This window comes from Siphateles boraxobius, unplaced genomic scaffold (assembly GCF_051911475.1).
Source record: "Siphateles boraxobius isolate OS27281-9 unplaced genomic scaffold, OSU_SipBor_1 118, whole genome shotgun sequence".
In the NCBI taxonomy this organism is placed as follows: Eukaryota; Metazoa; Chordata; class Actinopteri; order Cypriniformes; family Leuciscidae; genus Siphateles; species Siphateles boraxobius.
The window spans coordinates 2,553,078-2,673,438 of NW_027508720.1; the positions used below are offsets into that span (position 1 = coordinate 2,553,078).

The 120,361-nt window shown below is 39.0% G+C and overlaps 4 protein-coding genes across 4 annotated transcripts; 2 read left to right on the forward strand and 2 right to left on the reverse strand.

Moving 5' to 3' along the window:
• Positions 1–30,148: 30,148 nt before the first annotated feature.
• On the reverse strand, positions 30,149–41,319 carry hykk.2 (hydroxylysine kinase, tandem duplicate 2). The gene is made up of 5 exons (XM_077202682.1): positions 41,228–41,319; positions 40,384–40,680; positions 40,050–40,192; positions 34,028–34,208; positions 30,149–33,946 (listed from the first exon to the last, which is right to left on the reverse strand). The coding sequence occupies exons 2-5, from the start codon at positions 40,676–40,678 to the stop codon at positions 33,507–33,509; spliced, it is 1,059 nt and encodes a 352-aa protein (XP_077058797.1). The 5' UTR covers positions 40,679–40,680; positions 41,228–41,319; the 3' UTR covers positions 30,149–33,506.
• A 126-nt stretch (positions 41,320–41,445) lies between these two features.
• On the forward strand, positions 41,446–100,643 carry nmur1a (neuromedin U receptor 1a). The gene is made up of 3 exons (XM_077202469.1): positions 41,446–41,547; positions 94,091–94,995; positions 98,211–100,643. Exons 1-3 carry the CDS (start codon positions 41,465–41,467, stop codon positions 98,561–98,563), a joined length of 1,341 nt encoding a protein of 446 aa, XP_077058584.1. The 5' UTR covers positions 41,446–41,464; the 3' UTR covers positions 98,564–100,643.
• Positions 100,644–103,560: 2,917 nt separating this feature from the next.
• On the reverse strand, positions 103,561–109,347 carry dynlt2b (dynein light chain Tctex-type 2B). The gene is made up of 5 exons (XM_077202480.1): positions 109,199–109,347; positions 108,886–109,019; positions 105,882–105,951; positions 104,347–104,410; positions 103,561–104,255 (listed from the first exon to the last, which is right to left on the reverse strand). Exons 1-5 carry the CDS (start codon positions 109,246–109,248, stop codon positions 104,208–104,210), a joined length of 366 nt encoding a protein of 121 aa, XP_077058595.1. The 5' UTR covers positions 109,249–109,347; the 3' UTR covers positions 103,561–104,207.
• Positions 109,348–110,371: 1,024 nt separating this feature from the next.
• Positions 110,372–116,321, forward strand: LOC143711305 (uncharacterized). The gene is made up of 5 exons (XM_077202695.1): positions 110,372–110,515; positions 112,524–112,850; positions 113,016–113,183; positions 114,474–114,517; positions 114,759–116,321. Exons 1-5 carry the CDS (start codon positions 110,458–110,460, stop codon positions 114,975–114,977), a joined length of 816 nt encoding a protein of 271 aa, XP_077058810.1. The 5' UTR covers positions 110,372–110,457; the 3' UTR covers positions 114,978–116,321.
• The last annotated feature ends 4,040 nt before the right edge of the window (positions 116,322–120,361 follow it).

Consider the following 120,361-nt stretch of genomic DNA (forward strand, 5'->3'; position numbering starts at 1 on the left):
TGGGATTTTCACGCAAAACCATCTCTAGGATTTACAGAGAATCTGAAGTTCTGTGGGAGAAAATGCCTTGCTGATGCCAGAGGAGAATGACTAGACTGGTTAGAGCTGATAGAAAGGCAACAGAAACTCAAATAATCACTCGTTACAACCAAAGCAGAAGAGCTCCAGCAGCAGAAGACACCTGTGACACTCCTATCAGCTGAGAACAGCAAACTGAGGCTACAATTCACACTGACTCACCAAAACTGGACAATGGAAGATTGGAGAAACATTGCCTGATCTGATGAGTCTCGATTTCTGCTGCGACATTCAGACGGTCGGGTCAGAATTTGGCATGAACATGAAAGCATGGATCCATCCTGCCTTGTATCAGCAGTTCAGGCTGCTGCAAGGATTTTTTCTTGGGACACATTGGGCCTCTTAGTTGCAATTGAGCGTCATTTTAACTTCCCAGCCGACCTGAGTATTGTTGCTGACCATGTTCATCCCTTTATGACCACAGTAGGGATGGGTGATATGGCCTAAAATCCATATTGCGATATACATCGCAGCCTCTTGCGATAACGATATAAATTCTGATAAATAAATTATAATAGAACCATTTCAGAACAGGTTACATAGACCCTAAGGAAAGCCAAACTGCTAAAAAAAATTTAAAAAATGAGGAAAGAAAGAAATGTATGTAGTTTTGAGAATATTTATTGTGCAAAACTGTAATATACAATATAATGTTGCAGATAAATAAAATTCAAGGACACTAGCTGCAGGGACTTTAACAAAGAAAAAGCTTAAAGTATTGGGTTTCTTAAAAGGCACTACACTTAGTTAGTTTAAGTCCTTGGTTCTTAAAGGGTAACTAAACACTAAAACAACTTTTTTAAGTTAATGATCTGTAACAATGGAGCTTCATAGATGCTGTTCATTGATTCGAGTACATTTTTTGACATTTCGGTTTAAAGTGTTTTAATTCTACAATATATGGTGTAAAAACGTCTGAGTGCTGCCCTCTTTAGGTTGAACGGTGGCTACTGCAGTTGAATTTTCCTATTGGAAGTTGTGGTATTGTGTGATGTCAGAGGGCACCTGCTAACCACGCCCTTGCCTACAGAGAGATGCATCTCAGGTGCACGCCCCCCTCCGCTGGGCTCTGCCCACTTTTCCAGCATTTTTCAAATATTGCCAGTGGGTGGAGTCAGGCTCTGACCAGGGGTTTAGTTACCCTTTAAATGCCACCCAAGATGCAGAGAACAGGAAAAACTGGTGTCTTTTTAGTTAAGGAACAGACACTGTACTGAAAATACTTTCAGTATTAGGCATTATAGGCAAAGAAAATTATTTTATGTAATGCACAGATACTTTAAATAAAAACATATTTCAAACAAAGTTTCCTACCTGCAGCCTACTGTAAAGCATTTGGTTTTAAACATTTTGTTCTCTTAATGAAATGAAAACTGGTGTCTTGTTAATAAAGGAACGGATACTTTGAATTAGGGAAATACTTCCAGTATTAGGCATGGCTATTTTAAATAAAGAAAATCATTCCAATCGTTGTGCACAGATACTTCAAATGAAAACATAATAAAGTGCAAAATGACGCAAAATGGATTTTTTTAATAAAAAAAAATAATACTTCCAGTATAAGGCACATATAGTTCAACAAAAAAAAAATGTTTCAAGTATAAAAGTTATTTTTAAAGTAGTGCCATGCCATAGAGAGTAAAAGTATGGTGGCAAATCAATTTCAATAAGAACCGAACGCACAACTGATGCTGAGTCATCACTTAATTAGTTTTTTTTTATTTTTTTTTTATTAATGTGTAATATGATTTAATGCATTGTTAATGTAGAATATATTCTTACCAGATACTTTATTAACAGAAAGTCTTACTAGTGATTTCAATGTGTTGTTAAGAGATATTTACAGACTGTAATGATGCATTTCAATGGTTATTAGCATTGTAAATCTACGAAAATTCGTATGAAATTTTTATGTAATATAAATGGTTCATTATATTTTCTATCAAATATAAAAGGGGTTCTGGCTTCGAAAGTTAAGATACAGTACACAGCATTAATTATAGCTTACAAATGCCTTTTCAGAATTTGCTATTGAATACAGAGGAACAATATTAAACCCAGCAAATTATTAAACCCAGCAAAGTAGTTATTACATTATATAGTGATCTGAATCGTCTAACTTTTGTAAGCTAATAACTTAATAAGAGAAAGTATAAGGCAAGTACAGTACACAGCATAAATTATTACACCCCATCTGAACATAACATATCTTAAAAAGAAAAAATGCATTCATGCTGCCAGAACCCCTTTTACATTTAATAGAAAATATAACGAACCACTCAAAATTGAAATAATAGTAATACAGTGGATGAAATCAAAAAGCTTACACAACAACTCCAAGTAATTTATCTTTCATCCAAAGCCCTTGTTATATTTACAACTATTTAATGGACACGTTTTACATCCTGAAGTTCTCAGATCCAATTTAATTTTGGTTGGATAAACGTAAATAGCGGTAAATTGCGGTATAGTGGTAATGTAGTGGTGAACTACAGCAAATATGACTTTGAATTCAGATTTTTCAAACAGTAACGTATTTTCTGCTGTCGTCAACCTCAACTGTGCGCATGCGTCAGTGGAACCAGACGATATGCTTAAATGTTTCCCGGCTTGACTGTTAAAAGCAGACGATTAGCTTTCCAGCAGGATGGGCGGGACATGTGGATACAACCGCCATCTTTGGCGTTACGGGTTTTCCCTATATAGCTGTATTGAGGATTGAGGAAGTGGCATGTCTCTATATAAATACCAGGCCCGGATTGGCCATCTGGCAATTCTCGCACATGCCAGAAGGGCCAGTGTGATTTTCTATTGTTTTGGGCCGAGCTGACCTCGTTGCTGCACCTACCCATAGCATAGCTGTCAACACTGAACATTGAAAATAAGGGAGATTTCCCGGAATCCATCCCCAAAATCAGGGATTTTTTTTTTACACGATCCTTACCCAAAAACTTTAAAAAAAAAACACTAATCATTAACAGCCTAAAGAGTTAATTACACAATATATATTACAGAATTACAGACCAATGAATATGTTTAAAGTGCTTTATGAATGAACGAAGTAAACATTACTTAAACATTTTCATTTGCTACAACGTGTTTTAGCTTAATGTTGGGAGACAGAGTGAGAAAGAACTCAAAGAATTGGTGGTTAAATCTGTGATTTTGGCCGTCGGCGTCCTCCTGATCCATCATCGCACATCACACTCATCTACTCTACTCTCCTTGATCATTTCAAATTCACTTCCCGCTACTTTTTCCCATGCTTTTTCCCTCTTCCTCGCTATGTTCCTCGTGCTCGCGCCCGCGCCGCTGCGACTGTCTTCTTCTTCTTCTTTTCGATAGTAGCCTAAGCTACTGTCTGTATACTGCCACCTGCTTTACTGGAGGTCTAGCAACCCAAGTGCAAGCCGCCACTTCACTGACACAGATAGTTGCGTGTTCTGAGATAACACAATCAGAGCGTAAAAATACGGGATATTTTACGGGAAAATACTAAAACGGGAAGACAGCGGGAAAAGAGCTAAAATACGTGAGAAACCCGGAAAAAACTAGACGGGCCGGCCCATATTTATAGTGGGGTTTCTCCCCCTATCTACTGGCAAGTGATATGGCAGGACGTGCATGAGGACGTGATAGGCAGAGGCCCTCCCCTCTGCCCAAAGTAATATGCTCCACGTCAAGAATACGCAACCAAAAACGGGGAAAGAGTAAAACAAATCTTGCTAGCATGTTAGTAGCCGATCTACAAAATGGATAAAAAGATTAACTTTGTGAAAGTAAAGGGTGGTGCAAAGTTTAGCTCCAACCAGCTCAAACTCACACCTGCAAGGAAGTTTCTAGCAATCCTGAAGACCTTGATTAGCTGGATCAGGTGTGTTTGATTAGGGTTGGAGCAAAACTGTGCAGAGCTCTGGCCCTCCAGGAATTGAGTTTGAGACCACTGGACAAGAGTGTATGCGCCTCAGTCTTATATCATGACGTGTATGCCTACAATGTGAAAGTCATTGCTGCCTTGTATGGTGTGTCTCAGTGGGAAAAATGTCCAGATTCTGGGGACGTTTTTTTAACGTCATCAATTAGTTGGGCCGGTGAAAACCACAAATGCCAGAGCCGAATTTTGGTCCCAGTCCGGCCCTGATAAATACTCTCTGGTATCTCTGTTTCTTCCCCCAGCTGCCCCCCTAACTTTGATGATCCAAATAATGTACTTGTAAAAACAACTCGCAAGCTTCTCAAAACAGTGAACTAAACGATACATTTACCAAAATTGAACAATTTAATTTTTATTAAAGCCCCTCCCCCTACCCCTCAAATACTTAGTACGTCCCTGATTCAAACGTGCAGAGCGGCGTTCGCTCAGTCTGGCTCACACACACACACACACACACACACACACACACACACACACACACACACACACACACACACACACACACACACACACACACACAGCGAGTCTGCTTTGGTGCGGTGGCCCTGCAACCCGACTGGAGAGACTGAGCTGCCCCAGAGCCTCTGAAGGTGAAGTGAGTTTACCCAGGTGTAGTTAAACACACGTTTAACTTAGTTACATTTTTAATGAATGCAGTGTATGCTAAAGACGATCCAGCATCAGCAAAAACAGCCAGTCTATTAAGTTAGCCAAAATCAGCGGTCAAATCGCTTCCTCGTGATTTGTAAGAGCACTCTTCCCTTTGATTATCCTAATTTTGATTTTTGTAAAGACAAGAACAGCTTACTAAAAAATATAAATTGTTTGTATCAATAACGTTTAGGCCTACTGATGGTCGCCGTTACGTTACAACACACAATACGGTGCCAATTAGCTAAGCAAATCCGATTCCTATCAGATATCACAGCAATGAAACCAGGTTACAACTGGGGAAATAACAAATACAAATAGGATTATTATATTAAGTAGGCTAGTCTAAACATAACTGGTGTGTGTGCATGTGATAAATCTTTCTGATTTTATATTTATTATATAGGCTATTATTAGCTACATGGACCTACAGTGTAATGTAATACAAGGTAGGGGTGGAACGGTACATATTCGTATTGAACCGAATCGGTACGGGCGTCACGGTTCGGTGCACGAATTTACACGTAGAATACACGGTATAAAAATAAATAAAATACTAAATAGCGACAGAATTCGATCAATTCGCGTTTGGTCTGAACGCAGCATATAGAGATTGCTAAGACACGTGACCAACTGGGCGGCAACGTCATCAGAATGCAAAGAATTATGGGTATGTTTGGCCCGTTTACATGGGCTGGCATAGCAGGCTAGTGTTCTGGCATGAAAAAAAATAGAATAGAAAAAAGAATAGCATGAAAAACAGAATATAATCCTACTAAATGCAGCGGGCTCAAGAAAACATTGTAGGACCATACCATACCAGAAAACTTGTCCGTTCAAAAGTATGCTAATGTTTTAAGCACCACACTCCTCCCTCTCTCTCATCTATCTGCATGCAGTCAGAATTCATGTCAAGATTGCAATGCTGGAGTGTGTGTGTGTGCGTCCGCGAGAGAGAGAGGCGCGGGCGTGATCGAACTGTGTGTGTGTGTGTTTGTGAATGAGAGAGAGAGAGAGAGGCGCGATCGAACAGTGGGAACATAAAAACATACTCCGTCATTTGGTTCATAGAGGTTACCATTCAAACTGCAAAGTTTTTACTTATATTCGTGTAATTTACACTCGCATTAAAACACAACATTGTGCTTTTGTCACAGTCTAAACTCTTGTCAAACTGTAACCTACAACTGTCACCCAACCAAACACACAGTTTTTAAAGCAACATATTTATCCAACCCCATTTCAAAACAGTCTGTGGGTTACATCTTTTGGACATTAATCATATCGCATTGGTTTTCATTTCTTGTCTTCAGAGCAGTTACATATTCTACATTGATTAAAAAAGAAAATCAAATGTGTTTTTAATGGTGGTATTATTTTATACGAAAATATTATTTACCATTCAGATGAGAATAAAGTCAGGGTTAATTAAAATTAAGGAAAACAAATTGATCCGTTCTTAAAGGATAATTCAGGTATTTAGCACTTTGAGTCTATTTTCTAGTTAGTTTTGGATGAACTAAGTTAGAGTGGTGTGTAGAATTGGGTACGATAATCCTGTCTCGACTTTTTGAATCTTTTAGAATCGCCTCGGACCGCGTCAGAGGCGTGTCTACGAGCATACACAAACATGTCCCTTAAAACAACCCTTAATGTTCGTTTTCAAAACTGTGCAAGAAGGACTATTGCAGTTTATAACACAGCAGGTAGACGGCATCTTGAACACTGCGTTCTTCCCTCCATGCAATCAAGTCCGGCGCCTTCTTCTGTTTGTGCCGCGGATTCCCAAAATGCTTTGCGTTCACCACTGGTAATACGTCACGATGACGTCACATTAGCAATCTCTGTTGAACAGACTGCGATGTCAATATTGCAATGCTGAACTGTGTGTGTACGCGCGCGAGAGAGAGAGAGGCGTGGGCGCGATCGAACTGTGTGTGTGTGTGTGTGTGTGTGTGTGTGAGAGAGAGAGAGAGAGAGAGAGAGAGGGAGAGAGAGAAAGAGAGAGAGAGAGAGGGGCGCGATCGAACAGTGGAAACAAAAACATACTCCGTAAACATATAATTCAAACTGCAAAGTGTTTACATATATGTGTGTACACTCGCAATTAGACCCCGAAGCCGCCGCCAGGCGCCGCCATTTGCGCCATTTAGAATTTCAGCCGCCGCCAGCCAATATTTTCGTAAGCCAAATTGAGCCGCCATCTGATAAAGTTTGGCTGAGCTGGCTAGAATTATTTGCATCAAATAATAATTCTATCACATAGAGACATACACACACGACACGAATATATAAACAATACACGAGATCTATTTTCCCACTGGATTCATAACAGCACAGTCTTGTGCTCGTTGCTACGATACACAGACTCACAGTGAATTGACGACCAATTAAAATTGCTCGTTTTCCGTACAGAAGAAGCGATGCATTTTTTTCTCGCACTGAGGTGAAATGGCGGAAAGAAGCAAGCAAGGTAATTTTGATCTCACTTCTCACATACTTTGCTAATTCCTACTTACTTTTTTTTTTTAACTTAGGCCTAGCCAGACTTTTGTTAAATCTTCAGGGCACGGTTGCACAAACACCTGAATCAAAGATATGATGTTATGAACCAAATATTCTGGAACAGAGAGATTTATAGCACTGAACGTGATATTACTGCAGTAACAAACCACCGTTTCCACATTGCTAATTCACGACGCATGCTTCAGTGTACATTGAAGTGAAATGTGCAAAACTTTGTCCAAAATAATACTGATAACAGTGTGTGTTTATATTAAGGCGAGACACGGCAGGCAAAAACATCGTTTTTTTTTTACTGGTCAATTTTGAGATTTTTGGATATTTGTCTTCCATGTCTTCTTACAGACTTGTGGTGAAAAAAAGTCCGAAATACACATTTAGGTCTTTATTTTACTACACTTCGTCTGTTTGCGTCTGTAGATTTCTCATAAATTCAACAAAAGTTTGCATTCTTAATCAACATAACGTTACTTCTCCGCGATCAGACTACAAAATAAATATGTACATACGTTGTGAAAGTAAAATCTGGTGTTTTCTTTATTACATTGTATTGCATTTTGTAGAAATATAGTGTAAGCCATGCATTGCTTGGAAATATTGAGATCTAGTAAATCAGTATAACATAGACATCTGTAGACATGAATTGGCAGCTTCAGCCATTTGCAGCTATGAAAAGTTTGGCGGCTGCAGCAGCCATTTAGGTTTTGGCTGAGCCGGCTAGCCAGCCAATAACTTCATCAGCCAGCCATTATTCTCAAAACAAATGGCTTCGGGCTCTACTCGCAATAAAACACAACATTGTGCTTTTGTCACACTCTCTTGTCAAACTGTAACCTACAACTATTACCCAACCAAAATCGCACGCACGGAAGAACACACACACACACACACACACACACACACACACACACACACACACACACACACACACACACACACACACACACACACACACACACACACACACACACACACACAGTTGTACTTTTAAATTACACATTCTACATTGATTAAAAAAAGAAAATCAATTTGGGTTTTTAATGGTAGCCTAGTATTATTTTATACGGAAATCAATTATTTATCATTTAGATGAGAATAAAGTTAGGGTTAATTAAAATTAAGAAAAACAAAAATATTGATCTGAAATATGGCAAATTAATTTTAAATCAATTCAAAATACCAAACATATCGCAAGGTCTTTGAAACTAAACTAATGTGTCATAAATCACACAATGTGTGTCATAGATGTGCTATTTCGACCAGTTAAAATGAATGCAAAACAAAAAAAGCATTTTGTAAAAAATGTATTTATTAAAAATTAGATGCTACATTTTCACAAAGACAACATTCAAATGTTATTAGAATTTCATAAAGACATTTTTAAATAATTTTATATTTTGGATTTACAAAAAGGTTTTCTCTGTAGGAAATCATGTGAAGAGGTTTTACATCAGCAGCATGGTATTAGTGGTATTAGCATGGTATTTGGTATTAGTGATTTGGTTGGATATAGAGTCTTAAACAAATTATGGTGATCAATAACTAGCTGCTTTAAAAATACAGCTAATCCTTTGGTTACAACTGGTGCAAAAATTATACTACAAATTTCTTTAAGGAGAAGGAACAATTTTCAGTGACTATCACCTTCACTTATAAAATTTCCAATCAGGAAAGGCAAAAAAAAGGATGAGACACCACATTTGACTGGCATTTTGCTTAATGGGGTTCACTGATGTTCTTAAATTATGAATGGCACTAGGCTTGTTTTTCGCATTTGTCACACCATAGTCAGAGCTAATCATTCGGTCATTCAACTGATCTAAAGTGAAAAGTTTTTGCTCATAGATGAAATGTTGTAACATTAGTTTGATCTCGAGTGGAGCCACACCCTCTAAAATGTCATGCATAATGTCAACGCAGACATTATCGGTGATATGAAAGTACTCTAGAGAGTTTAGGCAAGTCTGCTTTTATGCCTGTTAAACTAGGATTTTTGAGCATGACATGCTCATTGTAATTAACTTCATTGCGCAACTCCAAACAATCGTCATCAAATATACCCTGCATCTCATGTTTGTCAATCAGACAGAAATGACAGGATTTGTTGGCTGCAAAACTCTCCAAATATCCTCCAAGTGAATGGCCGGCCAGATTATCAGCAGTAAATAAGCATATTGTGCCAAATAACACTGAACTTTGGCCATTTATCTGAACTTCTAGCCTATGGGTTTCAAGTAATTTAACATCATCCAACAATGGCTCAAATATTTTGTTGAAACCATAAACTTCTTTGTCAATGGAATTAAATAGCAAACATAGGTGGATGTTTTCAAGAGACGAGTTAAATCTAGCAGGTAAATTCCTCAACAAAAAAAAAATAAACTGCTCCCATTTTGTGAACTTTGGTTTTAGAGCCTAAAGGATTTGTTGTTTCAAAATCATCAAAATAAAGTTGAATTTGTAAAGCTTGAGGAAATCTACTGTACAATTTGTGATTTTTAAAATGTGAGCCATCACAGTAGTCATGCAATTTACCATCACTTTCGGTTGAATCCACAAAGAACTTTTGCATTTGTTCATTGTCAAAAAGAAACTTCAGGGTATCAATAATAGATATGTATTGACATGTATCTGCTATTAACACTTGAGTTCATTTACCTTGCTTTCTTGCAGTGTCACCTCTGTTTCCAAGGAAGATTTCTGTTGGCTTGATAAAAGAGTGGTTTTCAGCAAAATACTTGGTCATTTTGTAGGGGGTATCAACTTCCTCAAACATATTTCGTCCTCTCTCAAAATCTTTCATCATAGTCTGCAGTTCATCATTGGGTATAGAGTAACGATTAAGCAGAGTTGTGGTTCTCTCTTGCTAACAGTCCAGGGTTTCACAGAGTAGCTCTTTTGTGCATGTGATGCTTCTTTGCACATCGGTCAGGGTACAATTTGAAGAGGAGTACATTTTTGCAACAAATCCTTCTGCACAGCTTTGGTAGTCAGAAGTGCTGCAATTACTGGAGCCATCAAAATTAGTCTCTAGAATATCAGCAGCAGAGCAAGATGCAGCTGAGAAGTTCTCACTCATGCTAGTGTCAGAGTCTTGTTCTAAATGTACTGGGTTTGCAGCTTGAGCATGGTCTCTATTTAGATGTTTAGCATACGAATTGAAGTTATGGTATGTTCGTTGACAGTTGTTTTGACTACAAACAATTGTATAATCCCGTCCATCAGAAAGTGCATGGACATGCCTAAGATGACTTAAAAGTTTCCGGATGTATTTTGAAGTTGATTTTTTGCACGTCGGACATATGTACATGGCGGTACAATTTAGGAAAGTGCTTGAAGCTTTGAAATAAGCTCCACAACTTTAGATCTCTTCCCACCAGAGAAAGGAATGTCATACACATTTTCAAAGAAATTGAAGACAGATGTGAGGTGGACAGGATATTCTACATTGCAAACCCAATACATTTTAAACAGCTTGTCGATGGCACACGTCAGACTGTTATCCTCAAGTGGAATGGAGACTTTGTCATTCTCGGCCACAATGATGTATTAGGCTGTAGAACTTGGGGCTCCCAAGCAGACAATGTGGGGTTGATGGCTTTCCACCATTGTCTGGGAATTATCCAGGAGGCTGGAGATCCCGCCTGTAAAAATAAAAGTACATTTTATAAAATCCATTTTTTGCAACAGGAATACCGCAAAAGGAGTAGCAAAAGTCAGAGCGCTAGGATTTAAACTTGTACTGCCCGATCTGAGAGGTTGTAAGTGCCGACTTGACATTGTAAAGAGAAACTGAAGTAAAGTGCAAAAGTAATTTCAAAAAAAGATCATTTTCTTTGTGTGAATGTCATTTTACATATTTTTGACTATTAATCTACAACTTCCAATCATTGTCTGTGTGTGCAAATTGAAAGATTCAGCTTTTCGCATCAGAACTGCGAGTTTAAATTTAAACTTACAAATACGAATGTTAAAAAGTTCTGACATTCAGATGTTCAACCTCTTGAGTTAAGATACTGATTTACCTCCATAGTTTTGGATCACTGCATTTAATTTGAGAATGCAGAATGAAACATCCAGCATGATAGAGTAAACAGTCACTACCGTGAGCAGCAAAAACAGCCTCCCCTGGGTCCTATTGCCCATTCGGTAATAAATAAAATGAAAATACACAAATAACCTTAAGACACTTGGCCAAAATGAGTTTAAAAATATCTGCAAAAATCTAATATCATGCATACCTAAACAACAAAACAAAATTAAAACAGTACAGTTTTATGCAAATCAGAGTCATAAAATTTAATAACATCACAACGTGCTTGTACAGAAAACTGACAAACAAAAATAAAGCTAACATAAAAGGACAATGAAGTTGCTTACCGGCTTAATGTCCAAGAGATTAGCAAGGGCTGACTTTGTACTGCATTTGGCCCACCCTTTGCTCCTTCCTGACGCAGTAGGGGGGAGCAATGTAAGAAGAATTTGAAGAGCTCTGTAACATGAATCTGTAGTATGATAGAAAAACACCAAATATAATGACATTTTTTCATGGCTGGTATAATGTCTGACTTTAAACTATTTAAACTACTAAAACTAATGGTGTCCACTGAAAGAAATTTTTTTTTTGACAGAACGAGCAAAGTAGCCTACCTTCACTCTCATTATCAGTTGGCATGACCAGAGGATCTTTCACTGTGGACATCTTTTGCAATTTTGGAACAATATTTCCTTCCCATGTTCGAAGAAAGAGGTCAGCCTTCACAGGAAAAAAATTTCCAAACTCAGGTGTCAAGCTACAACACAGATAGAATACACAATTACAAAACTACTGTTTTTCCTCAGTATGTTCACAAAATATTTTGTCTTTTCAAGTCAACTTTATGCAATCTTAACTTCAGAGAGGCATTGTGGGCCATTCCAGGTTATGAACAGTAGAACAAAAATATGTATATATATATATATATATATATATATATATATATATATATATATATATATATATATACATACACACACACACACACACAGCAGTATTATGATTTTAATTAAAGTGAATGAAGAAAAATAAGTGGTGGTGCTTGATTTTAGTGCACCTTAATCTCTAGCTTGCAGCAGACTGATGTTGGAGGGGAGTGATTAAAATATTTTTAAAGGATAATGTAAGAGAAGGAACAGCATTTCAGAAGGAAAGCAAAATTCCAGATTATGACTAAAGATTACAAAGACAAACATTTATATATATATATATATATATATATATATATATATATATATATATATATATATAAGAATTGCATAGATTAATTTTTCACCATAAGACTAGTATTGTTTATTTATTTATTTATTTATTTTCAAGGATAGCCCCTTGAGATGAACCATCTCATTTTCGAGGGGGTCCCTTCTTTACAACAAACAAGATCATAGTCGAAAATCATAAATAAAGTAAATACAACACAGGACTATTACAAACATTTAGATACATTGACATTCTCATTCATAAACACACACACTCAAACAATGCTCTCTTAAACTTACTCCCATCCCATTTGTCCAATACCATCATCAAAAACAGGTCAATAAACCATCTGCGAAAAATGAAAATACACAAACAAGATATGGATATGCTTACAAACATCCATAAACCCATACAGATATCTGAATAGAAAAAAAAAAAAAAAGGAATCAAAAACAAGAACATATTGTTTGAAGATAAGTAAAAAGAGATGATTTGAAAACATAAAAAGAGGTTATAGATCTGAGCGAACAAGGAAGATTGTTCCAATCTGATGGAGCTTTAAATTTAAATGCACGACGTCCTAATTCTTTATTAATTCTGGGTATATGAAAAAATAACTGATCCGTGTGCCTTAAATTGTACTGAGTGTTAAAAGGAATTAGGTAATATTTCAGATATGAAGGGAAATTAAAATGAATGCATTTAAAAATAAGTAATGACCAATGAAATTGCCTCCTTGACTTGGGTGCCAGCCAGTTCAAAGACTCGTACAATTGACAGTGGTGAGTTCTGTAGGGACATCGAAGCACAAATCTACAAAGACTATTATATAATACAGAAATAGGACGAAGATTTAAATCTGAGGTGTTCCCATAAATGGCATCAGCATAATCAAGTATTGGAAATATTAGATGAGTAATAATTCTTTTGCGAACCTGTTGTGAAAAGCAATCAGCAGAGCGATAAAGTGATTTCAATTGCCCGTATACTTTCTTGCAAATTGAATCAATATGAGGTTTAAAGGAGAGCTGAGAATCAAGCCAGAGACCAAGATATTTATATTCTTCAACTTTTGTTAATGATGTTCCATCCTGGAAACTATTGTGCGCTAACAAAGTAAAAAAAAAACTTTTTAAATTCATGTGGACTTAATATCTACCAGCCATGTCCCTTTGCTGACAAGTCTATTCATACCTAGCTATAAGGAAAAGCCATACAAAACACAAGTCCTTACCAAGTATGGCATGTCTACAAATCGAGGATTTTGTTCAAAAATCTTTCACGGTTGGGGACTTGTTTGCGACCCATAACCTGCGATTACTGTATGTTTTCTCCATGCCAGATTTGATGGTATTAAGGTTTTCTGGAGATGGTTTCATCCTTTTGATCACAGTCATCCACTCCCGAGAGGACTCCTCCTCCCCTTCAGCAGTTATTTCCAAAGTGATAAACATCACTGATCACTGATTCGACTACGTTTGCGCTGGTAGCTACGTTGATCATCATGAAGTTTCCTCCGTAGATTCCGAAGTCTCATCTCAATAAATCCACTGTGGGAAACTGGGTCATAGAAATGTTCGTGGATGAAAGGGGGAGGATAACAATTTTAACTTTTACAAGAACCCATGATGTGTGAGGAGCAGTGTTGGGAACGTTACTTACAAAAGTAATTAGTTATAGTTACTCACTGCTTGTTCCAAAAAGTAACTGAGTAAGTTGCTCAAGTCAGTTGAAATGAGTAGAACAGACGATTTATTAATTTCGATATTTATTAATTTAATATATGCTTAACGCACATAGGCGTCGATTTCGGTGGGGACGGTGGGTACCAGATTTCCCCACCAGATTTCGTCATGAGTCAGCAGAGTGGATGTACTTTTGGTGTTATTGTAACAGTAATATTGGTAATTTAAAAAATAAAATTAAAACTAATTACAGTCACTAAATTGATTTGTAATCTGTTAACTAATTAACATACCACACTTACTATTTCTATTTGCATTTATTTAAAGTGGGATTTGTGTGTTTTAATAAGTGCAACTTACAAATCCTTCATTCTCTTCTCCCATCTTGATCTTCAGAGAAGGAAACAGTGTTACCACACTTTCTGCCAACATCCGTTTCTCTTCATTACAAGGGTAACTATAAACAAAATAAAGACATAACATGGAGATTTACCCAATTCAACTCATACATAATACATTAAAATAAAATACAGGAACCAAATTCAGTCAGTATTCTCTGCTGCTGATCAGCTGTTTGTTTTATGTTCAAATTATTAAAAGTGATCAGTGTGTTTTCAAAGTATTCAACATCTTTATATGTTATCGCATTCACAGTGGTTTTAGTTAATTTCTCAACTGTAAACTTACAATCCACTTTGTTCCACCAACGCACTGACTCCTATCTTCACAAGGAGCTTTCTTGATGTCTCTGAAAGCATTCCTGAAGCTTCATAATCCTTAAATATACTCAGACCTTTGCTTTCAATTAGTGCTCGCATTGTGTCTACATCAATTATATTACGTTGATGCTGAAAATATAAAAAAAGCACAAAGTAGTTCTTATTAGATGAGTTAGTGATTCAGTTACTCAAAGTCACTCACTTATATTGCTCCTGAATGAATCAGCAGTTTTGAATGAACTGATGAATGATTCACTCATTAATAAAGACAGTCAACATCTACTGGCAAAATGTACAGTACAAGTGAACAGACTGTTGGTTTCTGTGGATTGGGCAAACAAATTCAAACAGAGTGATACAAATATTGAAAAGAGTGCTGTTATTTCAGCACTCAGTTATATATACAAACCTTCTGTTGACTACTTGGACCAGCTTCATGTGTGTTCTTTGGTGCAACCTTCAAAAAAAAAAAAAGGCAGTTAAAATATGTTCAAGTATATTACTTGTAATTATGTATAGGCAAGTCCTCCATGAACATACATTCTGTTGATGACTTGGACTGGCTGCTTCTACATCCAAATTTTCATCCTCAAAGGACAACAAATGTAACAAGAAGTACAATAATAAAGATGTGAAATAACATAAGAGTAGATGCAGTTTCATTTTATGCACAAAAAGGTTAAAGTAATCTTTTATCAAAGGATAAGTTGAATTTATAAAGTTGTCTGTTTCTTGTCTGAATAGTGCTCCTTGCAAAAAACAGTGTCAATGGGCCAGATGGCATGGTGATTTTTTATTATTATGTCGTTTTAATTGTGTTTATATGAAATCTGGATTACAATGTACATGACACAAAAGTTTGATGTGTAATACTGTAGGAAAATGCTGAAGCATTATATGGTGGATGATCATAATATATACTAAGTTTAACAATCCCAAACTAGTAAAGTGTGTTTACTATTGACATGTTAATATGAGTTTTCAATTGCTACCATTATGTACCATGCAAATGAAAAAAGAAAGTGTAGCTAAATACTGAACTACTTTACATTATCATTTGTAATCATCATCCCATACCATGTTTGAATGGAGATGCCACTTGAACGGTTTCTTACCATGCTCAAAATTGAAAAGCAATATTAATATTTAATGCTTAAGAAAAGTACAATAATACTGGAATCTGTATGCATGACACACAGGTCACTTATTATAAGTTATGTTACTGAAAAGGGAAATTACATACCAATGCATGTGATCCACTTCTCTTAATCGACTTAAACAAAACTTGAAACTTGTCCAAGGCTTCCACTTTCTCAGTTAGGTCGGTGTCAATAAATTCATTAAAATCAGCGTTAAATTTTTAAATCCGGTGGTACTCTGCAGCACAGGGGAGGAGACATTTGGAAGCATCAATTATTTCTGCTCCACTCTTGAGATGCTGCAATTTTTTGCATATCTCCTTTTCATCAAGTTTCAGCCACTAGTGTTTTCGGAGTGTCCTCCATTTGGAGCTGCAGAAGGGTAAACAAAAACACCAATCTGTTATATATAATGTTACATATACTGACATAATGTAAAAGAGTAGTTAACAAGCAGTGTAAGAATGAACAATATCTATTATTTAGGAAAACATCAAGCTAGCATAATTAACTTCCGAGATAAACCTAAAGCAATTTTTTGATCTCCGAAAACCAGTCGTCCATTTTCCAATGAAGAGTCTTCCTGAATTTGGTACTTCATACTTTTACTATTTCTGCCATATATTATGGTAAAAAATATTAAAAGTAGTGTTCTAGTACGCGGTTCCGAATCTGTTTGTCTCCTATTACAATGCACTCTTAAAAGGATGTTGAAAACAACACAACTTGTGTTGAGGACAACACATTTTGTGTTACTTTTAACTCAACAATGTGTTATTCATGTTAATTTTCTACACACCAATGTGTTATTATTACACAATGTGTGTCGATTACTTACACGAAATGCGCAAACTGTGTTAAAATAGTCCAATTAACATTTGAGATGGAAAAGTACTAGATTGTCGAATTCAATTAAATTTTTACCGTTACCTTGATAAATCATGTTATTATTAAAGGGCATTTAACAAAACATCAATATATTCTGTGGTTTACTGAACTGCAGTTCGTTAACGTCAAACTCGTTAACGAACTGGAGCGTTTTATCAGACATCATGCCATTTGCAACAGATCAAACAAAGAAAAACAAAACTCGTTAAAAACAAGTTCTCTCTAGAAAGTGAGGGACAAAAATACCAAAGTCTATGAGGAGAAATTAAAATCATTTGTGAAGCACTAACGTTAACTTAACTATCAGATGCAGTTGCTGCCTTGACACGGCCTCTCGCGTCAACGGAAAATACCCGAGAGGGGGTAAAATGTTTGCGTGGCAGGGGGAGCTGCCACTCGACCAATCACGGATATATGCGCCTGCCACTGCGTTATATGCGCCTGCCACTCGACCAGTCACGGATATATGCGCCTGCCACTGCGTTATATGCGCCTGCCACTCGACCAGTCACGATATATGCGCCTGCCACTGTGTTATATGCGCCTGCCACTCGACCAGTCACAGGTATATGCGCCTGCCACTCGACCAGTCACGGATATATGCGCCTGCCACTGCGTTATATGCACCTGCCACTCGACCAGTCACGGATATATGTGCCTGCCACTGCGTTATATGCGCCTGTTACTCGACCAGTCATGGATATATGCGCCTGCCACTGCGTTATATGCGCCTGCCACTCGACCAGTCACGATATATGCGCCTGCCACTGCGTTATATGCGCCTGCCACTCGACCAGTCACAGATATATGCGCCTGCCACTCGACCAATCACGGATATATGCGCCTGCCACTGCGTTATATGCGCCTGCCACTCGACCAGTCACGATATATGCGCCTGCCACTGCGTTATATGCGCCTGCCACTCGACCAGTCACAGATATATGCGCCTGCCACTCGACCAATCACGGATATATGCGCCTGCCACTGCGTTATATGCGCCTGCCACTCGACCAGTCACAGATATATGCGCCTGCCACTCGACCAATCACTGCGTTATATGCGCCTGCCACTGCATTATATGCGCCTGCCACTCGACCAGTCAAGGATATATGCGCCTGCCACTACGTTATATGCGCCTGCCACTCGACCAGTCACGGATATATGCGCCTGCCACTGCGTTATATGCGCCTGCCACTCGACCAGTCACAGATATATGCGCCTGCCACTCGACCAATCACGGATATATGCGCCTGCCACTGCGTTATATGCGCCTGCCACTCGACCAGTCACGATATATGCGCCTGCCACTGCGTTATATGCGCCTGCCACTCGACCAGTCACAGATATATGCGCCTGCCACTCGACCAATCACGGATATATGCGCCTGCCACTGCGTTATATGCGCCTGCCACTCGACCAGTCACGGATATATGCGCCTGCCACTGCGTTATATGCGCCTGCCACTCGACCAGTCACGGATATATGCGCCTGCCACTGCGTTATAGGCGCCTGCCACTCGACCAGTCACAGATATATGCGCCTGCCACTGCGTTATGATAGGCTATCAGACACTCCTAATGATACAGGAGAGCACACAGACAGTGCAATACAGATCTTATTTACCTATTTCTCACCTTATCTTATATTTTATTCGCTCTTTTTATCCGTATATGGGAGTGCGCTCGTGGCTCTAATAAGCGGCGCCAGGCACACGATCTCTCACTGTTTTCATCTACCAGACACTCGGGATTGATACACGAAAACACACAGACAGTGCAATCCTGCTCTTATTTACCTTTTTGTCATCATATCTAATAATTGTATAAGCTCTTTTTGCCCGTGATGGAGCGCGTCTCGTGGCTCGTCGCGTCAGCCTCTAGCGTCGCACCTGCCACAAGATCTCTCACTGTTTTACAGCTGCCTGTCATCCAGGAATATTGCAGGAGAACAAACTGTCAGTCACAGAACATGCCAAAGTCAAGTGAGTAAATTGAATATTTAAACATCACATTGTGGTTTATGAAATATTGTTTAAGTACCTTTTTAAGTAGTTAGGCTACCTGTATACACTTTTGGGTGGGGTGGCTGATTTCAATTAATATACATTTTCTGCAACCAATACTCGTAACTCAACTACATTTTCTTAGCTTCAGATATCGAGTAATTAATAAGATAGGTTATTTAGTGAGCGTGTGGGTGGCACGGGGTGACAACCACCACCTCCACCCATCCATAAAGTGTTTTCTGTGACAGTGTTGGCTACAAAGATGAAGTTGGACTCGCCATCTTCGCAGTAGTGAACGCGCGGAGAGAAATGCTCATTTCATACGGATTACATAATCTGAGAGTAGCCTATTTATTTTTGTTTTGAATTGTTTCGTTTAAAACTAGGCTAGACATTTCTACCTTTCTAGATACTAGATATAGGCCTATTTATCATGCATGAGAGGAACGTGCAATGCAAAAATGCCATGATTTTATTGTTATAGGCCTATGTCTGCTATATTTGCTTCTTATAAAATCCAGGGAATTGGTTGATCAAACATTGATTCAAATTAAGATACAATTTATACAAAACGAAATTCACTTTAAGGAAATGCTTTATACAAAACAAAACTTAATGGAGTGGTCAAAAACATTTTCCTTCAGAATATGTCAATCGGAGTATCAGGCGCTGTAACGTGAGAGATCTTGTGGCTGGCGCGCTACGAGATGCGCTCCATATTACGGGACAAAGGAGCTAATAAAAAATAATATGTCAAATAGGTAAATACGAGCAGGATTGCACTGTTTGTCGAGTGTATCAATCCGAGTGTCTGAAAACAGTGAGGGATCTTGTGGCTGGTGACGTAAGAGCCACAATCGAGACGCGCTTTATCACGGGCAAAAGAGCAAATAAAATATTAGATAAGATGACAAGGTAAATAAGAGTAGGATTGGACTGTCTGTGTGTTTTCGTGTATCAATCCGAGTGTCTGGTAGATGAAAACAGTGAGAGATCTGGTGACTGGTGAAGAGCCAGGATCGAGACACGCTTCATCACGGGCAAAAAGAGCAAATAAAATATAAGATAAGGTTAGAAAATGGGTAAATAAGAGCAGGATTGCACTGTCTGTGTGTTTTCGTGTATCAATCCCGAGTGTCTGGTAGATGAAAACAGTGAGAGATCTGGTGGCTGCTGGCTGGCGCCGCTTAATAGAGCCACGAGCGCACTCCCATATATGTATAAAAAGAGCAAATAAAATATAAGATACAGTGAGAAAATGGGTAAATAAGATCTGTATTGCACTGTCTGTGTGTTTTCGTGTATCATTCCCGAGTGTCTGGTAGATGAAAACAGTGAGGTATCTCACTGCGGTCACGCCATCTGTAATTCAGAAAAGCGCGGTCACGCCATCTACGCTTAAAAATATATTACGAGGTTGCGTGGTAGGCTCAAGGTGTATGCGCTTGGTGTTGAGACTTTAAAAAAAATATTCATAATAAAATAAATAAAAACTAATTGTTTTCTGCAAAATCCACCAGATTATTGTTCTACATCTCACTGACTACCACTGTGGTGATTTTCATGTTGATCTACTGTTTTATTATTTAATAATTGCCTGCCTAAGTCCTATACTGTATACCTTGTTATACAGCAAAATTTCATAAATTCATTAAAAAAAATTCAAGTTGTTTTCTGCTAACTCCACCAGATTATTGTTCTACATCTCACTGACTACCACTGTGGTGATTTTCATGTTGTTCAACTGTTTTATTATTTAATAATTAACTGCCAAAGTCCAATTCTGTTTACCTAGACATATAGGCATATTTGATAAATTCATTTAATTAAGTATAAGAGCGTCATTTATAATAATAATACGTTTAAATAGGATTTCAGTAGCTTGGCTTTCTCAAGTCAACTTAAATACATTTATTAATATATAAATTAAATACATTTTTTTTTGTACTTCCCATCTATCTATCTTTATGTTTATGCTGTGTTTTGGGGGATTTGAATTATTATTTTTTACCAACTTACTGCAACTTACACCATTAGAATGTATATGAAATATTACATTTTTGTGGGGGAAAAAAACACTAATGATGATCAAAATTAAAAATGAGTTGTTTCTGGATATTGATCTAGGTGTTAGACGCAGAACTCCGCCATCTGCTGGTGAGGGAAAAGTTTACGGTTTTAAATAGGTTTTATATTTTATAACCCATAACTCCTATAGTTTAGCTAATTTGACAAACGGTGTAAGTTAAGTTATTTGATCGACAGCTCCTCCTTATCTTTCACTTTATCTTTTAAGGTACGAATACATTTTTATTTTTAAAAAAAATTTCTTTTCAAATCTACATTTTGTTAAAACTACTAGTTTGGAAAGCTATAGTAGCCTAAATGTTACCGAGCGAAACTGACTTGATCAGAAGATAGCAATGACAAAGGGACGAACAAATGGGTGAGTTCGTTTTTGCTTATTTAAAATATATTTGTCGGTGGTTGTTTTGAATAATGTTTAGTGCTTCTTTGTTAATTAATTTGATTGTTATCATTCGTTTCCTGAGAATATGACTACACATCATATTTGATTGCATTCAACTTTATTGTCATTATGTAAAGTAATGAAACATGTATTTTTGCACAGTATAGCAACATTATATAGAGCAATATTAAACAGGTGTTGTCTGTGCAAAATACAAATAGTATTAATACAAATAATATGTCCAGTAAAGTACTGAAGCTGTGCTGTATAGGATAGGTGCAATTAGAGTTGTGGCATGGAGTTCAGCAGGGTCACAGAACCTCTTCCTGAGCCTACTGGTGTGAGCCCAGCAAACACAGAACGTTCCCGAATGGTCCCATGAGGTTATTTTTTTGGGAACCAAACAAGAACGTTATAGGAACGTTCCATGTAGGTTATTTTTAGGTTCCATTTTTATAACGTAAGGGAAACGTTCCGGGAACGTTCCCCTAACGTTAAGGGAAAGTTCTAGGAACGTTCTGGGAACCAAAAACTAACGTTCCCAGAACGTTCCCAGAACCTAAATTTGTTTGCTGGGAGAACGTACAGAATAGCCTACTGTAACCAGATGTAACAAGCACTATATCAAATAGCTCCCCAACACAACCACATTATATAATAATATTTTAAAATGTAAAAAATACACAATTCTCAAGTAAAGAAAAACATTAATTGTGTGTTTTATTTCAATTTTATATACAGAATTGTCTTCAAAACATTTGGAAAGGTAAGAACTATAATATAATGTTTTAAGTTAAATGGAAGTAATTTAGCATTTTTAGCATTAGGCCTATATTAAATTGTAAGCTTAAAATTTTATTTCTGCTATGTTATTGACAGTATGTGTAAAAAACAAAGAAATTTGCTTTTACAGTCCAGAAACCGATACATATCTTTTGAAGATATTTTCAAACAAATTCAAGAGCTTCAGGAGTCATTATCTGAGCAAAAAACGGCGGTATGTCTTCTGCAAGACCACAAATTCTGGGCAGAACAAATATTTGGGTGTATCAAATATCAAATACATCCCCAAATAGATATCAACTTAAAAGGGCATACAAAAATGAAAATGTGAAAAATGTACAAACGGACAAAGATGTAAAGGAAGATGCCCTACACTGTAAAAAATGATCGTGATTTTAACGGTAAAAGACTGTAAAAATGCTACAGTGCAAAACTGTTAATTGGTTAACAGAAAGTTTCCTTACTATATACGGTAAATAACTGTGATAGATCTAACGGTACATTTAATGTAATTTTACTGTAAAATACCATTAAATTTACAGTTTTTGAAAGTGAAAAAGAACAACTCATTGTATAATTTACAGTGAAAAACCGTAAATTGACCTTCCCACAATTCCCTGTGTGACACTTCACATTTTATGTATTTTTATTGAAATAACTATGTTTCTTCTTAGTTTTCTTAGTTTTTTTCTAATCAGTTATGTACATTAGGGTTTTATGTCACATTTAATGTTGTTAAATTAATGTTTATTGCATTTTTATAATTTGATGTGTGTTACCGTGATGGTGTTTAATGTTTGTGCGAATGACACTGTGCAGCTTCTATATAATAATATTAACTTTCTTGTGGAAGATTGCTTGTGATAAGCTTTGATTTATCACGTGGCTCTCATCACTGCTGTGGTGATTGTTGGTTGTCAGTGTATTACAATGGTACAAAACAGATATTAATACTTCAATGGGTTGGTAAATTAACATTAAATCAGATTATGAAATACGGTTTATCACTGTAAATTTTACGTTAAGTCTGTAAAACCAATAACGCTGATACTGTATTTTTGACGGTAAAGTTCTGGTAACCACAGCTGCCGGTTTTATTCCGTAAAAACAACAGTATTTTTTTTACAGTGTAGAGATTGAAGTTGCACAAGTGGAAGAAGATTGAGTGATTTTCAAAAGAAAGATGAAAAACAACGTATTAAAGAGAAAGACATCATACAAGATAAGGAAGACTTAAAAGCAGAAGAGGGAAAGAAAGAATCTGAAAAAATAAAGAGTTTGGGCTGGTGGATGTAAAGATAGAGGACTCAAATGAGGTGAAGACAGCGCAAAAAGAGGAAGATGGAGAGGAAGATGTACCAGAGATTGAAGGCGCAAAGAAGGAAGAAGTTACAAAAGAGATGACTACATTTCAAAAGGAAGATGACAAAGAACATAAGAGGGAGAAGGATTTACTACAAGAGGATGAAGATTTAACAGTGGACACTTCACAGGAAATGGAAAATGGTCAGCTGGAGGAAGATGTAAGTGATGAGATTTACATTTACATTTAAACTTATACACATTTACTACTAGAAAACTAACACAAATGTTGAAACACAAATGAAATGATTTTAAATTATATATTGTATGACTTTTTATTATTACTGTTTATTCTCTTGTAGATCCAAAACAAATATCCCAAGGTGGAAGACAGTGACAGTTGGAGTGATACTGACGATGAAGTCAATCCTGACAAAGAAGATGAATTCTTTACAGAGAGTGTTCGTGCACCACCTTCTTTTTTTTATTCCTCAAACTGCCTGGAAAAAATTAGGATCACTTCAAGGGGTTGCAGTGGACTAACATTATCTCTTCAGGCATTCGCACAATCCATCCACATTGCAGTTTTGCTTTTACAGGCCACAGGGTTAAAATACAAGGATCAACCAGAAACACGCCTGCTTTTAAATGCTCTGGCTATTGCCTGTTCACTGACTGCCCAGTAGAAGTTGATGTTATTGTGCACAGTGAGAACACGCTTAAAGCACATGTGTCGTTCAATGGTGACATGGTAGTTCACAGTAAAACAGAGCTGCAAAGGCGACCGGTAATGGCCGATGACCAAAAGGAAATAAATCAGCAATTGCAAACAACACTACCAAGGTTATTCTATCTTAAGAAAATGGAAAACCTTAAAGAATCTGTGGTAGAGTCTGGCTGTCGAGATGAAGCACCATCGCCAGGTGTTCTGAAATACATTTCCTGGAGACAAAGAATGAAGGACAGGAAACATAAAAATGAAACACTCAGTCTCCAGATGATGGTAGAAGAAAAAAGAGATGAGCCAGATGAGGTTATCCAGAAAGTGATCCTTCATCCTAAGGGTGTGATGCTTTGGTCGAGGAAAAGCATTGACATATTCCACCAAAGATGTAAAGAAGACATAGTATATCTTGATGCAACAGGAAGCATTGTGAAGAAAAGTAAACACAGCACAGGTCCTTTTTACGTTTACCAAATAAGGGTTCCTCTCCTTTTCCAGTAGCTAAGTATGTGACCTGTGATCACACCACCTCATCTATAATGTATTTTCTTAGTTTTTTTCCAGACAGACCATGCCAAGCAATATGGACACAAAAACATCAGTCCACTCATGATAATATGTGATGGATCCATGGTCCTCATGCAAGCAATCTCACTTGTCTTCTGCCAAACTAACCTCAATGCCTTGCTCCAAAGTTATTATCAAATATTGACAGGGAAAGGCACCACTGAAGACTTCAGTTTTCCTATTGTCCACCGCTGTTTATATAATGAAAAATGCGAAATCCCTGTGTAAAAAGCAGTAATTAAAACCTTTATATATATATATGGTTTTATATATACCCCCCCCCCCCCCCCCCCCCCCTCCCCTCTCAGTGCACCCAAGAACTACAAGCTGGCCATGCATGTTTTTGGACTTTTGACCACAGCAAGTTCCATTGTTGAGTTTGATGAAATGCTCCTCAGTTGCACTGTCATCTTCTCAAGCCCATGCAGCTCTGAAAATGTTGAGAAGCACTTCAACAACATCCAGACTATGTTGACCACCATTGGAGAATCAGCTGTTGATGACGGCAGCATTGATCCTGAGGACCTTGAGGTACACAGTAAACATGGAAAATGTCTTGAAATCATTTCTTCTGTTAACCTGATTAAAATCACTCATGTGGACATCATGTAAAAATTCATATTTTAGGACACCTTCAGTCAGACGTCTTTTCACAGACATTTCATGGAGGTCATAGGCACTGCACCCCTCGATAAAAAAGGGGATCCAAATGTGTACTACAGTGAGACATTCATCTCCACTTTGGCTGCCTACTTCTTGCCTCATGCAGCTCTTTGGACAAGCATGATGCTGGGTCAGTTACACTTTTGTTATTGAAAGAGTCACTCAGAGAAAAACTTAAACATATCTTTGGTTACTACAATAATTTAGCAGTAAAGTTGTACTTGACATGACCCTGTAGTAGGTTTGTCAGGTGTCTTTAGTACTTTTGGCCCCATTGCCAGGCATCAGCCCTTCAAATGCTTCCCTCCAAGGCAATTTTCAAAATCTACTAATCACATTCACATAAAATAGTTATGCAAATTCATTATTCAAGGGGTGTGGATCTTCTCAGTTGTGGTCTCATTATATTTCCTCCGCCCTCACCATCAGGATAACTTTCAGCTTTTTACAAATGTTGTTTTAAGTACTGTGTAGATATAGTCTAGAGTATGCATAGATGTTTCCCTAAAAAATGACCAAACAAGATGTACAAATAATATGTTATACTGTATATTCAGGGGACCTGGGCAGGCATGGGGAAGGACCTCCATACCATCTATTCTCAAAGAAATTTTCAAAGATTGCAAAGAAAAAACGGCAGGTGTGAAATTATTTGGATGAATATATGCAATCTAACGTTTAAATGTCTTAACCTATTACTTTACTCTGAGCCCTTAGTTAAGACACTATAGCCCTTTTATTGTCCTTTCCGAATTTCACTCAGGACAACAAGACTCAAGGAATTATGGAAAAGAGTCAGTGGGTCTCCACCAAGAGTCTCCACCAAGGAGGTGTGGTTGGGACACCACAGACACCATTTGTCCAAATATTGAATATAAATGACAACTACTGGATAACTGCAAGTAACCTTTTCTGTGGACCCAATGAGCTTTGTCTTTATGACAGCCTCAACACCATCATAAACCAGCAGACCACACAAAAACTATCATGGTTGCTTCGTCCACAAGCACCCCATTTCAACATTAGAAAGCCTGCCGTACAAATACAGCGGTCATCAAGCAATTGCGGACTTTTTGCATTGGCTTTTGCAACTGTATTGGGCGATGGTGTCAAAACAGAGGAGTGCCAGTTTCATGAAAGGAACATGAGACACACACTATACAGAGCATTCCAAAGCAAAAAGGCTCCAGTATTTGGTTACAAAAAAACCCAAGCAAAACCTGAAAGGGCCACAATTCAAGTGGAGGTTCACTGTATCTGCAGGACCTCACACAACAAAGAGGTGATGGTGCAGTGCAGCAACTGCACTAAATGGTACCACCCCAATTGTGTGTCTGTCCCAAACAATGTGTTGGACACCACCGCAGAAGAGTGGAACTGTGAAATCTGCACTAATTATGTGTGATCTTACATAAATGTTCATAGGTACTTTGGAGGATGTTGCAAAATACATGTTCTTGTATTAGTCAGTGTTAGTCATGGAGTCCATTGATTCCCCTTTTCCATACCTTCCAAAGAATAAATTAAGTTAAGTTTTGGTTCACATAAATTCTGGCTGGTTGTTGTTTTCAAAAATTGTTTTCTTTATTGCTTTTGCAATACACAGTATATGTATACAAACAGTATTGGCCTTGATTTCGGCAGGCAATTATTAAAGAATAAAACAGTAGAACAACATGAAAATCACCACAGTGGTAGTCAATGAGATGAAGAACAATTATCTGGTGGAATTTGCAGAAAACAACTTGATTTAAAAATGTTATGAATTTATTAAATATTGCTGTATAACAAGGTATACAGTATGGGACTTTGGCAGTTAATTATTAAATAATAAAACAGTAGAACAACATGAAAATCACCACAGTGGTAGTCAGTGAGATGTAGAACAATAATCTGGTGGATTTTGCAGAAAACAATTAGATTTTATTTATTTTATTATGAATATTTTTTTAAAAGTCTGCCAACACCAAACGCATACACCTTGAGCCTACCACGCAACCTCGTGTAGACGCGTAATATATTTTTAAGCGTAGATGGCGTGACCGCGCTTTTCTAGTGCACAGATTGCGTGACCGCAGTGAGATACTGCGGCTGGTGGCTGGCACCGCTTAATAGAGCCACGAGCGCACTCCCATATACTAATAAAAAGAGCGAAAAAAATATAAGATCAGATGAGAAATAGGTAAATAAGATCTGTATTGCACTGTCTGTGTGCTCTCCTGTATCATTAGGAGTGTCTGATAGGTGTAAACAGTGAGGGATCGTGTGGCTGGTGCGAGGCTTAATAGAGCCACGAGCGCACTCCCATATACGGATAAAAAGAGCGAATAAAATATAAGATAAGGTTAGAAAATGGGTAAATAAGAGCAGGATTGCACTGTCTGTGTGTTTTCGTGTATTAATCCCGAGTGTCTGGTAGATGAAAACAGTGAGGGATCGTGTGGCTGGTGCGAGGCTTAATAGAGCCACGAGCGCACTCCCATATACGGATAAAAAGAGCGAATAAAATATAAGACCAGATGAGAAATAGGTCAATAAGATCAGCATAGCACTGTCTGTGGGTTCGTCTTGTATATTAAAACAGTGAGAGATTTTGAGGCAGGCGCAAGCCTCACGAGACTGGTGCTCAGGATTAAAAAAAGCGGGTAGAGTATTTGTAAGTCAGGCGAAAAGCGTTTGGTTAATGGTGAATATTGACCTATTGTGCGTACCGTTCTGGCTCCGCTGGCTTCAGGGGATATGCGCTGCATTTGGTTTAAAAACATATATTACATATTGTGTAAGTTTGTGTGGCAGGCGCATATATCCGTGACTGGTCGAGTGGCAGGCGCATATAACGCAGTGGCAGGCGCATATATCCGTGACTGGTAGAGTGGCAGGCGCATATACCTGTGACTGGTCGAGTGGCAGGCGCATATATCTGTGACTAGTCGAGTGGCAGGCGCATATATCTGTGACTGGCCGAGTGGCAGGCGATTATATCTGTGACTGGTCGAGTGGCAGGCGCATATATCTGTGACTGGCCGAGTGGCAGTTCCCCCTTCCACGCAAAGATTTTACTCCGTAACACGTGTAGAGGTCGCTAACTAAATGCACATTTGACCGTCTAAAAATAAAAATTATAAAATACATTTGACAATTTGTATTTGACAATTTCTAATAAAAAATAAATCGAAATATCTAACGCATTCTCATCCTTTGGCGTCATATGTGACGCCATATGACAAAACGGCGAAATACTACGCACATGGCACCCTTTATCGTCAATATAACAAGCACTGTGATGGGTAGGTTTAGGTGTGGGATAGGGTCTGCGTCTCATATTCACGCTAAAGGATGCCAGACAACTTTATGACGCCTTGGGTTCGCGTGTTATATTCACGCTAAAGGGTGCCATGTGCGTAGTATTTCGCCGTTTTGTCATATGGCGTCACATATGCCGCCAAAGGATGAGAACGGGCTCAAATATCTGACGTGTGTGCATCCAAGTCATCCATCGATGGAAAAAGAGGCGCAAACTTGCTTCTTGAGGTGCTGAGTGACGTTGCCGCTATGTGATTGGATGATAATTAACACATATTGTGTTGGACCAGCTGTGTTGTTTCTCTCTCTCTCTTTATTTTTCTTTTTACACATGATCAACTTAAAATTACACAAAATGTGTTAAAATAGCCATAACACAAAAAATGTGTTATTAATTAACACATCCTTTTTTGAATTGAAGTGGGGGGAAAATGTGCCTGTACTCTCTTGAATTGGCAAATCATGACATTTGAGATTTCTACTGTGAAAAACAAAACTTGGAGATATTGCTGGTACAACAACAATTTATTGTTATTTATTAACAACATAAATGTGTGTGTGCGTGCATGTGTGTCACACTGGCAATCATTTTGAAAAATAATAGCTCGCAGCAACATATGGAAAAAAAAAATAGCAATGAACTAGTTCAAAATTTTAAGTATGAACTATGAACTTAAAAGTTCATTTTAAAATTTGTGAACTGAACTTTGAACTAGTTCATGTAGAAAGTGAACTTTCCCAACACTGCTTGGACCTTTATACAGCCTTTTACAGTGGATGCCATTGAAAACACAGTCTTTCCCTCACAGCCTCGGTTTCATACCTGTCATGGCGCTGCTTTGAATCAGGTCTATAGATGCACTTACACAATAGAAATCAAGGCCACAGGATGTGAAAACTACAAGACATTTTTTGGAGAGTAGAGAGAATGCATTACTGTATTACTGAAGGCTTGTTGCTTGTAAAGCTTTTCTTGGCATCTGAGCAGCATGAAAATCTTTTTCTTTTTTTCTGAAACAGTTTCCCAATTAATGGGTTGTTTCATTACAGTTTAGTTATTTCCTTGAGACCTACACAATCAGGAGTTTTTTTTTTTTTTTAAACAGACCAACACAATCACGTGGTGTTTAATTTGAATGCTTGGTTGGTCAGTGTATCTAATTTCATTTGATTTTTATAAACAACTTATAATGTGGTACATTTTATCACTAGGTGTTCCCTGGTAATCCATTAAACCAACTGAAATGCCTTTGAAGGCTGTGAGACCTTTATGCTCGAGTTTTTTCACAAGATCTGTATCAGTATCACAGTTAATTTAAATCCTCTAATTTGATTGATCAACTGGAGTTCCATACTCTGTTGTTGTTCTTTTTGCTTAATGTTTTGTTTTAAAATGCACTTTTCAGTATGATTCAAACCGTGACCTTTCAATGATACTTGATATGTGCTGTAAAAAAAAAGACCTTTGACCAATCAGATAAAATGATGCAGTCATTAGTTTGTTTATTCACACCTTGAGCAGTAAGATTAGACTAGGCAGTTCATAAAGGTTTATAGGACCTTTTGTCACAATCCGTCATTATGATATGCAGTACATACATAATACTTGAGTGATCATACTATATGAATTATGCAGTGTTAATAATGTCCTGTTTTGTAGAAAAAACTTTCAGTTGGGTTATTTATTCTTGGATGAAATAAAGGCACTGAATGAGACAAATAAAACAAACAATTCAACTAATACAAAAGTATCTTGATTTCTCTTAAAACATAAATGTGTCCATCTTAACCTTGACAAAAAATGAATTGGTCCACCTTTTAAAAAATAAACATCTGCTGCTTTATTAAAGACATTATGGCATACACAGCATTTTTGATATTAGTTAATTATTGTTGTGCATCATGAGTGTTCTCTCAAAAACTGAAGGATCATATAAGTAATCCTGCAATAATCCTGGAGTTATCCTGTGCACTAGCCATTTCATCTAATGTTTAAGGTTTTCATTAACTATTAAAGGAACACGCCACCGTTTTTTTGAAATAGGGGTTATTCACAGTCTCCCCTACATTTAGATAGGTGGGCAAACACATTTTTGTCCCAGTGCATGCAATGTCTTAGTTTGGCAGCCCTGACGCTAGCTTAGCATAATGAATGGAATCCTTTGTTGCCAGATAGCATGTCGTGAGAAAAAGTGATAAAAAACTTTTTTTTAAAATTAATTACTTCTTGTGGCCTGCGTATTCACAACGAGTACAAATAGCAATGCAGATTAAGACTGGGCGATTTCCTAGGCAGATATTGACTTGGGACTATATTGGGGTGAAGCACAGGCGATATCACGCAACACCTGAAATCCCCCAACTTCCGTCCACCAGAGTTTCCGCTATAAAAAAATGGTGCCGGTCAAAGTGACTGGCAGAGGTTTCGTTTTACGGTCATTTTGATGATATGCCGGTCAAATATCGCCTCTTAATTAGTCAAGTTGAGGAAAACTGGAGGCAGTCTATGTAACTTTAAAAAAATGACATAATCAGGCCGTATAGAATGCAACATGTTATTATTAGCTTAACTTTCAAATAGACGGAAAAAACATGAACGTCTGATTGGCGTCAATCAACGCCGATTGTTTTTTACTATGGTTTCACACACATTCACTTTTTGAAACATTGAGGCACGGTGTGCCTAATAAATAAAACATCTCCAGTTAACTAGCAGATTATTAATTTAGTTCGCTATTAAATAAGAGATCTAGCTAAAATATGTTGTTTTTGAAATCAAGCTGAGCGCTCGTGTCCGCTGCTATCAGTTGCATGGAGGACGCGCTGCACGAGTTGCGCAATATTCACTCGGACGCGCGTTTCAATCTATCGCCGTTGAGGAGACTCTCTATTCATTCCGGTGAAATCACAAAATAAAATGCACACAAACATGTCCCTGCTTGATATAGACTGTATGCACTGATGAACATATGCTATTCAGTTTTGATGAGAGAAAAAAAAAAACTGTACAAGTGTGCGGATTAGAACCACTGATCTATAGGCTATAATGAGATGTTCCTGATTCACCATCGTAAGGCTAGTCTGCCTGGGCCTGGCCATCCAAGCTCTGGATATCTGCACATAAACACCCCTCTACAAAATTAACCAGTATCGTGTTTGCGAAGAGCATTTTGCAACGGAGGACTATGTTAAAAAAATGAAATATGGGACCAGAAAGACGGCAACGTTATGTGAAGGATACGGCCGTCCCATCCATTTTCAAAGCACAGGGAGAAAAAAGTGCACATGTAAGTTGTCTTTTAATACTCTTCCTTACATGAATCTGTGTCTTTATTCAGTCGTAAGATAGATGCTGAGATGCCGTGATATCTCTGATATCCAAGTAGCAGTGCTTCGCCTGTGCTTCACCCCAATGTCGTCCCAAGTCAATCTTTGCCTAGTAAATCACCTAGTCTTAATCTGCATTGCTATTTGTACTCGTTGTGAATACGCAGGCCACAAGAAGTAATTAGGTTTTTTTTGGATCACTTTTACTCACGACATGCTATTTGGCAACCAAGGATTCCATTCATTATGCTAAGCTAAGCTAGCGTTGGCGCTGCCAAACTAAGACATTGCATGCACCGAGGCAAAAATGCGTTTGCCCACCTATCTAAATGTAGGGGAGATGTTGAATAACCCCCATTTAAAAAAAAAAAGACAAATGTTTAGATGTATACATATTGAGCACTTTAATTTACACATTAATTGGTTGTGGTGGTTAACCTGCAATTTACACTTTAATGTATTTAGGTTGAATCAGCAATATTCGGTAAAAAAATTTGACATGGATAAAACCTGCTGTTTAGGGTACGTTTACATGACAGCAAAGTACTTAAAACAGGAACGTTTTTACTTCGCATTTTTCGCATAAAGACAACAGCGTTGTCAAAATGATCTCTGTTCACACGGATCCGTGAAAACTACTAAAAACGCTATATTATTCATGCCATGCCAGTAGGTGGCAATGTCACTTTGTAAAGAAACGCTACGCGCCCTATAGACTGATCGCGTAATACACATGCGCATGACGTCACCGTTTACACTAACACAGAATCAAGTTCTTTGTACTTCACACAGAGACGTCTGTGTGGCATGTTCCTTTAATAATTCAATAATTTTTTTGACATCAAAGAAAAACTGTGTGTACAGTCTCAAATTTAAAATAGTGTTATCGTTCACTCATGCTTTTTTTTGCTCCAAACCGTGAGACTTATTTTTATCCACTGCTCTTTTCCATACCGTAGGTGTCGGTGGAAACCTCGTATCTCCATATATCATTACAATTGGTCACCCTTTACGTCTGTCTGTTTGCATATATTTGACCAATTTAAAAAAAAGAGTTGTGTGACAAAACCTTGTAACTCCATTGGATCCTCAAACCTACACCCCCCCTATGGTGAATGAAGTTCATCCACCAGTTTTGACCATCTTTAATTATAAAAACAAATACAGTCTTTTTTTACATTTTCCTGGAAAGTAGTGTGTTTGAAGATACGAGGTTTCCACCCGACAGCGACTGAAAAGAGCCAAAAGCACAATAAAATGTTATTTAAGTGCATGTTTCGTATCACCCTACCTTCCACCAAAATCACCATTTGACATCATCATTGATTGCAAGTAAATACTTTTGGACCACTTTTATGGTGATTTTTTGGGCATTTTGGGGCTTGACAGTCCCAGTCCTCATTGACTCCATTTCAAATTTCACAGTTTGTCTTCCATGGAAGAAAGTTAATGTATTTAGGTTTATATTGCATATATTTTTGGAGCAAGCGGTCATGCTTCAGTGCTCAGTCAGGGTTGGCTTAACTGTGCAGCACTCTGGGACCATACTCTTTCCACTTCCTCTTTACCCATCTCCCAAAGACGACTGAGGTGCTGCACACCTGTCCTGGCCGTGATCATCAAGTACTCCTCATTCTCTGGCTGCTGGATCACAGCGTGCCGGGCCAGAACCAGAGACTGGCAGAACCGACACAGAACCAGCAAATACAGCGAATCTCTTTCTGCCTCATTGAGAGGAAAAACACTTTCCCATCCCGCCACCACTGGCCCTCCGACATCGACCGGATTGGGATTCTCGATCATCATGTACATGATAGTTATGGCCAGCTCAAATATGAAATACCCACAGCTCATGTCTCCAAAATCAAGAATCCCGGCGATCTTGTACCTTGAGGGTCCATCAGGTTTCACCAAGAGATTGTGGTCGTTGAAGTCTCCATGGTTAATGCCTGTAATGGAATAAAAATGTTATTAGAAAAGAACTGTGTTGACTTCGGAGTGAAATATTTTAAATTAAAATAATGTCTTACACTTGCGAAACAATGGTAGTTTTGGCATGACTTGGATCTGGTACTGCTCAATAACGGCTTTAACAACCTTTTGTACAGGGTCCCCATCCATCACATGAAGATACTGATTTAAGAGGGGAACGCTGGTGAGATGCCATATAAAGTTCTCTCTCTGAAGGGAACTGATGTTTGGATGCTCCATCTTCACAAGAAAAAAGAAACAAAGACAAATGCCTAAATTCAGGAAATAAAATGAGAAACCTTATGAAAAAATTCAAGGACAAAAAAAAGCCTTTTCACACTAAGAATATATAACCATAAGGTTTTAAAAACAGTCACATTAGCAAAATTAACAAAAAAGGTCCGCTGTCAATAGTGTAGCCATGTTTGAAGGATAACGGCCGTTTCACACCGCAAGCGCCAGCGTCGCGTATTTTTTCGGCGTGCATGTTAATCATTGAGTGCGTTCACACCGGGAGCAGGAGCAGCGTGTGAGCATCAAGCAGGAGCGTCGCGTGAGCAGCAGTGAAGCAGGGGTTTCGGCGACGTGTCTATTTTTGCTGCGCTGCTCACGCTCAATTAAAGTGAAAGCACACTTTTGATAGACAAAATAAATTTGATTTAACACAAAAAGTGCCCAAAATGCACAGACTAAGCATGTCTAGTGAGTTTAAACAAGAACTGGAGTAGGCCTAGGCAAAAAAAAGGAACTGGAGAGGCAAAAAAAGAAAAGGAAGACTCAAAAATATTTATAGAAGATTTAAGCTACCATTTAAACTTGTTTTTAATTATTCAGCTTGGGTAAAAGTAGCCTATGGTGTATTATAAAAAAAAAAAAAGTAAAGTAAACTAGCCAGAAATATATAAACTTTCTTTTAGTTTATGAAATACACAGGCAGCTACATAGCACAACCCAGATCAAACCCGAGTGTGCGGTTTTGTGTGTGTGTGTGTGTGTGTGTGTGTGTGTGTGTGTGTGTGTGTGTGTGTGTGTGTGTGTGTGTTTTATCCGCAGAGTTTGCAGTCTTGTAAACATATCGAAAGTAGGCTATGACTGAAACGACAAGATTGGAGCTGTTTTCTTGGATGTTTTGTTGTTTACCTTATGGTTAACCAACTTCTAAAAACAAATTTATAGTTGTCTTTGTAAATAATTGCTCGCTTATATGTAGCTTTGGAGCCGCTGCTGTGACACTGTACACACGCTTCCAGTGTGAATACTCTTGCGCGTCTGCAGCTGCAGTGAAACAGCCGTTACTCACATGGAAGTCCCTTTCAAATGTGGCGAAATAACGTGACATGGTAACAACTAAAGTTTTCAGTTTTTAGTTAAAAACTGTGACGTGTTTTGGCCGTTTATTTACACGACTATGGCGTTTTGGGGGCCTGAAAACACAAACTTTTATAAAACGGGTTTCAAGTGCATGTTTTCTGTTATTGTCTCTGTGTAAAGTACAAAGACTTGATTCTGTGTAAACAGTGACGCCATGCGCATGAGTATTACGCGATCAGTCTATTGACCTTATGCGCCAGAGAAACGAGGGCGCAGCCATCTTTACAGTATTGTCTTTGAATTTCCCGTTTTGCAGTCGCTCCAGGAGTAATTAGCTTTTGAAGTGGTTTTACTTAATATTTAGAGCAGATGTATTAACAAATGTCAGTGGACCGGGAAGATTTTAAAACGAGCCGTTCATTCATAAGTATGTAGGATCACTGTGAAAATACAGACCGGAAGACAAAAGACAACGAGCGCAGCGCTGAAAAGGGGCGGGGCTACATAAGGTCTATAGAGCGCGTAGCGTTTCTTTACAAAGTGGCATTGCCACCCACTGGCATGGCATGAATAATATAGCGTTTTAGTAGTTTTCGCGGATCCGTGTGAACAGAGATCATTTTGACAACGCTGTTGTCTTTATGTGAAAAATGAAAAATTCCTGTTTTAAGTACTTCGCTGTCATGTAAACGTACCCTAAACAGCAGGTTTTACTCATGTCAACATTTTTTACTGAATATCGATGATTCAACCTAAATACATTAAAGTGTAAATTGCAGGTTAACCACCACAACCAATTAATGTGTAAATTAAAGTGCTCAATATGTATTCATCTAAACATGCGTTAAAATAACATTTATTGGGGTTTCTTGAAACGTAGCATGTTTTTTACCGTAACTGGGTGATGACGTCATAAGAAGGAGTAGCAACCCATACTCTGCTAGATTCCGTCTGTTTGTGGCTTGACTATGGACAATTTTGAACCAATCAGGCGTGAGAGAGGGGAGGAAATTGCCAGAAATCATGGCCCTCAAAGAGTTATCAATGCTTGTGAGGAAAATGAGTGGAGGGTTGGCCAGGTGTCCTGGTGAGTAGCGTTAGCTAGAGCTAGCCTAGGTTAACATGGTGCTACAAAATGGCAGACACTATATCGGGTGTCAGCCATTTTGTAGTGGTGTCCGAATTCTGTGTGAACGACATCATTCCCTACATTCATTCACTACTTTTACCCACAATCCTCTCTGAATTTGAGTGTACATTCGATGTACACTTGCTGAAGCACTATTTCCCACAATCCAATGCGGAGAGAACTGAGCGCACATGAAAGTGCGAAGCGAGCAAGTTTAAACCAGACATTACATTACAGCTTTCTTATTCCTGCTTTAACATGCATTTCATGCTAGTTTTTTTTTTTTTTTTAATAGAACATATTAAAATATTGAGACAATATTATATAGAGGAATTTTATAATTAAATGAAATTATATTTATAAAGTAAATTATATATTGTATTATAGACCTGCATATCATTTTATTTATTAAAATATATTATTTAGGCATTAACACTATTTAATGTAGTTTACTAACAGCCAGGTGTTTTGATATTTTGTGGCATTGTTGTTAACTCATTAAACTGTAAAGGGAGAGATGATAATTTGGTGGATGATTTGAAAAATATCTTTTAATCATCTGTAGGAAGCGTATTCATTCGAATGTAATAACGGTCGCCTGAGGCCGCTCAACCACCACGTCATCTGTCATCTACAAGCTCGCACGGAGGTATATATAATTACAAAATAAAGTCATTATGATAGTTATTGTTGTTATTATTATTTTATAAAGTAACGTAAGATAAAAGGAGTTTTATCATTACGTGTGACGAAGCCTTTTCTGCGACAGCTCCAGCTCTCCGACGCACAGTGTAAACGTCAGCGTCCGAATCCACTCACTTCATTTCGTTCACTCCTTGCAGGTATAGTGCACTCAATTGGCATACACTATATAGGGATTAGTGAATGAGTGAGCGGTTTCGGACACAGCTAAAGTCTTCTCAAAATCTTGTTGCTATGTAGAATAGCAAGGAGGGACAACGACAAAGACATTATTTACTTACATGGTGTTAGTAGTCCTAATCAGAGCTGTAGAGATGCACACACTGCACAGGCACAATGGCGCTTTTGCTGGCATCTGCAGACAGAACGCGATATTGCCTGTGCTAAATCGCAACTAATTAGCGATGCTCATTGTCAGAAAGAAACAAAGAGATCGATGTCCCTATCGCTGTGTTTGACAGGTGTTTGTGTGGGCTATGCCACCCAGTGGACTCAGCAGTGGAGAGTATGTGCTGCCGTGAGGTGAACACGTTTTGGAGTTTAGTGGAGCAGCTCGACCCGCGACCGGCAAATCTGACGTGCCTCACGCAGCATCCTGGTTTGGACGCATGCTGCCTGAACCCGTTTGTTTTGCGAATAGCTTACTCTCATTTCAGGCAGGATCACGGTCCTCTTGAAGCCAGCACACACGAGTATGTTTACAGGTTATTTCATTCATCAACACCATTTTTGCTAGCTGAGTTAGGTCTCCAATATAACTGCTAGCCTACTTGCCGTTAGATTAACGGTAACTCTAGGCTTGGGGTCCCTTTTATGACGTCACGCCCAGCCTAGTGGAAGGGAGAGGGAGTGCTTAAAACCACTGTAAAAAGTACCAACTTTTCATATTATTTTCAGTATTTTGGTATAAAAAAAAACATACAAAACAATGGTGGGCGGTTCTTAGTGCTGGGCGTTATGCCCCATTTTCATATCGTCCTATCGTCAGCCTGTGAGATCGGCGATACACGATATTATCGTGAGGGGGCGGGGCTTACTTATTTGATTATTAACTTGATTATATACTCATTAATTTGCTTGTTTTATTACTTCATTTTATACTAGAATATTTTTCTATTTTGCTAGCAAAGGTGGAGTGTTTATTACTAGGCTAGATCAGGTAAAAAAAGATCATAATCATTTTTGTATCTGACTCGAGTATTTCAACATGTCAGAAGGAAATTTACGGCCACACATTATCCTCTCATGCCGTTACAGATGCAGCATTTTGACCGTACTTCTGCACGAGATGAAAACACGTTTTAATAATTTCGAAGGTCAAGAAAGAGGAGAACTGGCCCCCGACTGAGCCTGGGTTCTCCCAAGGTTTTTTTTCTCCATTGGGTCATTTGATGGGGTGTTAGGACACCATTAGGTCACTGGATGGAGTTTTTCGGTTCCTTGCCACTGTTGCCTTTGGCTTGCTCAGTTGGGGATATTCAAATTAATTAACCAATCATACCATTAATTAGCTCTACCAAACTTGGATGTCTTTTTTTTCCAGTAATAAACAAACATTGTTAAGTTGTTTTGATTGATACTGTGAAGCAGCTTTGATACAATCTGTATTGTGAAAAGCGCTATATAAATATATAAGAAATCTAGATCTGGATGCACTTCACATATGCGCACTTCAATAAGCCCGAAGAACGCGGGTGTTAATGCCGGGAGAAATCAGAGTAAGGGGCAGAAATCTGGCTAAGTCGATCGGTTTATACTTAAACTTGACTCCGATAAAGGAAAACAGGTTAATGCATTTACATGACCACATGCATTGTCAGTTTATTCAGAATAATCGGGTTAAGAACGTGCCTGTAAACACGCTCATTAACAAAGTGAAAGTAGAAACGGACTGAGCTTTCGGCTGTCGCTGCATTAACGCCACATTTTCTCAGAGTCGACAAAGAGATATAACGGTATAGCGACTATCTTAATTTACTGGCTTAGTATTTCTCTTGTGGACCTATATGATGACAGTGAAAAAATTACAAGAATATTTTGAAGCTGCTTTTGATTTTCACAGATGGCAGAGTTGTGCTGTGTTTGTGAACTAAAGACTGGCCTATATAATTTTAGTGATATTATTATTATTATTAATATTTAGTAATTGTATTGTTTTTAGTGTTATTAGTGTCTTTAAACTTTTTGTTAATGTGCTATGGAAACAAAATAGGCTACTGACGACGAACAACGATGCCGTTTTCATCTTGGATCTGTAGGCTATAAGATATGCGTGCGTCTGTTAAAACAAGCACTCTTGACAATTTGTGAATGGATCACCTTGCAATTCAATGTTGATGTGGGATGTAGGCCTAGTTTTTTATTCTGTTTTAAAAACATTTTCTTAGAGGAGTCCTCATACGCGTGTGTCGGTGTTGTCACAAGTGTTAGGCAAGTGATGTCGTTATGAATTTAGGCAAGGCAAATTAATTGTAGTTCCTAATATTAATTTAATAACAATACTAGCTATAATAATAATTTAATATGTTCATGGTAAAACGAGCCAATATCGTTTTGATATCGTCAAAGGCATCTGCCATCGGTGAAATCTCAGACTATCGTCGATACACGATACTATCGTCTATCGGCACAACCCTAGCGGTTCTTATCTTTATGTTTAATAACCACATTGCATTATCTTCATGAAAAATATAACCTGCAATTTACTTTAATTTATACCACCAAACCTACTTTACATGGGTTTTAATCTAATAGAAATAGCTCTTTAAAGTAATAATTGTAGGTTACCATTTGGTACTGATACCAGTAGGTACTTGGGCTTACAATGATTCTAAGAAACACAGCCCGGGAACGAAATAAGTTAATGTGTCAATAATGAGAGTGCAGTCATTTTAGCGTTAAAGTTTTCCTTTGGAATATAATGGAATTAATGATTTTACTTGCAGTAAAACTGTATCCAATGTGGCGGCCATTTTTCCAACGTCGTACAAGATCTGAGGACTGCAGGTGATTTTGGCTATGGTAGTGCCAGGCAGGTAGGCAAGTAAGCGCACTAAATATTTCTGCATGCCAAAACCACAATCTGTGATAGCAGAAAAAAGAAGAAAAAAAAACAGTTGTTAATTAGCATTTGATTTACAATATAAATTCTTACACCTTTCTGAAAAACCCATTTACTCAACTTTAACCGGCATTTAAAACCACTAACAACAGGCCTAAGTGTATTTTAGGACTTAATATTTCATGAAGTTAATAACTGACAGGTAGTCTTACCAAACTCCTCCAAGCTCATGAGTTGGCCAGTCAGAGTGGGAAAAGCGGTCTGGGCAGGAAGGCCTCTTTGGTGTAAGAAGTTCATAGAGTGTGTTTGTAACTCAATAACAGTGATGTTGTGACTGTCTGCTGAGTTCATAACCTTTAATACATATTCTCCACCCTCACTGGGGGCCACGTAAAAGTTTTGATCATCATAACTGGGCAATGGTCGAATGATGGATGCGGTCAAGCCATAGAGACGTTTGATAATCTCTGTGGCCTGGGAATCGCTGAGATTTGGCTTTGTTGACATTGCTGAAAATGGGGGGGGAAATACCCTAGTTATTGGCAAATCAAGAGCAATGACACTAAGAGGATAAAGGAATTATTCACCCAAAATGTCCAATAAAACCATTACAGATAAAGACATGTACTCTTATTAAATAATTGACAGAAATGTTACTTTGGGTTAACTACTTACTCAACAAGCGTTGTTTGCACACATAGTATAAAAAATAGTAAACTATACTCACCTAAAAAATACTGCATGAACTAATGTTACAATGAATCACCTGAAACTTTTTTTTTGTTTTTATCACAACTAAATCATGCATAATGTCGCAGGGTTTTACAGCTTGTAGCCTAATTCGTAATTTATATTCCTGCTGTCGTCTGCATGAGCATCGTAAATGATCAAACTCCAGTGTTATTTCATGCATTGTATGGAATTCATTGAAAGTCTCGCGCTTCTGACTTAAGTTTTATTCTTTGGTCTCTGATAGAACATGCGCGAGCCGAACGGCATTTGCATGCAAAGAGATTTATATTACACAGTATACAGTATAAACAGATACAGTAATACCTGCTGAGAAATGTTGCTGGACTGGTCTGGTCACCGTGTAGGTTTAAAGCTAGTGCTAACGTGTGGCACAGCACATCATTACGTCACGAGACGTCATTATGTCCGCGAGTCCTCTGTTTTACAGTCTATGGTCGTGACTCGTGACCATAAACAGATAGACGCCCTATTGGCCGCTGTGGCGCAAGAAATGGGACCGCCATCTTAAACCGGTCATACTCTTTTACTGTCTATGGTCGCATGGCAGCAGTAGATGCCAGAGCACTGTCCAGCATATTCCTGCTCAAATTGGCGGACCATCACTCGGGGATTATTTTTCACAAGTAAGATTTAACATTTAACATTACCGTACTATTGGTTGTATTTTGTGATCAAAATATTCAATGTGTCCTGTATCGTAGCTACGTGTATAACCTTTGCAGCAAAAAAACCCGCGTGAAAATCAGTTCGGTATTCAGTGCGATATGATTAATTAAATACGCTGACAGCTCATTGCAACTGCCAAACAGATTACACTGAGCGGAGCGAGTGACCGGTTTAAGATGGCGGCCCCACGGCTCGTCCGCTCGAGTAGGCAGTAGTGGTCGATAGGCCGTCTATCTATAATAGCGTTTCTCAACGGGGGCGGTACCGCCCCCTTGGGGGCGTTTGGACAGTGTCGGGGGGCGTTGGGAACGAGGCAGCTGAGAGGGGGGGCGCTCAGGCACAAATGGGGGGCGTTATGTCTGACTGTGGCACTATATACTCACTGTTATTATCACAACTTTTTTTAAGCCTCTGACAACACATACAATGTTAATTTGAATGCATGGGCGTTTTAGGTACAGCATTGATTTCCACGCTGCTGCTCAAATCCATTCCACCTTCATTCGGAGTCCCACCAGGCCAGACGATCCAATACGCATGTGCAGTCCCAAGCGCGAGTCTCAGGTTCCTATGAGAATATTAATATAAAATATCATATCGTAGAACATGTAGCCTACCGGTATATGAAATAGTAGCCTAGGCGTCATTTAGCCTACAGGGCGGTTTTGAAACACTTTTAAAACATCTCGCGGCACGGATGTACCAATACAAATAAAACATATCCAGTTAACTAGCAGCATTCGTTTCATTCGTTTGTTAAATAAGAGACGATCTAGCGCTGAAATGTGTTGTCTTCACTCGGACGCGCACTTCAGTCCGTTACGGAAAGTGAAAGTCTCCCTAAAAGATGTAAGAAATAAAAAAGCGAAACGGATGTATACTATTTTTGAATCCCTTTCTTTTTGTAATTTTTTGTAATGTTTCCCCTTATAGTTTTTTTTTCTTTCTGTCTATTGTTTCTTTGATGCTATTATGAATGTAATAGATATAATACTATGTGATCCTCCGTATGTGTATGTTATATATTGTTCTTGTTATGCAATAAAAAAAAGAGAAAAAAAAAGAAAGTGAATCAGGACATCATCACATCTTTGTATACATTTTTATTTATTTACATCAGTAAGCTAACGTTACAAGACATCGTCTTTCAAAACATTACCTGCGCAAAAGAAAAAAAAAAGAATGAATGAGTCATTCGCACTTTTGAAAATGCCCTTCCGAATGCGTCTCTGTCCGACATAATTCCATAGCGTCCATGTTTTAATGTAAAATAAAATTATGTCTGTGTTAATTAATTAATATTTAAATGTTGCTAGGTTTAAAAGTGGACATTTCAATATAGGTAGGCTATATTTTGTTTGTTCATATTTGAGACGCGCTCCAGTTCATCAAAGTGCGCCTGATAGTTTGATTTTATTTACAAAAGCACATTTTCTTGTTATTGTGAGTTTAAATAAAAGTTGCAAATTATGTTTTTTTTTTTTTTTTTATGACCAGAAATTATATAGCTAGTATTTTCAGTTGTTTCCACTGTTGATAGGAAAATGCACGTGATCGTGCCTGCATGCAGCAAGCGCCACACTCCGCACACACACTTGGATATGCGTAAACATCTTGTGTTTATTTGTGATAATCTTACTACTAACTACTAACTTGTATTGTGAGAGACATTTGAAGAATTGCTTTGTTGTTCTTCTTTTTTTTTTGGATAAAAGCGTCTTCTACATAGCCCAAATGTAATAATAATAATGGTAATAATGGTAATTATTATTATTTGCGTTTATAACTATAAATTAGTTAACTGAAGACATAATATGTTAACCGACGCCTCGGTTGAAAACATCTCGACTTTTCAGAATGCCGCAAGTGCACAGCAAGTCATAATGACAAAACCCATCTGATCAGCTTCGGCCTTTCCGTAACAACATCGAACGCTCGGCCGGACAGCTGATCATAGCTGTACAGGGCAGGTTTTTTTTTTCTCATCTCCATAAATATATCTACTAGTAAAGCTAATGCAAGGGCTAGAAATCAATCAATCCTTTGTATCAAATGCAATGAATCCTCGTCATCATGTCATGGAGAGCGCAGTTCATGCTTTCTTAGCAACAACAGACAGGAGCGCAAGCGCTTGTGGAAAGGAGAAAACGATGCGGCCCTTATGTACACTTATTAGGTGTACTTTAGTAATTCAGAATAAGACAAAAGCACGGTTTTGAAAATGGATATACTGACTCAATACATAAATGTTTCACAATTTAAATACTTAAAGTTACGGATTTCATAATAATAATAATGATAATTATAATTTTAAGAAGAAAATAAGGACGTCAATCATACACATTATTATTGTTTTTATTATTATTATTATCACAGAATGATAATCAGCATACATTCAATAAAGACATTTAGCCCTTTTTTGGTGGTGGTGGGGGGCGGTCAGGGTTCTGGATCTTGGAAAGGGGGCGCTGGGCCAAAAAAGGTTGAGAACCACTGATCTATAATATGATATCTATGGTCGTGACGGTCGTGACCCTGGTTCTTTTGAACGCGTCACAAGGTATGCGCACATTTTTATTATTATTATTATTATTATTATTTGTTATTTGTTATTTAATTTCACGTGTAACAGTTAAATTTGTTGCAGCCGTAATTTACATTTTTTCAAAGTTTTGATAAAATGCTATTTCTCTACGATTAACTCGTTCCAAACCCTGATGGGGATTAAACAACTTATCAGCCCTTTTTCTTCACAAAGACATACTACACGATACTTCAGCTATTTTAATCCTTAACCAAACGTTGCATATACACGGATTGATAGAGGTATTAAGTTTGTTTCGTTCAAAAAATAAGCCTTTTTTTAAGAGTTACAACTTTCAATTGTATAGTAAAATTCCATCAAATTGAATTTAATAAACTTGACATATTATTCATATTATGGATTACGAATTTTAAATTATTTATTTTTTTACGATTTAAACGATTAATAAATCTTTAAAAAAGGCATATACAGATTTTTTTTTTCGTGCAGGTTATTTATTATTGTTATTTTATTTGATTATAACTTGATCTTTATCAAGAAAATACACAGATCCATTGGATAACTGTCAATATTGGTGTAGTTAGCGAATCCACCAGTAGGGGTCAACATGACCATGCTTACCAGCCAAATCTTGGTCTCTTGAGACCCATAAACAAAGACAACAGATTTGAAATAGAATAGCTGGTGCTCCACCATCCGAATGACTTATGGTAATGCTAACAGGTATTTTCCTCCTGGCTGCAACTTTATTTTCTTAATGTTTGATCATTTTAGTCATATTCTTTTGACCTAAAGTAAATAAATAAGTGCATAAAACAATATATAATCTTAAAGACAGTCAGAGCAATGCTGATTAAACAATGTACGTTTTCTTTAGCTTTCTTAGATGCTGCTGACTGCGCATTATTGTGGTTTTGTTTTGAGGCACATTATTGAGGTTACAAGGTTATGGTTTTATACCAGAATGGGAACCAGGGTAACTCCCCGCTCCCCCCTCCCCCCAGTTTGATCACAAGGGAGTTGTTTGTAGTGTAAACAGAAAACCACAGAGGAGGCTGCCTGATTTAATCAATTAACTGAGTTAATGAATTCTTGACATGTCTAAGAACTGAAATGCACTAAAGAAAAAACAAAAAACAAAACACATAAAGCTATTATTAAACTGTTAACTAACTACTATTACTATCAAACCTGTCTATTTATTTTCCGGCGTGCAGAGATGAGGAGGCCGGAGCAGGTTGTGCAGGCTTATGAAGGGAAATGAGTTGGCGGCAGGCGGGCTCGACTTCTGAATATACAGAGGAAGAACTGCATGCAGACGCACGCCAGAAGCGAAACAGCAACTACGTACATGTCAAAGGAAAACGTTATCGCCTTCAGAAGCGCATGAGGCTCAGCATCCTGTGATGGAGCAGATACGGCCTGTGAGGCTCGCATGCTCAAGTCTTACCAAAGGAGAAATGAATGTTTTCGTGCGACTTCTCAGTTTATCTTGTACACACTGAACAATAGAGATTCGTTTTTTTGCCATCTGAAAAGAACTTTCCATTCCTTTCCATTCCACAAATGGTTCTTTATAGTGGACAACGGTTCTTCACATTATTAGAATGTTCATCAAACTAAGAAAAAAAAATTCTTTATGTAACTACAAATGACTTAAAATCTGTAGTTTTTTTCAAAAGCCCTGAAGCTTTGAAAAGAGCTGTCACTTTTGTTGTCAAATAAACAGGGATTTCTCAGCCCAGGTTGCACAGAGAAAGAGTAAACATTGTTCATTTACATTTGAACAGCAGGTTGAAAATTGGCAAACTTACACTTTAATGCCTGCTACAAGTGATTTCAGCAATCCTATAATATCATTACAAATCACACTGTACTACACGGATCTAATAAACTTGGGTACGACATGTATGTAGACTGCATGATGATGACACCTGTTGAATCAGAGGCAACGACGCAAGTTAGTATAGATATAGAAGAATAAAACGTCATCAGCGTGTGCTAGTGGTGTAGATGAATCGCATTTTGGCAATTGTGGTTTTAAATGTGTGCTGAAAAAAAGAGAAAGCGAAATATGGACGCGGTCATGGTTAGGGAAAAGCGTTACAACTTGGCATGGCAGTTTTGCAAATGCAGCTTAAGATAAGTAGTTTTAAGTTTTAGCGCCATGTCGTGTTGATCAATATGCCAATTCATGTTGCAGTTTTACTGGCTAGTCAGTAGAGGTACTGTAGGTCGTAGCAGCAAACACACTGTGAGATGATCATGCTAAATTTCTGACAATGACTACGTTTACATGCGCACCAATAATGCGATTATTTCTAATAATCAGAGTTAGGGTTGTAACGGTATACCGGTATGGCGGTTTATCGCGATATTGACTTGTACGATTATCATATCGTGAACATTTGCTTATCCACGGTTTTGGAAAAAAAATTAAAGCAGATCTCAAATGCGCATATGCAACTTATTTCCACTTGACTACTCCACCTATACATGTGCACTGGAGAAAATGTCTGAGACTGAGGCTGCGAATTCTTCGAAAAAAAAAGTTAAAATCTGCAGTGTGGGAATACTTTGGGTATCCGAAAAACGAACGTGGGTTTTTCCTTGAAGATTGATATCCAGTTGTGTCCAGAAATATGGACGAAGAGTGGCTGCAAAATGAGGAAATATGTCAAATATGTTCTCCCATATTCGCGAACACCTTCCCTCCCTGCAGATAAAGTTCCATTTATAACTTAAGTCCATATTATTTACGTGTTGCTGAGGGAATTTACAATATAACGCAGATGTCACGTAAAATGCGCGATTTGATAGATGGATGAATAAATCTAAAATATAGCTGTGCAATAAATAAAATCGCTATATGAGTGTGTCTATTAAACAGCGCAAAAAACTGTAAATCTATATTCTGCTTGTTCAGCGTGTCTGTGTGAATGAGCAGCACCGTTTCACCTAGTATATACTCAAGTATGTGGGACGCTCATGTTGTTTAAAGCGTCTGCCGTCTCACTCACTATATAAGGACGTGAACACATGAACATATCCAGAGCTGCTCTGAGAGAACTAAATGAGCATTTCATAATTTTGTTGAAAATAATCATTGTCAAATACACTCTGACTGAAACTCATAGGAGTTTAGTACAACCTGTCAAAATAAAAATTATCTTAAATAATAATTAATAAATTAAGAATTTTATTAATTCAATTGATCAAACATGTTTGTTCAAATGGGAGATCTGCAGCTTTATTTTTTCTTTCTTATTTTTTCAAAAGGTAGATTAAAAAAGTTTGTTTTAATAAACCATATGTTCAACCAAAAAACCCTATCAGTTTTCATTAATTTAAGGTTCATTGCAGCTGATAATAATAATCATTGTTTAATACCGTAAACCGTGAAACCGTGATATTTTCTGAGACTATTATCATACCGTGAAAATCTCATACCGTTACAACCCTAATCAGAGTAAGGTCTTTAGCAGTGAGATGTTTACATGAGCAGAACTCCTCAATCCCGTTTACTTGCAATTTTCGTTATTCTGATTATTCGCTAATAAGTATATGGTAATACCACACGTAGATAGGCATACAGTATGTCTTAATCTACTCGCATCAAATTCAATATTATTCAGTCCCATGATGAACATCGCAGCGCTGCCGTCACATTCTTTGCGCCGTCTGGATGAAGATACGGAGCTGAGACTGCGTAGCGAGTTGTGTTGACAGAGTTTAGCGATTTGGAGATGAGAAAACTTCAGAATAATGTCTATCCATGACGTTGTGTGAACAACACACAGCATCCGTGTCTGTCCGAGCACATGCACTCTATGGTCAGAGCGGTAATAATGAAATTAAGGTGTTTACATGCCTGTTTATCATGATTAAAATCTGCAAATATGGTTACTACGATTATGAGCTTAATCGCATTAGTTTGATCAAAGTATTGCGTTAAGATGAGGTAAAGTTAAATCGCAATATTGCAAAAATCCCATTATAACCGCATTTATGAGGGGTGCATGTAAACGCACTCACTGTGAGAAAATTATCGCATGCAGGCTATCTTTGGTTCCAAGACCGTGAAGAACGAGCCTCTCTCACTGTACGACGTAGGACCACCGTTTAGGAGACACGACCACAGAAATCACCACGATTGGTCATCTTTGTCTGGGACAGCCCAAAATACAATGTGTACTGAGCATAACTCCACAGATTAGCAGTAGTTGAAACATGTAGCTCAAGATCTGGATTCCCCATCAGAGATGGTATTTTTATTAGGAGATACGAGGGTCCATGGCTCTACTACAATCATGTGCCTTGAAAACCAATCACTTTACAACCTTGAAGTCATAGAAATGAATGAGAAGTGCTGTAAACTGAGTCACAAAAATCACAAAATTGTGGCTATTTGACTTTTCTTATTAATCAGCATTTATTCCACTATAAACTCTTAAATAGATAATCCAAAATTAATTTTTTAGAGCAAACATGTTGAAGATTCAATAAATGATAAGCTGGGGTTTTTTTTCCCCCACAAAAGCAGTTTATTCAGCGTAGTGAAGTTTCTCCATTGACATCTATTCAAAAGATTGGCCTCTGGTCTCCTTCTCTGCATACTGCAGCGTTACACTTTTTTTGCTAACCTTGGAGGCTTGAGTCAAAGTGGCTTTCCATCTCTCAGACAGCCTGGCCCATGTAATTTCCTGTTTGCAAAACCTCAAACAAAAATATCAATGGGTGTGACACCCTTTACTGCCATCATTAGAAGTGCTGTGTATCACAAATTATAATTAGGAGCAGAACAAAACTGCACATTTGTACATGACACATGGGTGAAATTGGGAATTTGGAAAATGTATCTGTAATGCAGTTTCAACAGCTTTACATAACTGTAAAATAAGTAGACAGACAATAAATGTTTTGATTAATCATTTAATTTATTCCTGAATGTGTGAGCTGTAATTCATTTTCCTTGTTCATTTCAAATATTTCTCCACAGAGACAATACAGCTCATAATGTTCTTCTGCAGTCGTGCTAACTGTAAGAAATAAAGTGATGGACTATAATCCCAGGGGATTTTGATCATCTGGACACTTTTAAATTCGAGGATGCAACCATCTGGCAGATATAGTGTCCCAGGCTATTCTTTAGGTCAGGACTGCAATTACTTATTTAGTCGTGATAATGTCTGTGTCCTAACCAAACGCGAAGCGACATGCGTTAAATTATATTTTAACCAGCCGCGGCGGCGAGATGCGACAAGAGATTCTATTTTTAGAAACGGTCTATGATCTTGTATGGAACACAGTGGGAGTCTAAAAAAACTTGGAATTGAACCCCCCCCCAAAAAAAATAGTGATTAAATTTAATTGTGAGTGCAGTGCATTTGCAGAGAGAGACTCCGTCCACATGCTCTCCTGATTGGCTGCGATTTTTTATTGATTTTGTCGCATTTCGTACTAGCTTTTCATCTGGTGTAGATGATTTATTGTAGATTCTTATCCCCAAAACAGTTCAGTGGAAACTCCACCCCGCAGACAATTCTAAAGATATCATTGGTCCAGAAAACAGCCATTGCAACGGTGTTCAAGTGCGTGAATAGCAGTTGGCGCTCTGCCTTTACAAAGCGGCACCATACGCCAATTCCACTGAATCGTTCCGACAAAAAAGTTCCTCGCCATAGAAAAGCACCTCTTCAGCAGACGGCGTCACAAACAGCTATTGTGAGCCCTTCGCTCCACTGTCGTGTGCCAGCATATTATTTAAAGTTTTTGTTTATTTAAATTAAAAGTTGTTCTGATCTATTATTCTCTCATACTGTTATATTTGTCAATGATTCAGTGATATTATAAGTGAAACTATTGCGGGTGTTTTTCATTGGAAGTGTTTAATTTAAAAAATCTTTCTGTCTTTATCATTTTTAGTGGCATTTTTTGGTAGTGACAAAGAGCGTCAAAGTGGCCGGAAGTGGCGCGGCGCGTCTTGGACGGTGAGAGCGGCGAGGAGAGTTGAAATCTGGTCAACTTTATTGTAATGAGCTATGACGCAGTTCGGCGGCAACGAATCGGAATGGAGAAGTGCTCCGTTTGAGAGGATTCCAGAGAACGCAGTCTGTAAACTTTGGTTCCGACCACATTAGTTCCCAAGCAAAACAGAGGAGAGGTTGATCATTTGAATTTGATAAGAAGGCGCGCAACACTATTTATAGGCAAGATTTTCGCGCTAATACACTTTTTTTTCTGCGGGAATGTAAATTAGAATATAACTTAACCATGAACACAAAAGCCACTCGATTTTTGAAAGGTTTAAAGGGGGAGCGTGATCAAAAAACATGGGGGGGGGGGGGACACCTGGTGTGGACAGATTTGCTTGTCGCTGGAATCTTATCGCGTCTGGTTAGGACAAAGTGTCAGGTGCTGATTGAGTTTGTACAATATTAAAATAATTTTCATTTGAGTTCATATATTTACTTTATGTAGCAATGCGGAAGTAAGCTATTTTCTGTGAGTTCTGTTCGGCATTCTCTCACGTTATCCTGAGACCCCGGCCGGGCTGCGTTCCCAAAATTTCCACTTCCCCTTTTAGGGACCAAGTGATGAGCTTGCAAGCACTGCCTTGGGATGAGGCAAATCCAGCCTTGTCGTTGCTGTGTCCAGTACGCACTCTGCATGTTTAGAGCTTCAGAAGTTCTGAGCAGCTCTTTGGCTGTGTTGGGGGACAGCAGAAGGGGAAGGCTGTCTCCAAACGGGATGGCTCATTGGATTGTGAATGCCATTGCCTTGGCATGCCGGGCCCAAGGCATGCCGTGCCATTTAGGAGTGTGTGCACACTCCAGGACAAGTGTTGCATCCTCCAAGGCTCTAGCCAATACCACCTCTCTATCAGACATCTGTAGAGCAGCAGGCTGGGCGACATCCAATACCTTCGTGGGATTTGATTATCTCTGTGTTGAGCCAGTTTCGTCCCATGTGCTATTAGGTATGAACAGTTACACCCAATGGGCTGGGTATACACTTGCACACAGCACCTTTGCGGAGGTGAAGTGATAACGTACGCTTTTTTGTTTAAGAGAGTTCCCTGGATTAGCAAACCCTGGACGCGAATTTTCCCTTAGCATCATGCAGCAGTCACATTCAGTGAAGGAAATTTAAAACAGATGAGATTTAAAACAGACAAAGAAGAGGCTTGTCTAATGGGCAGAGGCAGATCATTCCACAGTTTAGACAAGTGGGTGTGTAAGGATGTTGCATCTCTGAAATATAGGATGGGGCAAGACTGTTTAGGAATTTAAAAGCAAATAAAACAATATCAATCAAGTCAAGTCAAGTCAAGTCAAGTCAAGTCAAGTCACCTTTATTTATATAGTGCTTTTTACAATACAGATTGTATCAAAGCAGCTTCACAGTGATAACATGAAAATAATATAACAGAGTTTGTTTCTAAAAGAAAATTGAGTCAACGTCCACCTTAAGTAAGGCAGATCAATAATATTATTGAATATTAAATGTCCCCAACTAAGCAAGCCAAAAGCCAAGGCAACAGTGGCAAGGAACCAAAACTCCATCAGGTGACAGAATGGAGAAAAAAACCTTGGGAGAAACCAGACTCATTACAAGCAGCATTACAAGTCAGATTGGATCGGAACATTTAGAATATTTATCCATTTCCATCTTTTGGAAGTCCAAGTAATCACGCCGGTGTTGAGACGAGTTGTTGAGGATCAGTGCCGTCCACCATAGAGGGTCCATATCGCTGGTGTTGAGTCGTCTCTTCACAGGCTTTGTGATTGGCGTATCTGAAGTCTCTGTGAAAGGCTGGATACAAACTGGAGCTGACGAACGCCGTTTTTCTCGGCCAGTTCTCCTCTGGCCAACGAAGGAACAGTGCATGATTTAACAGCAGATATATGATTTAACCCCCGAGATAACAGCAGAAAAGCAAAAAGGGAAAATAATTAGCGTAGCTGCTGTTCATAATGATTTCCATAACACGGGCGTAAATGATAAAAAACATGAAGACAGTGATTCTTGCGTCCCAGAGTCACCCCCCTCCGTCCCCCACTCAACTCAGCCCTGCTTACTGACCTCTACATCCCTCCTGCTGCTGAGACCCAACCACAATCTCACAATCTCTCCGCAACCCAACCATACGCGCCGACCCGTTTGACTAAGGCTGTCGAGCCCCACTGTCGTCGTTAAAGCAGGTTCAGTGGCAACGGTTCCGTATGGCATACCAACTACCGCAAAACACAATATCTACCCAACCACCCGTCATTCACGCAATATACACAGGAACGTAATGACTGTAAATACTATGCAACTTATACAAATAACCTACAGACTCTTCAAGTTTTATAATATTAAATGCATTTGATCTGATTCAGCAGTGGTATAAAAGGTAAGCATTATGTAAATGCTTGGCTAAAGAGATGCGTCTTTAATCTAGTTTTAAACTGGGACAGCGAGTCAGAGCTTCGAACAATATCAGGAAGGCTATTCCAGAGTTTTGGAGCTAAATGTGAGAACGCCCTTCCTCCTTTAGTGGACTTAGATATCCTAGGAATGACCAGAAGCCTCGAATTTAGTGATCTTAAAGAACGTGATGGATTGTAGGGCGATAGAAGGTCCATTAAATACACAGGAGCTAAACCATTTAGGGCTTTATAGGTCAGTAATAGTACTTTGTAATTGATACGGAACTTGATAGGTAACCAGTGTAGAGATGATAAAATTGGTGTTATATGATCATATTTTCTTGACCTAGTAAGAACTCTAGCAGCTGCATTTTGCACTAACTGTAGCTTGTTTTTTGAGGATGCAGGACAGCCAGCTAATATAGCATTACAATAATCTAGTCTCGAGGTCATGAATGCATGAACTAACTTTTCTGCATCAGAAACAGATAGCATGTTACGTAGCTTTGTAATGTTTCTAAGGTGGAAAAAGGCTGTTCTTGTAACATATGAAATATGATTTTCGAAAGACAAGTTGCTGTGTAGTATAACACCCAGGTCTTTTACTGTAGTGGATAAAGTAACTGGACATCCTTCTATATTAAAGTTGTATTGTAAGTGAGTTTGTGGGTAGTTTTTTGGACCAATAAGTAATACCTCCGTTTTATCTGAATTTAGTAGCAGGAAATTACGCGTCATCCAGCATTTTATATCTTTGAGACACTCTGTCAAATTTGATAAGTTAGTGTTTTCATCTGGCCGTGATGAAATATGTCATCAGCATAACAGTGGAAATTAATTGCATGTTTTCTTATAATATTACCAAGTGGGAGCATATATATTGAGAATAGCAGAGGGCCTAACACCGATCCTTGCGGCACTCCATAGTCTACTGACGTTATCTTTGATTTTTCCCCATTTAAACAGACAAAATGATAACGGTCTGATAAGTACGATCTAAACCAGCTTAATGCCTGTCCCTGAACACCAGTGTAGTTTTGTAGTCGATCCAGGAGTATTTTATGATCGATAGTGTCGAACGCAGCGCTTAGATCGAGTAGAACTAGTATTGAGATACAGCCTTGGTCAGAAGCTAAAAGTAAATCATTTGTAATTTTAACTAGCGCAGTTTCTGTGCTATGATGCGGTCTGAATCCTGGCTGGAATTTTTCATAGATATCATTTTCTTGCAAGAAGGAGCACAATTGAGCGGACACAATTTTTTCTAGTATTTTAGACATAAATGGAAGATTTGAAATGGGTCTGGAATTTGCTAAGTTATTTGGGTCTAATTGCGGTTTCTTAATGAGAGGTTTTATTACTGCCAGCTTGAATATTCTTGGAACATGACCTAAAAATAAAGACGAGTTAATAATATTGAGAAGAGGCTCTTCCACTACAGGTAACACTTCTTTCAGTAGTTTAGTGGGTATTGGATCTAATAAACATGTTGTTGGTTTCGATGCAATGATAAGTTTTCCACGCGAATCTAAAGACCTCTAAATTAGTTTGTTTCCATTTACGCTCTAAGTTACGAGTTTCTCTCTTGATAACATGCGTAGCACTGTTGTACCAAGGTGCTTTAGTTTTCTCTCTAACCTTTTTTAATCTAATTGGTGCAACAATATCTAATGTACTAGAGAAAATGGTGCTCAAACTGCTAGTCATTTCCTCTTTGCCAATCAATCAATAATCAATATAATGAACAGTGAAAGTAATAGAAGCTTGTACAATACATTTTAAGAGGCATAATTAAGCATGAAAATAATTGAAGGAAATATATTTGTTTAACTAAACCAATGAATATGATTCATATCATTTTTGGTTTCTTTATCTAATATATTTAAAAATTACAAATGTAATGAAAATACAGGTATCAGAGAGTACCAAAATGAAAGTATTGGTATCGGGCTAGTTCTGGAAAAAGTGGCATTTTTACTGTTAGTTACTTGAGGCGAAAAGTTCGAATGAAGGAAAAACTGAAATTCACAGCATGTAAACAACTTCTGCTCACGTATTTGAAGGCTGCTATTGGATCATTCAAATTCAAAACTTCATATTATAGACTTTACAACCTTCTCTACGTAAGAACAAATAGTGCAACCAAATAAAGTTCAGAGTTAGTTGCAAACTAGCTAGTAGTTACTCAGTCTCAAGAGTCAACTTTACGTTCCAATTTAAGTAAGAACTTGACAAATGACTGATGTAACCCTTAAAGAATTTGACACTTATTCTTCCACTTCAATAACCTTGCAAATACACTGTACTTTAAAGGAAGGAAGGGATTTTTAAATATATACCTGTTAGTGACTTCTGCAGTTCCTTATTGGTACTTTGTATGGTGGTAGCAGTAGCACTGCCACTGACATCCATCTCAACCCAGTTCAACCCGAACTGGGGGTCCAGCATCGCTTCCAGCATGTATATATCATGGCCAAATGGCAAATCAAGGCCATGATCTTCTGCCATTCGTAATCCAACAAAGATGCCGGCAAATCTTCTTTTAAGTGAGGCTCTGAGGGCCCTGGTCAGTGGCCTACAGAGTCTCTTTTCACTATCTATTTCTGTTAAATGAGAATGTAGTTCGAGGACTGTAGGGACAACCATACTGATGGTAACAATTTTGTCACCCTCCGTCAATTCAGTGGCCTCAGCAAACGGTCCAAGAATTTGTGTAAGTTCTCTACACTGGGCCCGTTCACGTGACCTGAGGACAACATTCTCAAAGTCCACTGAACACATCTGAGTTAGTGCAGCATGATCTAATTCGATGACTGCTTGTATTTGTCTGAATTGCGAATTCCACCTTGTGACATTTGAGACTGGAATGCTTTTACCACTTCCAAAAACAGCCTCAAATTGATCCTTAAAGACAGTGCTACTATGCAGCAGACTGGCAAGTATGGCCATTTTTGAGATTGCGCGAGACATCACTTTAACTTCTTTCATCCCATCCCCGATAACCAGTTGAAGACTGTGGGCAAAGCAGGATAGCCATTGACGAGTCCGTATCTAGCTGTTCCCCAACCATGTTCTCCTCATCCTCACTGTCATCCTCACTGTATGCCATACTGACTTTAAAAGCCTTCTTCATGTTAGCTGTATTATCAGTGATGATAAAATCTACCTTATCACTGATATTGTATTCATCTAGTATTTCATCAAATGCAGCTGAAATGTTTTCAGAGCTGTGACGCCCTTTGAATCTCCTGCAATCGACCAGGTAGGCGTTCAGAGTATACCCACTGGCTGAAGAGTTGAGAACATGAGCTGTGACTCCCAGGTAAGATCTCATTGTACGGTCTGACCATATATCAGCAGTTACAGAGATTGATTTCTGATCTAGAGACTGGACTTGATGCACTCTTTCACTCTCATCATTATTTGAGGTATCTGTTTGCTGCTTATCATTGTTCTGGAGATTGGGGTGTACCTTTCATCCATGGTGTGCAGAAAATGTCGGAAATGTTCATTTTCCACGATTGATACCTTATCATTAATTCCCTCTTGGCTCTCAACGAAGGCGGTCGCATTTTCTCTCCCTCTCCCTCCCCTCACCTCTCCTGCTTTGCTTCTCTCGTCACGTCTACTGTCTTGTACTTTGAGAGACTCTCGCTACACTGCTCTCCAAAACCAAGAAATTATGGATTTGATCAACTGGTCTCTCAACGCAATTGACACCATCTTCTCGACGAGAAGCTTGGGTTCGGGGGAACCTGACTGCCCTGCCGGGACGTTCGCAGCTGGCTACACGATGGACGCGTGGGAGAGGTGGCGGGTCGTGTGTCTGGCGGCTCTTTCCGTGGAGGACGTTGAAGATATCTACCTATTCGGCACCATGATAACAGGTCTTCTGCCGATTGGATTAGGCATTGCCCTGGTTTATCGAGGAACTAAGCAGACGGTGACAGCTGTCAAAAGCCCCGCAAGGCTGCCCGTGATGATTGAAGCGGTGGGCAGAGCTGTCAGCACTCAGACTGGGTCTATGAACCACAATATGGATAACATCATGGAGAAGCTCACAGCTTTGCAAAGGCAAATGGATCGTTTCAGAGACCAAAACGGACCAGGAGAATAGCGGTATAAATTGGATGCGGCTACTCGCCCGAAGACCAAACAATCCCAATCTTATCTGTTTCGGCACCCCCCTACCAGCACTGGCCTTGGCCAAGGCCGCTGCTGGAACAACAACTCTCCCGGAAGAGCACTGCAGTGAGCCGCTCTTGCATTCCTTCCCCGACTCCTCAGACACCTGCTGATTGTTGACTCTGCCTGGGACATGATCATGGTTGTCTCCATGGCAACTTGCTGTGTATCGCTATGACAATCCTGCGGACTGAGGCTCCTAGATTATGGTGCTGGCTTAGCGACTCTCTCCAGGCCTACACACACATGAACTTACACATACACAGATATGCACCTAACCCACACCCCATCCCACGCCTTCGCCGCTTCGTACCCCCAGTCTGACAGGCGGGTCTGTGACCAGCGCCATAATGGCTGCAGGACCGGATGCTGCTTGCCTGGGCTGGACTACCTCCATCCCCCACTCCCCACCATGTTGCAATGTCTTGTTTGTAGAGTGTACTGTTTATGTGCTAATGTTGCTGAGGTGTTTTTTCCTGTTCCCAGACTGTTCTCCTTACAGGAGCATAGTCTGGGGGTCGCCTTTTTTCTCCTCACCTCTCCTCATGTCATGCTGTATTTTTTTCTCAAGTTGGCGCAGATATAGCAGCCTCGGTAACATCTTATTACCAAAGCAAATTCCTTGTATGTGCACAACATTACTTGGCAATAAAATTGATTCTGATTCTGATATAGGTAGAGAGCAGCCAATGATAAGGTTATGGATGATCGCTTGGTTGATAGCCTGCTGCCTTGATGAAGAAGCATTGTAAACTTGAACTTGCAATGGTCGCTGCTGAAATGCATCATCAATCATTGGCTGTGAATCCCCCTTTTGAAGACCTTGGCGATACTCCTGCAGGCTGGAGATGGAAATACAAAAGCAATAAGTGTTGGAACTGAATAACAGGCAGATATTAAGCTTTATTTAAAGAGAAGTGAAATCTGTAGTCCCAATCATTCATAATGTCCACTCCATATACTGAGAAAAACTAAATAAAGTTGTGTCTGAATCGTCAAACTCAGGGCCCCAGACTAACTTTTTTCAGTCCTGGAACCGTCCTGAAAAACAATCGGAACCGTCCTAAAGTGAATGACAACCGTCCCAAAATAAAAAATTTGTTTCTGTAGTTTGTTATTATCATCCATAGTTAATAAAATTACATAATAAAAACACCATTAAAATGTTTATGAGATATATTATTATATTTATTTAGCTCAATTCAAAGCAGTTATCTGTAAACAGTAAAAAAAAAAAAGATTTAATAAAAAAATAACAGGAGTTTGCTTTTTTTGTATTCATGCAGAACAAATCTTTTTTTTCTTTCTCAATGTCAATGTCAATAGATTTTCGTCATAGTTTTTGTCATTCAAAACTAGTTTTTATTTAGTTATTGTCTCGTTTTCGTCTGTGAAAAATGTCATTAAGCCATGTATGATAGTAACGTTAACTATAATAACAGCACGAGATTATGCGTTAATTTTGGCATTTCTAAGTAAGTTAACGTTACCCTAATAGGCTAGTAATAAATGAACACACATACAAAAATGTCTTTCGTTCTGTAGGCATCCTGGAGAATATTTCTGTTCGTCCTAAACACATTTTCTATTGTCAATTTAAGAAATCATCACCGATGTCAGATAACATTAACGCTACCCAAATGAACCACCTTTAACGCAAATATGACAACACACACACACACACACACACACACACACACACACACACACACACACACACACACACACACACACACACACACACACACACAGCTAGCTACTACCACCATACGTAGGCTAACTTATATACGAACTTATAACTTTATGATGTTAGGCTAATGCAAAGTTTACTTGACCCTAACGTTAACGTGAGCATTCATTCGTAAAAAGCCTGAGCACTACCACAAACGTAATACAAACACGACGATAATCAATCATGTATACCATTGTTTGATTTTTTTTTTACCCCATGAAACCTACCAGACGTAATTTATTTTAACTTTATGTCCAAGAACATTACCTTTATCTTCTTCTATGTTAGCTAATGTTAACGTTAACACATAGTCAAGGCTAAGCAGCTCCAGCTCTGCAGTTAACTTACCGTGATGTATGATTCCTCTGCAGGTTTTTCACGAAGTTCGACGTTGTCCCACTGGTCTCCGAAATTGTAGTTTTGCAGAATTTGCAGTCTGCCCTGTGTTTCTTTTTCAGCGCAGTGCTGAGAAATTCACGGTGATTTTTAAACCAAATTTGATGATGGCAGAATTGGCCGACATCTTAATTTGTTTGTGAATCAATGAAAATTAATGGGCATCCAGAGGCAGAGCGTGACGCGCGAAGATAATCTAGTTTGTGACTGGTTATTAGGTGGCCAGTGTTTCACTTTTCCTTCAACATTATTAACATAATAGAAAGACACCTGGACTCGGTCGAGACCAAAAGCCACATTTGGCAAGACCAGTCGCCAAGACCGAGACAAGTCCGAGTCCGAATACCAGCGAGTCCGAGACAAGTCCGAGACCAAACGGTCTCGAGTCTGGACTCGAGTCCAAGACCGGACTCGAGTACTACAGCCCTGCTGTACAGTACTACTAATAGCCTGTAGTCAAAATCTAAATCGTAAAATAAACTTTATTGCAAGCAGAGAATCAGAACCAAATACATATTGTGCCCAAGTTTTATTAACTTAGTTCTAAGAGAAGGTGATGTAAAAAAATATTCCAAGATGGCGCCTATATGCATGGCATGCCGTCTGTGCTCTGGTCAAATTTTTGTTCTGCTAGTTGTTTTAATGTTTGTTATATGCTCTTGGGCTTAATTTTCTACACATCATTTGGTCTATAATCGTCAATCGTTGTTGGATATTAATCATGGAATGGCTGACCGTCTTGACACCGCTTTGACTGGTCTATCCAAAAGTCATCATCCGCCCTCGCTGATCTGCCCATCTCACCTGTGCCGACTAGCATGTGATGTTCGCCGGAGGAAACAGTGTAGAAAGCGTGGGAAACGAGGTGGTGTGCTGGCGGTGACGAGGTTGCGTTTAAGGGCGATGAAGGCGTCATGCTTGCGCCGTGTCCTCGTTGAGCTGTGGCCGGTCACTTGCCGGTCACATCGGCACACCGGCCGGTCACACATTCCTGTGGTCCGTGTGAGCGTGTGCTGCAGGGTGTGGAGTGTCCGGCTGCTGACCTGGATACGGTTAGCAATCGGTATCGGTCTGCACGCCCGGTTGGACGGGGGGTGAATCTGGCGAACCTCTACTGCGTCAGGCGCGATCTTCAAACAAAGGTGGACTATTCCCGGACAAAAAGACTGACCCTGATTAATGTAAGGTCTCTTTTGAATAAGACTTTTATATTGCATGAGTTATTCAAAGCTAAAGAGTTGGATATACTGTTTCTGACCGAAACCTGGGCTTGCAATGGAGATCTGATCCCCTTTTCTGAAGCAGTTCCACAAAATTGTGATTTTTTAAGCAAACCCAGACAAACGGGCCGTGGAGGAGGTTTGGCAGCTATTTTCAATAACTCTGCAAAAACATTCAGACTATAGACTATGCAGCTTTTGAACTTCAGTTGATTCAGATTAAAGGTTGTATCAGTGATTTCAGGCCCAAAAATAAATGTCTAATCTTTCCTAACGATCCGCTAGCTGCTCGCCCCATAAGCATGCTGTCCAAAAACCGCGTCTCTGTAGGCAGCCTAGGCTCTGAGATCTGCACACAAAAACAAATGTGTACAACCACCACTCAAAACCAAAATAAAGTGTTCCAACCAATCACTGACAGGGGCGGGTGTTGTGAGGTTTTGCGCTCGTGCACGGCTGGACGCGAAATCGGAGCAACACCCGCCCCTGTCAGTGATTGTTTGGAACACTGTTTATTTTGGTTTTGAGTGGTGGTTGTACACATTTGTTTTTGTGTGCAGATCTCAGAGCCTAGGCTGCCTACAGAGACGCAGTTTTTGGACGGCATGCTTATGGGGCGAGCAGCTAGCGGATCGTTAGGAAAGATTAGACATTTATTTTTGGGCCAGAAATCACTGATACAACCTTTAAGGTGCAGACTGAATCCTTAGTGTGTGCATTAATCTATCGTCCTCCAAAGTTTAACAAACATTTATTCAGCAGTTTACTGAGTGTGTAAGTGGACTTTTATGCAATTATGATTGTTTTTTGGTTTTGGGCGACTTCAATGTGCATGTATGTTGCCCCTCAGACCCATTAGTTAAAGACTTTTTAAATCCTGTCGAGTCTTTTAACTTAGTGCAACATGTTCATGGTTGACACATATTTATGGTCATACGTTAGATCTTGGTTTATCATTTAATTTGTCAATTCTGAATGTTATTTTGGAAGATGTGGCATTCTCAGATCATAAATCTGTCACATTTGAACTTTCTCTTGATTATGAAAAAGAGAACTGGAATGCTCCTTCGAGAATGTCTAGGTATATTAATCATGCAACTGGTGACCTTTTTTCAAATCTGTATATTAGAGCCCCATTAACCTTAATGTTGGAGAATCCGCCATCGCAGTGGGATGTAGAGAAGCTTCTCAATATATTTAATTCTACATGCGCCGACATTTTGGACAGTGTTGCCCCTATTAGAATGATCTCTGTCAGATCTAAACCCCAGCCCTGGTTTAATGAAGTAACTCGGGCCACCAGGCGGGATTGTAGAAAGGCGGAGAGTAGATGGAAAAAGGATGGTCTTCAAGTGTCTTTAGAAATTTTCAAACAATCCTTGTTCACCTATCAAATTTTTGGCTGATGCCATTGCTCACAATCAACATAATCCTGCTATTGATATCTTTGTAAGACTGCCGACCCTATAGAACAGTGGCAAGGAAAAACAAATGTCCGGGGAAATATCGAATCTAAAACTAATTTTACCGCGCTCAACCACCGTGAGTGCATTTCACGCATTTATAATCACTCGCGTTCAGCGGGGAGGAAGGGAGGTTGATCTCGGCACCAACGAGATTCGTTGAGATTAATGAATCTATTTATTTATTAATTTATCTGAGGTGCTGGAACGCAGTTCCGGCCCACTTTAACCCCTGGTCATTACACTATTTTCACACTGCAAGCCTTAGTGCTCAATTCAGATGTATTACACAGATCTGACTTAATTTTTTATTTTTTTTGGCTGTTCACATTTTTTTTTTTTAAATGTCAGATTCAAGTGTGAACTCCTCACAATCACAAATTGACTCACATGCGCAAAAGAATAAAAAGAAGGCGGCACACAGGATGCCGTCATATAGAAGTAAACACTGAGGTTACTGAAGTAAGCATTTACCCATTCATTTGTAAGCTGATGTGCCTTGTTGGTTTGATTGCTTCTATTGTTCTCCTCATTTGTAAGTTGGATAAAAGCATCTGCTAAATTATTAAATTTAGTGTAAATGTGTATTGTGGTTTTCCATATGCAAGGTCTAGATGTCCAGGTACTGCTTGTACAACAAAGCTAGAAGACCAACCACTGTGTCTCTAGACTTGCTGTCCTGTTTAACCTTCCCTCGACATCATCCTGATGGACTTTGACAAGCCTGTCTGTGTCAGGATTCCATCCACGTCACGATCTCCATCGCCGCCCTCTCATTCCCCACCTATTCCCAGTCGGACACTCCCCCGTTCACAATCACATGAGTATTGATCACCGTCACCTGTGTCTCATCACCCACATGCACTATAAAGCACTCACCTTCACTGCAGTCATTGTCTGGTCTCGTCTATCCATGACTCGCCGTCATCCAACCTGCTACTTACCTGCTTCCCGATTCTTCTGATCCCTTCCATCTTCCGTGTGCTTTCTACCAACACCATCTGCAAGAGAGAAAAGGACATTACTCATCAGCTAAGCTTGTTTATGTTTCTAAGTCATTTGATCCGCACCTGTCATCTCCGACTGTTTATCCATCTGCACAATAAAACGTATAAACTTACCATCCAGTCTGTTCCATCTGTGAGCCCTGACAATCTGAGGAATGTCACTGCAAATCCCAAAGTGTTTGTCTTCATTTCACCTGTAGCCTCAGTAGTACACCTATGTATGTAAGTGATGTATGGTAGGAACTGGCTAAATTTGCATGTTTTATATGGCTTTAGGCAGTGTTCACGGACACAGAGATTTATTTACTGTAAAGACTACTGTCAGAAGTGGGTATTTTCACATGTTTTTTTTTTCCAGCACAAATCTATAGATATATTATAGATTTTCATTTTCATCATTTTATTTGATAAAAACCATTGTCAAATAGGCTTACACGGTAACACTTTATATTACGACCCGCAAAACAACTGCGTAAGTACACCGAAATTACGGTGTACGTTTCTGTAATTATAGTGTACTTCCGTGTAGGTATAAGGGAACAATATGTTAAGTTTTGGGTAATAAAGGGGTACAACCAGATATACAAGCAAATTATTTATACTGTAATTATTTTAAAACTAACAGGTACCTATTCTGTTAATATATGTACAGGCAAAAATTGTATGTCTGTTGCATATAAAAGTTTTTATCACATTTCTGGCAAAATATTCTTGTGCAATGTAGTTAGAGGGTAATTTTGACATCTGTGGGTTGTAAATTAAATGTGTATATATATATTTGATAGTGAGCCTACGTGTGACAGTGAGCCTACGTGTGACATTGCTCCACGCAATCACACTATGTTAACTGACTAGAGACCCACAGAGAAGGAAATGAATAGTTGAAATAAAGTCGTTATTTTTGTTTGTTTTTGCCCACAAAAAGTATTCTCATCGCTTGATAAACTTTAGATTGAGCCACTACTACAGTGGCTCAATCTAAAGTTGGATTATTGGACACTTGGATTATTTTAACGATGTCTTTAATAACTTTCCGGGCTGCCAAGTGTCAATCCCTTAGAAGCCTATGGAGGAGTGATCCAGCTCTCAGATTTAATCAAAAATATCTTAATTAAGGTTCTGAAGATGAACGAAGGTCTTACGGGGTTGGAACAACATGAGGGTGAGTAAATACTGACAGAGTTTTCATTTTTGGGTGAACTATCCCTTTAACTCTTTTTTTTCCGCCAGCATTTTTTTTAATCAGAGTATATTGTTGTATGAGTTTTTGAAAATGCAATATATCAAAAGAAAGAACAAAGCCTCTCATTGCTATATAAGCAATGCTTTTATCACTTGTTTCTGCTTCTTTTTTTGCCTGTGTTTTGATCCAGTGATTCTGTACTCTCTCAGAAGTTGTTATAGCGCCCCCTACCATATAACAGTAAAAACATGTAAAGACGGAAAATTCTGTCAATGGTGGGGAAAAGAGTTAAAAGAAATGCAGTATTTTATTTTCATTACTTACTTCAAAGCACCTACCAGCACTTTTTTTGCAATTCTTATTTTGTCTATATTTCTCTAGTTTTTTGGCTTATTCTGAGTCTGAAAATATCTTATCTTGAAGCTCGATCCGACCGAATCATGGAATCATTCCGTTGTTGTTCCTGTCCCAAATGGAACCGTAAACCCTTATGGTCCTCCTCCTTCCTCCGATTCCACACTTCCATGACGCAATGCCACTTTCACTGTTGGGAAGAAGTCTGTTGCGGAGCACTCTTCATGACAAATGGGACACCCAATGGTCTTGTGGACATAACGGACAGGTACACATGAAGTGTGCCATTGGGGACAGGGCCGTTGATTACGGCAACTCAATCAATCAAATTCACAAATGACTCATTCAATGTGATTTGTGAACCGGTTCAACCAGTTAATTGAAAAGAATTGTCTCAAAAGGATGTTTTGTTCACGAATCGGACATTGCTATCATGTGCGGGTGACAGAGAAGGCTATGCTATACATGTTACATGAAGTGCAAGTCACAATAAGAGGAGAAGATGACATGACTCACCGTGTTTGTTGACTGATTCTACTTACCACAGCTTTGATGGATTTGTAAAAGGCGCGAGCTAAATAAATAAATAAATAAAGAGCGCACGGATGGCACGCTAACAGGCTAGTGAATTAATAGCTTGTTATGCTAGCAATGATTTAGATTGAAGCTAGCGATGTCAGGTTAATATGTAATGTTGAGTATGTTGTATTTAGCAGTATAAACAACAGGGAATGGTAGTAAATAATGATTCAAAACAGAAAGATATACGAAGCTACAGACACAAAGCAGCAGCAAGGCAGACAGGAGCAATCGATCCAAGGCAGACAGGTTTATCCCGAGGTTTACCGCAGTCCACCGGATCCAGGCCCTATTCGGATCTGATGAAGGACCTGCGCCTGGACACGACGACAACGCAGTCCTGAAGTGTCAACTAGTCTCTCCCTTGTGAAGGCCTCCTTCCCTTTACCTCTGTACTGATAAAACGTTGTCGTGATATTTCCGATTCACGTGGATACGCGGAAGCGATAAAATATTCTCCGAGCCACCAGGCACTGTTTTATGCAAATGAGCGGCCGGATCACATTAAATAATTTTCTGTTAGAACGGTGTCGTGTTAGCGGCCCCTAACTAATGATCGTTGCGACGGAAGTGAATCAATCAAAACTAACTTTAGCTGGACAATAACTTTATTCTAGAGCTCCTGTAAAGCAGCTCTAGTGGATTTAAACTAATCTACCAGAGTTAATAATTTAAGAGTAAGTCAGAATAAAGTCAAATGTCACTATTTATTATTAGTCAGGTAAATGTATCATGCCAATTACATAACCAATCCAAAGATAATCAATACATAACATTAAATGCTCTGAAGTAAAGTGTAAAAGATGCATACCTGACCTCAGGAAAAAAAGTATACATAATGCTGAGTTTCTGAGGACATTCAGCATTACGGGCTGATCTGATTACAAATCGCGCTGAGCCTCCTGCAACATCTCTCTGAATACTCAGACCAAGACAGAAACCTCTTTCAAATTGAAACATGAGCTAACAATGGGAACTTGCATTACTCAAGTCTCCAGACCTGGGTAGTTTATGTCTTACTGAGGACAGAAGACAATTTGCATGAAAGACCAATTGGCAGAGGATCCACTCTCCACAGAAAGCAAAATATCTCTAAACCCTTTAATCCTTTATTACTTTGGGAATGAAACCTTTGTACCAGTCATGTTTTCAAAGACATTTCAAATGATACCAAACATATATTGTGTTGTATGATAATTGTTCACATTAAACTATTTCTATTTTTTGGGTGAATTTCAGGTTATCTCAGCATGTGGATAGAAGAGATGGGGGAAGAGGGGGCAAATGGAAAGAAATGTAAATTAAGGCAATACTGAGGGGATTGACCCTATGTGATTGCATTTCATTGGAGATGGTAATTTTGCAAGAGAGAGTTCAAATGTTAATTTCTTGAAATGTCCTTTGTTTTCTTGGGGAGTAGTTTCACAGTCCAGACGGCTCGGCATCCTCCAGGTTTTCCAGTCTTACAACTGTTCGTGTTTCATGTGGCAAAAACTAACCCCAAAATAAAAATAACTTTTATTATTTATATTAAAATTTTAATTTAGCTTTCACTGTAATAATTACTGCAATGTGATCATGTCCTATTATACTTTTGAATTATCGAAGGGAGAACATAGATTATTAATGCATTTACTGTTGCTATTAGGTCTGTAAGTCCTGCATCGATTCAGTCTTCCACATATTTTTTTAGCTAATAGAAACAAATTCATTTAAAGCTTATAAGCACTGAAACAGCAAGGCAAACTGCACCTTATCTCAGCGTTGTACTGCGCATTTTGTGAATCAGAAGCTGTTCTTCGAAGTCCTTCAAACCTAATGTCCTCCATTAACTAGCATACGCATCGATTCAGTCTTCCACATATTTTTTAACTAATAGAAACGAATGAATTTAAAGCATATAAGCACTGAAACAGCAAGGCAAACTGCACCCTATCTCAGTGTTGTACAGCACATTTTGTGAATTATAGGCTGTTCTTTGAAGTCCTTCAAACCTAATATCCTCCATTACCTAGCGTACACTGAGTTCCATCTATCAGTAGAACAAAACAACAAATAGATATACCCCCCTCCCCTCCCCCTCCCTATTATCATGATATTCTTATGCAGAACTCTGTATTCATATTGAATCAGAATAAGCAGCTTGAGTATCTAAAAATAGAAGCTTCTTAGTTTGCCTGAGGGCTTTAAACATGCTGAAAGTGATGTAAATGTTACAAAAAATTGGTATGTGCACAATGCCCTTTCTTCAAGGAATGGAAAATGCATATTAGATATTTTCATGCTGTATCCACAAAAGCAACCCTCGAGACCTTTAACAAGAAAAAATAATAGTGAATACAATTATAGGGAATGCAAACAAATGCCCATTATGCCCATTGGCCACATATTTTTCTGAGGATTTTGCCCACCTAAAAATAAGAAACAGTGTGCTAGTGTCAGAGTTATGTTTAGTTTATCTGTTTACAAAACACTGTTTTCAAATAAAAAAAGTTTTCACTTCATGGGCCTGAAAATACAAAATACCTAGTTCTAGAATGAAACTCTAGAGGGTGCAGGCTGATTGGTCTTTGACTCATTTGGAAGCGATCACATCATTATCTACATGGCACAGCTGATTGGATGATGTTGCATCACTGTCCAATGAGCTGCGACTCAACATTCAAACAAATACTGGTTTGCTGCTGTTAGCAGTCTGCAGTGCGCTTTCAGAAACCCTCCCCCTTCCCCAGCTCCACCTGTATAGATCTGCTATGGGGGTTAAATCATGTATAGTACATGTGCAGCAACAGCAGCATGTTTAACATGCTCACAGCAATGTCTGTGAATGTATTGGCTGTAGCAAGTCTCGGTACTTACTCTGCAGCAGCAGCAGCGTAGCAGAACTAATCCGCCAAGACCAAATACGGTAACATTCATATCCATATCATATCCATTACCATGCCAATCTCTATTACCATACCAATCTCCTGAAGGTTGTCATGACAGAACTTAGTTTTTGAAAACGATACAGTTATCATCTTCATGTAAACTACAATAATGTAAATTTGTGAAAACAGTGACGTCGTGTCCATGTTTATTACAGTACATGTTCAGTCTATAGGCTTGTAGTGTTTCTTTACAAAGTGACATCGCCATCTACTGGCCTGGCATGATTATACAGTGTTTTTAGTCATTTTCACAGATCTGTGTGAACTGGGTTTGTTTTAATGTCATCTGAACAAATAAAAAACATTTCCGCTTTTGTTCATCTTTGTTGTGTAAACATACCCTTGGTTTTTCTTCTTTGGCCTGCCTGTTTGGTTTCCTTGTATGTTTCCATGTTTTTTTCATTGATTGATTAAGTTGAACACCTGTTGCTCGTTTCTTTGATTGGTTTGGTTATATATTGAGCTTGTTTTCAGCAAATTCTTGTTCCGTCTTCATTGTGTTATGTTTTTTTTTTTTTTTTTAATGGAGAGTATTATATTAATATTGAGTTTGAAAATAAACAAAGACACTTCTGCAATTACATCCATCATTATTTTCTTCTCTACATCAACCAACTGTGACAGTTGGCTAAATAAGGCCATTCGAATAACAGGTGAGCTGGCATTTGTCAAGGTGCTTTTCAAATATATTCAATTTTTTTAGGTGAAATATTCCTTTTATCCCAATAACTTAGAGCAGGAGTGTCCAATCCTATTCCTGGAGTGCCGCTGTCCTGCAGAGTTCAGCTCCAACCTTAATTAAAAACACCTGAACCAGCTAATTAAGGTCTTACTAGGCAACTAGAAGCTTCTAAGCTGGTGTGTTGAGGCAAGTTAGAGCTAAACTCTGCAGGACAGCGGCCCTCCAGGAGCGAGTTTAGACACCCCTGACTTAGAGCAATATTATATTGAAAGGCTTGAGACTTTTACTATTATGTGGTTTTGATAACCGCAACAGATGTCTTCATTTTCTTTCTCACTATAATTTTAGAATGTCACAGAGAATATGGATGGTCATCGTGATTTTGCCAAGTAAAGACATGTTCCTGGGTCAACTTATTTTGTTGATCCTGGAATAACATTCCTGTCCAAAAATGTTGTCCTAATAACATCCCTACCCCTGAACTTAACCCTACCCATAAATTATCCGAAAATTCAGAGGGAAATGATAGGTGAATAACACCAATTGTAGAAGCACCTAACCCTGGTTGTAAACCTAAACTTGACATAAACTGTAAACGTGTCCCTCGAATCTGGTCAGTTGATTGTAATTTTTTTCCAGGATCAACAAAGATATTTATCCATGAACATGTTGTACTTGGTGAAATCACGCTCACCGTTTTTTCCCTGCTAGAAATGATAGCATAAGCGTAAGTTCTATCAGAAAGACTCCACTGCCACGTCATTAATTCATAATTTCGTGCAGCCAATTACAGCTTGACATGAAATATAAAAAGACTGATCTTACCTTCCTATTTTGTTGCCTGTAGGTGTCGTAGCGAAGTTCCGCTCTTTAAGTGAATCTTTTCACACAGCTCACCATGTCACAAAAAACAATCATAGACTTTGACTTTTCCGATTCAGACGATAATCAAGTTCCACCTTCTCCTCAGTCAGTGCGTCGGAACAGCCGCATTCAAACTCAGGAATCTCCCTGGTGCCAACTGCCCTCACTATCTTGGAAGAGAGCGGTTTCCCGGTCAGTAATGACCTCTCACGTAATGATATCATTTTCTTGGCTTCAAACACCCTGGGCACCTCTGCTGCCCCACCCGAGGATGATACTTCAGCCATCCCATTCCAAACCTTCAACCCAAACCAGCAGGCAGGAAGCGCACCGCCGGGTCTTCTCCACCAACTCAAGCCAAAAGGACAAAGTCCTCTGCACCAACCTTCCGTCACCTTCGCCTAATCTCGGAACAGAAGGATTCAACGCGCAGCTTCTAAAAGCCGTTCAAGGTCTTACCGAAACCGTCAAAGGATTCGAAAGTAGGCTAGGAGTGTTCGAGTGCACTTTTGCCACACAAGCAGCTGGTTTACCCATGCCATCAACGTCTTCAGACTTCTACCCTGCCTTCTCCACCTTTCCTGGAGTGGCTGATATGCCTACGGGACCCTCCCCGTCTGCCGCTCCGGCCTTCGTACCATCCACGGATCGACCTTCATTCCCAAACCCTGCCACATCAGCATTGACAGCATCTTCAATCTCTCCACGGCTACTCAAGCACAAAATTTCGGTAGGCATTTCGTTCCTCCTGCTGCAGTCACCGTGTCTCAAAAATTGAGATCGGATATAATCCAAGACAAGGATATTAATTTGGCTGCCTTACTGCTTCCATCGCCAGTAGTTGATCAGCAAATGGTTGACTCTGGTGACGTGGCAGTCGTCCTGAAAACCTCTGATCCCAGACTACAACGCAACTTGTCGTTCGGCGGATTCGTCATCGCGTTCGGGATCTACAGAGACATATTATGTCAAGCTTTCCCCGACCACAGGGAAGAATTAGATCTTTACCTGGCTATGCTGGCAGATTTTAATCGGAGATACGGAGGCACGTTGTTCTATGAATATCCCAAATCTTTTTCGGCTAAATCTGCTTCTTTCACTACACTGTTTAATACTAGACTCGACTGGTCCGTTACTGACTCCGAACTTTTGGTTCGTCATTTCGGTGGTCAACCAGCTCTGGCTTACGTTGTGTACAGCTCGCACGGGCACTCAGCCGCCTTCTGCCCTAAAGGTCTCGCAACACGGGAGTTGGCTGCTGCCCACGGTGCTGATCCTCCACATACTCCTATCAACATAGCTACACTCTCCAGCTACCTTTCCTCCCACCCCGATTCTTCTTTAGTCGACTACTTAATTACTGGGCTCTCTCAAGGATTTCGGGTCGGCGTTTGTTCCCTCCTCTCCATCCTTTATGTAGCTAAAAATCTACAGTCTGCTCTAGCTGAACCCGTTACAGTCTCAAGTCTCTTAGATAAGGAGTTAAATAAAGGTCATATAATCGACCCTTTTCGTTTAACTCCTTTTTCCATGTATCGAATCAATTCCATTGGCGTAGCTACACGCAAATATTCAAGAAAAAAGCGTCTGATTTTCGACATGTCTTCTCCCCGTTCTAATAGCCTCGCAAGCGTCAATGAATGCATTCCCCCAGAGCCTTTCTCACTTTACTGTGCTTCAGTAGACGACGCCATTCTTCTATTAAGGTAGCAGGTTACAGCGCTTGGCTAGCCAAAGCAGATATTACTGATGCTTTCAAGATTATGCCCATTCACCCTTCCGATTGGGATCTTTTCGGCGTTAAATGGGAATCTCTGCTCTATTTCGCAGTGAGACTCACTTTCGGGTGCAGAAGCAGTCCCCACATATTTAATTGCTTATCTGAGGCCTTGTGTTGGATCCTGTTGAATGTTTGCAAGCTCCCATTTGTTCTTCATTTACTTGATGATTTTCTACTAATAGATTTTCCGGCGCAAAGCTCAGTACTCGACTAGCTTAAATCATTATTCAGTGACTTAGGCAATCCCCTTTCAATTGAGAAAACCATGGGTCCCTCGACTTCCCTCGAATTTCTCGATATCGTTCTCGATTCCGTTCAGATGCAAGCCTCTCTTCCTAACGACAGAATTAGGTCGGTCCTGGAATCTTTTCTGGTAGTTAGCACGGTTTTAATATGCGATATGCTCTCTCTACTCGGGCATCTCACTTTCGCCATGAGAATTATCCCTCAAGGTCGCATTCTTCACCGCTCTTCACGAACTATACCCCATCGTCGTAGCTAGCGTTCTCTGGGGTACCACTTGGTCACGTAAACGCATCGATATGTACTGCGACAACCAAGCTACAGTCGATATCATAAATAAAGGGCGTTCGATATGCTCTGTAATTATGTCTCTACTCCGAAGCTTAATTTGGCAATCTGTCACATACAATTTCATCATTAAGGCTGTACATATCCCAGGACATTCTAACGTCATTGCTGATTGAAAGCTATTGCTCTCTCTCTCGCTCTCCTTTGCAGGCTTTCAGACGTCTTTGCCCAGCAGCAAACCAGAATCTAACACCATGCCCGACCCTGGCCGAAATAATCTTAGATTAGGCTCTCAGTTTAATTCCCTATTGAATTCTGCCAGATTTTATATCACTCAAGGAGTCGTGCCATCAACACTTAAATCATACAATTCTGCTTGGTCCCGGTTTACCATTTTTTGTTTTTGTTTAGAATCCCCATATTGCCCATTTTAATCTTGACAGTTTCCGTGTTCCTAGTTCATTGCTCTGATTCTCGTTACTTGAAGATCGCCACATTACAGAAATTGCTCACCTGCATCCAATTTCAAGCACGATTTCATAATCCTAACTTTCCAAGCCTTTTTTCTTCACTTCCAATTCGGCTTTTACTTAAAGGTATAGAGAATTCTGCCCAAAAGACAAGCGTCTCCCTATTACACTAAGCATTCTGCACAGACTTGTATCTTCCCTTCGTAATGGTCCGTTTTGCGAGTACGTTAAACTCCTCCTTGAAGCAGTGTTTTTAACCGCTTTTTACGGGTTTATGCGGTCAGGGGAATTCGCTTCCAATTCAAAACATTTCAATTCGGCTCGTGGCTTGTCTCTTTCCGATTTACGTCTTTCTCCCACTTTTTTCAATTTATTTATTACATTCTTGAAAGCAGATTCTGTGGATCAGGTGTCACTATTTCTATATCCAAAATCAATAATTCCTATTGCCCTTACACATCTATGGTCAAATATCTTAAAACACGACCTCACACTTCAATAAACTCCCCTTTATTCATACTACCGAACGGACTTCCAATGTCAAAGCACTGGTTTAGATCTCATTTAGCTTCTGTCTTAATGCTCTGCGGTCTTTCTCCACATCTATACACTGGGCATTCCTTTCGTATCGGAGCGTTCCCGACTCCACTATCCAAATGCTCGGAAGATGGTCATCCACGGCATACAAGACCTACATCAGATCCGAAACAAAAGTTCCACTAAATGCTCAACAAGCCCTCTCAACCCACAATGGCTAATCTGTTTTAGCTCTACTCACAGCCAATCGTGGCTTTCTTCCTTAGGTTTGTTCTGTTACCTTCAACTCAGCCCATAGATAATTAATGAAGAGTATGTAGCTTTATGAATATACCATAATTACAACGCTCCAAGGTTATTCGTAGCTACTGTTTTTAAAATGCGGCATGATTAAATTGCGGCTTTCGCTTCTGCATCGACTTCAATAATTTCAAGCCTATTGTGGCTCTCGAAACAGCTCTACGATCACTATGTCATTGTTTCACGGCTAATCCAATAATGGTATCGAAACTTTCGACTTCACATCGTCTTCGATACATGAACTCATCTATCGGAGCATCACTATTGATAGTAGCTTTCACGATTGTACACTAAAGCCCAATATTTCATGGCCAATCGCGGCCGGCGTTCATCAACGCCTATCGTAGCTCTTTCTCGTCACTATCACAATGTCTCTATCTCGGCTTATCATGGCTCCCTTGAAAGTCGCTCTGTCAACAGCTCATATTGTTTATAAATGTAAGGCCAATCACAGACTTATTTTTAAGACAGTCGTGGGATAGTGCAAATGACTTTCGGCCATTCAATTATGCTTTTAATTTTATTTTTCTATATACGTATCTTCATACCATGGATATATGCAGCTTAATAACATTTTAGCCTATCGAGGCTTCATTCAAAATCTACACCTAACTTTCGTGGCTTTTAACTTTTACAACCTCAGTTCAAGGCCTTAGGTCGTCTCACTGGTCTATGTCAATTTTGAAGCACGCTAAATATGTCTTTACGGTCTCAATTCAAGCTGTCTTTTTATTCTAGTCTCTCACATATTGCACCTTAGATACGCTTGCCTTAATTTGAAAATTTTAATACAAGAAGTTGTTTAAATTGTCTTCCCTATTTTGACTAATTCTCCTGCATGCTTTCCAGAATCCTCATAGTTACGCACAGAATACATCTCGTATTCCTTATTTTTTGGGGGTAGGCTCTGCCCCTGCCTGTATCATCAGGTAGGACTTAGCAGTTAACTTCCAAACCTGGACGGAGGACGGGGCCTTCGCCAAAGAACTTTGTGATGGAGTTATTTTTTTGTCTGTAAAATCATTTTATAAATAAAATCCATTTCATACGAGAGTCCTCCCGAGTCTTTTTGGTAGAACAACTAGTTCTGTTCTGAAACACACATAGAAAATAACAGTATGTTTACTAATACATGCACGTATGCTTCTGACTCACCTTTTGGCAGTTTAGCCTGATGGATTCATTTTGACATTTTTTTTTTTCTTTATTCATAATTCATTGGATTGTGAAAATCTCTGTAGGTGTCATGACATGAAAACCGACACAGATTCATTTATGCATTAAGCCAAAGCCTATTAATTATGCATTTCCATCTGTTATGACCTACGTGATTCGTCAGTGAACAATAGGATCGTTATAGCCTCATCATATGGAAGCCAACCTTTTCCAAACATCAGACATAAGAATTGCTGTCTGAGAGACATTTACAGACACCAAGCCCTTTGTATATAAAACATACAACTGTAAATGGCTGGGGATAGATTGTTTAAAAGTTCAGACATCACTAATTTATCATTCATTTATTTTGTGTTGCAAATATTATGCTTTTTAAAAATGTGTCCAATAATTTGCTTCAGATCTGTTCCTATCAGCAATGATAAATGCAAATAATAAAAAAGCAACTAAGCTATTAAATGGACATTTTATTTGTGATTTTTAAGGATAAAATGGTAATTCCAGAGATTGATGATTATATATAAAGCCATCATTTTAAAAGTGTAATAGGGTGAAAAAACAAAGATTAGACTTCTAGTTTCAGGCTTTTGGGCTTTCTGTTCCTTTACAGATCATTTGCTAATGTTTATGATATTTGATAATGAAAAATTAATATCATGCTAAATAAAATGACATGGGATCAAAATTGTGGATCAGTATGCCTTATGTCTAGTAATTAACTAAGTAATTCAAATGAGCTGTATACTTAGTTCACTGCTGGAAATCCCATAAATAAACCGTAACCTTAAACAATGCTAAATTTCTAAATCCTTTGTCACATACTGTTTGAAGGATTTGCTTTGCAAACATTATACAATCCTTCAAACCAAAGGAGCTGTTTACATATTGAATTATGCTAATTAACAGCAAATAGCTTTCAAAATATAGCGTGCAAAACATTTATGGCTCTTATTAATTCCTTAACCTCCATTCGTATACAACCTTTGGTTGATCAGTGACCTTTTACTTCATTATCAGTATCATTGCACAACTCATTGGCCTGTATATTCATGACCGAAAGGAAAGCAAAATTGCATTCAATTAATACATTTGTACACTACATGGTGTGTGGACAACCTCTTTTAATTAACAAGTTTGTCTTGGCCTCCAGCAGAGATTAAACGTAATCGTATGGCATTCGAATACTTCAAAAGAATTGCAATTTTGGATAGTCACATACTTTTCAGTATATACCCAATTGTTAGTTTGTAGAATCAGGTGTACCCATCATCAATGCCTCATTGGGGCTTTACTGTGTATAATATAGTCTTATTATTCATTAGTTGACTTTTCTTACCTCTTACATGTTAGATAACTAAGCTACAGAACCTAACTTGCATGTTAGCTACTGTCACACTGTGGTTTCCACAGGAACAGACTGAAGATTCCGATTATACATACAAACTCAAACTTTAATAATAGTAATCTGGAACAAGCTGAAAGGCATGGAAAACACACATAAACACAACAGAGATCGGACAAGGACTGATAGAAAGGGTGCATCTTAAATAGCAAAAATAAATGAGATAATTAATCATACACAGCTGGGACAAAGGAACTAAATGATAGTAACCATAGAAACAAAGGAGTGGCGGGAAAAGAACAAAGGAAACCAGGAACCAATCAAAACACAACCTGAAATATAAAACATATGGTGGAAGACAGGGTATATCGGTGTCAGAGTCTATTAAATCCACTTCCTCTGGACCAGGACAGGGACAGTAGACTCAGGCGCGGCGGCGGCCATCTTGTGACGAGACTCGTGAACGACGGTCATGATGGGACGAGACTTGGGAATGGACTCTAAGATGGTCTTGGTTCCAGACCAGGACCCAACGCTCTCCAGACACCGAATCAAGGTTTCCCTCCAGTCCAGCCCTGTGGTGTCTGGTAGGTTAATGGGCTGGTGGAAAGTTGCCCCGATCTGGAACAGGGTCCTCTGAGTGTTGTTATCGAGGGATCTGGTGATGGAAAGCCGGAGGAACTCCCTCGAAAACTCTAAAAGGTTGTGGCTCTCCTGAGCCACGGAGATGAACATTACCCGTTCTTCCAATTGTTAGTTCCGATCTTCTGTCACACTGGGTTTTCCTCAGGAACAGACTGAAGATTCCAATTATATATTCAAACTTTAATAATAGTAATCTGGAACAAGCTGACAGGCATGGTAAACACACATAAACACAACGGAGATCGGACAAGGACTGATAGAAAGAGTGTATCTCAATTAGTAAACAGAAACAAGATAATTAATCATACAGCTTGAACAAATTAACTTAATTATAGTAACCATAGAAACGAAGGAGTGGCGGGAACAGAACAAAGGAAAACAGGGACCAATCAAAACACAAACTGAAAGTCCAAACATGCACTGACATGTGACAGCTACAAGTAAGCAAAAACTATTCAAATTAATGTCACTAGCTAACAATTTCAATCTCTGATTAAAAAAAAAATTAAGATATTATTCCATTTTAGAAAGGGACATTAACCTATTGAATGTATGAGGATAAATAAAACTAATCATATAATTTTTGTTCCTGTCTTTAGACATGACATGCATATTTATATGAAAATGAAGTCTAACTCTCTTCAACTGGAAATCCTTAAACAAATGGTTTTGTATATTTAAATATTTGTTTAATTTATATCTATTTATTTATTTTGTTTCATCAGAGGACACACTTCTCGAATCACAGGAACTACTTTACAGGCTTGAGTACTTACAGGTAGATCTTTCAGGGTATCTTGGTCATATGAACCAGCAAATGATCTATGTCAGAGGTCTTCAATACTGCTCTTGGAGGGCCACTGTCCTGCAGAGTTTAGTTCCAACCTGCTTCAGCACACCTGCCTTTGTATATTCAAGCGATCCTGAAGAGCTTGATGAGCTGATTCAGGTGTGTTTGATTAGGGTTGGAACTAAACTATGCAGGACAGTGGCCCTCCACGAGCAGGATTGAAGACCTCTGATCTATGTCAAGGATCGGTATTTCCCCCCCTCATCTTCTTAATATACAGTACACAACATCTTGGAAAAGACCCTTCTCTCACATGAACCGAACAATGATGCACCTCAAAGATCGTTATTTGGCCCCCTCTTCTTCTTAATGTACACAACATCTTGGTGAAGACCCTTCTGTCAAATTAATCAACCAATTGTGTGCCTCAAGGTTCGATATTTGGTCCCCTTGTCTTCTTCATTTACACATCTCATTCAGGGAAATGGATTTTCATACCACTACTATACTAACAGCTCAAAGTTCCACTTCTTGCTGTCACATTTTATGCTTTTTTTTTAACTCACTGACCTTTTTTCTCACTGACAAATATTTATTTGTTCCGATACATTCGTTAATGCATGTAATTAGTTACTGCTGCTGCTTATGAACGATGCACCCTTCAAGACAGAATGAATTACAATTAGGGCTGCAGCTATAGATTATTTTAGTAATCGAGTATTCTACCGACTATTCCACCGATTAATCGAGTAATAAGATAAAAAATTGTCGTAATAAAAATAGATCCAACAGCCATTAAAATTACTTAAAATACAAATATATAATAACAAGCAATAATAATTGGTTCAAAGTAAGTAATCATATAGGTTTTATTGAACAACACTTAAAATACACCAAGTAAAATAAATGATATAACTAATATAAACATAACTTATGTACATTACGTATTATAACAAATGCCTGCAGAGGGTGATAGTTGTTGTTACACTACGGCATGATCAAATCCTTGTTTAATATTGGCCAAACAACAGTTAATTCAAATGTCCACTTGATCTTTAATATTTGGTCACTTCTGTTTGATAGAAATGCAACAGCCGCTGTAATTTCTTGAAAAAGAATATGTGCACATGAAAACATGCAAATCCTGTATTGGCGTAGATTTACAAATTAGTTATGTTACAAATGGTGCACAGCTGTGTTCCCAAATAAATTATATAAGCAACCCAAACTCACAGCATGCAGAGATGCAGTTTGAGAAACTTGAGAAGCACTCCATGTATATATAAATGATAAATGCAACTATGAAACACATACCATGTCTGACTTTTTGCACTCCCTAATGCATGTTATTGAAAACGTACTCGGTTACTAACGTAACCTCGGTTCTCTCTAGAGAGGGAACGAGTACTGCGTAATATCTTACGCTATGGGGAAAACCTCTTTTCCACGAGATATTGAAGCCAAAAATTATCCTTTAATTTTGATTAATGTAAAACGCTGTGCGGCAGCGTGCAGACGTAGGCAAGACGGCTCGCGCGCCTATTGGCTGCCCTGCGGCAACAGCAGCAAGCCTATCGAGAGAGGCCCTGCGTGACGTGACATCCAATGGGGGTGCTTCGCGCCCATTTCGTCGCGTCCCGCCAGAATAGGCGTGGCCTTGGCCTATAAATACGCTCGACAGGCTGATACAAACTGGTTTTCAACACTGAAGCGAACCAGCGCTGTTGTATGCACGGCAAGATACGCAGTACTCGTTCCCTCTCTAGAGAGAACCGAGGTTACGTTAGTAACCGAGTACGTTCTCTTACGAGAGTATCTCTCGTACTGCGTAATATCTTACGCTATGGGGAACACAATGTAAGACGCCGTGCGTACTGGGATCCGACACCAAAGTCCCAAGGGCAGTAGCCCGGGGCTCATATAGTGCATAATCACCGTAGACTCACAGAGAGTCGGAGAAGAGAGGCTACCAGCATCATTCCCCACGAAATAGCATCCCATAGGAGCTAGTTATGTCAACAGTATATCCCGCAGACAGGGTGAACGCGTTCAGCCTGAACTGGGGAAAAATACGGGCTATTCAACACCCATGGAGCTGTTCCATCGATCAGTGAGCGATACTCAATCAAAACTCAGCATTCTGCGCCGGCGCAGCGGGACAGATAGTACTGAATTCTAGACCGACAGCAGCTTGGCCTGTAAGGCGGGAACTTCTAGGTTATAGAACCTTATAAATGTAGACGGCGAGGCCCAGCCCGCCGCCATACAGATATCATGCAAGGAAATCCCACTAGACCACGCCCACGAAGAGGCCACGCCTCTCGTGGAGTGCGCTCTGACACCCAAAGGACACTGCAGGCCCTTAGAAGTGTAAGCCAGCACTATGGCATCGACTATCCATCTGGATAGGCTCTGTTTTGATGCGGCCAGTCCCTTGGAGCGTCCGCCAAACAAAACAAAGAGCTGCTCGGTCTGCCTGAAGACAGACGAGCGGGACACATAAGCCCTCAGCGGCCTGACGGGGCAAAGGAGATTAGCATCCGCTTCCTCATTGTTCACCGGGAGGGCGCACAGGGAAATAACCTGGGCCCTGAACGGTGTGTTGAGGGATTTTGGCACGTACCCGTGCCTTGGTTTGAGTATGACTTTTGAGTCATTAGGCCCAAACTCAATACAGGACGCGCTTACTGAAAGCGCTTGCAAGTCCCCCACGCGCTTCATTGAAGCAAGAGCCACAAGAAATACCGTTTTGAAAGACAGGTGCTTCATGTCTGACAAATGGATTGGCTCGAATGGGGCACCTTTCAGGGCTTCCAGAACCGTAGAAAGGTCCCACATAGGGACTGAGGGAGGTCTGGAAGGATTCAGCCTCCGAGCTCCCCTGAGGAATCGCACGACGAGGTCGTTCTTCCCCAGTGACTGGCCAGACGTCGGTTTTGCAAACGCCGCTATGGCCGCCACGAATACTTTGAGCGTGGACGGGGTTCTACCCTTATCCAGCAGCTCCTGAAGGAAGGAGAGCACTTCCGTAACCCCGCAGTCTACGGGTGAAAAGCCCTGAGCTTGACACCAGGTAGAGAACACTGACCATTTCGAGGAGTAGAGCCGTCTAGTAGACGGGGCCCTAGCCTGCGTGATCGTGTTTAACACTCCCTCCGGGAGGTTAGCGGGTACCCGTTGATGGCCCACACATGTAGGGACCATAACTCCGGGCGAGGATGCCAAATCGAGCCCTTTGCCTGAGAGAGGAGGTCTCTCCTCACCGGTATCGGCCACGGTGCAGTGCTGGCCAGCTGCATCAGGACTGGGAACCAGGTTTGGTTCGTCCATAGCGGAGCCACGAGCAGCACTGGGCATCCATTTTCCCTGATTCGTTCCAGCACTTGAGGCAGGAGCGAGACGGGGGGTAAAGCATAGAGGGGGCGTCGGGGCCATACGTGGGCCAGCGCGTCCCTGCTCTTGGAGAAAAAGTTCGGGCAGTGAGCGTTTTCCTGGGACGCGAACAGGTCCACCTGCGCTCTGCCGAATGTCTCCCACAGCAGTTGGATCGTCTGCGGGTGCAGCGACCATTCCCCTGCTTGGACATTGTTTCTGGACAGTCTGTCTGGTCCAAGATTCAGGTGACCAGGCACATGCGCTGCTTTCAGTGAAAGCAGGTTGTGCTGAGCCCAGCCCAGGGAAGCGTTTCGTCAGCCTGTAAAGGCTTCGGGACCTGACGCCGCCCTGGTGATTTATGTACGCCACCACTGACATGTTGTCCGACCGGACTAAGACGTGGCGGCCTTTTATCTGGGGACAAAAACGCCTTAGCGCGTTGTCTACTGCCAGCATTTCTAGACAGTTTATGTGTAGGAGCTTCTCCCGTTCTGACCACTGGCCAAAGAACGGTCTGCCCTCGAGCAGCGCTCCCCACCCCGAGGTGGAGGCGTCCGTGGACACCACCATCACACTCGAGGGAGTCCCCAGACTCACGCCTGACTGGTACCAGTCGGCTTTTTTCAAGGTTTCAGAGCCGAGACGCATTTCCTGTCGACCCTGAGGCGAAACAGACCAGCGGCCCAAGCCCCGGGCGGAACTCGTGCTTTCAGCCATAACTGCAGTGGGCGCATGCGAAGCAGGCCCAGCTGAAGTACTGAAGATGCTGAGGCCATGAGGCCCAGCATTTTCTGAAACCGTTTGAGCTGGACTATAGGGCCGCGGCGGAAGGATTTCACGGCGCGCTGAATGTTCAGTCCTTGCTCCGGCGACAGACGTGCTGTCATAGACAGCGAGTCCATCACTGTTCCCAGAAAGGAGATTTTCTGGCTGGGAGACAGCGAACTCTTCGCCCAATTGACTGTGAGACCCAAATTCTCGAGATGCTCGAGTAATGCGGTCTTGTGTTCTATGAGCTCTGATCGTGATCGAGCTAGAATCAACCAGTCGTCCAAGTAGTTCAAAATTCGCATGCCCTGAAGTCTCAGGGGTGCGAGAGCCGCGTCCATGCACTTCGTGAATATACGGGGTGCTGGAGACAGGCCGAACGGTAGGACTGTGTATTGATATGCCTGGCCCTCGAAGGCGAATCTCAAGAATCGCCTGTGACGTTACGCAATCTGTATTTGGAAATAGGCGTCTTTCAGATCTATTGACATGAACCAGTCTCCCTGGCGCACGTGCGCGAGGATTTTGCTGGTTGTCAGCATTTTGAACTTGCGTTTCAGAAGCGCTTTGTTCAATTGTCGCAGATCTAGAATGGGTCTGAGACCCCCGTCTTTTTTCGGTACCAGAAAATATCTGCTGTATACACCCCCTTCGCTCTGAGCCTGAGATAAAGGTTCTATGGCCCCTTTGCTCAGTAGTTTCGCTATTTCGGTTCGAAGTAGATGAGATACTTCATTGTCCACTGTGGTTTCGACACGCGCCGTGCAACGGCGGGGACGTCGAGCGAACTGTAGCGAATAGCCTCTCTTTATAGTGTTCAACACCGATTCTGATACCCCGGGAAGCATTGCCCATGCATTCGCGTGGATAGCTAGAGGCAGAATGATATCCGGGCTCTGGCCGCGGCACAGCGGCGGCTGCAGAGCTTCGGTGTGCTGAGACATGAACACTGTGTTTAAAGTGCGCGAGGCGGGGGGCGCGCCGATCACGGCGGGCAGCCTGTTCGCACTCGCTTTCTCTATGACAAATTGTGGAGAGAGAACGAGCGGGACAAACCCCGTAGGGTTCAGCGTGTCTGTGAGTGAATGTGGGCGCGGGACAGCGGGCACATTTACTGCACTGAAAACACAGTCGGCTTGCGCTGACTGAATATGTGTTGGTTTCGTTTTTACAGAAACCGTGGGACACTAACTGTGTAGTGTTTGTGGGCACTGTGTCGTGGGCACATTCACTACGTTTGCACAATCGACATGAGTCGATTTTATTTGTGCTAGCCCTGAACTGTGGCGGGCTGTGTCTGTGTGTGGGAATGGGCACTGTGACGTGGGCATTCTTACAACACTCATAACACCATCGGCTATGGCCGGGACACCAGAAAATACACTCTTTATTGGATTTATCTGGGTCGCCGTAAAAATGGCGTTAATGTGCAGGCAAGCGGGCTGTGGTACCGGCTTGTTTACTGCGAAATACACTGGAACAGTCACATTGTTTGGAACTGAACGAGCGAGAGGTTTCGGTGGAGTCTGGCCGCGGCGAGACTTAAACACCGTGGGTCTTAGCTGACTGTATGTGTGTTGGTTTCGTTTTACAGAAAACGTGGCACATGCAGCGTATAGTGTTTGTGGGCACTGGGTTGTGGGCACATTCACTACATTTAATGCACAATTGACATGAGTCGATTTCATATGTGCGAGCCCTGCACTGTGGCGGGCTGTGTTTGTGTGTAGAAATGAACACTGGGCTGTGGGCATTTTCATTACACTCAAAACACCATCGGCTGTGGCCGGAATACCAGACAATACATTGCTTATATGATTTTTCTGGGTCGCCGTGGAAACAGCATTTGTGTGCAGGCAAGCGGGCCATGGTACCGGCTTGTTTACTGCAAAATACACTGGAACAGTCACATTTTCTTGGAACTGAACGAGCGAAAAGTATCAGTGCAAGTCTGGCGAGACTAAATTTTATCTGCTGCGAGAGCTGGGATCGAACACGGGTCTCCCGTGCGATGGCTGTAGGTTTCGCCACTGAACCACAGGGGGAAACGACAAAAGCCTAAAATAGCTCGACCACATAATAGAGCGTCATCACAGTTTTGTGTGTGTTGGCGTTTGTTTGCATGCGTGCGTGTTATACAACAGGCTCATAGCTGCAATATTGACATTTTCAGCCGCTCAAACTAAGAGGAACTGAGAAATGTTTGAGGAATGGAGATTGGTCCGGCCTTGGCGGGACTAAAAATACACTCTATCCTCATTTCGCCGATGACGCATGCCCACGGGGGGCGGGGTAGCTTTCTTATAACGTAAAGAAAAGCTAGCCGCGGTTTAATGCTGGCCCGTTTCCCTGACGACTCGCGGGCAGAAGGGGGAGATCCACAGAGCTCGCCCAATCCTCACTGTCCGACGCGGGGATATAGCAGCTGGCCTCCTCTACAGATGCAGCTATCTCGTCGTCATTAATGGCGGAAGCGGCGGCGCGCGGCGGCCGTTGTCCGTCAGTGAGCGACTCGATTGAAGCTGGTGAAGCTGGCGGGCGAACCGGCGAGCTTTCACGGCTGGAGAAGGATCAGGGACCCGCTGAGTACGGCGCTTTGCGGCGCGGCACTACAGCGGGCGGGAGTCTCACTCACCATGGCAATAGCTGGCCTCCTCTACCGATGCAGCTATCTTGTCGTCACTAATGGCGGAAGCGGCGGCGCGCGGCGGCCGTTGTCCGTCAGTGAGCGACTCGATTGAAGCTGGTGAAGCTGGCGGGCGAACCGGCGAGCTTTCACGGGCTGGAGAAGGCTCGAGGACCCGCTGAATACGGCGCTTTGCGGCGCGGCACTACAGCGGGCGGGAGTGCAGACTCGGAGAGAAAATGCCAGGCAAGTCCTCAGAGTCACCATGGCAAATAGTTCCACAGGAACGAAGCGTCTTCAAAAAGACGCTTGCTCTTTTAGAACAGATACAAAACAGAGATAGAGTGTGAGTCGCAGCGGCGAACACACACTCAGCAGTGAAAAGGATATGAACGCCGGAAAGCGTAGCAGGTACGGCGGCTGAAGGCGGCGAGGTGTAGGCCAGCGACTTCAGGCTCGAAGGCTCGTCCCGCAGAAGGCTTACAATCAGACGGCGCGGCTTCTCACTCCGGATCCAGCGATGCAGTAGTGCTTCGCTGAAGAGTTGAAAATCAGTTTGTATCAGCCTGTCGAGCGTATTTATAGGCCAAGGCCACGCCTATTCTGGCGGGACGCGACGAAATGGGCGCGAAGCACCCCCATTGGATGTCACGTCACGCAGGGCCTCTCTCGATAGGCTTGCTGCTGTTGCCGCAGGGCAGCCAATAGGCGCGCGAGCCGTCTTGCCTACGTCTGCACGCTGCCGCACAGCGTTTTACATTAATCAAAATTAAAGGATAATTTTTGGCTTCAATATCTCGTGGAAAAGAGGTTTTCCCCATAGCGTAAGATATTACGCAGTACGAGAGATACTCTCGTAAGAGAACCTTAACAAACAGCACACCCAGAGACTGAGTTTGTGTGGAGCAGCGTTTACTGTGAACAAAGCTGAGGTACTTTTAACATATAACATACATGCATGTAAAAAATAAAGCGTCGTGCTTTTCTGTGGGGGAAAAAAAACAGTGCATATATTTATTTAACTGAATCGCAGCCTTTGTGATTTCACAATAGCACTATGCTATATTATGATTTTAAATGGTTTTAAATATATCGTGAAGCCTTAGAAAATGGTTTAATAATGTGGCTCATGGATTCTCGTCCGTGGATTTCCGGTATTTTGTAGCTGTTTTATCACCCCAAAATAATAATAAAAGTGATCTATTCAATTTAAACCTTTAAATAATTTCTATGTACAGTGAACACTTGGGTCGGTACATGAAGCGTTTCCGCTCAGTCTGCTCAGAAAGAACAAAAATTACAGGGATAATAATTAACACGGGTCACAGTCAATTAGACATGCAGTTTACGGATCTATAGGGAAGCTGCTTTGAACATTGAACATGTCATTCTTCATTGTGTGTGTCATTCCACACCCTGCATTTCTCACGTACACCTCCTAAGTCACTGGTTTCCATAACAACGTGCATATCTGTTTCTAATTATCTAAATTCTTGCATGACAAATACTTTTCAACACTTTGGGTTTGATCACACAAGGCTTTGAGCATGAGAAATTACTTCAAAGCCCACAATAATTATAGGCAACATGATATGAAAGTTCTTGAAAATCTGCTCAAGATGGATCGTGGGCTTTCAGTTGTTCTGCAAAGTAGAACAGTCACAAAAAATAAATAAATTTCACACTTTTAAGGGTCTATTTGGGTTTTATTCCAAGGGAATGTATGAACTAATAAAATTCATACTGCTTAAAAGCAATATTAGTGCACCTAAATTTGGTGTTTCCAGCTCTCCCGCGATCATATGCAAATGAATCGAATACAATGTAAGTCAATGCATTAAACTTCTGCCAATCTAGTTGGACTTCTCAGGTTTTTTCTGGATTCTCTAACAAATATCTATTATTACTATTAATTCCTTCAGCCATCAATCCTTGATGCTTTGTGAAATATTTAATGGTTTCTGGCAGTTCAAATTTTTACACAGTTGTCCTTCACAGCTATTCCAGTTAGATTTTAAAAATGTATTTTCTTCTGTCAGAATCTATGAATTTCATGTCTTTGGCACAAGAGGAGGATGGCAGCACTCAACATCCTGTCATTTCAATGGACATGTTTTAGAGACATGGGCGGAGGGCAAGGTCAACTCTGCCTCAAATCTTGTTGAAACCACAAAGGCAAAGCAGTGAACTATTTTATGAATGTGCAGTGCTGATCATAAAACAACTATAGTTCAGGAGATTCCAATATTCTTTAATTATAGCAAATGCTTGACTACTCTAAATGATTAACAGAGGCTATTAGGGACACTTTTAGATTCTCACTCCTTTGCATTATCTTCAAGTGAGAGGGCAGAGAACACTGTAATTGTGTCTGTAAAAGTCTGTTCACACAGAACGTTTTTGTATTCCACTGTGCTGCTTTTTTATGTGCTAGACGAGACAGTGTTTTACCATTGGACTTGGGTCTCGAATCTTTTGGAGAATCTCATGTTAAAAACATAAGTAAAAACTATGTCAACATTAAAAAAAAAACTCTGTACCTATAAAGCTGTCACAAGACACCTCAGTTTGGACTTTGTTTTCGTTTGCACCATGTCTCCCTGCCTTGTTTGTTTTCATAGTTACAGATTTGATTTCATCACTCAGTTCTGGTGAGTGTGTGTTTAATCATCATTATTTTCAGTTGTATATGAGTTCTTGTGTCTTCCCCTTGTCTTTGTCAAGTATTGTGTATGGTATGTTGTGTTGCTTCGCTCTCTTTGGATTTGGATGTACCTGTGGATGTTTTTCAACAGTTTTGAACTTGAACCTTCTTCGTCGTGTGCTTACTACTACACAACCGTGACGGAAAACCCGACCCATAAGTGATTAACTCTACGATATCTGTTTAGATATACTTTTCCCCTGTCTTATACTTTTTGTGGATTTTTTTTTTTCACTCACCATGGATTCTCCCTCATTTCAGTTATTTTGCCTTGAGCAGGGAGATTGCTCCCTCGAGACACATATGGAAGACTTCCTCGAACTCACCCATCAGTCAAACTTCCCGGACAACTGTCTTTGTTTGTTCCTCTTTGTGGGACTCAAAATCATGACAAAGGCTCAGTTGTCCGGGAAGGGTCCTTGAGGGAGCTTCATGGACTATGTGGAGTGGGTGCTTGTATCCTGTGGTCCATCGCTGACCATCGGACCAGCTGACGACGACGCCAGCCCCACTCCCAATCCAGTGCCCAGCCAGATACTATCCCACCGCGAGGAGCTGCAGTACGAGCCCACCGCAGAAAAGGCGTCCGCCTTCACCGCGGTGTGTGTGCCAGTGCCAACGGGAGAGACCGAGCTAAACATCACCTCGGGGCCGGAGCTGTGCGCCGTGGGAGTCCTCATGCAATACGAGGGCCCTGTTCCAGATCGCAACTTTCCACCAGCCCATTAACCTCCACCACAGGGCTGGACTGGAGGGAAACCTTGATTCGGTGTCTGGAGAGCGTTGGGTCCTGGTCTGGAGCCAAGCCAACCCACTCACTGAGAGTGAGTATCTACTGGACTTAGTGAACTTTTGTTTTGTTTTTGGAGATGAGGATTCCCTACATCCTTTGATTACCCCCGAATCCGAGTAGTCTTCACCAGACCCGTTGGGCCCTCCCAGTCTCCCTCTCCCACCTCCTCTCCAAACTGTTACAATGGATTTAATGTGTTCTATCAGTCCCTGTGTTTCTCTTCAGTCTCCTCTCCAGTCCTCAGCCATTCCTGCAACCCAGTCATAACTGTCTCCCATCAGCCCCTCAGTACCACCTCAGCCTCCTCTTAGTGGCATGGCTACACCTTGGGACTGCTGGGAGCCATCTCCTCCTGGCCACGAGGAGCCCGTGGCTATGCCTCCGGCCTCAGAGCGCTCCAGTCCACCTCGACCCGTCGCCCTGCGATCCCTTCCCTCATTTCCAGCAGTGACCATCGGGCATTCAGCCTCGCTAGGCCGTCGGCTCCACCTGGGTCAGACATCGCACCACCTTTGCCATGGACCTACAGGCCATGCACTGCTCTCTGGGCCCTCGACCCCTACGGCTCCGTCAACCTCCGCCCTTCCTCAGGCTCTGCCTCTGCCCTCAGTCGCTCCAGCTCTGCCCTCCGGATCCCTGCTTCCATCTCCGTGGGTCATCGCTGTGGCTCTGTCACGGCCACCAAGGTCTTCGGCTCTTCGTCTGTGTGGTGAGCTCCTTCTTCAACATCAGCTTCATCTCCGCTCATCCCCAAGTGGTGTCGGGACTCTCTCCAGTCAAGTCACCTTTATGTACCTTTATATAGAGCTTTTTACAATACAGATTGTTTTAAAGCAGCTTTACAGAGATAACAGGAAAATATTGCAACACAGTTTGTTTCCACAAGAAAATAGAGTCACAGACCAGCTTATGTAAGTACAGTGATGTTTCATTCTCCTCCATGGCTCCTCCCTCCAGCGCCGCCGCATAATGTCACAAGTCACCTCAGTTTGGTTTTTGTTTGCACTGCTTCTCCCTGCCTTGTTTGTTGTCATATTTACAGATTTGATTTCGTCAATCAGTTCAGGTGTGTGTTTCAGTGGTGTGGACAGGAGGGGGCCAGGGGGGATTGCAAAACAGCTGAAACATTCCTAAAAAATCTTATTTTATGTTACACAGAACAAAAGAAAGAAGGTAATACAGGTTTGAAATGACATGAGTTAAAGATTTTTTTGGGGGTTGAACTATCTCTTTAAGTACAAGCTTTTGTTTTATGGCGAAATCTATGGTGGCCGAGAGAGAAAACAACTAAAGAAAACACATGCAAATAGAAATACAACCGCAAATTAAGAAAACATCTACATCAGTTTTACAACACGAGTGTGCTCCAAATACTCACAACACAACCAAATACAGAAACAGGCCGCAAACAGAACAGAACACAACGGAAATGTTTCCAGAGGACCCCAATAAGTGACGAACCCGGCTGGGACGTGCATATATCTCAGCCTACATTTTTTTTTTTTTTTTTTGCAGAACATACAGAGAGGACATGTTTATGACATATACCTTTGTATAGCCTACAATATGTTCAATGTCATCAGAATACAAATGAGAAAAGAAGAGTAAGCAATGAGCTGAAAACTAAAAAAGACTGAGAAAAAGAACATGAGGGGAAGATTTTAATCTATACATCAGTTACACACATTTTGTCATGTTATGTCTATATAAGTTTCATAAGAAATGTTAGGCAATGCAAGGTCCAAAGATGAGACGGCAAGTTTTAAAGTTGAGGCACTCACACACAGATATATAATGCACATAAAAAAAAAGTATACAATGTATATTTATTTGCAACATTTACAGCAATAATAAGAAATGTCTGTTGTAAGAACAGCTATTCAGCTGATGGACACTGTGCTGCGTTGTCATGGGAACATCCCAGGTGAAAATCATGAGGAAATTACATTGGCTTTCGTGGCTCCCTTCATCAAGTGCGTTCCAAACGGCTAATGGCACACAAGTGCCCTGCTCACTCCAAAGTGCACACTTCAAGGGCTCTGCCCTTCCAAGGGAGTAGGGCATAGGGGTGCTCACGAGCTATAAGCACGTCCCAGCCGGGTTCGTCACTTATTATATGTAGTCTGTGCTATTTGCAGCATTTGGTTGTGTTGTGAACTTTTCCGGCGCGTTTCTGTATTTGGTTGTGTTGTGAGTATTTGGAGCACACATGTGTTTAAAAACTGATGAAGATGTTTTCTTAATTTGCGGGTGTTTTTCTCTTTGCATGTGTTTTCTTAATTTGCAGTGCCTTGAGCTCTCTTGGCCACCGTATGAATCAGATGATTGGAATAATTAGGAAAGATCAAATTTCCACCACATTTGTTTTTTTCTGAGTTTTCAAAATGCGATTGAAATTGATAACGTCACAGATAGACAAGAATGAATGAGACAATGGCATCAGCTCATTATCTTTTGAGAATCATTATCATCAGGGGAACCTGAGGTATGCTTCATTGTGAAGAGGGACCTCAATCTAATTAGCTAGCTAAATTCAGTTTAGTTATCCAGCTTAATTAAACATAGATCTGCTGATGGTACAATAGCATAAATTAAATTAGATTCTTAATCCCTCTTGCAAAATCACTATGTTTGATCATTAATGTATGTATGTGGACAGCATGAAGTGGGGAGAATGAAAGATGAAAAGAGACCAAACAAATTGCTCAATGCTTGCATAGGGTTAAACAAGACTTGTGATGACACACAGAATAGGGGTGAAGAGAGAGAGAGAGAGAGAGAGAGAGAGAGAGAGAGAGAGAGAGAGAGAGAGAGAGAGAGAGAGAGAGAGAGAGAGAGAGAGAGAGAGAGAGAGAGAGAGAGAGAGAGAGAGCATAACTGTGTTTTTCTGTATAACCAAGGAAACATTCCCATAATCTTTAAAACTATAGCGGTTGAATAGCAGCTATGGGCTTCTGATGAGAACCTTCTGAACCGTCAGTTTTAATTCAACCGTCAACTGGTGTTTTAACATACTGGCTCGTGCATTGCAAAAGGTAAGCTTTTTGTTAATATTTGTATATTATGTGTTTCTGAGTTTCTTTTCAAATACTTTTTTATTATTGTTGCTTTATATGTGTCTTGTCAGATACTGGAGGCATATTGGCTTGACAATTGATTTGAGTGGTTTCCTCTTAATTGCATGCTCTGGGCAATGTGTAAATTAGGTTTTAGGCTCAATGAAATCAGTTCTAAGTGGCACAAAGTAAAAGAAGAGCTTATTTTATTTATATTGTCTTTTAAAATGTCTGGCACACTTGTTGATGCCTCGGAATAATTATGCTGAAAAATACAAAGTTTATATTATTTTTATTAATAAATCTTAACATTAATATTAGAACATTAATAAATATTATTTTATGTGTATTTACTTCCATATACATCAGCCTGTTGCCAGGATTGAATTTATGATTTTGTGAATCTTCTGTGTAACGCATGCATGTCGTACAAAATAATTGTATTGATTGTGCATTTGTGGCATACTTAAAATTGTATACGTTTTATACGAAGTACACTTATTTTGATGTGTTGACTAACATACTAAAGCAAATATAAAATACTTGATTATAATTTTAACTGTAGTGTGTTGGTTAATATATATTTTAAGTGTATTTAATCACAACTGTGTCATTATAAATGTATAATTACATGTATATTTAAATATATGACAAAAGTTTCAATAGAAATTACATTAAAGTATATTTTAGTTTACTATAAATGTTTTTCAGTACATTTGGCAGTACACGTTAACCATATTTCAAAGACAATAGAAGTAACTATTAAATTACATCTAAAGATGGACTCATGTCCTACTTAAGTGGTTCAAAAAAGCACTATCAAGCTCAACTTGTTGCATTTAATCTAAGTTTAAAATATAATGCATTTGTGGTTAAGAGTGTGGAAACATTACATCATCAACTTTCTGTGAAATGTTATGCTTTCATCTTTGTATAACCATCAGATTGGCTTGAAAACTAATATAATCCTGCGAGCTGAATCAAAAGGTGTCTTATTCCTCCAACTCGCTGAAAACCATCCCTGCTCTTCTACTAATAGCATTGCTGCTCAACCATGTGGTCAGATCCTGCTGGGGAATCAGCAGTCCTGCACCTGCAGCGGTTCACTCTTTCCCATCCACTTACACCTATATCCATTGGGTCTTCACTGCCTTATAAGAGGTCACATTGGGATCAGTGTTCATGTCAGGGATCAGTGTTCAGTGTTCAGTGATCAGAGGTCACATTGGGACCAGCATCACACTGCTGGTCTTTCAAAATGGGGAAGCTGTAATAATGAATGAATAAACAAATGATCTAAAAAAAAGATGTCCTTCGGCCCAAATGGACCCGAAACATTTAAATATTTATTTTTTAAAAATCATAGCTTCATCGGAATGGTCTGAAATTTGGTGAGGGTTTTGGTACTTGGTATATGAACACCCAAAAAATTGGGGCCAGGTATTGAATAATCAAAGTGGTTGTAAAAAAAATTGTCACACTCAGGACCTTCGGGTCCAAATGGACCCGGCATAGGAAATGAATGGGAAATTGGCAAAAATGTGAAAATACCGAGTTTTTTTGTGCGTACAATCTCAAATCAGCCACGATCCAGAAAAAAAAGCACACAACAGTGAAGGGGTGAATCTATAAAACATCAAGAGTGCAAAACAGACACATCCACACACACACACACACACAAACACACTTTTATACGTAAACAAACTAAAAAAATCAGATTTCATATGTGTTTTGCATTTTTAAAATGCTCAGTTTGTCCACAAGATGGCATCCATCTCATTTCAAAAATTGCTTTCATGAGGTCTAGGCTTGACTCTAAAATGAAATACAGGTTTAAAAAAAAAAAATACATATATATATATATATATTTTTTTTTTAATTATTTTCTATTATTTTCAATGGGGGGAAAATTGGGGGAAAATGGGTCATATTTATTGCATAAATATTAATTATAAATCATAAAATTATCTCAAAACACCAAAAAAGAAAAGAAAAAATATTATAAAAAACAGATAAAAAAAATGATAATTTTCTTTTAATAAATATGAATCCCACCCCTCCGGCCCATTTGGACCCGAAGGTCCTGAGTGTGACTCTGAAACGAAGGACCCCAGAGGGTTAAACTCGACGGAGGAAATGTGGGAATTAGGTTAAACTGAAACAAGGAATGTGGTGCATAATTGTGTGAAATGTATGGTGAAAATTGGCTAGCAATTTCGCCAATCAAATACCAAGAAATAGGTTACAGCAGTTTGTCTTTCGACTACACTTGCAAAATCCGCAATGGGACTGAACCGAGCTCGAATATCTTCAGCGTCAGCGACTTTTTATAGTACAAAATCACTGTCAATCAAAAGGAGATGCAGTCTTTCGATAGACCCTCCAATCATCAAGCAGAAGCCCGGAGTCTAATCGCAGCATTTATCCAATGACCGTCTAGTTTATAAATTGTTCAAAGCAGCCCCACTGAAGCGAGCGTCACAGCGGACGCTCGGCTTCAACAGGGAAATACACTGTGACACTCCGGGAATGAATGAGAAGGAAATCGAGTCAGCCGATCTGCTATTTGTAGCTGATTCTGAACGAACTCGTCTTCGAGATAAACGTGTTCTAATGCATTTTTAGTCAATAAAATGTTAACACAATAGTGCTTATTTGACCATTCATTTTTTAACATTATAGGGGAAGCCGAGCTTCCCTTGCAGTCTTAAAGAAATCCCCACTGATTGGGATATAGCTTAATTTGCTTCCTTTTTTCCCTTCTTTTTTTTACTCCGCTTGATTTATTTTTGCCCCATTGCCCCTCACTGCTATAAAGTTTCAAAACATGGGTTATATATGACATATCTTTCAAAACTTCTAGAAATAGACCTACCATGAGCTTTGACAAACTCTTTTCAGTGTATTATGAATTTGGACGAATTCCGCGAACTAAAATGTATTGAATTGAAATGCTGCAACACACTAGACCTCGTTCTGCTTTGGTTTCATTTTTATTCTGTTCCCTGTGCCTCTTTTCCTGAGTTGTGTTGGCTAATTAGTTGGTTTATGATTGGATTATGTTCACCTGTTGTTAATTTATGTCTCCTTGTTACCTTTTTGTATTCATAGCCTAAGGGCACGTTTACACGACAACAATGTACTAGAAACGGAAAAGTTTTTCCTTTGCGATTTTCACATAATATTGGTTAAAATGATCCCTGTTCACACGGATCCACGAAAACTACTAAAAACTAAAAGCCAGTAGATGGCGAAGTCACTTTGTAAAGAAACACTACGCGTCTATAGACTGAACACGTAATACACATGCGCATAATGCCGCCGTTTTCACAAATTTGCATTTTTGTAGTTTACACGGAGACAATAACGGTATCGTTTTAAAAAGTTTGCTTTTTCAGGCATCTTTGTCTTGTAAATGAACAGTCAAAGCTCATAAAAAGTTATGTCGTGTAAACGGCCCCTTAGTTTCCTCTGTTCATTGTTCCACGGCGTTTCAGTTTATATGTTTGTTTAATATTTAATATAAAATATATTTATATAAGATACTCCTTATCGAAGTGTTCCTTTGGATTTATTCATTAAAGTCTGCAGTGTTTGTTACAAGACACACTTCATTACAAGACCGTATTCTATACCATATTCTGTTACATATATCTCCTCTTTTTTTTTCCTAAATAATTTAATTAATTATGGGCAAATTGCAGCCTTAAAAAAATGTCTCATTTGCTTGCTTGCATGAGATTCATACATTCACACAATCAGATTCACCTCAGGGCGTCAATTCGGCTTTAATAACATTGACCATTGCCGTATACAGCTTTCCTCATGTACTTAGTGTATGAATCAACTTACCATTATTTATATGAGAATAAGAAACTTAAGGTTTAATATAAAATCTCCCAGAGTCTCATATTATCTTTCCCTGTTTCCTTCTGCCTCACTCTCAACTGCCTAAAAAACTCTCAATCTGTCCCCATCAAAAGATCCTCTATCTGTCCACTTGCCAAGAAATGTGTTCCTTATCTGATGTCTCCAACCCCTTTCATTCACTAGGTTCAGAATGATTGCCCAACCCAACTGTTCTTCGACGGATTCCTCTGCTTCAAGATGCCTCCAAGATCTGCTGTGCAACACCAGTGTTGTGTTGAACTTCACTGACGTGGAGATGGAAGAGTTTTGCCTCGACCAAGACGAGTATCTGGAGAAATATCTGGGACCTAGACGTTCCCCGGTGTTCCTGCCTGTTTGCATCACCTACCTGCTCATCTTTTTGGTGGGAGCAGTGGGAAACATACTTACGTGCATTGTTATCGCTCGCAACAAGGTCATGAGGACTCCCACCAACTTTTACCTGTTCAGTCTGGCGGTGTCGGACTTGCTGGTGCTTCTCCTGGGAATGCCTTTGGAGCTCTATGAAATGTGGAGTAACTATCCGTTCCTTTTGGGCAAAGGTGGCTGCTACTTCAAGACCTTCCTCTTTGAGACTGTGTGTTTCGCCTCCATCCTCAATGTGACGGCGCTGAGCGTGGAGCGCTACATAGCCGTGGTCCATCCGCTCAGGGCTAAATATGTAGTGACACGCACTCACGCCAAGCGCGTGATCTTGACCGTGTGGAGCGTGTCTGTGTTGTGCGCCATTCCCAACACCAGCCTCCATGGCATCTTTACCCTCCCTCTTCCCAAAGGGAAAGGAGAAGGAGCCATGCTCACATCCGCCACATGCATGCTGGTCAAGCCACGCTGGATGTACAACCTGATCATCCAGATCACTACTGTGCTGTTTTTCCTCCTTCCCATGTTGACCATCAGTGTGCTGTATTTGCTCATCGGCATGCAGCTGAAGCGAGAGAAGATGTTGCAGGTCCTGGAGGCAAAAGCCAGTCTGGGACAAGACAGCTCCTCTAATGTGCGCAGTCAGCAGCAGAAGAGACGTCGCCAGCAGGTCACTAAAATGCTGTGTGAGTAGGCAAGCCGGCCAAAAATTACATTCTTATGGATGTAGCCATGGCTGTTTTGAATCATATTACACTTCAAACATATTCTTAACACATGTGAACTGCTCCAGTACTTAAAGTCGTTTTGAAACACATCTGGAGTTTTATCCACTGAATAGACTGCAGTTTCTGCATTCTAATAATATATAACACCCACTAATCATTGTTGACATATAACCATTTAAATAGTCAGCCTGGTTTCATTGTTAAAGGGATAGTTCACCCAAAAATGAAAATTCTGTCAGTATTTACTCGCCCTCATGTTGTTCAACCCCGCAAGACCTTGGTTCATCTTCAGAACACGAATTAAGATATTTTTGATTAAATCTGAGAGCTGGATCACTCCTCCATAGGCTTCTAAGGGATTGAAACTTGTTCCCCGAAAACTTATTAAAGACATCGTTAAAATAGTCCAAGTGACTACAGTGGCTCAATCTAAATAAAGAATAATAATACAGATACACAATATTAAATAATGAAATTATATTCAAAGATGAAATTTTAGTCTTCAGTAACGATATAGCATTTAAATTATATTTTGAGCAGCTAATCCCACTCCTAATTCTAAACCTACCCATTTCTGTAAAAATATGTAGTTATTAAGAAAAAACATAACAGGCAGACAAGTGGAATCACAATTTATTCATTGTTAAAAACAAAAAATTTGACAATATATTTGCTATATTTTAATCCTCGGTTCACGGACGCTGTAAACTTCTGAACTGAGGCAACTCTGTCACAGCATATTAATGAATGTCAAAATTAAATCTGTTGTATGAATTTCATTGAATTTTTTCTTTCTTTTTTTTTAACTTACAATCGCATTTCTCCACAAACGGTTATTTGCGACTAACGACTTAAGTGATAGAATACATCACATATATATGTTTAAATGGTTCAAAAAGGAAGAAAAAAAGTCAGAATTGTGAGACTTTTATTATTCCGTGGCAGAAACAAGATCCCATAATACTGGGGGTTAAATTCAAAGGAAAATAAACATAATGTTCAGAACTCAAAACGTCTTGTGCACAATATTAAAATATATTTTAAAAAAAATTAAAGTCTTCCGCAGCCATAAGATTACTTATGTTTAAGTCACATAGAGCTGGAAAAATTAAAACTGCTGGAAATGTACAGTAGGCAAGCAGTAACATTGCCTTTGAGATACAATTTGGTTTGTGTGTGTGTTTCCTTCAAGCACTCTTAGTCATATCTATTTTTTTCTGTTATTAACATTAAATTGGATGTCATCACTCTTCAAAGTGAGTGACAATTCATAGTTGTTTCCCCCTGATTTATCCATGTAATCAGTAACACATAAGTTCAAGTCAAAACAAACAGGCTGAAACGCTCACCAATATTTAACTTCTTTTGTTCTTATACACACTATGCAAGAATTGTACCTTAATATAACAGCTTCAAAGTCATTTCGGTGGTAAAGAAACTCATAGTAGGGTGAATCATCCTGGTAGTAAAGCTTGGGGGGGGGGGGGCGCCACTGGAAAAACCAATGCAATTTTGAGAGGAGCGAGAATCAACAACATGCTTTACGGCAAGGACGTCACACACATCAACAACAACATATGACGCACAAACTCATGAAGACACATGCACATTTCAGACGTGATACTCGACGATGGAAAAAGCAAAGAAAGCGCGGTCGGAGGAGACTAGGAAAAGGAAAAGAGAATCTGACCGGCTTTCATTGTTGAAGTTCATTCCTGCGATTATCATGAGAACAGTTGTCAATATCTCACATAATTATCAGGACATAAATAAGCCTACATGTTGTAAATAGTGTAAACGAGTGCTATTTGCAAACTATTGTGATAAATTGCAATTATCATGTCTAACGACATCATAACAGCCAATGTTATGAAATAATGTGACGTACATGTAACTTTATTGATGTCATCTGGTATTTTGTAATGTTTACCTAACACACACACAAAAAAAAAACACAAATGAAATTATATAGTAGGCCTAGACTATTTACTTATTTATTTAGCTGCAACCATGTAAAAACGTTATAAGCCATCAAACAAGGTACACTGTAAAAAATGATCGTGATTTTAACGGCAAAAGACTATTTTAGTTTTGTAAAAATGCTACAGTGCAAAACTGTTAATTGGTTAAGAGAAGTTTCCTTACTATATACGGTAAATAACTGTGATAGATCTAACGGTACATTTAATGTAATTTTACTGTAAAATACCGTTAAATTTACAGTTTTTGAAAGTGAAAAAGAACAACTCATTGTATAATTTACAGTGAAAAACCGTAAATTGACATTCCCACAATTCCCTGCGTGACACTTCACATTTTGTGTATTTTTATTGAAATAACTATGTTTCTTCTTAGTTTTCTTAGTTCTTTTCTAATCAGTTATGTTCATTAGGGTTTTATGTCACATTTAATGTTGTTAAATTAATGTTTATTGCATTTTTATAATTTCATGTGTGTTACCGTGATGGTGTTTAATGTTTGTGCGAATTAATCTGTGCAGCTTCTATATAATAGTATTAACCTTCTTGTGGAAGATTGCTTGTGATAAGCTTTGATTTATCACGTGACTCTCATCACTGCTGTGGTGATTGTTGGTTGTCAGTGTATTACAATGGTACAAAACAGATATTAATACTTCAATGGGTTGGTAAATTAACATTAAATCGGATTATGAAATACGGTTTATCACTGTAAATTTTACGTTAAGTCTGTAAAACCAATAACGTTGATACTGTATTTTTGACAGTAAAGTTCTGGTAACCACAGCTGCCGGTTTTATTCCGTAAAAACAACGGTATTTTTTTTTACAATGTAGGCTACTTTAACGTTATTACTATAAAGTAGGCAAACGCTTATTATTATCCTATTACCATCATCAGTAGTTCATCTTCGATAGCACAATATATACAATTATGCAGGAGCCTAATATCTGAGTGGTATTTACGACAGTAACGTTAAATACAAGTACTCCACAGTGACTCTAGGGGGCGCTGTTTGACAAAAACGGAATTCCTGCATAGTGTGCCTTTAATGTGTACATATAATTATAGGATTTTTTTTTTACAATTCTGAAATAGCCCATACAGTTGTCAGTTTTTACAATAACAATACATATAGAAAATTAATAGAAAAAAGATATTGATTTGAAATGTGACTCAGTATTTTCTCCTCAGTTGTACTAGTTGTCATGTTTGGCATCTGTTGGGCTCCATTCCACACCGATCGTCTCATGTGGAGTTTCATGGACCAGAAGAACAGTGAACACATGAAGATTTTCCAGGTCTATGAGTATGTCCATGTCATCTCCGGGGTCTTCTTCTATCTGAGCTCAGCCATTAATCCAATTCTCTACAACCTTATGTCCACCCGCTTCAGGGAGATGTTTAAAGAGGTGATGTGCCACCACAAATGGCATCCCGCCCCAAGGAAATACTCTCTGAGCATGACGAGGGTTACTGTGCGCAGCACCGTGAGTGAAGTCCCACCCTGCAACGGCACCATTACGACCGAAGGAGAAGATTTGTGATATGGATGAATGCCAGGAGAAGACGACCAACTTTTCCTGAGAAACAAACGTCAACTTGTGCATTTTGTACTATATTGTCAGTGCTAGTCAGTATTCAAATTTAAACACCAATGACTGTATATGTAGGTATACAAATGGTTAGGCAACACTGGGTAAAAATACGTGGTTTGGTGATTTTGTAACAAAAAATCTGTGATTCCCTCCCATATATTCACAGCCAGACTGGAACTCTTTCTTTGCTAGATTACCAGCACATTTTCCATTAAGTACATACCAAATTATGCAGATTGGCTTGTTTTTACCCTCTGGAAATTGTCTCATTATACCGCCGTTCAGGTCTCTTCACTGTCTGCCATAATCTAACTGACTAAAATTCAACTGCCTCACACGAGTGCATTCACAAACACAAGAATATTGAGTTTCGTCTGCAAGTCATTTATGATCCACAAAAAAAAAAGAGCCATGGCTTCCCTGATCTTCCCATTTCTACAGATATTTTGCACCAATTTCCCAGGAAGTGACCATTTTGTGCTCTTGAATACATGGGATGGAAACTATTTTGCTGGATGGAAACAGCTACAGTCACTGTGTTTGTTACAGAATTAATACGTGTTTTTGAACAAAGTGAATGGTTCAATGAATCACACATAAATACTTGCAGTTTTGTGGAAAGTTACTTTTAAAAGTAATGCATTACAATGTTGCATGACTCCCTAAAAAGGCAACTAATTGTGTTACTTAGTTATTTTTATGGAAACTAATGGAAACTCTTACTTTTGCTTTTACTTTTTCTCACCTGGGCCGGGCTGGGCTTGCTTGTCTGAATTATAATAACAAAAAAAAAAATAACAAAAAAAAGATGTTTCAGGCAAATGTAAAAGCCCTTTTTGCACCAAAAGTGAAATAACACAGGAGAATAGAGTGATAAAAAAAATGAAACACAAATGTGATGTGTATCTTAAATCATCAAGTCTAAAGTGGCGCAATGTTTATCATTTCGCAGAGGATTATTAGGCTAGCTTTATATTTTTGGCTTCTTTGTGCAAGCCGCAGACATAATTCATTCGGCATGTTTGCTGTGCAGTTGCATGACCTAAAATATGACATTTGACAGATACTAAGAACAATAAAAAAAATTGTACAGGCTAAAGAAAAAGGAGTAAGACAGAAAGCTAAATCATAAGGTAATGTGCATATACTGCAGCCCTGAACCATGCACACGTGATGTATGGAAAATACCCGTTCAAACCACAGATCATTTAGTTTGTTTTATGTATGCTATTGTGATATTAAAATTTATACATTTACAAATACGTTTATCTACTAAATAAAGAGATTCAAGACTAGGAACCTTGATGAAATTTAACATTCAGCTTTTGTCATGCACTGTGGAATTGATAATTAAAGCATTTGCCATTGATTTATCGTCATATCGTCAAAAGTGGCCCCTATTAAAATTCTTAAATCACATTCCTGGTCTTATAGTTGATGATTCATCAGTGCACATTATTGTGCACATGAATGTTCATGAGAAAATATTTTGTGATGAAATGTTTTTTTGTTTTTTTTTTATGTGCAATGTTGTGTGATATCTCCTACTAAAAGAATCTAACATGAATTGTATACAGATAATCTCTTCTTGTGACAAGCTTTGAAAATAAAAAGCGTTGGTCTTCAAACCACAGCATAATGTTTTCCTACAGTTTGCTGATATACAGTAAGACAAACACATTCACAGTATAATTAATGCTTTCAGCTTCCCTCTATAGGAAGATCCTTGGTAAAATGAGGATAAAGGGGAGATGGGTAATGGCACAGGTCACTCCAGGGAAAGTAAATGAAGTCTGTGAGGCCAATTACATGGGTCATTTCATCCCGGAAAATTTTATTTAGGAGATGCTAAAAGCCACAATAGCAATAGCCTGTCCTCCCACCTGAATAATAACTGTGCATCAGAAGGTTTATTCATAATTCATAATTCAGATTCTCTTCAATCATAGTGAGGCACACGGGGTCTGACCGGTAGTAATATCAAAGCCTCTGAGGAAATGTATTATTAAAAGTATATTGTTTCCAATCAGACGCAGTCGGTGACTCATTATTTATTGGGGAATGATTTATTGTGGGAGAAACAATTCACAGTTGATACATACAGCACACCATCTCAGCATGTTTTCTTAAAAAATAAAGCCAAATCAATAGGAAAGGTATTTTTGTTTTCCACACACTAATGAAAGGGTAACTATGGTAACCAGGATTTGTTGTCTGTCAGTTTTCCTCTCTTACCAACTGTATCATACTCAAGTCATTCACTGCATCCGAATATGCCTAATTTTATACTGTGTAATAGGCGAAGTATACAGTAAAATATACAGTATGTAAGCAGAGTAGTATGTTCTGAATTGACAGTATTCCTGGGTGATCTACTACTTCTGCAAGATTCTGATGTGTGCATCCGATGGACACTTTACAGCGATATACTATATGCAACATCAATTTTAACAGTCGCAAAGTAAGTTTCAAACCAAATGTAGTGCCTACCATACAGTCAGTGGCGGATTTAGCAAATTGGGAGCCCAAAGCGAAAGTACGTATGCCAAATATTGCCATGATGAATAATTGACTTTGTATGAGTGAGGGAGGTTGCAATTGGCATTGCACTTGAGATTGACATTTCAAACATTCTACAATCAAACATTTTTATAGGTTTATATTAGTTTATATATTTTATAATGTAATAATTTCACAGCTAATCTACAAATGAATGTAGAGACAACATAAAGACAGTATATTTTAAATACTTTGTTTAATGGCATCTTTTTATGAATGAAGGTCAGTAGACCTATGACTGATACTAATACAGCTATTGATGTCTGGAAAAAAATTATTTTTCCCCCTAATTTTAAACATTAATTATGGCCATCCAACATGACAGTGTAATTGAAAGCCGAAAAATTAACATTTATCAGGCTTCAAAAAATATATAACAACTTTTTATTTCCGCAAACTTCAAACAATCATCAAATAAACCCCTAATAAATGTCATATTTACTTTTACCCTTTCTGTAGGATGTAACGTTATAACTTACACGTTATCCTCACCTTGCATCACTTCACATAACAGCTGCTGCTGTAGCGGCATGTATCCCTAACAGAAGGCGTAAAAAAGTTTGTCATTTTTGGCAGCGTTGCCAAATACATATCGGTTTCTTTTTTCTTTTATTTGAGCCGCTTGGGTAACTTCGTTTCATTTTCGCGTTTAGACTCGTCTCGCTTCGTTGTGTACTTCCCAGTCCTCCTGTCATTGTGTTTATCTTTCGCCGTTTCGCGCATCGGCCTGCACCGTTACGGACTAGTCCATTCCATTGATAAAGTAAGGGGTGTTATGTGTAGGGACAGATAACCTTGAACTGGACATTTTAAATACTACTCTAACATTTCAACGTATTTCTTAAGAATATTAATAACATGTACAATGCTTTTGAAGTGTTCACGATAATAAGAGGCTTTTTCAATTTTTTTCTTTTCTATTTTTCTTTTATTTTTTAGGTTGGTTGGGGGGCCCCCTACTACGAGGTTTTACCTTTATTTGTCATCACATCAGTTAACAATGTTTTTTTTTTGTTTGGTCTGTTCTGTTTTATTTTTCTGTTTCCTTTGTTATGTTTTGCTTTGTTTTGTTCTGTTGTTTTGTTCTTTTATGTTTTGCTTTGTATTGCTGTGTTCTGTTTTGTTTTGTATTCATTTGTTCTGTTCTGTTATGTTTCACTTTGTTTTGTTTTGTTGTTATGTTCTTTTTTGTTTTGTCTGTTTCGTTTTTCTGTTTTCGTTTGTTCCGTTATATTTTGCTTTGTTTTGTTATTTATTCTGATTTTATGTTATGCTTTGTTTTGTTCTGTTTCAATTTTCTCTTTTCGTTTGTTCTGTTGTGTTTTGCTTTGTATTTTACCCCAAGTGATTTTTACTGACGACATGGCTTTGATAATTAATGATTTATTGTCAATATTTTTAAATTGATAATCAATAATTAATTATACATATTTAACATTACTGTCAATTATATGTATATTAGTATACAATAAATTAATTAATTAATTAATGTTATCACATAAAATTTTCAATATTCCTAACTCCTTGTCAATAATAACTATGAATTTATTAACTATTAAAAATTTTCCAATATGTAAAATAATTAAGAATCCTTCCATGAGAAACCATCGTGTTTAAAAATATAAGGCTTCCTCAAACATCCACTGGCAGGAATGCTGGCCTTTTTTAGTATGTTTCCGATATCTGACCTCTTAAATACATCTGCAATCTGAGTGTCCCCTCTTAGTGTTTGTAGTGTGTTTGTAAGAGTATGATCTGTTTGTAACTGTGTTTGTTATTTTCACACCCGTGGGCTTTCTCTGCTAGTCCATCACTGTCAGTCCAACAATCACACTGACTGATTTCCAACCACACACACACAGCGGCAAAACAAAAGACCAATGCGCAATAGGCAGGGAAAAGCACACCAGTCTCTCATCACACAATTATATCTCATCAGCATGAGGCTGAAATATAGAACTGACATCCCAATTTTTAGAGAACGCTCAGGAAAGGAGGCCTCTTTCAAATTTCCCAAATGGGTTTCCTGAAAAACGTAGGCTATGATATATTTTTTTGACACGCATAACCTCAAAATAAAACAGTAAGGCCGTGTGTCCACTAAAGCGTGTTTTTTTTCAAGCGGCTGGCGTATTTTTCCAATTGTTTTCAATGGGAGCACCCAGAGTTTTTTACTGGTCGCCAAGAGTTGAAGAATGTTCAACTTTTGGGTAAAACGCTGCGCTCATCACTGTCACTTTTTACCCAGCCGTCCAATCACAGTGGATGAGGGGCGGGACAAATATCACACCGACCAACCGCCACATTCTGCTTGTTCAACGTCAACAGAGGACAACAAGCACAATAACGGAACAAAATAATTTAAAACAAGAGCCAGAGAAAATACGTTACATTGTATCGACAGTTTAATATAGAATCAACACAGAAACAAAATATGTGTGAAATGAGATACTAGTAGCACTTTCACATCTCAACTGTAAAAAACGCTGCGCTGCCAAAACGCTCTCAAGCGCCCACAGCTAGGCATTTTCAGCAGAGCGCCTAGCGTTTTCAGCTGGCTAAAAACACTTTGGTGGACATCCTAGCAGGGTCAGAGGTCGTTTAGGAATCCTTTCCACAAAGCAATCTCTAGCTAAGAGAGTTGAGCATATGAAATAATTTTTTTTAATGTAATTCCCCATTTCCAGCATGAAACTGGATCATCTGACTCTTGTGACGCTCATCTGTCACATTTAACCAATTTATAACGCTATTTTTCATTAAGGATGCATTCAGGAATGGAGTTATGTGTCTTTAATCCAGAAGAAACAGACTGCATTGCATGTCAAAATATATTGCTGTAATATTTTCTAAAATGATAATAATATTAACATTTTCGCCATTCACACAGTGATATCATACAGAGAGGTATTCTGACCAACAAACATGAATACGATTGACATTAAAAACTGAATGTGATGATTTAAATAAATAAATATCACAAAAATAATCCCTCTACAAAATATTTGGTCCGTGCTGACCATCTTCTGTGTCTTCAGTAATGATACACACCAAATGCAGCGGCCACACAGAACAAGCTGTCCTATTAGAAAAAGAAAGATAAAGTAAGAGATAAAAATCAACATTTCAAAGTCATTTTAATGCAAAGTCAGTAAAAGTAATTCCTCACTTACGTTCATATATATATCTTGAGCACAGCTGTCAGTGTCTGCATCCCAGAAGCAGCGTGCAGCCATCCTATCATAACATATTTAGTGAAAAGATTGTCCTTATGCTACAAACACTTGAATTGTATGTAAAAAAAATACAAGAATTCTATATACTATAATAATAATTATTTCTGAATATGTGGATGATCTTTAAAGTACAGTATGTAAACATCTGGGATAAGGCCTTATTAGTGTTCATTTCGTCAGACGAGACGAGACTAAATATGTTCGTCAACGGTCTTTTATTCCATGACTAAGACGAGACGATGACGAGACTGCACCAATGTCCAAAAACGCTGACTAAGACTAAATTAACATGCATTATTGTTGACGAACACGCGACGAGCGCCGACAACATGCTAGGTAGAAGGAGAGGCTCGATATTTTGTCGCATTTTACATACATTGATATTGACATAAAGTCAGAATGTGTCATTATAACTGACGGGAAGAACTGCGGACAAAAAATATCAGGGAAAAACATCTACGCTGTAAATCAACCAGTTACCTAGCAGACATATTAATTGTTAAGCCTTGTTAAATCTCATTCGTATGTTATTTCTCAAGAGCAACCTAGAATGTAAATAGGTTGTATTGCAGGCCTACAGTACAGTAGGCCTGTTCTTTTCAGTTTTTCTGGGTATACTTGTTTTATTTCTGCTCTGAACAGAAAAATGAGACACAAACAGTTTTAAAAACCTGTGCAACTTGTCAGTCTGAGTCTGTTGGGCCAGCTTTTTTATTGTGTTAGTTCAAAATAAAATACTCTTCAGAACAAGTTCATCATTTGTGAATGTGTCTCTTAAATCAGAAAACCAGACACGTTTAACACGTTAGTAGCATTCAATAAGTGCATTTTGTCGGGTAATTATAACTTTTAACCAATATTTGAGATGTGTGAAACACTATTTGACTGAAAAGGTTATCAGAAATAATTTGTTATTTAAGAAAAGACTAAAATGTTTTGACTAAAACTTGACTAAGATATATTGAGTTTGCTTTTGACTAAAACTAGACTAAAATGACGAGACTTTTAGTCGACTAAAACTTGACTAACAAAAAAAGATATGTGAATGACTAAATATGACTAAAACTGACAAGGACACTTGGCACAAGACTAAGACTAAATTAAAAAACAGGTGACAATATTAACTCTAGGCCTTATTGAAAAGTTCTTGACAAGTTAGATATGCAAATACATTCAACACTGGGTTTCAGATAACCTGCGATATTGTTTTCATAACATGAGACCACAATGACTCAGATTATCCCTTACTCGATGTGGGTGTCCTAGAAATTTACCCAATATACCCAGTAGAAACCTCATCTAAGTGGCAATAACCCAAAGGTCACAGCTAAACATCTGAGGACATGTCTCGCACGCGATAATGTCTGTGATTGTGGGTCTATACCGTATGAAGAACGCAGAACGAGTGCTGGGGTTTGCTAAAGACCATCCTGTTTTCACAATTCATTCATCTTTCTAAGTATTACACTTACTTGACTCCCTCTCCACGCTGCTCTCCAACAACCACCTGCACAATGAGCTTGTATCTGTCAAAGCCCACATCTGAAAAGAGCACAAATATCATCACTCTATGCTCATAATATACTCTATACTTAAAGTATCAAACAAGTTAAACGTTTCTAGCCAAAATCATAGGCCTACTTTAGCGAAAGTTTAAAACATAAGAAACAAGGTTTCCTCGTTCAATTTTATTTCTGTATTTAAATATAATAGGCTTTGTAAATTGACTGATGGAATCCTGAGGCAGTGGATATTTAGTAACTAAATGTATGAAACTTTGGATGATTTATAATAGTCCTTTAGGACTGCTGCATCATTTTTAAAAATGAACGCACGGACAAAAGAGTCACAGTGTCTATGAGCTGCATATACATGCAGGATTGAAAATGTGGCTCGCTAAGAAAAACAATATCTAATGTCATGCGCATTATTTGCACGGGGGTTACGGGGGTCATGACCCCCTCAAAAATCAGATCCAGCTAATATATCCCCCCCCCCCCCACCCACCCACCACACCGATTACTTGGTATTACCCAACCTGCTTTCTCTACCAAGTGTGTTCACTATTTTGCGCAGTCGCTGGGATGAATGGTTGGAGAAAGCTGACGGTGCATGCTAACGGATGGAAAGATGAAAAGGACACTGAAACGATTTTTCATTGTTGGTCGACACCAGCCAACAAGAGGAAAAATCCTGATCAAACGGAGGTACCACATTGCTAAGTTAGCTGTCAAGTTAGCTCAGCGTTTCTCAAAGTGTGGAGGCGCGGGCGCGACCCACCGGTGGGGAATAGAGACATGACAAGTGGGGCGCGACAAACAGGTTTTGTGCCCATCTTTTTAATCCCTTTATTTATTGACCATACACTGAAAACAAAACAAAGACACATTTAAATGTAAGCCTTACTTAACCTTTTCACACGTAACTTTAAAAGTCATTCATTGCTTGTCACACCGCAGCCACAATAGCTGAATGACTGATGATCTGCTTTTATTTCCTGTTTCATTCAAAATTTCACAAATTTGTTAGCTATAGCAGGATATATCTGATATTCCGATTGTCAAATATGTGCAAGTGGATGTGTTTTGTTGTTCAAACACCTTTATAACGATCGCGTTAGTTGAGCTGTTTGCGCAACGTATTTTAGGTATCTTATTAAAATACCTAAAAAAAAAAAACACGTACATTATTAGGAATTTACCACCTCCGGCTCAATTTGAGATTATTATTATTATTTTGATTTAATTTTTTGTTCTTTTTGCATGGAGTTTGCAAAGTGACAAAATGAATCAAAGCACAACTAACATTAGTCCACACTTGTATTTTCTAAGTTTCTGAATTTGATGTTATCAGAGGCTAAATGCAAACATATTTTTTTTTATCTACTTTTGAGTCTTATTTCATGCAAAGTGATAATATAATTGCACTTTCATTTTCTCTATTTGAAAGTTTTTAATGCTGTTATTTGATGTTAAGTTTTTAAAATGTGATGGTGCCAATACAGTGATGCAATTGATTCATCTTTAAGTTCTCATGGTTTTTTTTTTTTTCATAAGATATTGAACACACACAAAAAATCAATTAAGTGTAAGCTGCCACTGCTGGCTAGTGTTTAAACACATAATTTAACTACTGTGTCATTATGGCATAAATAGTCAAGTGAACAGCTGCATTTACGTTAAGTAGCCTAAATCAGTAAAAGTATCACAATGTATTTCTAATACAGGAACGGCAAATTAGCATGTTACCTTTTACACAAGAAAAATATTCAATAAATAAATGAATTAATAAATATGCCGCAAGTTTAACCCCCCCAATGGTAGACCCAAAGTTACACCCTTGTCTAATGTTAATATTTATCATGGCTTTTCTTGAAAAAAAAAAAAATGAAGGTGTGTGTGTGTGTGGTTTGTAGATGTCACACTAATTGAATCTTTCTGATTGGATGGTTGTCGAAGAAAAAGCAACACTGCAGGACTATACCTCGAATCTTCTGCAACTGCCAGAATTTCATCAGAGGTCAAATCTGATGGCAATGGCCATTAATCGGCTGTCGGCGAACATGTTAAACTAGCAATGAGACTACAGATTTTAAACTATAGGATCAGATGAATCTTTTAGGCTAATTGGGGTTAAAATGTACAGTGTGAACCTGGCTTTAATCAGAGTAGATGCTATATTTCATTTGTCACAAATGAAAACAAGGCTATTTTTCAGGATAGAAGCACTGTTCGTGCGCTGTAATGCTTTTAATGTTGCTGTCATAAAGCTAACTCAATATTGACATATTTTTTATTTAAACAAAAAAACAACAAATTCTGGTGCCAATAAAACTCTGGAAAACAGGTATGCCTATTGTGAAAATTGAAAAAGTGCAATTAATCTTTTAAACAAAATCCAGCTAACAGGGAACAGTCTCAAGAAGTTTGGCTGACATTTTGGCAAAGTTATGAACTAACATTTCATTAACGTTAGTAGAATGTTTGTTCGGAGCGATCTGGTATTTAATAATGTTCACAAAACGTTAGCACAGAAACATTATTTATATCGTTAATTAAAAACGTTTAGGTTTAACGGGTTTTATTTTTTTTTAATGTTGCTATTTGTTTCTGAATGATCAGAGAACATTTTAACGTTCCCCAAATGTTTGCAAAATTATCAAATTGATTTTGAACTATTTTGAACGTTCAGTATGCAGATATCTAACTTAATTGCAACGTTAGCGAAACGTTCATAGAACATATTTGTGTTAACTGGGAAGTGGGCATATACAGATTCATTTAATTCGCGAAAAAAATATGACGTCAACCCGTTTTTAAACACAATAAACGATCTTTTCCCCCTTTTATAAAACGATTTCGTACCTGATTTTCGCCCTAAATATTACTCAAGCACTGCAATGAATTAAGTTAAAGGTACTCTAGTATTAAATCCCTGTCAGCAAGAAACTAGAAGACTAGTATCGGAGCTTCTTACCTTTCAGCTTGTTTTTAATAGAGTCTGCTAAAGATCTTGATAATGTGGGAACCTCGTCTGGATTATACTGCACTCCATACAGCTGTTCCCTGAGGATTTCTCTGATGCACTCTTTTGCCACCCCTGCCTTGAACCTACGACAGGAAAAACGAACGAAAAATGTATTTGGATAAAGTTTAGAAAGTTAATACTCCATAAATGCATTTTAGCACTGTGCGTGTCCTGTTATAATTAATGTTAAGCTTAGCTAGCTGCCATTTTAACCGGCTAAGTATGGTTTTAAGCGTTGAAAAGGAACAGCAGTTCATCTTACTTGTCTTTATAATTCGGTCTAATGAGATACGTGTTGGCTCCGGCATCCATGAATGAAAAACTTCGAGCTACACCGTGTACATACGTTTGGTGTGCAACCGTACTTTCGCTTTACTGCTTTACCTTCGTTGTCATAACGACTCGGTTTCATCCGGGGAACGGTCTAACGTCATGACGTCACTGGTGCGTTCGCTCTAAACCTAAACAGTCATGGATGGAAACGTGCTCAGCGTTTTCACGGAGGCATACATTCGCGTTGTCTTAAGTACGATTTCTGGGAAAACAAAACTATCCTAAATGAATTCATATTGCGCGTGTAAAACATAATACATTAATTAAACACAATAAAAACCATACATTAGCTTATAGAAAGGGTCACAATTTGGATGCCACCATCAAATATTCATCCGACCTCCAGCGAGGGACCCTCATCCTGAATTTTAAAAGGCAGCTATATATATTAATGTAAAAATATATAAAGAAAAAATGTATAAAATAACATTTGGAAAATAATATTTTGTTCGTATTAGGGTATTTATGTATGTATTTATTTTAATCAAATGTATTTCTTTAGCTCATGTGGTATATTACTTATTTATTTAAACCAAATTGTCTTTGAGCAGCGGAAACCTTGCATATCCAAAACGCTTAATCCAAAAATTAACATAAAAAACATTATAAAAAATGAACATGTAAAAAAATGTATAAATTCATTCAGTCTATAAGCTAAGTCTATGAGTTTTCTGGAAGTTTATGCATGAATACAGTAGATATACACACACACACACACACACACACACACACACACACACACACACACACACACACACACACACACACACACACACACACACTTCCTCTGTGGGATAGTGAAACTCAGGGTGGTCTCTCGGTGGTCTTGTGGTGAGATGTGTGAACACATGAGAGATACAATGATTTGACAAAACTGTAGGATCCAAAATCACATCACAAATATGTAACCGACAACATTTAAAAATGCACTTATTGTTAATAACAATTTTTTTTAGATTTTTTTTAATTGCCTCATGCTATTGGTTCATAGAGAATTGAAAGTGAACAAAAGGTAGAGGGAAAAAAAAAGCCTGAATGCGACGCCAGTTCCTGTCTGTACCTCCCACTGAAAGACAGTGGTTTTCTTATAAACAGAATGTTTAGTGCTAAGCATAAATCAGCAGAAACGGGAAGGCGTTTGCATCTCCGGTGGCTGCCTGCGTTCATTTGCTCTCTTCCATCTGCAGCATGAAGTGTGAGAAGAAACTCTTACTTTTATCATTCATGTTGTACCTGATTCTCAATGGTGAGTAAAAGAGGTCACGATCAATTTTTTTTATTATTCTGTTTTTCCTGTCTGTTGTGTTCGCAGTAGTCTACAGTATAAGCGTGCTGTGCATGTTTTCTTTCCAATACATTTCACTTGATTTGATATTTCACATTATACATCCGTTTAAGTGTTCACATAATTTACTTTTTTGTCCACTGTAATTATACACACAAGTATATTTTTATTGAAAGGTTTTGTAGTATTGTACAAAAAAAAGAGAGACAACTGAAGTACCGAAAAATTTCCTTTGACTCATGGAAAATGTGAAAAACCAGAGATCTGCAAAACAACCTTTCAGATTTCAAAGAGTTTCAGACCTTTATCTTACCGTCAGGTTGATAATGAGATAACTCTGAGTAGCTTTATTTAACATGAAAAAGAAACATCATGACACAGACTGTTTTTACCATGATGTAGGGGGTTTACTGAAGTTGTCAGATTTTTCATTTAAGTTAATATGTTTCAGTTTAGCTTTCTTTATGCACACAGAAGTTAAGGTGACACTTTAAAGGTCTCATTTGGCAACATTAGTTGGCATGCATTAACTTACATGAACTAACAATATTGTTTACAGCATTTATAAACCTTTGTTAATATTAATTAATGCAAATCTTCCCATTCATGTTAGTTCACAGCGTATTAACTAATGTTAAAAGATACAACTTTTGATCTTAAAAATGTATTAGGAAATGTTTAGATCAACTTAGATTAATGAATGCAGTTGAATAGGGATGCTTGATTATGGCAAAAATTATAATCACGATTATTTTGGTCAATATTGAAAACGTGATTATTTTCACACGATTATTGGTGCACGATATGAGAAAAAAAGTCTTATTTCACGATATGAGAAATTGTAAATATCAGTGAAATTTCAGTTATCGGTACTTCATCAAAAACTATTACAGGCTAACTGAGCATAAAAGGCCCTCAGAACCGAAGATAGGTCAACAGTCAGCAATACAATAAGCTACAATAAACAAAACAGACAAAATAAATTTAACTGAACAAAAATACATTAAAGTGTTTTATTTTGTTCAGGAAGATGTACTAACAGTGATATTCAGAGAAGTAATAGCCTACAACGAAAATGGAATAAATCAAATGTAAAATAGCACTACATTTTCTTACTGTATAGTTAAATATTGATTTAGCCTTATTAAAGCTACTTCATTTATTTAGTCAAGATTAGTGAATGATTTTCCTTTGTCTTTTGTTGTTTGATTATAAGAAGGTTTATTAGGTTGCTGTCACATTAAGACCGAATGCACAGATGCAATATACTGTTACACAAGACACTTAAGACAAAACCGACTGCGTTTACGAGAATACTTGCCAAAACGGCACTTTTTGTGTGTAGGCTATTTGACCGCTTGGACGTGTATCCGAAGGCTACACATATCTGCGAATGCCGCCTGGTGATTAGTGCCTCTTTTGTGGCTTAATGTGCTTTTAATAACACGGGTTAATATCAAGGTCTAGCAACAGTAGACTGCATTTTACAACACCCACTTATTTGACTGATTTTGGATGTTTGAAAATCCATGTGTACCAGATGTGGGCCGGATCTGAGCCGACACGGTTACTGTCTGGGCCGCAGTAAAGGAAAGGAATAATGTGGCAGCGGAATACAAATAGTTGTTTTACCTTGATTATTTCCATAATCGTTGGAAGCCTTAAAAAATTTAAATTGAAAAATTGATTATGAATAAATGCACAGCCCTATTTTGAAGTATTTGTTATTGCTAGATCATGATAACTAATATAGGTAACTAATGAATGAAACCTTATTGTAAAGTTTTACCAAAATTTAAATTTTGGCAACAAAAAAAAATATGTATATATATATATATATATATATATATATATATATATATATATATATATATATATATATATTGATGATTGGGGTAAATTGTCCCAATAAGAACCTGCCATTAAGCAGTTAAACCTTTTAAAGTGACAGTGTGATTTTTTATTTCAGTGGAATCAACGTGTGAAGTCATTGGTACGTCAGAAGAAAACATCACTGTTAAATTCACTTTTCAAGAATCTGTTTTCATCAGTAATCCCAATCCCAGTCTGTACAAAAATCTGAACAAGATAGGAAGTTGCAGACAAAAGTCCTCTTCTTGCTCAGGAAGATTTGTACTCAGTGATGTGGAAAACAGTACGGTCACACTACACATCACTAATCTCTCACTGAAAGATGAAGGACCGTATCATCTTGTGGTACTTCCTGATGGTAAAACCACTTTTATAGACAGCAACAAAATCTATATTACAGTCAAATTATGGAATAAAACAACAGGTGGGTTTCCTCTTAAAACCTCAATTTTGTATTGTTTTTGTTCAGTGAAATACTATAACTATAAACATTATGTGCTGTTGCCATTGGGTCTGCATTTTTATATAATTGTAATGAAAGTTTTTATTAATAATAATTAGCCGTTTATAAAGGTGCTTTTTCTTTCAGAAAGAATATTCACACCTCCGCCTGAAAGCGTAGTGACGAATCCTCCTAAACAGGAGATATCGGAACAAAAATCATTCATAATTATCTTCTCTGCATCACTCATAATATGTTTATGTATCATTGTGGGCATATTGTGCTGGTTTTACAGGACCTATCCAACAAAACCAGGTAATGTATGTTAATATAATTATTATTTGATACAAATAGATTTATTTTATTATTCTAAAAAACAGCTGCGAAGAGTTGGATAGGGTGATTTTAACAATTAAATGTTTGTAAGATTTCAAAGCTGGAACATCAGACAAATTATGTTTTGTGCATTGTGACATCTCAAGCTAAATGCATAACTTCTGGTGTGCACTTTAAAAGATTGGGGTCTGTTTTGGAAAGAAATTAATTATTTTATTAATAAATGCTGTTCTTTTGAACTTTCTATTTATCAAAGAATCCAGAAAACATAATCAGAAATGTTTTTTAAGCATCAAATCATCATATTATAATGATTTTTGAAGGATCATGTGACACTGAAGACTGGAGCAATGATGCTGAAAATTCAGCTTTGATCACAGGAATAAATTACATTTTACAATATATTCACATAGAAAACAATTATTTTAAATTAAAATAATTATTTCCGAATATTACTATTTTTACTGTATTTGTACTGTTTTTGATCAAATAAATGAAGCCTTGGTGAAACTTTCTAAAACATTTTATAAAATCTTATGGACCCAGAGTATGAATGGTATGTTGGGACATAATTGCGCTTTCAGCAATTGCGCTAATAAAAGCATTGATGATAACAGGGTTGAGGTTTTACAGATCCATTTACAAGTCAAGGTCAAGCTCGTTAAACTAAATGCTTGATTTTTTTTAAATGTTTTATTTGCTTTCAAAACCACAGTAACCGGGTTGACATTTTACAATCATCCATTACTGCCAAATATACAGTAACATATCCAGGAAGAGTTCACCTTTTTGTTTGTATTTATTTATGGAATAATTAATTACTTTAAGAGGGAAATTAAATATAGTAACAGATCAATTTAAAACAACAAAGTATTTTAAAACATTTTGTCAACTAAAATCTAAAATAGAGAAAAAATAAGACAAATTTTCCATAAAAGGAAATTAAAAAAGTATCAATTTAAAATAGCTAAATTTGCAGATTTACGATATTTTAACGAGAGATTTATAACACTGGGCTGGGGGAAATGCTCAAACATTCTTATATGAGAAACGATCATAGTCATAAAAGTCATTCAGCTTTTTTATGTTTAGGAAATGGTCTGTATTGACATTTGCTAAAGATGACATCTGCTATTAATTAAGTAATTTTATATAAGTGGCCATTTTGTAGCCCATTATAAGATCATGCAGTTAGGTAGTTTGCTTGTGGAAATCTTATTAGCATATCAGTGTTTACTGTATGCTAATTGTAAATGCATGGCTTCTCAGACACAGAAAACCCAGCAGTTCAGAACAACAGAACAACACAACAGGTATGATCATGACCTCTTTATTTCTCTAAGCTACTCAATAACATTTACATTTATGCATTTGGCAGATGCTTTAATTCAAAGCGACTTACATTGTGACTTAAATTCTTATCAGTTTTTGCTTTCCCTGGGAATCGAACCCATGAACTTGGCGTTGCAAGCACCAAAGCTCATTTGGACACTAATTCCATTTCAGCTCTGTTTTCGTCACTTTTTGTGTTTTGTGGGCTGGGCTTGTTTGCAGGGGCAGTGTGGGAGATCCAGTGCTGTGGTCGTCAGCTGTGTGGAGTATGGAGAGTTAGACTTTCAAAATAGACCTGAAAGAGATGACAGAGTAAAACCTGCCGAGGCGACATCAAAGGCCCAGGATGGAGTGGAATATGCTGCCATCATTTTCCCTCAGCAAAAACAGACACCGAGTGGGCGGATGAGAAATAAACAGCAAGTACCTGCCATTAAGTGATAGTGAGAGTAAAATCATAATCACATCACGCATTGTCCACTAAAGTTGGTCTATTTTGACATTTGCTCATGTAGCCTAAACCTAATATATACTATTTGGGAGAAAATCATGAACAGTTTAGGACTGTTGTGATTTTTGATAATAATTATGATCACAAACTGCCACATCCTCTCATGTTAACTAGTTCAAACTGATACTGTAAATGTTCCACAGAGTTTAACACAGAGTCATAGTTGAGGTGCTAACCACAGAAGCCCCCATGAAGAAACCTGAGGTACTTTAATATTTTTGTTTAGTATTATGCTACACAGGCTTACTGGAAAAACGTGCCTGTGGTGACATTTCTGCAAAATGATATTGCGTAGCTTCTTGCACGTTTCGTCAGACTTTCAAGGTGAAATGTCTATTGAGTGGCACTGAAACCGTTCAGTTTTATCTGAAACAGAACATGAATCTTGCAATGTTTTATTACGTTGGTTGTTGTACATATCCCGGCAGTTCTGAAATAAAATAGCCAGTAAGTGGCGATAAAGGTTAATGTGCTATCTTTTTTTAAAATAATGTACCACCTACACTAAATCCTATACCTTAAACCTAACCAATAGTGTTAACATAAGATAAAAATGCATTTGCTGAAACAACCATGCCATTTCAGCTTGTGTAACAAAGGCCAGCTAGTAACAGCTGTGCAGGTCAATTTCACTCCCCTCACCTCAAGGGTCACTCTTGCGACTGACACTTCAGTTCAAATCTCGCTTGGAGCTGTGCGAGTAGAAATGGGGGGTTACATTGGGGATAAGTGGGGTGAGTGTAACTGAGGTCTCCAGGGGATATATTGGTGCCGTGACCCGGATCAAAGTGAGGTTTAGGGGGGTGAGTGTAACTGAGGTCAGCTAGTAAGAGCTGTGTGAGCAAACCAGGGGATACATTAGTGCCGTGACCCAGATTAAAGTGAGGTTTAGGGGGGTGAGTGTAACTGAGGTCTGCTAGTAAGAGCTGTGTGAGTAAACCAGGGGATACATTGGTGCCGTGACCCAGATTAAAGTGAGGTTTAGGGGGGTGAGTGTAACTGAGGTCAGCTAGTAAGAGCTGTGCGAGTAAACCAGGGGATACAATGGTGTCGTGACCCAGATTGAAGTATGGTTTAGGGGGGTGAGTGTAACTAAGGTCAGCTAGTAAGAGCTGTGTGAGTAAACCAGTGGATACAATGGTGCCGTGACCCAGATTGAAGTGAGGTTTAGGGGGGTGACTGTAACTGAGGTCAGCTAGTAAGAGCTTTGTGAGTAAACCAGGGGATACAATGGTGCCGTGACCCAGATTGAAGTATGGTTTAGGGGGGTGAGTGTAATTAAGGTCAGCTAGTAAGAGCAGTGTGAGTAAACCAGTGGATACAATGGTGCCGTGACCCAGATTGAAGTGAGGTTTAGGGGGGTGAGTGTAACTGAGGTCAGCTAGTAAGAGCTGTGTGAGTAAACCAGGGGATACAATGGTGGCGTGACCAAGACTGAAGTGAGATTTAGGGGGGTGAGTGTAACTGAGGTCAGCTAGTAAGAGCTGTGCGAGTAAACCAGGGGTTACATTGGTGGCGCCGTGACCCAGATTGAAGTGAGGTCTAGGGGGGCTAGTGTAACTGAGGCCAACTAGTAAGAGCTGTGTGAGTAAACCAGGGGATACAATGGTGCCGTGACCCAGATTGAAGTGAGGTCTGGGGGGGGTGAGTGTAACTGAGGTCAGCTAGTAAGAGCTGTGTGAGTAAACCTGGGGATACAATGGTGGCGTGACCCAGACTGAAGTGAGATTTAGGGGGGTGAGTGTAACTGAGGTCAGCTAGTAAGAGCTGTGCGAGTAAACCAGGGGTTACATTGGTGGCGCCGTGACCCAGATTGAAGTGAGGTCTAGGGGGGTGAGTGTAACTGAGGCCAACTAGTAAGAGCTGTGTGAATAAACCAGGGGATACATTGGTGCTGTCACCCAGTTTGAAGTGAGGTTTAGGGGCGTGAGTGTAGTGGAGTCCAGCTATTAAAGAGCTAGCTAGTAAACCTTACTCCCCTGGCCTCAAGAGGAGCACTGGCGACAGACACTAGAGACTGCGGTCTTTAGCGTCCTCGTTGGTGCCTGACTCCCATGCCAGAAACACCGGTTCAAATCCCATTCAGAGCGGTGTGTTTAGAACAGGAAGGGTTAAATTCGCTTCTACAAGTCTTTGAGCTATTTTGTCATAAGTTTCACGGAACGTGTACCCGGGCGCTTAGCATCAGTAGCTTACCTGTACTAGTACCTGTCCCCGGTGAGCTACTGAGCAAGTTTACTCACAGCTAACAGGGAACATTCTTAGCTTTTTGGCAAATGTTATTCTAGTACCTTTAATAGAACGTTTGCTCAAAGTTATCTGGCCTTTAATAATGTTCTCCAAATGTCTCATAGTTTGTTTACTGTTTTTTTTTAGTTGGATGTTCGTCTAACGTTTTTTGTTGTTGTTGTTGTTGTTTTTAAAGTTACTACTTGTTTTAGAATGTCCATGTTTATTTCAGAATGTTCACATTCAAAAGTACCTTTCCCATAATGTTTGCAAAATTATAAAATGAAATGTCACTTTAAAGTTCGCATAACCAAGGGAAAACGTTTTGCACTTAAAAAATGTTTGGGCATTCCGAAATAATGTTTTCATAACTTAATGGGCACATTAGCAAAAATAACATATTTTTGTTAGCTGGGCTACATCAGAAAAGCCATATGGAGCAGACATCAAAATATATTTGTTCATATATCATACACTATGGTGAAATAGTTTTGAAGTCATAACTTACTAAGTATTATAAGTAGAACTATGAAAATATGAATCAATAATCTGCCCCATAATCATTATTTGTGTCTTTTACTGAAATAAAAGTTGTCTGTTTGACTTTGTGGTGTTTTACTACCACTAGTATTCATTTCAGCTGGAAACTGCAATGAATTGTCTGTATTGGACGGTTTTAAAGTTTTGCAAAGATGTAGGTAGAGGCACGTTTTTACAAGGAGGCTATGTTGCAACCACAAGCATATTATTGCTCATACTTGCACCCTCTGTGGTAAACACAGGAATTATACCTCAAACTGTGGGGTTTATGAAGAGAGGTTTAAGTGCTATTACATTTATTAGAATAAGACTTATGATTTGATAAAACTGGCCAAAAAATCCCCAGGGCTTGACCTGGGTCATATCAAGACCCAAAAAATCATAGTGACTTGAGAGTGTGGTGCCAAGTTTTGCATTGAAAAACATCACATTTTCATCAGAAAACATGCAAATTAGTTATGTTTTTTTTATACTCCTGCTGTTATTTTCCTATGCGCTACTAAAATGCTTCTGTATATCCTAACACTATTCATGTTAAAAATATAAGTGACTGTATTTAGTGTACTGTTATGTAAATTCTACAAGCTGATTATTGCACTATGTTTGTACTGTAAATATTGTACTTTGAATGATTGATTTGAATGATTTGAAAAATATTGAATGATTTCTGTACTACATATGAATGTATAGCCACAAAGTATTCTCATAAGATTTGTAAAAATGCTAAAGGAGTTCAAAATATAGACATGATTACACAGTCTGCCATTTCTGAATCCTAATTTAAGAACAAAATAAAAACTGCAATTGCTCTTTGTACAGTCCTGAACGCCTCAGTGCATTTGCTTTTGTTTACTTCTGTCGGAAGGTTCACATAAGCATGGCCACGAAGATAACATCAGATGTGGCTGTGTGTGTTGGCAGTTGTGAGTAGGAGTGTTGATGGAGTCATAAACTGCGTTTTAAACTGAGAGCTAGAGAAAATGAAGACTTCTTTCTCTCTGAAATTTCTTCGAACAGCCAAACCTAACATTTCAAACCGCAAAACATGCAAACACCTTGAGAAGTATGACTCTAACCTGCATGTCGAACAGTTTCCAGCACCCACACAGAGCTTGTCCTGAATATCTAATGAGAACCGGCCTATTAAAAAACTGTGGGCCGATGCAAGTTTCACTTACTTTAACTTTACAGTGAAATGTTTTCCTTTTAATCATCAAGATAACCACATTAGTGCTGGTTAAGCATTTATCATAGCCTACTCATGAGGAACCCCTGTATCTCATTTTCCATTCATTGTGCTTATTGAGACAGTTACATCCTGTGACTGTCATTCAGGTAGGTCTGTTTTACATTTTATAGAGTCATATACTGGGTGCTTCTCATTTCTTAGTTGTGCATCTTCATTTCCTTTCCTCGCTTCTTAGCTCCAGCCCCTTAGGATGCGAGGGAAAAATAAACGTGTGTATCCAATTATAAAATTGACCATTATTCCTTCTCTGTTGTTATTGAATTATTGGAATTTCTTTCTTACTCTGGAATGTAATGATTGCTTTTTTGAAACGAGGCAGCCTCAATGATGTACGTGGCTGACAAATATGACCTCCGGAGGATGCAGCCTTAGAAATAAAACCAAAGTCCCTTTAAAACAGTGGTTCTCAACCTTATTTACTCCAAGCCTCCCTCCTTTTCCAAATCAATGCTCAAAGGCCCCCCTAAATGCTGGTATACTGTACTTCTGCAGCAATGAGAAAAGTTTGTTTTTCAACCTTTTTTATTAAAGGAGTGGTTGATTATGATTTCACTTTTCTAACTTTAGTTAGTGTATAATGTTGGTGTTTGAGCATAAACAACATCTGCAAAGTTACGACGCTCAAAGTTTAAAGCAAAGGAAGATATTGGTATGGGTATTGGATATTGGATATTTTTCTTACACAAACGCATGGCTTCACTGCATAAGGCCTTTATTATACACCCGGAGCTGTATGGATTACTTTTATAATGGATGGGTGCACTTTTTTGGGTAAGAATAAAGCCGATGTATGATTAATAAAATAGCTGACAGAAAAGGCAAAATATGCGTTGTTTGCGGAAAAATGAAGTCTGAAGTTAAAGGGATACTTCACTTTGAAATTAATTTTTGGTATGTTTTAGCTTACCCCAAGGGCATCCAAGATGTAGGTGTCTTTGTTACTGCAGTAGTTTCAATTTTGATATTTTTAGGTCAAACCGTTCTTGTCTGTCAGTCATATAATGCAGGTCTATGGTCACCACCTCAAAGAGCATACACAGAGAAGTCCAAATTAAACATGATTTAATGACTCGTAAATATAAGTACACATTGATGGCCTAAGACACAAAACGAGCGGTTTATGTGAGAAAACGAACAGTATTTATATCGTTTTTACCTCTTGTAACCACAGCCACGTCCAAGTTTACAAATACTTAGTAAAAAGTGGGACTTCCCTAAGAGCTAAGAGTAGGATTCGTTTATAAAGCTGCTAAAAGCAACTTTCAGGAAAGTATAAGACTGATTCTTAGTGCTGAC

What these genes read in the sequence shown, in the direction of transcription:
- hykk.2 (XM_077202682.1), bottom strand. Translation starts at nt 40,678, where the DNA reads ATGTCAACAAAGCCAAATCTCAGCGATTCCCAGGCCACAGAGATTATC. An exon ending in CATGAGCTTGGAGGAGTTTG is followed by an intron (nt 40,193 to 40,383) that starts GTAAGACTACCT and finishes CTGCTATCACAG; the next exon opens with ATTGTGGTTTTGGCATGCAG. An exon ending in ACTACCATTGTTTCGCAAGT is followed by an intron (nt 33,947 to 34,027) that starts GTAAGACATTAT and finishes ATTCCATTACAG; the next exon opens with GCATTAACCATGGAGACTTC.
- nmur1a (XM_077202469.1), top strand. Translation starts at nt 41,465, where the DNA reads ATGGCAGCAGTAGATGCCAGAGCACTGTCCAGCATATTCCTGCTCAAA. An exon ending in TCGGGGATTATTTTTCACAA is followed by an intron (nt 41,548 to 94,090) that starts GTAAGATTTAAC and finishes TTCATTCACTAG; the next exon opens with GTTCAGAATGATTGCCCAAC. An exon ending in GCAGGTCACTAAAATGCTGT is followed by an intron (nt 94,996 to 98,210) that starts GTGAGTAGGCAA and finishes TTTTCTCCTCAG; the next exon opens with TTGTACTAGTTGTCATGTTT.
- dynlt2b (XM_077202480.1), bottom strand. Translation starts at nt 109,248, where the DNA reads ATGGATGCCGGAGCCAACACGTATCTCATTAGACCGAATTATAAAGAC. An exon ending in AGACCGAATTATAAAGACAA is followed by an intron (nt 109,020 to 109,198) that starts GTAAGATGAACT and finishes TTCCTGTCGTAG; the next exon opens with GTTCAAGGCAGGGGTGGCAA. An exon ending in CAGCGTGGAGAGGGAGTCAA is followed by an intron (nt 104,411 to 105,881) that starts GTAAGTGTAATA and finishes ATGTTATGATAG; the next exon opens with GATGGCTGCACGCTGCTTCT.
- LOC143711305 (XM_077202695.1), top strand. Translation starts at nt 110,458, where the DNA reads ATGAAGTGTGAGAAGAAACTCTTACTTTTATCATTCATGTTGTACCTG. An exon ending in ATTATGGAATAAAACAACAG is followed by an intron (nt 112,851 to 113,015) that starts GTGGGTTTCCTC and finishes TTTTTCTTTCAG; the next exon opens with AAAGAATATTCACACCTCCG. An exon ending in ACAACAGAACAACACAACAG is followed by an intron (nt 114,518 to 114,758) that starts GTATGATCATGA and finishes GCTTGTTTGCAG; the next exon opens with GGGCAGTGTGGGAGATCCAG.